Consider the following 140111-nt stretch of genomic DNA (forward strand, 5'->3'; position numbering starts at 1 on the left):
TGAAGGATCAGTTTAATCAAACTTGTGAAAAACCCAAACTAAAGGTTTGATCCAGATCAAAACCAAGGGTGGATTATGTTATCTAATCCGATTACATAATCTGATTTTTCTTTTGAAAAACAAATTTTCAAGATTTGATCCAATCGGTTAATCAGAATCAGAGCTGATTACTTTTTAAAAAACGGGCAGTGATGATCAAAATGATTTCCATGTTTTAAAACTAGATGATTTAGTCAACTAAAGAACCCTAAAGGTGACGACTTCTGATTGGCTCATCAAACACTGTCCCTTCACACTAACTTACCCCTACACTAAACTATTATTATTATTATTATTATTATTATTATTATTATTAATAAAAGGTTTTATTTCAACAATAATTCAGTTCCACTTTTTGTGTAAACCTTGGATCTTTATCATGTCTAATATAAAATATGCTAATGCTGGTCGTCTCTACTTGAAGGTTCCAGAATTCCTGAATCTGAGCATTTAGACGTACAGTCATGGACAAAAGTATTTGCACCCCTGGAATTTTTCCAGAAAATACACAATTTCTTCGAGAAATAGTTGCAGTTACAAATATTTTTTGGTATACACACGTCTTTTTCCTTCATGTGAATAAACAAAAACACAAAAAATCATAAGAAAGGAGCAAACATTTACATTATTTTACACAAAATTTAAAAAATGGACCTGAAAAAATGACTGGCACTCAAAGGCAGATGTGAATGAAATCTGTCCAGTTTGTTTGATCCACTTTGCTGTGAGTCCAACTATAGAACATGGAACTGGTTCAACTGGACCAGAAAACAATGGAACCCAATCTGTTCTGATTAATCACATGCATGTGTAGCTTACCATGCAGACGAGGACCATGGGTGTCGGACTAGGGGCGTAAAGGGTACTGAGAACCCAGGGCCCAAGGTAGAGAGGGCCCTCAGAAGTCTGTTTTATGTATATGTACAAAAATGCATTTTACACATTTTTAGATTATTTTTAATGTAACAAAAAGGGCCCTGTGTGAAAATATTCTGGTTGTTAAGCACAGTTTTGCACTGAGAACAATTATTCATGCTGCATCAGCATCCTAGCTACCACCCCCTTTAAAACAGAGAGAATGGTACGACCCTCATGTAACAGGTAGTCTGAGCTGTGGATGTGACAAGGAGCGAGAGATAGACAGCAGCAGGAAACCATGTCTTTACTCAACAAAGGAAAACCAGGAAATAAAGGAGAGGGAGAGACAGTGAAAAATTAACTGTTTACTCAATTCTTGAGCTTTAAAACACACACATCTTCTTCTTTAGGCAATATGAAAAAAGAAATCTTATATAATAATGATAGAATATTAGAATAGTTTCAGGGCAAAAAAAATAAGAGTACATAACTTAGAGTCGGTGCCCAACAAGATGTTTTTGTTCCCAGGGCCTAAAATGTGGTTCTACGGCCCTGACGAGGAACCAGTATGCACTCTGGGAAAAGAAGAAATGAATTCTGGCAGTGGAACGTTTAGGACGTTAGCGTGTGTTAGTGTGTGTTAGTGTGTGTTAGTGTGTGTTAGCGTGTGTTGGCGTGTGTTAGCGTGTGTTAGTGTGTGTTAACGTGTGTTAGCGTGTGTTAGTGTGTGTTAGCGTGTGTTAACGTGTGTTAGTGTGTGTTAGCGTGTGTTAGCGTGTGTTAGCGTGTGTTAGTGTGTGTTAGCGTGTGTTAGCGTGTGTTAGCGTGTGTTAACGTGTGTTAGCGTGTGTTAGTGTGTGTTAACGTGTGTTAGCGTGTGTTAGCGTGTGTTAGTGTGTGTTAACGTGTGTTAACGTGTGTTAGTGTGTGTTGGCGTGTGTTAGTGTGTGTTAGCGTGTGTTAGCGTGTGTTGGCGTGTGTTAGCGTTAGCGAGTGGAGCACAGCAGTCCTTTCAAGCTTTTGATCTTTTAATTTGAACAGACATAAAGATCAAATAGCTCCATTATTGTGAAAGAGCAGGTCAGTGTCTATACTAGTGCAGATGTTTTATATAAAATGTATACATTCATTTATGTGTTTTTCTGTATTATTGTTAGTAGGCACAGCCAGCCAATCAGCAGCTGACGTTATAGTTCCTGGTAATACTTGACCTCCGCTCTCTGAGTCGAGCTCTTCTGTCCGATTCTTCACATTATTCCTGAGGGACTCAAACAAATTCACAAAAACAAACATTGTGTGCTTTTAGACATCAATCACATCTGTTTTTTCTCTGTGGGAACCACATCCAAACCTGGAGGGCGCAGAAACCAGCGCACGTCAGGAGTTTTTCAGGTTTTTCTTTTTTTTCTACTGTGACAAACATGTGAAGCAGATTATGTTTCATGTAATGAGATTATGGTTATGATAGTTTGAAGTGGTTAATGTAAAAGAAGACAAACAAACAGACCAAGAGGAGAGATGGAGTTTCATTTGTTTGAAAAAGTGCAAAAAAACAGACACGAGGAGGAAAAACCAGAACCATTTACATAGTTTGAATTATAATAATATGACAATGTTTATGTGTGCTATAGTTTCATCTACTTACAACAAAGTGTGTTGCCCTATCAAAATAAGAGCTTCTATAGCAGCCAGGGTTGGGTTCCATTATAATAATAATAATAATAATAATAATAATAATAATAATAATAATAATAATAACGTAATTGATAATTCACTATAATGATGGTGTAATTATAATTGTAATTGTAATTGGAAACTTCTGTTGTTGATGTATTGGAAATTGAATTGTGATTGAGTTCAGAAAATTGACTTTGTAATTGCATGCAATTGAATAGAAACTGTCAATTACAATGTAATGAAACACAAACCTGGCCAACCGTGTTACAGCATAAATCTAGGAGTATACAGACAGAAAAAACCCTCTGACACCCACACCAAAAATATTAAAACCAATATTGTCATTGATTAGGAAGCCTAACATGGTCACCAAGAGATGAGAAATTAATTAAATAATAGATCATATTTATTAGTGTATTTTACAGCTGATTTAAGACATGGGACAAACTGACCCTTGCTGCTTTTTTACCCCTGTTTATTTATGTGCATTATATTTGCAGAAATATATAAGGTCTAACTATGGTTTTAACTCATTTTTTTTTTTTTTTTTAATTACAAAAACGCTTTACTAAAACCTTACTTCCAATTTATGCTATTCAGCAATCTGAGTTCATTTTAAGTATGTGCCTTATATTTGCAGTAGTTTTTTAGAGTCTAATGATAATCTTAACTCAATTTTTTTGAAAATTTTGAAAACTATGCCTTACCTCCGATTTTGGGTGTTTTTTGGATTTTTGTCATTTTTTGTGCCTTACTGCTTTTTTATCCTCTTTTAAGTATGTGCATTATATTTGCAGTAGTTTTTAAGGTCTAATGATGTTTTTAACTCAATTTTCTTTTTTCTTTTTTTTTTTTTTTTTAAAAAAAAAAAAAAAAAAAATGCCTTACTTAAATCTTACCTCAGATTTTCGGTGATTTATGTCATTTTTTGCTTTTCAGCTATCTGAGCTAAATTTAAGTATGTGTATTATATTTGCAATAGTTTTTTGGGTCTAATTATGGTCTCAACTCAATTTTTTTTAAAAATTTGGAAAATATTCCTTACTCATGCCTTAGAATTTGGGTGATTTTTTAATTTGGGCATTTTTTTGATTTTCAGAAATATGAGCTAATTTTAAGTATGTGCATTTTATATTTAGTAGTTTTTACGGTCTAATGATGGTCTTAACTCAATTTTAATTTTTGGAAAATTTTGAAAAATATGCCTTACTTCTGATTTTTGGTGTTTATTTATTTTTGTCATTTTTTGTGCCTTACTGCTTTCTTATCCCATTTTAAGTTTGTGCATTATATTTGCAGTAGTTTTTAAGGTCTAATTATGGTCCTAACCAAGTTTTTATTTTTTGAAATCTTTGAAAAATATGCCTTACTATATCCTTACCTTTGATTTTCTTCTCTCACTGGCACCTTGGAGTTGTACTCAAATTTCGTTGTACCCTGTACAAGGACAATAAAAGGATATTTTATTCTATTTAATTCTATTCTATTTTGGGTGTGTTTTGGATTTTTGCAATTTTTTGTGCCTTGCTGCTTTTTTACCCCTGTTTATTTATGTGTATTATATTTGCAGAAGTATTTAGGGTCTAATGATGGTTTTAATTCTTTTTTTTTTTTTTAATTAAAAAATAAATAAATAAAAATAAAAGCTTTATTAAAACCTTTCCTCTGATCTTTTCCATTATTTTGCTTTTCAGCAATCTGAGTTCATTTTAAGTATGAACCTTATATTCGCAGTAGTTGTTTTAAAATGTTTTAGAAACATTCAAAAATCTTTGAAAAATATTCAAAGATTTTGGGTGATTTTTATATTATATTATATATTTAGTAGTTTTTACAGTCTAATGATGGTTTTAATTAAATTTTTGTTTTTTGAAAATTTTTAAAAACATGCAATTTTCGTCTTTTTTGGGGCCTTACTGTTTTCTTAAGTATGTGCATTGTATTTGCAGTTGTCTTTAGGGTCTAATGATGGTCCTAACTAAATTTTTATTTTTTCAAATCTTTGAAAATTTGATTTTTCAATTTTTGATTCATGTAATTTTTGCCTTTCTGCAATCTTTGCTCATTTTAAGTATGTGTATTATATTTGTGCAGTAGTTTTGAGGCGTTTGAAATTATCTTATAACTTACTGTACTAATCAGGCGTTGATCAGAAGCGACAACAAATGAGGGAAATATAAATTATTAGTCTTTGAGTGAGACATCAGCATCGTTTCCCAGCTCTAGTGTTTAACTGTTTAATGGTTTGTTTGAGTTGGAATTTCCTGTTCCTGTGAGGTATATTAGGTAGACACGAGGTCACACTTTCAAAACCAATCAGACGTGAAGACGTAAAGGATCTTTTTTTGCTCTAAATGGAAACATGTGGAACAAACAGGAGAAAAAGTCTGTGAGAAAACCACAGTGAAGAGCATTTATCTTCACTGTGATGATGAAACAAAGCAGTTTGTTTTCATCCATCTGTCATCAAACTAAAGTTTTCAACATCAACGGTTAACGTTTCACAGTAAAAGAACCTGTGTCTGAGTTTTATGGAAGAAAAAACACAAAAAATACTCTGTCTGCTCTTTAAGGTCCAAGAATTTCTGAATCTGAGCATTTCTACGTACAGTTATGAACAAAAATACATTTATCCTAGAAATAGTTACAATTCCAAATGTTTTAGTCGCCTACACGTGTTTATTTCCTTTATGTGCATTGAAAAAAACACAAAAAAGCAGAATTAAAAAAAAGCCAAGATTTACATTGTTTTACACAAAATTATCGGACAAAATATATAACACCATTTTTAAAACTGAGGATAAATATTTTTTTATTTCAAGCATGTGATGCTCATTTGCGTAAAATAATGTTAATTCTGCTTTTTTTGTGTTTTTTCAATACCCATAAAGGAAATAAACTAATTTCAAAAAATGGTTTAAATGAGCGTCACATGCTTGAATCAAAATTATTTATAATGGTACCAGCTTTTATTTACCGTCCATTTTTTTTAATCTTGTGTAAAATTATGTAAATTTTGTCTCTTTTTTTCTGATTTTTTGTGTGTTTTTTTCAATGCAATTGTAACCTTTTCTGGGAGAAATGGTGTAGAATCAACAAACTCACATGTTTAGCCTCGAAATAAACATTTATCATTTATGGACCCGACAGACACCAAATAATAATCAATATCTTCATTTTCAACACTTTTCTCTTCATTAAAGAACAATGAGCTTCATTCTGGAGAACAAACACACATTTATTAAACACAATGTGAATCCCAGTCAAACAAAGAAATCTGATAAAATCATAGTAAATAAATACAGTAGATCTCTGAGGTTACGGCGCCACCTGCTGACAAACAAACAACCATAAACATGTTTTATTTCATGACAAACAGCAGCTTTAAACAGGTATAGAACCAATGATCACAGGTTAATGTGAACGGAACATCCTTAGCTAGCGTAGCGCGCTAGCATCTTTAGCTGTATGTGGAGCCTAGACTGGTTGTGTGTTTGCAGTGTGTAGAAAAAAACAACCTGAGAATAACAAACTTTACTACATGTCAGCTACGCATTACATTCATACGTTTAAAAAATCCCCCAAAAATACAAACATTTTATGTTAAGGTTTTATTTATTAAACTTTTTTTTTTCGAGGAAATTCACTTTGATCTCCTGACATGTTTCGACTGCCAACTGTCAGTCTTCCTCAGAGGCATCTAGTGATCTCTTTAATGTGGCCTTATGAGTTATTTGTGGGCGTGACCAACATACCAAGGGGGCGTGGTCAGTGCAACAAAACACTCAGGTTGGCCACGCCCTGAAAGAACCCATCAAAGGAAAAGACACGTGAAAAGCATGAGTCGATGCTTTGATGCTTTCTTTATGAAATAACTCATAAGGACACATGGAAGTGATTAGCAGATGCCTCTGAGGAAGACTGACAGTTGGCAGTCGAAACATGTCAGGAGATCAAAGTACTTTTCCTTAAAAGTGTCTGAATAAATGAAACCTTAACATCAAATTATTATTTATAAAAATACAGAACAAAGTTGCTGGAATTAAAATAATGAAACTTTGTTTAAACATAAACTAAAGTGTTTCCTGCTGAACAGGACGTCCTCAAAGTAGTAAAACATTAAAACACACCTTCAGCGTAACATGACATCACACTCTGATGACATCACACTCTGATGTCATGTTACATTAAATAAAATGTCTCATCAGAAAAAGCTGTGATTTAAAATCTAATTACCATAATGATAATTTGACTTGATAATATTATTTGTATCAAACATTTGTTTGTGAGAAATGTTTAATAGTTGTTTACAAACATTATCAGGCTTTAGAACTTTAAAGATTTGTATTTGAGCAAAAGAAACTGGGATCAATATTTTACCTAATCAATAACTGATGATGGTTCAACAAAAGGAACACGATTGGTTGGCTTTGTTTTCCACGTATTAGATGAGATTTGATTTTATTTTATTTTAAGACACAAAGAGTGAGAAAGAAAATCTAAATATTAACACATAAAGGAAAAATAAGGATAAATAAATAATAATCTCTGTAGATCCAGTCACATGACTCAGAGCCAATCAGAGGTCTCCGCTGTGTGTGATGTCATGGATCTGTCTGTTCAGCTCTGCTATGATACGGTCCTGGTGGGTGTACACCCCCGTCCTCAGCAGGGTGTCTCTCTCCTCCAGGAGGCGACTCACGTATGCTGAGTCAGCACAAACCTTCTGACTCAGACCAGCTGGGTTAGGGGCGGGGTCTGAGTGGGTGGGGTCTGAACGGTTCTGCTCCTTTAACCTGTTAATACATAAAAATCTCTATTAAACATCATTCAGGGGTGGACATCGACCTGCAGTGGGTACGATCGCTACGTTTTTGTTTTTTAACGAGCGAGTGATGGAACACATGGTAACAAGTGGCAAAAATGGTCCAAAAGTGGCAAAAATGTGGCAAGAAAAGAGTGTAAAGTGACTAAAATGAGCCAAAAACAGACAAAAATGGCAAAGTGTAGAATTCAATGAGCAAAATGTGGCAAAAAATAGTAAAAAGAATCAAAACATAAAGAACAAAGGAAACAAAAGGTATTTATTAAGTTAGATTATTCAGATAAAATAATTAAAAAAGGACAAAAATAGGATAAAAGTGTCAAAAAATAAGAAAAAAAAAGATTTATTGACAAAATGTAAATAAAATGTGAAAAAATGTCACGAGAGGCAAAAATGGAAAAAAAAATAAAAAAATAAAAGTTTATTATTTTAAGGTTTTTTGGTGGAAAAATAATTAATATGAAAACATTAAGAACCACATGTTGAAAATCAATGACTTAACAGCTTCTAAATAATGTATTGATTACGTATTGATAATGTATTGATAATGAAGTGATAATGTATTGATAATGAAGTGATAATGTATTGATAATGAAGTGATAATGTATTGATAATAAAGAGATAATATTGATAATGTATTGATAATGAAGTGATAATGTATTGATAATGAAGTGATAATGTATTGATAATAAAGAGATAATATTGATAATGTATTGATAATGAAGTGATAATGAAGTGATAATGTATTGATAACGTATTGATAACGTATTGATAATGTAGTGATAATGTATTGATAATGTATTGATAATGAAGTGATAATGTATTGATAATGTAGTGATAATGTATTGATAATGAAGTGATAATGAAGTGATAATGTATTGATAACGTATTGATAATAAAGAGATAATATTGATAATGTATTGATAATGTAGTGATAATGTATTGATAATGAAGTGATAATGAAGTGATAATGAAGTGATAATGTATTGATAATGTATTGATAATGTATTGATAACGTATTGATAATGAAGTGATAATGAAGTGATAATGTATTGATAATGTATTGATAATGTATTGATAATGTAGTGATAATGTATTGATAATGTATTGATAACGTATTGATAATGAAGTGATAATGAAGTGATAATGTATTGATAATGAAGTGATAATGTATTGATAACGTATTGATAATAAAGAGATAATATTGATAATGTATTGATAATGTATTGATAATGAAGTGATAATGAAGTGATAATGTATTGATAACATATTGATAATGTAGTGATAATGTATTGATAATGTATTGATAATGAAGTGATAATGTATTGATAATGAAGTGATAATGTATTGATAATGTAGTGATAATGTATTGATAATGAAGTGATAATGAAGTGATAATGTATTGATAACGTATTGATAATGTATTGATAATGAAGTGATAATGTATTGATAATGAAGTGATAATGTATTGATAACGTATTGATAATAAAGAGATAATATTGATAATGTATTGATAATGTATTGATAATGAAGTGATAATGTATTGATAATGTATTGATAATGAAGTGATAATGTATTGATAATGAAGTGATAATGTATTGATAATGTATTGATAACGTATTGATAATGAAGTGATAATGAAGTGATAATGTATTGATAATGTATTGATAATGAAGTGATAATGAAGTGATAATGTATTGATAATGTATTGATAATGAAGTGATAATGTATTGATAATGTAGTGATAATGTATTGATAATGAAGTGATAATGTATTGATAATGTAGTGATAATGTATTGATAATGAAGTGATAATGTATTGATAACGTATTGATAATAAAGAGATAATATTGATAATGTATTGATAATGTATTGATAATGAAGTGATAATGTATTGATAATGTATTGATAATGAAGTGATAATGTATTGATAATGTATTGATAACGTATTGATAATGAAGTGATAATGAAGTGATAATGTATTGATAATGAAGTGATAATGAAGTGATAATGTATTGATAATGTATTGATAATGAAGTGATAATGAAGTGATAATGTATTGATAATGTAGTGATAATGTATTGATAATGTATTGATAATGAAGTGATAATGTATTGATAATGTAGTGATAATGTATTGATAATGTATTGATAATGAAGTGATAATGTATTGATAATGCAGTGATAATGCATTGATAATGTATTGATAATGTATTGATAATGAAGTGATAATGTATTGATAATTGATAATGAAGTGATAATGTATTGATAATGTATTGATAATGTATTGATAATGAAGTGATAATGTATTGATAATGTAGTGATAATGTATTGATAATGTATTGATAATGAAGTGATAATGTATTGATAATGCAGTGATAATGTAGTGATAATGTATTGATAATGAAGTGATAATGCAGTGATAATGTATTGATAATGTAGTGATAATGTATTGATAATGTATTGATAATGAAGTGATAATGTATTGATAATGCAGTGATAATGTATTGATAATGTATTGATAATGAAGTGATAATGTATTGATAATGCAGTGATAATGTATTGATAATGAAGTGATAATGTATTGATAATGCAGTGATAATGTAGTGATAATGTATTGATAATGAAGTGATAATGTATTGATAATGCAGTGATAATGTATTGATAATGAAGTGATAATGTATTGATAATGCAGTGATAATGTAGTGATAATGTATTGATAATGAAGTGATAATGTATTGATAATGCAGTGATAATGTATTGATAACGTATTGATAACGAAGTGATAATGTATTGATAACGAAGTGATAATGAAGTGATAATGTAGTGATAATGTCAATACATTATCAATGTATTGATATAATCAATGTATTGATGGTCTGAATAGAAAATAAAATACCAGTGTTGAATTATCGTCCCAGTCCAGCTATGACATCATCACACACACCATGAGAGAACCAGAGTATAGAAATTAAAATGTCTTCATCCTAAAACCACTTTTTTCTGCTGAATACATACAGTATCTGATCAGGTATGAACTCACGTAGTTTATTGATCCTATTTAAATTCAGTGTTTTTACTTTACGTTATTTGTATATTTGAAGATGACGGAGCACATTAATGAACACCAGTGCAATACTTATTAGTAATATTTATTTATAGATGAGGCAGACATGTTTAAACATTGTAAAGTTTTTAATATTTCTCTAAAATGAGACAATGGTGAGAAGAAGTGTGTATTTAACAGTAAATATCAGAGTGACTGCCCTCTATGGGTTGAACGCTGCTATTACAATACAATGTTTCTATTGGCTGAGATCAAATCAGTCACTGTTGGCTACGCCCCCTCCTATCAAATGGAGGAGCATTGATTGACAGCTCCATGTGGAACTGTGCAGTGCTGTGGGGGCGGGGCTGCTGTTACTGATTGTGTCTTAACTACTCTAGGAGCCACGCCCCCAATGAAAACAATAACACATTTCCTCTATTTATACAGTACCTATAATATAAATATTACCTGTTAAGGTGATTCCTGAGGTTGTCCAGCTCCTTCCTGTCCTTTAGAACCTCCTCCTTCTCCTCATTAGCGACACAACGCAGCCTCATCGCCTCCAGCTCTGATTGTTGTTTCTCCAGGAGAATCATCGTCTTCTCCTGCTCACGCTGCACGCACACACACACACACGTACGCACACCTTTTTACATTCAGCTCCCAATGCATCATGGGACGGTTGAGTGTGACTAGTGTGCCCACCGTGCATACTTAAAAAATGTCCCCATATAGTATACATCCTGGTATTTCTCACATACAGTATTTTTCATACCATCTAATGTAAAGAAAACGCTACATACTCATTTAGACGTCACGACCAAAAACAAATTATAAAAGAAGAAAAAAGTGTCTCTGAGGTCACCAAAAGTTTGTGATATCAAAATGTGGTCACAACCCAAAAAGGTTTGGAACCACCACTGTAGACCTTCATCAATGGAATAAAAAGCCTTTATAATAACAGAATATAACACACTTAAAGTGTTTTTATTATAAAGTACATGTTTCCTAATCCAACTAATCCATTTGTCGTCAGATCCAGATGAATGTGGCTAACAAACGCTAAAAATAGCTTGAGTGTGTTTGACAGAAGGTTCTAATATCAGAGATTAGTTGGACGTTATGAGTGCTTCCCCCCCCCCCCCCCCCCCACACTCACTCTGTGGGTCTGAGCAGCTGAGAGATATACTACATTATGACATTTATATTACGTTCTCATCATCACACTGTTTGTCTTTCAGTGAATACTTGCAATTTTTCTCAGGGACACAAAATGTGTAGAAGATAAATTTATCACCAACTGCACTCGTTGTTATTAATAATAACAGTTTGTTGGCATCTGAACGCACGTTTCAGCAAAACAGTAAAGTTTTATTCTCTGACATTGTCTGGTAACGTCTGAACATTTCTAACACAGCCTCAGTCTTGATTTTTCAACTAACGTACTAACGTACTACATACTACATACTGTCTAATATATACTATAGTACATACTGTCTACTATATACTATAGTACATACTGTCTACAATATACTATAAAATATACTGTCTACTATATACTATAGTACAAACTGTCTACTATACACTATAGAATATACTGTCTACTATACACTATAGAATATACTGTCTACTATATACTATAGTACATACTGTCTACTATATACTATAGTACATACTGTCTACAATATACTATAAAATATACTGTCTACTATAGACTATAGTACATACTGTCTACTATATACTATAGTACAAACTGTCTACTATACACTATAGAATATACTGTCTACTATATACTATAGTACATACTGTCTACTATATACTATAGTACATACTGTCTACTATATACTATAGTACAAACTGTCTACTATACACTATAGAATATACTGTCTACTATACACTATAGAATATACTGTCTACTATATACTATAGTACATACTGTCTACTATAAACTATAGTACATACTGTCTACAATATACTATAAAATATACTGTCTACTATAGACTATAGTACATACTGTCTACTATAGACTATAGTATATACTGTCTACTATATACTATTGTACATACTGTCTACTATATACTATTGTACATACTGTCTACTATATACTATAGTACATACTGTCTACTATACACTATAGTACATACTGTCTACTATACACTATAGAATATACTGTCTACTATACACTATAGAATATACTGTCTACTATACACTATAGTATATACTGTCTACTATACACTATTGTACATACTGTCTACTATAGACTATAGTATATACTGTCTACTATAAACTATAGTATATACTGTCTACTATACACTATAGTACATACTGTCTACTATATACTATAGTACATACTGTCTACTATACACTATAGTACATACTGTCTACTATATACTATAGTACATACTGTCTACTATACACTATAGAATATACTGTCTACTATACACTATTGTACATACTGTCTACTATAGACTATAGTATATACTGTCTACTATAGACTATAGTATATACTGTCTACTATACACTATAGTACATACTGTCTACTATATACTATAGTACATACTGTCTACTATACACTATAGAATATACTGTCTACTATACACTATAGAATATACTGTCTACTATACACTATAGTACATACTGTCTACTATAAACTATAGTATATACTGTCTACTATACACTATAGAATATACTGTCTACTATACACTATAGTACATACTGTCTACTATACACTATAAAATATACTGTCTACTATATACTATAGTACAAACTGTCTACTATACACTATAGAATATACTGTCTACTATACACTATAGTACATACTGTCTACTATACACTATAGTACATACTGTCTACTATAGACTATAGTATATACTGTCTACTATACACTATTGTATATACTGTCTACTATACACTATTGTACATACTGTCTACTATAGACTATAGTATATACTGTCTACTATAGACTATAGTATATACTGTCTACTATACACTATAGTACATACTGTCTACTATATACTATAGAATATACTGTCTACTATATACTATAGTATATACTGTCTACTATATACTATAGTACATACTGTCACCTATACACTATAATATATAATATCTACTATATACTATAGTATGTACTGTCTACTATATACTATAGTACATACTGTCACCTATACACTATAATATATAATATCTACTATATACTATAGTACACACCGTCTACTATACACTATAGTACACACCTTCTACTATACACTATAGTACACACCGTCTACTATACACTACAGTACACACTGTCTACTACATACTATAATACATACTGTCTACTACATACTATAGCATATACTGTCTACTATACACAATAGTACATACTGTCTACTATATACTATAGTATATACTGTCTACTATACACAATAGTACATACTGTCTACTATACACTATTGTATATACTGTCTACTATACACTAGAGTATATACTGTCTACTATACACTATAGTATATACTGTCTACTATACACAATAGTACATACTGTCTACTATACACTATTGTATATACTGTCTACTATACACTATAGTATATACTACCTACTATGATGAAATGATTTAAATATGATTTAAAGTCTTGCGCTAAAACATCCAAAGTTATATATCAAGGATTAGTAGAATTCATTTTTGATGTCAAGTAAAAAAAATGGCGACCCAACATGGGGTCTCGACAACAAGGTTGAAAAACCCAGATCTAGAGTTTGTAGTCAAGTCGGACCAAAGAATAGATGCTGACGATGTAAAGGAGAGAAGCTGTAGTTGTTGTGCTGTGGGAAGCTAACGCTAACATCATGCTAGCCGTGGTGATACAGAGCAGAACCAAACCTGGCCGATTCTAGACGGAGAAAAATAACAAGCGTGTATTTTCACACGGCTGACGCCTCTTCTAGAACGTTTCTCTCACACTCACACAGTGTTGACACAGGCTGTGCTCTCTGTGGACCATTAGCAGTCTGTATTACAGGCTGTTTTAGGGCTAATTACTACAACAACAAACACGCTAAACACTCACTGCCAAGGACAATCTGAGGCCAGGCCTGAAACTATTAGAGGACCAATGGATAGAAGAATGGTATATAGAAAATACAATATCACCTATATATATATATATATATATATATATATATATATATATATATATATGAGATATGTAAACCCATGTAAATCTGCGATGGTAAAACAGGGGACGGGACCCAGATAAGCAAACTGCTTCTCTCGTCTCCTTTTTCGGCATGTACAAAAAAATGTAAAAAAAAAAAGTGAATGTAACCATGTCGGAAATAAACTGAATAAATAAAAAATAAAAAATAAAATATATATGTATATATTAGCTTATTTTGTTTTAAAATACTTGTTTAGGACCATAAAAAAAATCACAGATGGATTATATGCATTATAACACAGACCTTCACCTAAACAAGCTACACTACAAAACTCACTCACACATGCTGTCCCTTTTAAGAGAAAAAGCCTAAAGTGGCCAGACTTCATCTGAATTCAAATTAACTAGATTTATAACACACATCGAGATATGAGTTTTGGTTCATATCACCCAGCCCTAAAACAAAGTTTTTAAGTATTTTGTCTAGCATCGATTATATCGTCACTTATATAGTTATCGCAAATTTATATTGTCATAAAAAATGGCCATATATCCCTGCCCTAGGTACACGTAAAAGTTTTACACACACATGGAACTTTGACACATTTCAGTAAAAAAATGTCATTCTATATTCCTTCAGGGTTAGGGTTAAAAGGCAGAGAAATTATAGTGTAAATATCTTTTAATAGTTGCTTTGACTCAACACTATCAGCTCTATTTAAGCTTTGGTTCCATAAGCCAAGCATTAGCAGTCCTTATAGTCTGTGATGTCGACGTGTAGCATGCTAACACCACCTTTAATCTCTCTGTCTTAATATTTTTGCCTTTGGAAAAATAACTGAAGCTTCTTGTCCCAATATTTTGAGCTCACAGGGATGGAGCTGTTCCTCTGATCTAATCCTTCAACCTCAGAGAGTTATTAGTCCTCCTGTGTAGCAAAGCACATTATTCCTCACACAAGAATTTTTATGAGCCGCCGTGAGCTAAACAGCACGCCATGCGAGGCGCTGAGAGTAGAGAATAAATAGCAGAGAAATCAAACAAGCAGCAGCTGTAAAAAAGCAGTGAGTGCTGAGAGGGAATAGTCGTATAAACACATGAGGAAAAGTAAGAGTGTGACATGTGAGTTGTTACCGCCTAGTTTGGTTATTGCTCAACAAAATCCCCTGAGTGATTAATAGGTGGTCAGCGAGGCCCCTTAGAGCTGCATAAATCACTGTGTGTTTTCTTTGCATTGATATGGTTCATATAGAGGGAGGGGGGGGGGGGGGGGGCAAATAGAGGCTGGGACAGCGCTGGTTAGGGAGAAATAAAGGTTTTAATCATGAGAGAGATTATTAAAAAAGTAAGAACGATAAATGTTGAGAGTTTTAGAGGATGATGAGGTGGAAGAGGAGGAAAATCAGAAGTTCTCAGTCAAATGAGACCATAACACTGTCCATTCATATTTAACTGGGAGAAGAAGTGTATTTAATTCAGTGTTTCTCAAATGGGGGTACGTGTACCCCTAGGGGTACATGATGGCACTACAGGGGGTACTCGAGAGAAAGAGAGAGAGAAAATGGAAAATTAACAAATATAGTGTCAGTGTTGGTCAAAAATGATCAAAACTATTGAAATAAATCTATTCAGGAGCTACTAAATCAGTGTTTTTCAACCTTGGGGTCGAGGCCCCATGTGGTGTCACCTGGAGTTTAAGTGGTGTCACCTGAAATTTCAGAAAAATTCAAATAGTTTTTTTTAATTCAAACACAATCCTAAACAACTGTATTTCTATACTTTCACTTTGTGAATCTATTTGAACTAAAATACAGTAAAAATATCTGAGCTCAGAAATAATCAAAAACTAATTCTAGAAAAAAAATGTCTTTGGGGCCGACAGAAATGATTGAAATCAAAATAGGGCCTCAATCCAAAATAGGTTGTGAACCACTGCACTAAATACTGTTTATTTCACACTTTAACATGTGTGTTGTCACTCATTCATTCCATTATTATGATCTGTAGACGTCTTTTCACAGAATTCTGAGTAAAATGTTGTAGTCACACATAAGGGGGGACTTGGATTCATAAATAAGAAAAATGGGGACTAGAACCTAAACAGTTTGAGAACACACCTTACAGGACACCAGTACAGTGTAGATGTTAGAACATCCTCAGGTCTCATAGTGACGTATCATCATTGGTCATGACTCAGCAAAATCTAACAGTCTCACTTGTCAAAACAAGCGCCGTAAAATAAAACGACCTCCTGCTTCAAAATAAAAGTCATCAGACTCACTGGCCTCAGGCCTTAAAACACAACATAAATGAAATATTGATAAAACTTAAGCTTTAAAAATAAATAAATAAAATAACAGCTGTAAACTTTACTCTCGCATCCGAAGCAGCACACATTGATGACGTCATGTGAATTTCTGCTTTTGGTTTTTAGATGGTTCAAATTAGTGACAAATATTATACATTTATATAATTATATTATTAGATATTGTTTGTGTTTACAAGGTTTTACATCTACTATTCATTGTATGTTTCTTAAATTGTGATTATAAAGTCATGTGGTTGAATAAAGGTAATAAGTTCTTTATTTTACAAAAACAAAAGCCTCAACCTGAGTGTGCTGATAAATAATTATTTGTTTAACTACTGTAAGCAAAACTTGTAGCTGCAATCCAGTGCTCCTTAAAGTGTGGGGCGCAGCCCCCTGGTGGTGAATGGAGGTATGACTGGTGGGCGTGACAAACAGGAGGACATTTTCACTTCATGCTAATCTTCTTAAATAAATAAAAATCATTAACACTAAACACACAAATAAAGTAATAATGATAACCTAAAAATGTAGCAGAAATTAAAACAGCATTACATTATTACACTGCACTAGATATGGACCAGGAACTAAAGTGTAAAAATAATGATTTATTATAACAATATATCTAATAAGAAAATATGAAAGCTACCTTTGTCCTGGATTTATGGCGTCAGACAGATTGTATGTAAAAATGTTTGGTTATTTCCTGTATTTTTGATAACTCCACTTTTACATATATATATATATATTTATTTTTGCAGGTAATTAGTTTGATTTAGTTTGTGATTGTTGATTTATTCATTATGGGCGACCGTGGCTCAGGTGGTAGTGGGTCGTCTTCTGATCGAGAGGTTGGGGGTTCGATCCCAGTACCTGACTTTGTGTCGAAGTGTCCTTGGGCAAGACACTGAACCCTAAGTTGCTCTCAGTGGTCGACTAGCGCCTTGCATGTCAGTCCTGTCCCACTGGTGTGTGAATGTGAGAGTGATTGGGTGAATGAGCTGATATGTAAAGCTTTGAGACTGTTTCAGTGTGGTGATAAAGCTCTATATAAATCAAGTCCATTTACCATTTACCATTATTATTATCACTCAATAATTGCCAGGATTATTAGGGAGGACACTTGGGAGGGGGAGCAGTGGGTGGAGGTGGGGCTTTAAAGATGACCTTTGTTCAAAGTAGGAAATACACAAAGGTTTGAGACCCCCTGCTGTAATGTATAATAACCCCCCTCCCCCTCCCACAGTCACTGTTCTGTACCTGTGAGGACATTAATGCACCATTTAAAAACTAACTGTGACTTCCACATGTTTTTAAAACTGTGGAGCCATCTGTTGGACGACCTGCAGAACGTCCCACATGAACTTGCTGAAAAAGCTTTTCTGGAAAAACATTAGAAGATATTTATGCAACAGCTTTTGTTGAAAATGATCTGATTAAAAAATTATTTAGTTTTCAGACCATTTATGTAGAATTCTTATTCGGTTTAATTAAAAAAAAAACAAAAACAGCACAACAGATGAACGAGGAAAAACTAGGGACATCTCTTAACATCTTCTCCTCATTTACAAAACAAAAAAATAAACATGTATAAATGTTTTGGCTTTGGATGAAGTTAAATGCTAACTGACCTTGTATAATCTGCTGGATGTTTAAATAATTAACTGCGGCTCATTACTATAGCTGTTCTTTAATCTTTTCAGTCTTAAGGTAGTAAAGAAATGATAAATAACATAAACCAGTACCTGTTTGAAATGGGCCAGCTCCTTTAAGGCCCGCCCCCACTGCTGTTTGTAGTGAAGCTTTGACTTCATGGTCGACTCCAGCTTCCTCTCCAGCTCCACCTGAGAAATCAACCAAAAACATCACAATCACCTCATATGCCACCTTTTTCATCACATCTTTACGTCTACAACAGATTCTCATTGTGTTAAGTTCTTAAATTATGTAATAAAAACTAACCACATACATCACACATGAAATACTCAAAGCCCAGGGGCCAAATCTGGCCCTTTAGAGCATCCAATTTGGCCCACAGGAGACAGTAGAAAATAAAAATTATTGTTATTCCCAAATAATCCAGTTGTAAATAATCAAGTTCACATTTTTAGTTAAACTCATCCATATTTTTAGGAGCTCACTGTTTTCCCATGATTATATCACTAGAATTGCAGTCATTTTAAATTCTAAATTGTGGAAAAGACTAACTTTTTCCATAAATCTTGACATTTCTCACAAACAATTCCAGAAAATTCCTCTAAATAACACAAAAATTGGTTACGAAATCAAGTTGTAAAGTGAAAATCCTACAGGGACTGATATTGATGTTAAAAAAGCTCTTTTTCCACAACCTAAAACCTGTGGACCACTTCAGATCAAACTGGTCCATCTTTGGCCCCTGAACCAAAATGGGTTTGACAAACATCTATTGAAGTGCCCAGTATGTTTGATGAAAATAAAGCTAAAATGCATTGAGTGAGGTAGTTTAACAAGGTCTGATGACTGAGTTTACATGCTCTGCAGATGTTAGCAAAATTTAATGTTTTTTTAGTTAAAAAACATGATTTAAAAAATTATTTTGGATATTCTTTGGATTGTGTACACGACTGTGACATCACGAGACAGAGCAGTTCTCACGATATTTATATAATCGCGCAAGAACGCAGTTAAATGTATGTGTTATAAACTCAACAATAAACAGATAAACAGGTCAGTGTTCCTAACGAAGGAGAACAAGAAGGTTGGACTCTGGATTTGTCATAGACACATTTTTTATCAACAGCCAACAGAGAAGAGATAAAACTGTAAAACCAGTAAAACATGAACTAAATCAAAGTTGCTGCAGTTTACAGTGAGTTATGACATTTTGGTGATGTATTTACTTGAAATATAATCTGAAGTGTTTTATTTTGAAAAGTAACCCGATATTTTATTGCAGAATACATGCTTAATTTCCTGTTTAGCTTCATTTGCTCTGTGCTGATTGATGCGTTGTGCTCCGGTGTCCACCAGAAATAGAAGCCCTGCGTATATCTGGTGGAGGGCACCGGACTACCACATCTGTGAAGGTGGACATGGTGGAAATTAATACACAGACTAAAGTGGAAACCTATCAGCTCTGGTGACGCGGCGGTGACGTAACGCAGCGGAGCCGCACCCAGTGGAAACTGGGGGTTACATCCCTACACTGGGGATGCCACTATGAGTGCTTATGAAACATCTGCTACGTTACCTTCTCTAACGTGAGCAGGTTGATCTCTGTCTGCAGTCTGAACTCTGGTCTGATGTTCTGCTGTTCTCTGTACAGTAAAAACTCTTTCTCCAACTGTTTGTAGCGAGAAACGCCGTCAGTGATCTGCACAACACAAACAGAAAAAAGAGAGTTAACAACCAGCAACTATTTGACTCCCCATCACAGGGTTAGGGATGCTGTGCGGGAGACGTCCACCTGCTGCAGCAGACGAGCACGCTCCTCCTCCATCATGTGGACCTTGTCCTTCTCCAGGGCCACCCTGTGGTCACACTCCTGCTGTTTCCTCCTGCTGCTCTCCTGCAGCTCCCTCTGGGCCAGAACATGTTCAGCACGCAGCTCTCTCTGAAGCCTTTTGGTCTACACACACAAACACACACACATAAATACACATCAAACTTCCTCTACAGCAGTGCTTATCAAAGTGTGGTTATCTTTATCTTTATAAGGAGTTGCTTCTTCTCCGTGGTTCCATTACTCCAAGCCTGGATGTCATAAGTTCTCTTCAATATGTTCTCTGTAAACCCTTGTGCAGTGTTTTTCAACCTTGGGGTTGCCATGGAATTTAAATGGGTTTGGCCTGAAATGTCTAGTAATTAATGATTTTTAAAAAACTCATTTATTTTTCTTTTACATTTTTAAATATTCTTTTTAAATTACAACACAACACCAAACTTGCTTCAGTTGATGTCCATACATTAGTTCAATTATATCTGCTTTTGGAGCCTTCGATAATGAGAACTGGCTTTATATTTGATGTAAATCTCAAGGTTTTTTGGGGGGAGGACTACAAATTTCTGTATTTAAAACATGGTTTATTGTCACTCAGTATCATATATTTCCAAAATGAAACATTATCTGTAACCACTAAGAGTGCTACTTCAATCTGAACAAAAATTAGACATGTAGGTCATGTAGAAGCTTAGAAAAACGTTATTGTTATGGGTCTGTGATTTTTGAATAAAAGTGGCCGGGGCTGAAGAGGTTAAACAACTATTCTATTTCGCTTTCTCAAATATAAATCCTAGCTATATATATATATATGTTTTTGTAACACAGTACAACAAACGTGATCAAACACCTAAACCTAAAAAATGTTTGGGGTTGCCAGAAATTTGTGACATAAAATTGGGGTCATGATCCAAAAAAAAAAAAAACTATAAACCACTGCCCTAGTGGCTGGTTGATGTTGGTTCACACAATGTGTAGATGATCAGTGGTGGTAAACATTGGTACGACCTCCAGTTCAGCCTCCACCAGATGTTTCTCTCGTCTCTCCAGATCTGCCAGTGTGTTCTGAAGCTGCTCTTCTAGGCGGTTATATTCCACCTCCTACGCACACACACGCACACGCACACACACAGAGCAAAGACTTGATCCATATGAAAATGTGATGTAATGTGGAAAACATTGTCCTTACTATTTATTAACAGAATACAAAAAGTCAAAAATCTTGATCTTTTTCTGCGCATTGATTGATTGAGACTTTTCATGTTTTAAGAGGACGTGTCACAGTTAGCACAGGAATAACTCGCTTTTGGTGGCCAGGGCTATGTAGTAAATGTCATCCTAACATCCTACTCATACATTAGTATGACATCATCAACACAGTTTCAGACTTACTAGAAATTGTCTTGTCTGTACATTTACAGTTATGAAAGGGGACCAAGTCTTCCCGCGCGACTCGCCCCCCAGGTTCTGCGGAGCCCATGGAAGTACGTTACGAAGGATGACGGGCTTAAGGCGCGCGTCAGGACACAGGCCAACGAGTTATTTGCTGTGAACAGGTGGATATGAAGTTTTGGAAGATGTGATTTAAAATGTGAAAGTTACAGGCCAAAATACATTTGCACCCATTAGGTGCTATAATTATTTGGTATGAATGGTCTGTGTGCTCTTCTATATCTACACAGTAAATTTCACAGCCCTCAACATAATATTTGAGCTGAAATAAATGTTTGTTGTTCATGTTGTAATGAGCCACTCCCACTTTGACCAATCATAATTAACTTTGAGATACGGCCTCAGGAGTGACCCAAGGTCATACCCACCAAGTTTGGTAAAAAATCAGTTGTGCCATTTAAGAGATGTAAAATTTCCCATATTTTCAGCGCCCCCTATTGACCTTGGTTATGGCGACACCTGCTGGTGGACATCTGAGGTAAGCTGAGGGGTCTGGACCCACCCTCCAAATTGCACCACCCTCCCTTGCACGCTTTAGCCTGCAGCACCAATTTACCAACAGAAAAATAAAAGGTAAATATCATAAAAATCAGAACAAAAACAATAGGGTTCCTAGCACCGCTGGTGCTGGGTATGTGTCCCCAGGCCCCACAGGCTTAGGCCCCTAATAGATTTAATTTAAAAATGCTTTTCCAAAGACTCAGACACTTTACAGCTTAAAAACAACAACAACAAGTACAGTGATTAAAGAAAATGTAAATAAAAAAGACATGAGTGGGTGGGTGGTTAAATGTTAAAAACTTAATGAAACAGGTGAGTTTTGAGAAGTTATTTGAACGATGGGAGGTCGGTGCAGTTGCGGATGTGACTTGGGTGGGAGTTCCACAGGGTGGGGTCAGCGACAGAGAAAGCTCTGTCCTGCCCAGGTTTTGTGCTTAGTCATGGGGACAGTGAGGAGACTTTCATCTGAGGAACATCGGCTGTTTACATGTGAATCTATGATCATTCCTAAAGTCTGTGTGTGTAAATGAGTACATACTTCTCACCTTCTTGTTCACCACAGCTTCTCTCTCCTGGTCCCTCCTCCTCCACTCCTCAGCCAACGCCTCCATGTGGCGACGCTCCTTCTTCCTCAGCTGAAACAAATCAACACATTTTATTCACAACAATGAGGCACAGCATTTTTCAATTACAATTACGTCTTCAATTATCTATGTTCATATACAACTCAATTATGATTACGGTGACCGGCAAAAAAAAAAACGTAACCTTCCTCTTGTGTTAGGGTTAGTTTTCTGTTAGCATCTCTAATGCTAACGTGTCAGTTTGACCCATGTATACAGTATAATCAGCTAAAAAATACACTAATAAATATTATCTATCATCTAATTAGTTTCTCATCTATTGGTTACCTTGTTAGGCTTCCTAATCAATGAATATATTGGTTTTAATATTTATGGGGTGGGCGTCTGAGCCTTTTTTCTGTCAGTATACTCCTAGATTTATATAGATATATATTAGGGATGTCACTTTAACGTGTTAATAGTAGGGATGTAACGATTCATTTAACTCCCGATACGATTTGATTCACGATACTAGGTTCACGATACGATTCTCTCACGATTTTTTCATTTACAAAATGGGACTGTAGACAATTTTTTTTGGGAAAAAAACTAGAAAATACTGTATTATTTTCCTTTTATTTTTCATTGTCAAAAGAATTCCTTGATAAACTATTCAAAACAATGCAATTTAACTAAAAATAAATCTTGAATTAAATAAATAACGGAATAATACAAATGAAAATGAAGCCTATTACAATGCAAAACTGCATAATAGTTCTTTTTCTTTTAAAAGTGCAACTGAAAATGTATTTTGTGCCTTAACAATTGGACTTTAAAAAAAAAAAAAAACATCATTGCACTGATTTACGTCATATTTGTTTGGACCAGCAGAGGGCGCTAGTAACCCAGTGGTCGGTTGGCATGCAGATATCTTGCAGTGAAGAAGAGATGCTATGCTAGCAGACAGAGCTAATAGAAAAACGTGACTTTTACAGATATTCAAGTAATATTACAGATATTCTTTTGGTGCTAAAGGGGTAATGAATCATTTACTAACATATTTAAGAGTAGAAGGCAGCCAGAAAGAAAGTATTAGCAGACTCCGCCCGCCACCAACACTTCCGGATAGCGCCCACTGCTGGTTAAAAAGGATACCGCGATTCAATTGTCAGAAAATCGATATCAACCGTGATACCTATGAATCGATTTTTAACTGCCTTACGATTAATCGTTGCATCCCTAGTTAATAGCGATTAATTAATTACAGGAAAAACTAACACACTATTGCACGCGTTTCTCGGTGTACCCATAATACTGATGCACGGCTACAACGGTAGAAACTGAGGAGTCTTTGAGCGCGTACATTTTTGTTAAAATAAAAAAAAACACACCGGATGGAAAACTAAAACCCAGTTGTGTGAAAATTGTGCAAGAAAGAGTTTTTGGATCAGCAGAGTTCTGCTAGCCTCCAGCTGAGGTTTTTCACCTCATGCTAACTATGTAGCAGCTAGCACCTCAATGCTAAGAATGTAACAGCTAGCACCTCAATGCTAACTATGTAACAGCTAGCACCTCAATGCTAACTATGTAACAGCTAGCACCTCAATGCTAACTATGTAACAGCTAGCAACTCAATGCTAAGTATGTAACAGCTAGCAACTCAATGCTAACTATGTAACAGCTAACAACTCAATGCTAACTATGTAACAGCTAACAACTCAATGCTAACTGTGTAACCGCTAGCAACTCAATGCTAACTATGTAACCGCTAACAACTCAATGCCAAGTATGTAACAGCTAGCAACTCAATGCTAAGTATGTAACAGCTAGCACCTCAATGCTAACTATGTAACAGCTAGCACCTCAATGCTAACTATGTAACAGCTAGCACCTCAAAGCTAACTATGTAACAGCTAGCAACTCAATGCTAAGTATGTAACAGCTAGCACCTCAATGCTAACTATGTAACAGCTAGCACCTCAATGCTAACTATGTAACAGGTAGCACCTCAATGCTAACTATGTAACAGGTAGCAACTCAATGCTAACTATGTAACAGGTAGCAACTCAATGCTAACTATGTAACAGCTAGCAGCATACCATCCAAAGGACAGCGGTCCTTTGGATAGTACACACGACGGAGCAGACAGAGTGGCAGACAGATTTTTTTTTAATGGTAAAATGTTCCTCAATTTTTCTTTTTTGCATTATTGTGTTTTATAATGTGTTGCACTGCTTTAATTATTCTGTTTTTATTGTAAAGTGTCATTGGGTGGCCTGAAAGGTGCTTTTAAATAAAATGAATTATTATAATAATTATTTTTAGGCTTACTAATCAATGACAATATTGGTAATAATATTTTTGATGTGGGTGTCTGATCATTTTTTTGTCAGTACACCCCTAGATCTATATATATTGTGGCCACACCAGCCTGTCATTGCCCGATCCCGTTAGATCTCTGAAGCTAAGCAGGTCTGGGCCTGGTTAGTAGTTGGATGGAGACCACTGAGAATTCCAGGTGCCACAGTGGGGTGACAGTCACCCAGTGGTATCTGTCATTGTGCCCTTGGGCAAGGCACTTCACCTACATTGCCTAGTATGAATGTAGTGTGTGAGTGAGTGTTGGTGGTGGTCGGAGGGGCCGATGGCGCACTATGGCAGCCTCGCTTCCGTCAGTCTGCCCCAGGGCAGCTGTAGCTACAATAGTAGTTTACCACCACTAAGTGTGGAGTGAAAGAATAATGCCTTAATTCTGTAAAGCGACTTTGAGTGTCTATGATAAAGTGTTATATAAAACTGATGCATTATTATTATTATTATTATTATTATTATTATTATTATAAATGATACAATTATCCTGAGGAGAAGTGACAGGTAGTGGGGAAAGTTGATCTGAAACATATTTTAATAATTAATAACTACATGGTTACATGTTACATGGTTTGGGTTTAATTAAATGGTAAATGACAGTTTTCAAGACAACTAAAAAGTAAATAATCTCAACTTAATTACAACTATAACAGAAAACAATTTTTTCCCAATTACAATTATAAATGCATCATAATTGCAATTAATTATCAATTACATCTATAATTGACCCCAACCCTGCAGCATATACTATATTACCACAAGTATTTGTTTAAGACTTTGCGATAAAGCGCTATATAAAATTGATGCATTATTATTATTATTAAATAAAAACATGAAAGAGTGGAACCCTTGAGACACCTGTGTGTGTGTGTGTGTGTGTGTGTGTGTGTGTGTGTGTGTGTGTGTGTGTGTGTGTGTGTGTGTGTGTGTGTGTGTGTGTGTGTGTGTGTGTGTGTGTGTGTGTGTGTGTGTGCGTGCGCACGCGTGTTTACCTGATCATCGAACAAATCCTCCTGCTCCTTTTTCCACAGTTCCAGTTCCAGGGCAGTCTGGTACTCCAGGGTGTCTCTGGAACACTGAGGAACCATTGGAGGAACCATTGGTGGAACCATTGGAGGTTCTACAGACACAGGCTGAGGGACAGGTGGCTGTGTGTGAACTGGAGGGTTGTTCTAGAAAACAAAAAGTGGGAACAAAATGTGCTTTACATGATTAAAAAGTGAAACGATCCAGAGATGAAGACAATCACAAAAATGTCCTCAGTAAAAGAGTTTAAAAGGCAACAATAAAATTAGCAAATTAAGCTGCATCATAAACAGGCTTTTCAAAAATATAGTAAAAAATAAAAGAACCCTAAGCCTCTTAAGCCCCAGCCACTTTTCTCCAAAAATCACGTATCCATAACATATATTTTTGTACAAAAACGTTTTTGACCACTAGCTGTTTAAATTTGGCTTAAAATAAACACGTATCCAGGTTTCTGCTGTGCCATACGTAATGCTATTTTTGGTTCCACTCTTTGATGCTGTTACGTATGGGTGTTATTCAGCAACGCTTTGACCGATCACAATGTTTGACATAGCGTTGCAAAGCTCAGAGCCTGTAGAAATTAGTGATATCAAACACTATGGGAGTGGCTTTAGCCCTGGCCAATCAGAGCTGGTTAAAGGAGGGACCGGCCATTTTATGCACAAGTGCTGTGCGCTCATTGGACAGATTTCTCAATTGAGAAGTGATCAGATGTGTGTAATGGCGGTATCTATCTGACAACACAATTTGGATTTATCAAAAATATGGACTTTTATGCACATTGGAGCAATTTTTGATAAAAAACAACAAAGGAAAGACACAATTTGTCATCATTGCTGACTTTTTCTGCTGTGTATTTTCTGATTTTGTGGCGTTGTTTTGGTACGTAACATACCTGACCTGTATATCAGTGGATTTAGCTCAGCCTGTAGCTTCACGTAGACTCTTGTTATAGAGATCTGTGTTTATTTTGTGACTCACAGTAGTGGAAAAACGTAGTGTTTGCAGATTTGTCGACTTTTCCCTCTTTGAACACAATGTCCTGGTGTGTGTGCTGTCGTCTTTAGTTCTGAATGTGGGTTGGCTACAGTTTTAGCTTCTACAGTTTCTTTGGATTACGGAAAGGTATAGAATGTGTGATTTCATTCATTCTTTAATAACATTTAGACCCGTGAGAGTCAACTGGAACTGCCCCCGCCGGTGAGTCTGTTGTGGCTGAAGAGGTGAGATCTTACCGTCATTTTCACGTTGACCAGTCCCAGGTCCTCTAGGGTTGCTGTGTATCTCAGCTCTGCCACCGTCTCAGTGGGGCTAATGGACGAAAACAAAGCTTTTAAATGGCGGAACCCACAGAGGAACCCATATTGAGAACCTTCAGACACATCAACATGTCTCCTACCACTGAGCCCCGACCACGGGGATCTGCTCCTGCACACTTTGCCTCCAGCCCTGCTCTCCAGTCGACCCCAGGAACCCAAACCTTTCAGAGCTCAGCAGAACTGACAACTGGATGGAGGCTCGACCAATCAGCTGGTCCCTGCTGGTGGAGTCTCTGTGCCACACCTCTACAACCAGAGGAACTCTGTCACACAAAGACAGGAAATGACCTTTAGGTATTTTCAAAGTTGAGGTTTTAAAGGCAGATTAAAATCACTGCCGTCACAGGCTGTAAACAACAGAAACACCTCAACAGAGAGTCCCAGGCTGAGAATATTAGACATAGAGCAGTAAAAAAAACACCAGCAGCACGATGAGTTTCTTTGAACTCTTCCTCTAAGTTCTCAAAGAGCACAACTTTCAGTTTTTTATTTAGCTCGCTAGGCTATAGTACGGAGAGATTTTAAAGTGTCTTGTGCAACTTCTAAATATGAATTCCTTTGCATAAAATTTAGATCCAAATAATTTGGTGAGATGTGGAAACAAATGCAGGGTTCTAATGAAGAGAATCTAAATGTGGACCACCTTATTGTACAGTTTGAATCCATGATTAACAGTTGTGTTTTTATTACCTGTTGAAAGTGTCCTGTAACTGATGTGGTAGCGTAGCAAAGTCAAAGGCACAGTAGGACTGAGGAAAAGACACCTCCATGTTTGACTGCAGCTCCACAGGAGGACTGGTCATGATTGGAGATGAACTGCCAAAGAACGGGTACGAGTACCTGGAACAAACAATAATACAACATAAATCTACGAGGATGAATCTGTGGTCTGTTTATAATTATTCATTTTAGCTAGGAATATAAGGATACAGGGTTCTCACTAGTGCTGTTGAGCGTAGAGCCCCTGACGTTGTGATTTTGATCCCCATGAAGTGATATCGCCCCCTACGGTACGTTTTAACCAGCGTAGGAGGATTTTCTGTTGTTTTTTCCTTTTCCAATCAGTACCTTCATAGTAATGGGTTGTTTAAACTGTTTTTAATCTCAATAATCTAGAAACACATACTTTAGCCGCACTGTCTATTTAATACAGACGATTTAATCACATGTTCCGTTTTCACCCTGAGAACCATGGGATAAACCAGAGAAGAATCTGTATTAGACAAAAAAAATATTTCTATGTATTTATTTCAACTGAGTTAAAGTGCATCATTACGTCCCAATCTTTGAATGGAATCATTGGTTGATTGATGACTTAACGCCCTGACTTTAGCTCATTTATAAAAGCTCACCTGAGCGAAGCAGAGATAGAATGAGGTAAACTGAGGTTCCTCAAGCTGCAAAGGTCCAGGGAGAAGCAGAAGTGATGTGAAGTGGAGGACATGAACACTTTAGGAGCAGAAACCCCTCCCTCAGTGGCAGCATCTGGATGAAAATGAAGCTGAGCAGGAACCTCCACATCTGGAACAACATCCCACGTTAGGCTCCATCACTGTCAGACATGGTGTAAATAAACACACACCTGTATCTGTGGTCTGTTTCTGGTCATGATGAAGCTCTTCAACCAGACCCTCAGCTTCACTCTCTGTGTGAGAGGACGGAGAATGAACGGGGGGGGTAGGGGGGGGCGTATTAGGATGTGCTCTCTGATCAGATGGTTGTAAAGATCCTCTGTCGTCTTTGTTTGGCTCAGACTAGAACAAGTTCAAAACACATACACACATTATCTTAAATGCTGAGCAAATTAACGGTAAACTGTAGATTAATATTTGTTTAAAAAATGAGAAATCAACAAAAATAAAAGACAAAGAGAAGGTGGTTATTCTAGTGCCAGGTGGAACCCTGAGAGGACCAGTATTAAGTGTTTTTATTTAAAATTACAATAAAGTGATAGTTCTGTAAGCTATCAACTACTCTGACTATTTATAATGCCTCAAAGGAAGACAAGACAAATATATTTATAAAGTGCATTTCATACACAAGCTAATTAATTGTGCTTTACATGATTAAATTTGCAGCAGAAAACAGTTAACAGTTTAAAAATAAATAACATTTAAAATTAGCAGTAAAAACCAGGGTTGGGGTCAATTACATTGACCTCCATAAACACAATATTACCTGCAGCACTTGTATAAATGTATATATTTATCCTTTATATTTATCATTATTGTTAATATTGTTTCTGGTTTGTTTTTGCCCCAACTGCCAACTTTAATACCCTGTACTGTTTTTAAACTGTACTTGGCAAATAAAAACCTTTCTGATTCTATGTTCAATTGACTGGTATTTATTTCAAATTACAATATCAATTATTATCTTTCCCTTGTAAGTCAATTAAAATTATGTTTTCAATTACTGAAGTTCAAATTAAGTTAATATCAATTACTGAGCCTTTAGTTAATAACCTTTATTAAATGTAACCTTCCTCTTAAATCAGCTGTAAAATACACTAATAAATATTATATATCATCTAATTAGTTTCTCATCGATTGATTACCTTGCTAGGATTCCTAATCAATCTTTTTTTTTTTATACGGTAAAATTATCATGAAGAATAGTGACAGGTAAACTTGATGTGAAACATATTTTAATAATTATTGACTACGTATGTGTAATAGAACCAGGTCTGCATTAAAATGAATTACAATTACAAAGGAAATTATCTTAACTCAATTACAACAACAACACATTTTTTCCAATTGTAATTAATGATCAATTATGTGATTAAAATAATAATTGACCCCAACCCTGGTAAAAACATTAAAAATTAACCAGGTGGAGAGGGAGTGTATATAAGAAGTGTATGAAAATGCTAAGAAACAGTATAAATATATATATATATATATATATATATAGAGCACATTATGAACCTGTTCCACTGGGTAGAACCTCTTCTCTGGGATCAGAACAGTTTCTAAGTCGGTCAGTGAAGAAGAACCTGCACCAGAAACAGAGGAAAAATAAATGCGTCTAAACTATTAGTAGTTTATCAGTAAACGTGACCTAGAACCGTACGTTTTATTGTCATAAACAGACAAACAGAGGTTTGTGTCACACAGAGAAAAAGCAAACATTTTATTTTATTAAACAAATGAAAGACGCATTAAACAATGGGTGTCAAACTCATTTTAGATCAGGGGACAAATACGGAGCAGTTTGATATCTCTAGTGGGTCACAGACTTTATGCAGGAAAACCATTAATTTCAATATTATCATTCCCTAGTTTACACTTAGACATATACATAAAATGCTAAATATGTAAGAAACCAACAGTAATAAGCAACAAGTGATGAATATCAATTCTAACACAATCTACACTTTACATCTCCAAAATTTTGTGACAAATTTCTATTTAATTAAGGGAAATATTATGTAATAATTTGAGGAAAATTGAAGGATTTGTAAGAATTTTGAGTTTTTTCAATTGTTTAACATTAAAAATTATATAAGCACCAGTGTAACTGTGAATCCCTATGAATATTGTTGAGTTTCATTTACACAATGATTCTTGTTTTTTCTGTCATTTTTATTTTCTTCTGCGGGCTGACATGGATGCTCCAAAGGGCCGAATTTGGCCCCCGGGCCTTGAGTTTGACACATGAGCTCTAAAGGGTGTAAACATGTGCATTAAGTTTCAATGTTAAACATGGCGTTTTTTCTTGTATAAAGGAGAGGAAAAAGAAGCGTTAAACGGAAGTATCAGCTGACCTTGTGGAGGCGGGGCTTCCTTTGCTCTGATTGGTTCAGGTGAGGCTCCACGGTGTTTGGGGTCATTTTCCAGCCCCAGGCTGAGCAGAAGGGATGGTTTATGTTTATTATATTTACTGCTCAGCAGTGGATACCAGCGAGGCTCCTGGAACACATCAACAGTAGCTTTAGTAGAAGAAGAAGCTACTTCCTGTTAGTGACTCGTCTTTATTAGAATAACACCTGTTTCACTTCCTGAATCGATCTCAGGTCCAGGACGATGTAGCCGACGCTCTCTCTCTTTTTACTGATGGGGTCGACAGCAAAGCAGTGGAGCTTGATGGGAGTCCTCTGGAGTCTGAGGAGCACGCACACACGCACACACGCGCACACACACACACACACACACAATTTTGATAAATCTTAAAATCATGATATAATCATAATTGTTTATCATGTTCTGTTTTTTTTACTACTTTTAAAAAACAATATGTGAACAGTTTAAAGTGCAAAAATTAAGCTTTACATAAAAATTATACTTTAAAAAAAAAAAAAAAAAAATTCACCCAAGAATTTAAAACGTACCTTTGAAAACAATTACAACTTACAATTCTCATCATTCAAGACCAGTGTTTCTCAAATGGGGGTACGTGTACCCAAAGATGGCACCTGCATCCTTTATCTTTATTATTATTGTTGTTTCTGATTTGTGTTTTTGTACTTGAGCGAGAGAGAGGAAAATTCACAAATAAAATCATTAAAAATATGGGGTTTTATAATGTTTATTTTTTAGGACTAAATATAGTGTACTAAATATTACAGACAACTCACAAATCGACAAAAAAAACACACTAAATAGGAGAAAAATATATTGAATAATAAAAAGAACAAACAACAAAATACACAAAATGACACCAAAAACACACGCAGAGAGAGAAAAATACTTACTATTACCAGCAACACACAAAATGACAACAAAGACACAATAAATTAAATAAAAATATAAAAGATCACGACAAAATACACAAAAATAACAGAAACATAGAAAATTACATAAACAACCATACGACACCAAAAACATACACACTGAGAAAGAATAATGTAAATAATATTAACTACACATAAAATATGATAAAAATTTACTGAATAACGAAACAAACAACAACAAAATACACAAAAACAAACAAAATGATGATAAAAATGGTCATGATTAGAACATGAACTGAAAATACAAGGAACAGTCTTGGTCCCACACCAGGCGTGAGATGAGCAGAAATAATACGATATATAATCAGATCTGAACCAACGGTTGATAAACAAGGGCGAACGTCTCTAACTGAAGCACAGATAAATTAAATAAATGTTATTACAAAGGGTTGGGGGACTTTTTTCTTCAAACTGTGATTGAAGGTGGTGGTGGAGCTGCTAATGCTAATGCTAATGCTAACCTGTGCTGGTGGAGAGTCCTGCGGTCCAGCTCCCAGGCTAACTCGTTGTTGAACAGCGGCTGGTCTCGGTGGTCCACAGGGTCTGTGTCCAGAGGCTCTCCATTAAAGCTGGCCTGAACCACCAGCTGGAGGGAGGGGCTCTTTGGAAAGTGGCGACCTGTGGAGGGATGGGAGGGGTTCAGCCACACACACAGCCACATACGCAGCCCAGTACACAGCATGTGTAACCAGGGTTGGGCTCAATTACATTTTTCATTTACAATTACCTATGTTCAATTCAAATTAGTATTTTTTTCCCATCAAAACAAGCCCCACTACACAACTAACTCACACATGCTGTCCCTTAGAGCAGTGTTTCCCAACCTTTTTTGTACCCCTTATCTTTTCTGTCTTAAGGCGAGTACCCCTTTATTTTGTTAATTTGCCTCAGAAGGATCGTCTGAAAGCTTCACTCATATTGTTCTGATGTTTTGACCATGTTAGGTGTTGATCTTCACCTTTTTTAATGTATTTTTAAGAGTTGTGCCACAATGTATTATCGATAGAAAAGGAAAATGTCTGTGAGCAAGCAGAAATTTGTCTCGTAATTTTAGAAAAATAAATTGTCAAATGTTTCTGTGTACCCCCTGAGGTGGGTTGAAGTACCCCTAAGGGTACACGTACCCCTGGTTGGGAACCACTGCCTTAGAGGAAAAAACGGTCAAAAGCTGTTTGTTAATAAAGTCATGGTGTGCATGAGCAAATTTAACCCAGAGTTGTGTTTCTGGTCAGAACCAACAATTCCAAAACCACATAAATTAAGAATCATGTGATGTGTTATAATCTATAGGAATGTAATGATTAATCGTGAGGCAGTTAAAAATCCATTCATAAGTATCACGGTTAACATCAATACTCTGAAAATTGAATCGCAGTACTTTTTCTGAACAGCGTCTCGTCTAAAAGTGTAGGCGGTGGGCGGAATCTGCTACTACTTTCTTTTTGGCCGCCTTCTACTCTTAAACATGTTCATAATCTTCATGTGTATTATTCCTTTATTTATTTCATTCAAGATTTATTTTTAGTTAAATTGCATTGTTTTCAATAGTTTATCAAGGGATTCTTTTGACAATTAAATATAAAAGGAAAATAGTACAGTTTTTCCCCCCAAAAAAATAAAGGAATATTTGTCTACTGTCCCATTTTGTAAAATCAATCGTGAATCGAATCGTATCGGGAGTTGAGTGAGTCATTACATTCCTAATAAACTAATAGCGTTACTAAAGTTATTATGAAAAAGACATATGTAGTACTTTATACAAACATCCTCAACTTTTAAATACACCTGTGGGAATGAGTAATTGTGAAAGTCAGACTTAATGCAAACTGTAATTGTTTATTTTATACCAGTTATAAGGAGTGTTTAGCAGCACACATACATATTATTTGTGCAGCGCGTATTATACTTGTTCCACCTCGTTTGTCCCGATCCGAGCACTATCGACGCTGGAGCCACTTTCACACTGCTCTCTCCCAGGTTAAAATGCTGAGGCGATGCCGTGCGTGGGCGTGGTTTCAGCGCCTCTCACTTACACGCCCCCAGCGTCTCAGAGCAGTGAGAAGTGCTAGTTCTTCCATGATTTTGAGACCTAATTTTATATTCTTAGCGTTTTCTTTCATCTTTCAAATGTGTCTCAGTGGTCAATGACATGTTTCTGTGGTGTGACAAACTCAGAACACACATTTATTTCTGCTTTACACAGACTTTAAATGGTTGCTGTCTCTGTCTTTGTTGTCATTTTATGTTTCATGAGTCACTTTGTGTGTTTTGGGAGTTATTTTGTGTATTTTGTTGGGCTTCATATTCCTTCCAACTTCTTGAATTACAATTTTTGGGGATTTTTTTTTGGCCTATATAATGAGTTATTTAGTAATTGTCTGGTATTACACTGTGAAGAACACTGCTTTGTTGGATATTCCTGATGATAAAATTGTTTGGCAAATGTTTTACCATTAAAACAACATGTTTCAAGTTTGTGGAAAGGTTGCAATATAAGTAGAAGTCATTTGTACAAACAAAGAGCTAAATGTGATTATAAGTCAAACGGCTGCTAATAATAAATAACGGCTAAAAGATAAGATTAGAAAGTGTTTTTAAATGAAACGCTCACCCTGTAGAATGGACACAACGATAAGAAACTGGTCCGTTTTAGAAAAAGACATGTCGACATTACCGCTGTTAATGTTGTTTTGAAACTGATCACGTGATCACTTCCTGATCCTTTTAAAGCATGCGCGAAACGCGTCTACATCCGGTCGACCGACTTTGTTTTAAATGATTTACAATTTATTTTAGTTTTTATTGTATTTTCTGTTTTGTTTTTAATTTTAAATGTTGTGTATTGTGTTTTTATCCGTTTATGTATATATCCTCTTGGGTTGTTTTTTTCCTTATTGTCTTTTTTTAATATTAAAATATTTAACATGCGTCGTCTTTTTTAATTAACAATTAAAATATTAAACAAACGTCGTCTTTTTAAATTAACAATTAAAATATTTAACATACGCCGTCTTTTTTATTTTTAAATCAACATTTAAAATATTTAACAAATGTCATTTTTTTTAATTAACAATTAAAAATATTTAACAAACGCCGTCTTTTTTATTTTTTAAATCAACAATTAAAATATTTAACAAACGCCGTCTTTTTTATTTTTAAATCAACAATTAAAATATTTAACAAATGTCATCTTTTTTTAATTAACAATTAAAAATATTTAACAAACATCGTCTTTTTTATTTTTAAATCAACAATTAAAATATTTAACATATGTCATCCTTTTTTAATTAACAATTAAAAATATTTAGCAAACGCCGTCTTTTTTATTTTTCAAATCAACAATTAAAATATTTAACAAACGCCGTCTTTTTATTTTGAAATCAACAATTAAAATATTTAACAAACATCGTATGGTCGATTTATATTAAAATATCGCGTCCCAGTACTTGAACAGCTCTGTTGTACAGTTTGCGGGTGAAGGAAATGTCTACGCGCATTACACAAATTAGCAATTACAATAAAATGCACCATATGCCATCTTAAATGATTGACACAAAAGTCTATACAAATAACACATCAGAGAAATAAGATAACACACAATAGCTAAGAATACAACAAAAGAGAACTAAGAAAACCACACGACTAAGAGTAAAAAAAACACAATAATAACAAACAGCATGAAAACATTTAGTGATTTTCAGGTTTCAAGTATTTACAGAATTAATGGTACAGTTTAATAACTATAATATGTTATAGTATTGAAAAAATGATGCAACTCGTTTTCATAATGATGTTAGTTTGTCTGTGCCCATTTTGTTTTATGTATATGGTATTTTGCCAGAATGATTAGAGTCTGTATCAGGTGCTTTAGGAATTATAGTGATTTCACAATAAAAGATGATGTCACTCCCCTGGAAGCTGATCACATGACCTGTTTTGTTATGAATAAGTTTCTGTATATAAGATCAGATGTATTTACCGTTTGTACTGTAGAAGCAGTTGCATGTTTGTCACTTTTTAAAAAAAAAAAAAAAAATTAAAAAAAATTAGTTTATTTTTTCTAAACCTGCTGCCAAGATTTCCCAAATTATTGGAAATGCATTTTTTCAGAGAATTTCGATTTGTTTTGGTTTTTATTTGTTATTTTTGGTTTGTTTCACTTTTTGAATATTTTGTTTAATGCGAATAATTATTTTTAAAACAATGTCATTTATATTTTTTACTACTTTATTTACATCAAATACATCAATTCACAGCACCACTAACTTCCATCTCTAGCCTTTGTATTAGCTGCAGATATGGGTTTAGGTGTCTGGTTAGATAATTTAAAATGTAATAAAAATGGACTCAGAGAAGGGGACCCCCCACTTCCCTCACACACAGCCAGAAGCCAGAATATTTTTCAACCTTGGGGTCGTGACCCAATGTGGGGTCGCCTGGACTTGAAATTGGGTCCCCTGAAATGTCTAATAATTTAGATTAATAAAACTACTGATTAATAGGGTTAGGGTTATTATTTTTCAATTCATTACACCACTCACACACACAATACAATTTTAAACAATTGTATTCTACACTTTCACTTTCTCAAATATAAATCTGGTTAAAAATAAAATGCAGCATGAAACGATTTGAGCTGGTGCATCTTGTCAATTTGTCACTCAATTAATCCTGGAAACAACAAACATTAATAAAAGCTAATTCTAGAAGTCTCTGGAGATGCCAATAATGTGTGATATTATAATGGTGTCACAACCCAAAAACCCACTGATGTAATGTCACATAAAATGTAGCCCTACAGTGAAATGTGTCGATGAATTGTACATATCCTGTTGAGGAATAATATACATTAATAATCTGTAACCATGGGGAGTCTTACATTGGCTAATGTGTAATTTGTGGCAAAGCATGGAGGCTCCTGACTGCTGGTTGATTTACAGTCCAAAAGTATTAGAACAACAAGGTCAATTTCTTTGTGTTTTATACTGTAGATATTTGGGTTTCAGATCAAAACATGAATATGAGACAAAAGTTTTCATTTCATGGTATTTACATCTAGACGTGTTAAACAACTCAGGACAGAACACCTTTGTTTGACCACACCCACTTTTCAAGTATAAGCAAAAGTATTGGAACAGAAATTATTAAATAAACTTAAAGTGAATAACATTTAATATTTGGTGACATAATTCTTACTTACAATAAGTGCATCAAATCTGTGACACATTGACTTCACCAGACTGTTGCATTCTTCATGTGAAATGTTTTTCCATACTTTTACTGCAGCTTCTTTCACTTCCTGTTTGTTTCTGGAGGTTTCTCCTCTTCAGGAGCTAAAATGTTCTATTGGGTGAAGGTCCAGTGATTGGTCAGTCTAAGATCTTCTACTTTTCCCTCTGATGAAGTCCTTTGTTGTGTTGACAGTGTGTGTTTTGGGTCTTTGTCTTGTTGGATGATGAAACTTCTCCTGATTAGTTTGGATGTATTTTTCTGTAAATGTAGACTTCAGAATTCATTCTGCTACTACCATCATGAGTGACATCATCAATAAAGACTAGTGAGGCTGTTCCAGAAGCAGCCATGTAAGCCCAAGCCATGATATTACCTCCACCATGCTTCACAGATGAGCTTGTGTGTTTTGGATCATAAGCAGATCTTTTCTTTCTCCATACTTTGGTCTTTCCATCACTTTCATCTTGGTCTCATCAGTTCATAAAACTTTGTTCTAAACATTTGTGGATCATCTCTGAACTTCTTTGCTAAATCCAATCTGGCCTTTTGATTCTTTTTGCTGATGAGTGGTTTGCATCTATTGGTATGGTCTCTATATTTCTTCTCTCCAAGTCTTCTGAGAACAGTGGATTGTGGTACCTTCACCCTGCTCTGTGGAGGTGCAGTGATGTCACTGACTGTTGTCTTTAGGTGTTTCTTCACAGCTCTCACAATGTTTCTGTCATCAACTGCTGTTGATACCCTTGGTCGACCTGTTCCATGTCTGTTGCTCAGTACACCAGTAGTTTCTTTCTTTTTCAGGACATTCCAAATTGTTGTATTGTTTATACCCAATGTTTGTGTCATAGCTCTGATCATTTCCTTCTTCTCTCAGCTTCATAATAATTTGTTTTCCTCCCATAGACAGCTCTATGGTCTTCATGTTTGCTTAACAGCAAATGTAGTTTTCACACAAAAACAACTATTTAATGTTTAAGTAATCAATGTAAAAGACACCATCAGTCACATGTTCTAGTACTTTTGCTGACTTGAAAAGTGGGTGTGGTCAACAAAAGGTGTTCTGTCCTGAGTTGTTTAACACATCCATAGGGACAAGTGTTGGTACTAAATGCAGTGTTTCCATTTTAAACCTGTGGTAACAGTGGAGGGTTGGACACTTTCAGGGCAAAATTGTTAGTTATGTTTATTAACATATTTACTCATAGACCTTATTCTTTTTAAGGCTTTAAGTTGAGACTTTTCATTTCTGCTGTCTCATGTTTTCTGCTCTCTTCTACAGGTCAGCTTCCCAAAACACATCTTATCCCTCAGACACAGAGGCATCACACACTCACATGCCTACACACACTCACATAGTCACACATACATACCCAATACACATCCATTCATACACACAAACACCATACACGCACACACCTCCAACACTCACGACAATCAGGAGATACCAGAGAACTGGTTGTTTTGACCTAAAGAAGAAACTGTCTCTTTTCACCCTCTTCTTTCACCTCCTCTGTCCTCTTTATCTCCTGGGGGGAGGAGGGAGGGGGACTGAGGGGGAATATACGTGATGAGTTAGAACTGTGGGCCACTCGATCATCGGACGTCCGCCCGGGCGGTCACTAATTTTGTCCATCTTTGTACTCCTTTTTATTTAGTTTTATAATAAACCTTTTTTTTATAAAATCATCAATGCCTCGCCTGGACTCCATCATTCAACCAGAGCAATAAATCATGTCTCCAAATGAGGTCAACCGCAAATTTGCCGTGACAACACTTTACGGTTTGATTTATGGTCCATCCATCTTTTTACGTCACTATGGATGTTACAGTGTTCAATAGGTTACTCAAGTTCCTGAGTTAATAAAATGTTTTAAGGCTTCACATCTGTGCTCAACTATCATTATGTGTTCTCATTACAGTTTGTATTGAATTATTTAGATTTTTCACATTTCCAAGGGTAATGTATTGTCTTGTTTAGCCAGTACATGTCTATACTCCTTTTCTGAACATCTGACCACTACCAGGGTGTAACATATGCAGCTTAAAGCTGTTTGCAGAGTTCTCGCCACACCGTAGGGCCCCCACGGTGTGATTTTGATCACTACAGAGCGTTTCCACCAGTGTGGGGGGCTTTTCTGTGTTTTTTCTTTTTTAAATTGGTACCATCGTAATAATTGTTGCAAACTTGGACTTCCAGGCATTCATGAGTGGTTTTAACTCTTTTTAATCTGAATAATCCAGAAACACATACATCAGCCAAACCCGTCTTCACCCGAGGACCCCTGCTACTTAGCTGCCCTGATATTGCCTGTGTGTATCCTCCTCTTTGTAACCCATAATCAACATCCAATATAAACAGTGTGCTTCATAATCTAAACATTAATGAGTTGAGGGGGCGTGTCCATAAGTCCCAATATTACTGCATGTCCCACATACACATTTCATTTAAATTTGAAAAGCACGTCTTTGAATCAAAGGACCTATACCAAGCATGATTACCTCTCTAACTACATTCATCAATTTAGATATATATTTTTAAAAAACCGTTAACATTTAGCTTTACTTCACAAAATGTGTCCATCAGAGGGTTCTAAATTTTCTAGGGGGAAACGCCTGGACCCCCCTTACAACGCTCGCTCACCTTTGTGATTCCCCTACACTGTGAAAAATTCCTGGTGAGATCCTGGTTTGTGTCTTTTTCAGACACCAACAAATACTGTACTGTGACATTACACAAACAGTTTATGTAATTAAAAAACATTTCACTGTAAATTGTAATGCATTGATTTACTTATTATTGAAATTTACTGATTATATTTATAGTTATGGATGATTTTACCATGAAAATAACTACATTTATGTCACGCTTAGAGAACATAGGATTAAGTTGCTGTACTGTATGTGTTCAAAGCCTGGTGGAGTCCTTCTTTAGTTGGGTTTCCATTGTCTCTGTTACTCTTGTTTTTGCTTGTAATACATTTTTCGGTTCAGTATTTGGTGGTTTTGTGTGTGTGTGTGTGTGTGTGTGTGTGTGTGTGTGTGTGTGTGTGTGTGTGTGTGTGTGTGCGTGTGCGTGCGTGCAGAGTAAACGTTAATACTCCTCCTTTTTGTCTCCACCCAGGTGTGTCCATACCTTCACTAAGTAAAGAAATGTTTGGAACACACGATAGTTGTTTGGTCTTTTCCTCCCCGTCTGTCATTGTGTTGCTGTTTATAGTCGGTCTTGGTTTGTTTATTATTCATTTAGAGGTAATTAATACATGGTTCTTACAGCTTCAGTCAAATGAAATTCAAGACTTTTTAATGCCATTTGAAATTAAATTGAAGGCCAACTTCACAGTCAACACAATTGGGGGGAAAAAATGCCACCTCAATTATAAAGTGTTAGGGCCGATGTTTAGTGCAGACGTGCAACTGGTGTCCCACAAAGTAAACACACAAAAATACACAAACAAAAAAATCAGACTAAAATAATGAAAATCACTCAAAACATACAAGATGACTAGAAAAACAGCCAGAAATCTATAAAACAACAAAAGTACAAAAAATAAAAAGCATTAAGAAAATTCTTCATCGGACAGGCAACATTCTTTAAATGTACATTTCCCCATGTTGTTAAAAGTTGCTACAATAATGACGCACATCTGCACAGAGTTCCTCTGCAACTACGCCACTGTCATGGTTGAGCAAAGTTACGGTAAATTATATATATTTTTAAAAACAAATGTTGCCATTTATTTTGAAACGTGAGATTAATTACAATCATAAAATCATACTTAATATGTGTTAAAATGTAAGACTTTTGAAACATTGATTGAAGACATTTTAATGACAATTAAGGCCTTATTTTTTACGGATCTGCAGAACCCTGTAATAGAATATTTGTAGTTCTATGTTGTGCAGCTGCTACTGATTATAGAGGAAACACTAAACCGTAGTGAACAGAGCCACATGCAGACCATCTACCCCTGGCTTTAATAAAGGATGAGGAGGTGATAACAGCAGGTACACATTCAGACACAGGATTGAACAGTGTGATCAAGTCTATCACACAATCAATAGCACACTTAAGGCCAACATACCATTACCTACCCTTTCCACATATGCTCTGACTTAATCCACACAGGGTTTTTTTGTTATATATCTGCATGGTTAAAGTTTGCAGGTAAACCAAATGACAAGAGTAGAAATCTTTACAAGCTTTTGTTTGTAAAAAAGAAGGAATATCAAATCCTTATTGTGGGAGAAATATATTTTGTTCTGTCTATAGCTTAAGTTGGCTTTAGAATTCTTCTCAACAGGGTCTTACTCGAGACATCAAAAACATTTTCACCAAATCAACCTACATGAATTTGACTTCAAGCAAAACAACGGTATGTGAAAGTAGAGCTACAGCACCACGGAAACCACACTGCGTTTGTTACTAGCACCTAGCATCGCCTTAGCCTTAGCTGTACACAATCACAATCTGAGAGTAAAAATACAGCATGAGCAGCAGGTTATAGACACAGGGAGTAACTCACACTGGAAAGAGAAACATTAGAGTCCAGATCTGTTTGAGTGTTTGGGTTGTGGAGTGATGATGAAGAGGAGGAAGAGGAGGGTGACTTGATGTCCTGGTGCTGCTCCACCATACCTATGTGCACTGCCTTCACAGCCAGGTTCTGTCCCCTCTCCCCTCGTTCATTCATGTCCACGTAGGGCAGAGCTTTAGCACCATCAGGACATTTACCCAACATTACCCCCCCTCCAGGACCCACACCCATGTGTTTACCGTCCTCACGGTCTCTCATGCCCTGCCCCCTCTGCTTGGCACCAGGTGTCTGGTCACAGCATTTAGATGATAGCAGTAGTTTCTGGTCCATGTACAGTCCTCTGGAGTACTGGCCGTAGTACAGAGACTGGGCCAGGGCGGTCTGGGTCTGACTCATAGCCAGCTGCAGCTGAGACTGAGGGGGTCCGTCAACTTTTAGAGAATCAGAAAACTCGTGGTAGGAAGTTTTGTCCTCGTCTTTCCTGTCTTTCACTTTAAATTCATTGGTAGAGCTTTTGTGGAAAGCACCAGTGCTGCTGTTGTGTTTGTCTGACTGCATGTATCCCTGGAGGTAGTAGGACTCATATGTGTGATAATACGGGCACTGGGGGTCTTTTGATGAAGTAGGGGGCGTTTTTCCAAAGTTACCATGGTTACTGTTGGTGCTCACCTCAGGAGAAGTTGAAGGGACACACTTGGACCTTAGTCCATCTGAGCGACACTCCAAAGATCCTCCATCTTCTCCAACGTCTGAGATGTCAGAGTAGGCGGGGCTATTGTCTACTATAGAAGCTCCACTGGCATCAAGCCGTGATGACCCACCAATGGAAGGACTGGGGGCGTTATCAGTGAAAGTGTAAACCTTGTCAGCTTCAGCGCGGATGCTCGCCATCCTGCTCTCCTGGGTCTCTGAGAGGCCGTTCATCAGGTCCTGTTTACTCAGATGTTCCTTCAAAAGGCTTCCAGAAACTTCTTTAATACATACCTTGGATCCATCCACATTACCATCATCTGTTTTGGTTCCATTGTTGTCATCGATAGGTGTTCGTGTTGGAGTGTCCTTGTTATGTTTGTCCTTCAGTCGTCTCTTTTCTTTTTTCCTGGACTCTTTGCCACAGGAAACCAACGTAGCCTTCACCACATTTGGCTCCACAACAATACTCAGCTTTGGTTTGATAGGTTTCAAGGGAAGGTTTTTGTTTGTTAGACTTATAGATGCCATAGGAGATGTTTGCTGTGAAGAGATTAGATCTGTGTCAGATTGATAGGTTGCATTAGGAATGGCAATCAACTTGGGAGGGGCCGGGGCAGGAGCAATGGGTCGGTTAGTTCTGGATTTGGACAGTTTCTCAACCTTTACGTTGGCCTTTTTAACCTTATCACACAAGCCTGGTTTCTTCTCAATCAGGCCTTCAGCTTCTAGTTTAGGCATCTCCACAGAGGGGTTCCTATCTGGGACCATACAGTTCTCCAGAACCACCGTCATATTGGATATGATGGGCAGATTGCTGAGGTCATCAATGAGACCGTCTTTTAACAATGAGGTTCTTCTGGTTTTAGCGTTGGCTGTAGAGCTTTGTTCAGTACTTAGAAGTAGTCTTCTCTTCTTAGAGGACCCCACAGTGGTCACCTTATACAGGGGGGTGGGCTTCTTGGACAGGCTGATGGTATTCGTGGTGTTATTAGTCTCTGATAGATCATAGCTCATATTAATGGAATCATCACAGTCTGATAATTGTTCTTCACCTTCACAGTCCTTCAGAGGTTCTAGCTCAGGTTTCCTCTGCTCCTCTGGGTCCAGATGTGCATGTGTCTGGTGGTAACGTAGGCCATTGATGTGCTTGTAGCGTTTAGTGCAGTTTGGGTGTGGACAGTCAATGAGCATAGGGGGTGGGGGGGGAGGGGAGGCACAACCACCCCCTGGATCCATAAAAGAAGGGTCAGATTTACCCTGTGGAGTGGAAGGAGCACTACGAGATTTGGTACGAACTCTTTTCCCATTTGCGTTTTTGATGTAATCTGAAGACACCATGCTGAGGTCCAGGTCAGCAGGAGGTTTCTTCTTCCTCTTCCCAGACGGGAGAGTAGAGATGTTGGAATGTTTCACCTCCTCCACAGTGAAGAAGGATGAAGGTCCTCTACAGCTGCTGTTGATGAGGTTCAGACTGCCTCTTCTTGGTGCCCCTACTCCAGCGATACTCCCTCCACGACTCCTATGCTGTGAAAAACCTCTGACTTTAGCCCCAGAGGAAGGGTCCCCATAGGACCGATCCCCCTTTGTCATCCGCATCCGCTTCCCTCGTCCACGGCCCCCAGGAACATCAGGGTCACTGGAGGGAGACTCACAGAACCTGGACCAGGAGAAAGGAATCAAACAGAACCATTTCATGTTATATAGTGTTGATGTAAATTATTATTCATGGTTTCTTTTTGTGTGTAATACTATAATTATTAATATTTATACTTAATAATCCTGTAAATAAAATATATCTTCAGTCAGGCCAACTTTTCCAAAACTATTTTCAGGACAAACACTTTCAGAACATCTAAGTTTAACTTAATCTGAGTCTAACAATAACAACCATGTACATAAGTGAAGAGACAAAACAGATATAATCACAGACAATCACATTTACACTAAAAAAGATAGTTTCAGAGCAAAACGCACAACATCTAAAACATTAAAAAATAAGAATAATTCTATTTTAAATACAAAACTTAATACACATTAAACAACTCATATACATATACCTAATAAATGAAATAAACAGACAAAATAGACTTCTAAATGATAAATAATAATAAATCATTGAATAATCTTGTACATAATATATATTAACAGTAAATGTCATCTTTAACTAACTACAATAAATTGATCATTTGATTTCTTATTTAATTAAAAGAATACTTAGATATTAGATTAGATATGAACTTCTAAATCTATGCTTTGAGCCAATAATATGTACAGTATATGTCTTTATCTCTTGATGAGCTCATGTTTGACAATCACAAATGTTTTACGTATCATAACAAAAGAAGACACAAAAACACAAGCACAAAAGTTCAAAGTAATTAAATATATTAAGTAGTTTATATTCAAAGTCATAGCAAAAGTTCTACTAACTTAATTATGTCAAGTTGGTGTAACATGTTCTTTTTTTAGCTGCTTTAGCTAATATTTGAGTAAATTGCACAATATCTGTTTAGTAAGCAAGTAAGCAAGCATAACTTAAAAACACAACTTAAATACAATTTAATAGAATTAAGTAATTACATGCTAATGATAAATTACTGTTGTTTAAAATAGGGATTATTTAAAAAATAAACTTAATTCATATAGGCAAGGAAAATGTATTTATATAGCGCTTTTCACACACAAGGCAACTTAATGTGCTTTACATGATCAAAACGTGCAACAGAAAACATTCAACAGCTTAAAATCAGTAAGAACATTTAAAATAATCAGTAAAATCATTTAAAATCATCAACAAACACATGACATCATCAACATGACCATAAATCTCTCTCAATCATACACAGTAGAGAAAAAAAGTTCCTTTAACTTTGATTTAAAAATGTTCACATGTGATGCTGACTTCAGCTCTGCTGCAGTTTGTTCCACTTCTTTGCAGCATAACAACTAAAAGCAGCATCACCATGGTTACTGTGAGCTCTGGGCTCCACTATCTGACCTGTGTCCATAGATCTCAGAGACCTGCTGGGTTCATACCTGACTAACATCTCACTGATGTATTCTGGACCAAACCATTCACACATTTATAACCAGCAGCAGAACTTTACAGTCTCCTCTGAGGCTGACTGGGAGCCAGTGTAATGTGTTCTGACCTCTTTGTTCTGGTTCAGACCTGAGCTGCAGCGTTCTGAACCAGCTGTAGATGTTTGATGAAGACCATTACAATAGTCCAGTCTGCTGGAGATAAAAGCATGGACCAGTTTCTCCTGATCTTTCTGAGTCATTAAACCTTTCACTCTGGAGATGTTCTTTAGGTGGTAGAAGATGTTTTGTGATAGATTTGATCTGATGCTGAATGTAAGATCTGAGTCAATCAGAACACCAAGGTCTAGCACTTTAATTTAACTCTTATCAAAAAGAACAAGTAGAAAGTCATTGATTGATGGGAACATGTTAGCGTTTACAGTGTGTGCCAGGCAAAGGAAACCAGACGACAACATGGAATAAAAATGCTGAGAAAACTCGGTTGGGGGCCCACAGCTGTGTATCATATGAGTGCCTGTTCTCCTATTGATTTGATATTGTTGTTGATTGATTTGTGTTCATCTGTAATAAATTGATTGATTGATTAATTCAGTAAAGCAAAACCTCTGAATATGTCTCTGAATGCAATCTCAGGTACTGAACACGGGAGTATCTCATAACTCGAACAACCACCCATTAGCCAAAGGATTGTTGAATAAAAGGATAAGGAAAGCTAAAGGTTACCGTGGAGGAGCCCAGTCATGTTTGGTGGAGTCTAACAGGGTTCCCACGTAGGTTCTCTTTCTCCAGGTCACGTTTACCACCAGAACACCTGTCATCACATACAGTAGGAAGTAAATATATCACTTAGCACGTGTTGTTTCAACCACACACACCAACACACAATTAAAGTATGTTCACGTGTGTAAACAAATGCAACAGTGCATTAGAAGTGTATTAGTTAGAATTTGATAAATATCGTAAATCAATGCAGTTATTGACGACAAATTACCTAAAATCCCAGTTATGTCTCTCGGAATCAATGGATTCAAATTGCCCATCAATAACTTCTAGAACTATTTGAGTCTATTTCAAAGATCTGTGTTTGCTACTCTCTCTCTAACGGCTGTGGACGAGGCTAGCTTTAGCTTTGAGAGGGGTGGGGCAGAGGAGCTAGCATGCACATGCATTAAACAACTCAAAGTTAGTATTAATAATAGTTCTTTTCTCATGTGTGCAAAGCTTTAGTCTTTGTAGATATCCTAGATCATGGAGGTTTGTTTTATTTAGCAAATAAAACATAAGAATAACTTAACACTTTTTTTCCCTAAATAATTATTTTTTCTTGAGTATGTATTTTTGTAATCGTTGAGTGTAATAATCAAAATCATAATTGAATTTGGACTTATAACTACCTATGTCGCCCAGAACCCCAGATATGAGAGTCTCATGTGACTAGGGCAGTGCAATGTATCGACACACACGATATATCGAGTTTTCTCTTTTGGCGATACAGAAAATGACAATATTGAAATATATATTTATACTGTATATATATAGAGAGAATTTAAATTATATTATGTATACAATCACACAGTACAAATCACATCATAGTATTGAATATTACTCATAAAGGATATATACTGTATATATTTTTGTATAGCTTATTTTGTATTGAAAGACTCGTTCACTACTTCTCAGAACATGTAAAGCTTAGTTTGCTCAGTGTATCGTAACCCAGACCTTCATCTAAACTAGCCACACTACAGAACTCACTCACACGTGCTGTCCCTTAGAGGAGAAAAACACTAAAGTACAGTTGTTTGTTGATAAATGTGTAGCATTTTTCAACAGCAAATTTAACCCAGAATTGTCTTTCTAGTAAGACTTTATTAAGCTAAAAAATATTAAGATTTATATTGTATATTGCCATTTTTAGAAAAAATAACAAGATACCAGTTTTGGTCCATATATGCCCAGCCCTACATGTGAGAATAAGTTAAGAAAATATAAAGTTATGCCTTCATTTCTCCCACAGTGGGAGTATTTATGTTGTCACAGCAGCACATAATGAAAGAAAAAAGTACTTTTCACATTGGAAAACAATGGAAAATGAAGAAAAAAGTAGGATATTATGAATGCTAAGTTAACCGTACTAAATGTTATGTAGATCCATATTCTGTAGTTCCTTCATTCTATCCTTACATGGGATACAAAGTCTGTTGTCACACAGAGTCTCAGTATTAACTAATAATAATCCTCCATAACAATCAGCCTGGATCAGAAAACGTTGTTCTTTCCCTGAGTTTTGGTCTTAATTATGACTTCACCTCAAACAATCGACCACATGTAGCAGAACTAAAGCACAATGTGCCTTTGTTTCCTCCTCTCTGACTGGGACGTCGTCTCCTTCGCCCACGTCTCTAATGAAAAACCGTCTTTGTATTTCTATCTTCTTTCTGTCCTGCACTAGTTTTGGTGGAGAACGTTAAACTTAACTAATGGAATTCAGTGCAGATGGAACTAGATATAAAAATAGTTCAACACAACTGACTAATTCTTAAGACTATGAGAGTAAAATATCTAACATCTACATTTTCCACCTGTTTTGAGACCATTTGTTGACATTAAACACTATTAAAATAAGGTTTTATTCCTTTAAAAGCTTGAATTTCTTACAGTAGCCCTTATTTTTAGACAAAATACCATTAAAACATCTATATATGATGCTTGTTCTTGTGGATTTGCTGTTTTTTTTTTCCTTTTTATTACAAATTTTATATTTTGATAGCGCTTTGAGATGACTTGTTGTAATTAGCACTATATAAATAAAGTTGAATTTAATTTAATTGAATTCAGTGGGAATGCTTCATCCTAATCATACGTACAGTATATCGTAGACAGTATGTACTCATTGAGTTTGTAGTGTACAGTACAGAGTATGCTGAAAGTATCTGAAACTCAATTGTCCCTCAGGGATAAATAAAGTTTTTTGAATCTGAATCTCGTACACACACAGTGTTGAGGGCGACAAAGTTACACATTACAGTATTCATATTGATTTTTTTTTGCGTAGTGAAGTAAAGCAGGGTTCTCTCCAGCGCTGTTGAGCATAGGGATCCCCAACGTTGTAATTCTGCTCCCCTACAGAGCAATAGCGCCCCCTACGATGAGTTTTCAACAACGTGGGGGGATTTTCTGTTGTTTTTCCTTTTTTAATTGGCACAGTCGTAATAATTGTTGCACACTTGGACACAACAGGGACTTCTAGACATGCACGGGTTCTTCATCAACCGCACAGTCTATTTAATATAAGAGACCTGCTCGGACGCTCCCGTCTTTACCTGAGGACCCCTGCAGCCCTTTAGCTGCCCTCAATGCTGTCTGTGTGCAATGCATCCTCTGCTTACGTAACTGTAATAACCGTCCACGTATTTAAGCTCAGAGGAGTGCGGACAGTCTGGACCCTGCTGTCCGCGGCCGCAGAGGCTCAAACATACCGTGGCCTGGAATATCGTAATAATCGTTGATTAATTGAATCGCAGCACCCTGAATAGAATTGAAAGGTCACTTAAATGACACGCCCCTAAAAGGAAGGCAGTAACAAAGGTTAAAAAAACCTACTTTAGCTATACTTCACTAATTTTGGCCCTCAAAGAGTTATACATCTCATGATGTTGTGCTCCGGCAGCGCTTGCCACGTGCCACACCCCCTACGCTGTGAAAAAATCCAGGTGAGAACCCTGTAAAGTAACTCATTACACTTAAAATATTGTAAACTAAACTACTTTCCTAGACTATTGGAACGCGCTTACCTGCGTTACACGTATTTTGCAGCGTATATACGGCAGAGCGGTATTAGAGGAGACACAATGAGATCAGCTGTAGGGAGGATGAACACGGTGGGATGACTAAACAGGTGATTCTAAAACCCAGAAACATCCTGGTACATTTCAGAGACAGAGTAAATTCTGCCCCGTACTGGGTTCACAGGCTGTAATATCACTGTTTATCATTGGACCAGTTGTTACAGAAACTATATTTACCAAAGAGAACATTGTTATTCCTGGTTATTGTTTTATTGAGACTTTATTTACCAGTGATTAGTTCCTACTGCAGCAGCACTGCTCAGAAACACATGGAAACTAGTTTCTGTTTCTTTAATTGAATTTTTTTATTGAAATCATATTGCGTGGGGAGGTCATACATAACAAAGTATAATAATAGCAACATCATAATTACAGACACAACTACTACTTCACTTGATCAGAATGCAGTAGGAACTTACTACGGTAAAAAAAGCTCAATAATACTCATAAAACAATAACCAGTGTGCATCACTACATACAATAGGATTATGAGTCTACGAAGCCTCCGCAGTGTCCGCCATGTTGTAAACAAAGCTCTGAGCTGCTACAGGAAGCACGAGGGTCAAAGGTCATCGCACTGCTGAGCTCTTCTGAAATTTTTTTACATTATTTTATTTTGTGAATCTTTTAATTTTATGTCACGTTTTTTTATATCACAAAATTTCATTACGTTCCTAATATCCTTACATCCCGAATAACTAGTAACTAACTACTTTTTTGAGTAACAACCCCAATAATGAACATACGCACGCACACCAGGGTTGGAGTCAACTACATTGTTCAGTTACAATTACAGTGACCGTCAGTTTCTCCAATTACACATAAATTACAATTATTTTTCATCCTCAGAAAGTCATTTACTATTATGTTCTCATTTACTAAAGTTCAATTACAATTAATCACAATTACTGAGCCTGAAATAAATAAGCTAATAAAAGTGAACCTTCCTTCTCTGTTAGCTTTCTGTTAGCACCTCCAATGCTAAATCAGCTGTAAAATACAATAAAAACTAATAACTATCATCTAATTTCTTTCCGATCAATTGATTACCTTGTCAGTCTTCCTAATCAATGAAAATGTTGCAAAATAAATTTATATTGTGGGCGTCTGAGCCTTTTTTGTCAGTGTTAGATTTCATTCTTTTTTTAATGGTAAAATGTGAGAAAGCGTTTTATGAAACATTTTAATAATTAATAACTACATATGTGTACAACTGTACATAGAACTGTAACATGGTTCCTCGTTAAATTACAGTATAACTGACAATTTTTATAGAATTTTCATGTCAATTACAATAACAAAGTCAGTTATCTAAACTCAATTACAATGTAATTATGATCATGACAGCAACAGATTTTTAAAATTACAATTACAATTACAATTACAATTACAACTAGGAAAGACTTGTATTTACAAAGCAAAAACATGTTTTTTTGTTTTGGCTGATCTTCGTCGTCCTGAGAGCGTTGAGGTCTCAGTCCTTATCTCAGGAGTTCTTGACCTTAAATATGACCTTAAGCAAAGGTCAAGGTCACACATTGAATGACATGTTGTTCAATGGTACCAGTGGCCAAATTACAGGGAAAAAAGTATTTTTTCTGACGTCATGAACTTTGACCCCTACCGATCTTTTTACTGGTAGGTCGTAAAGCTTTGGCCCAATAAAATAAAATACTGTACTTGAAATTTTCAGAAATGTAAGCATTGAAATTGTACGATAAATATTAATAAAGATATGGAAAATTTTGGTTTTTGACACTTGATGCAACCTTGACCTTGACATTAATGCATCATAATAATGCATCAGTTTTATATAGTGCTTTATCATAGACACTCAAAGTCGCTTTACAGAATTAAGGCATTATTCTTTCACTCCACACTTAGTGGTGGTAAGCTACTATTGTAGCTACAGCTGCCCTGGGGCAGACTGACGGAAGCGAGGCTGCCATAGTGCGCCATCGGCCCCTCCGACCACCACCAACACTCACTCACACACTACATTCATACTAGGCAATGTAGGTGAAGTGCCTTGCCCAAGGGCACAATGACAGATACCACTGGGTGACTGCCACCCCACTGTGGCACCTGGAATTCTCAGTGGTCTCCATCCAACTACTAACCAGGCCCAGACATGCTTAGCTTCCGAGATCTAACGGGATCGGGCAATGACAGGCTGGTGTGGCCATTGACAGTTTGGCTCCAAAAAAAGGTCGACTGCACATAGACATTGTCCCTATGAGATAACATACATGTCATTAGTGCTGCATTAATAGCCTATAGGAGGAGTTCTAGGTCAAAGGAGTTGCGGAAGAAAAATAATAATTCCTACGATAACAATGTATTTGGCAATTTTCAATTGCCAATTACAATTATAATTATTTATTAATTATAATTGAAGCCAACCCTGACACTCACAGAGATCACAGTTTATAGCGTGTAGATGTAAACACTATAGCTGACCTTCCTCCGTCTCGTGCCACACTATTCCCTCCAGGTTGACGCTGGTCCCTGGCTGGCAGGGCCCTAGGAAACAAGAGTTCCCATCCAGTGGCCCCGAGGGGCCCCCATCCTGGGTGTTAGTACCAATGGACCTGGTCCTCACTATCAGCTGCTTCTGATTGGACGAGAGTTGTGCTGAGGGGCAGAACGAGGGGAAAACTGTGGTTCCAGGGTCTCCATGGTGACCAGGAGGAGGCGGAGCTGGGACTGTGAACATGGAGTCCACCTGGGGGAGAGGAACATGGATCAGAAACACACGAGTGTTCACATATTACATTTACATTACACTGTATTTTTAAGTTGATTAACTTAAAAGTCAAAATTTTAGAGAACTTAAAAGGTTGATGACTGGCTACTGGTACTATTTAGGAACAGTTGAGTTAAAGTGCTATATGAATTTGAAATAACAGAAAAAACTTTATCATTCTTAGCATGTAATTACTTAATTCTATTAAAATTATTAGTTAAAGTTACTCAAAAAGGAAGAACACCAACACCAACTTAACATAATTAAGTTAGTAGAACTTTTTCTATAACTTTGAGTATAAACTACTTAATCTATACTTTGAACGTTTAGGTTTACAATGTAAGGCTTTGTCATCATTAGTGTTTTATGGATATTTCAGAGCATCAAACAAAGCTGAGGGTAGAAGAAAAAACAGATTCAGCGACATGTCGCAATATTTCACCATGAGATTATTGTATCAATCCCAAAATAAGTCCAAATCGTTTTTTTAAATCTTGTTATTTAACTAAAAAAGCCATTTAGTGTCGCTAACATTAGCATAGCACGTAGCCTCCCAGTCACTAGGTGTCAGTGAACGCACCATCAGACCTTGTTAATCTACCTCACCACTCAATGACTTTTATTAACATAAAACATACTGAGCACTTTGATAGTAACGGCCTGGGGAATAACACAAGCAACGCAAACATTTTCATATTTTCAAACCAATGTACAAACAATCCATTTTCTCAAAGTATATAAAATAAATAAAATATGAATTGATTTATGTAATAATGAAAATGTCTGGGACGTAGGTGTTGAAAACTGAATAATAAACGCTGCTTCATCCCACTCCCTTTGAGGCAGTTTATTTATTTATGTTATCTACAATATTTATGTTACATAAATATAATATCACTATATCCTTCACTAGCGTCCATCCAAACTGGTCCTAATGTGTTTCCGTAGCTCCTCCCCTATAGCCACAGACGTGAAAGCTCCGCCTCTTCATAAAAACACTGGTTTTTACTTCTCAACACATTCACTTTTTAACAATATGTCTTCAAAGACATATTCAAGATTTTTCCTCAGATGACTTATTAAACTAAGAGCTGATATTCAGCAGCATAAGAACTAATGTGAGAGTGGACCACCCTGACCTTCTGATATATCCTCAGACCATCAACAACAGGTAGGGTTCTCATATGTACAGAAGCTCATTCCTGCCAGTAAAAAACATAAACAATAATATAATAATAATAATAATATTATTAGATACTATCTCATGTCAGCATTCAGAATAATGAGCAATCTAAGCATTAACACAGAGAAGAACATAGAGTTTTAATCATGTTTTTCTGTCATTCTGTGTATGTTTGTTGTTGTCTTGCTTGTTTTGAGGCATTTTGTGCATTTCTGTTGTCCTGTTCTATTTTTTGTTGTATGTTTTTTGGAGTCATATTGTGTATTTATGTTGTCATTTTGCATTTTTTTAGTCATTTTTTGTCTATTTCTGTTGTCTTTTTGCTTGTTTGTTAGTCCTGTGTGTTTGTGGATTCATTTTTTTGTGTTTTTCTTGTGTTTTGGCATACTTTTGTTGTAATTTTGTATAATTTTGAGTCATTTTGTGTATTAATGTTGTTGTTTTGTTCATTCTTACAGTAGTTTTATCTGTTTTTGAAGTGTTTTCTCTGTTTTTTTTTTTTTTTTGTCTTTTACTGTCTTTTTCTGCAATGTTGTATTTCTTTGTATTTTTTTTTTTTAATGTATTCTTGCTTTTGTTTTGTGTATTTTTCAGTCATTTTGTACATTCATTTTGGGGGCCACAAAAAACTAGACCGAGGGCCATATGTGGTCCCAGGGAAGCCAGTTGCCCAGGTCCCCCCAACATCTGAAACATCCACACTTCAAACCATCTCTTCCAATTTACACATTAATAAAGTCATTCTCATTCCATCATTTATCCTACATTAATCTCTTTTTTCTTTTCTTTCTGTTTTGTATTATTATGTTTTTAAATAAAATGAATTATTATTATCATTATTGGTGGGAAAGGTGTTCCATATATTACACTATGTACACAAACATGTTCTAATGACAACATCACTGTTTATCATCATGAGAACAAAAACATCACCTGACAATAAGAACTAAAGAACCCATGTCCGTTCATCCAACCATGCATCCAACCACAATAATGCTGCTTCTTCTTTATGGCCTATTCACACACACACACACACACGCGCACACACACACACGCACACACACACACACACACACACACACACACACACCTTTATCTGAATCAGTGTGTGTTAAATGTCATATTGTAACAGTGTGTGTGTTTAAAGGCCCAGTCTGATGCTGTTAGACAATAAGCCCTGGTTCTATCCTGGTTCTACCCTGGTTCTACCCTGGTTCTACCCTGGTTCTATCCTGGTTCTCTTACCTTATCGGTGGTTCTGTGTTTCTTGGCGGGCGGGGGGTCGTCATGCTGTCTCCTGACCACCACAGCAGCTCCGCCGCTCCTCAATGATCCACAATCCAGGTTCCGTCTGACACAGGCCGCCCCGGGGCTGGTGGGGGGGTTCACGGTGGTCCTGGGCTCCGGTGGGCCGTCACAGCACGATGGATGCTCGGATGGATGCTCAGCCAGGGCGGACGGCTGGAGGAAGACGGAGGGAGGAAGAGGAGGAGGAAAAGGAGGGTGAGGAAGAGGAGGTAGTGGTGGTGGTGGTGAGCCTTCTCCCGGCGTCTCCCTCCGTGTGTCCCGGTCCCTGTGTCGGTCCCTCTTCCACCCGCGGACCACCTTTTTGCCCTTCCTGTCCTCCACTGCAGCCACTGCAGGGCTGTGTTTGTCCGCCTCCCTGTGGCTAACCGCTAATAGCATCTCCACTGGTCCGCTAGTGCGTCCTTGACGGTCCTGATGCTGATGCTACTGATGCTAGTGATGATGATGATGCTAGTGATCATGGTGATGATGATGATGATGATGATGATTACCTGTCTCAGCCGGGGGGGGGGGGGGGGGGGGCAACAAAAAATAAAATAATATAATTAAATATATCGACCGTCTGGAGATTCGTGTCAACGACGATGTGTGAAACATAAACAAAAAGAAAATGTGTATTTCCTGAAGAAAATGAAAGTGAGGATGCAGGTGCTGGACCGTGTTGCACTGCATTAGGTTAGAATTAGCCTAGCATTAGCATAACATTAACTTAGCATTTACTAGCTTTAGCATTAATCTAAAGTTAACATAGCATTATCTAGCTTTAGCATTATCCTAGCATTAGCATTAACCTGCCATTAGCATTAGCCTGGCAATAACATTAGCACTAACCTAGTATTAGCCAAGCAATAGCATTAACCTAGCATTAGTATTAGCCTAACATTAGTATTAACCTAGCAATAGCATTACCCTTGCATTTAGAGTATTAACCTAGCATTAGCAGTAACTTAGCATTAGCAGTAACTTAGCATTACCGTAACATTAGCATAGCATTAGCTATCATTAATATTAGCCTGAAATTAATATAGCTTTAGCTAGCAATAACATTACCCTGAAATTAATATAACTAGCTTTAGCATGGGTCTAGCATTAGCATTAACCTAGCTCTAACACTAATCTAGCATTAGCCTAGCAATAACATGAGCACTAAACTAGCATTAGCCTAGAATCAGTACTAACCTCGCATTAATATTAGGCTTAGCCTAGATTAGCCTAGAATTAACACCAACTTAGCATTAGCTTAGCATTACCCTAACATTAGCATAGCATTAACTTAACTTTAACCTAGAATTAACATAGCAATAGATAGATTTAGCATTAACCTATTGTTAGCATTAGCTTAGCATTAACACTAACCTAGGATTAGCATTAACCTAGCATTAGCCTAAAATCAATACTAATATTAGCCTAGAATTAACACTATCTTAGCATTACCCTAACATTAGCATAGCATTAACTTAACTTTAACCTATAATTAACATAGCAATAGATCGATTTAGTATTAACCTATTGCTAGCATTAGCTTAGCATTAACACTAACCTAACAATAATATTAACCTAGCATTATCATTAACCTAGCATGAGCTTAGCATTACCCTAACATTAGCAAATCATTAGCATAGCATTAACCTAAAATTAACATAGCATTAGATAGCTTTAGCAATAACCTATTGTTAGCATTAGCTTAGCATTAACACTAACTTGGCCTTAGCATTAACCTAGCATTAGCACCAAACGAGCATTAGCCTAACATTAACATTAACTAGCATTAGCATGAACCTATAATTAACATAGCATTAGCCTAGCATTAACGCTAAGCTAGCATTAGCATGAACCTATAATTAGCATAGCATTAGCCTAACAGTAACACTAAGCTAGCATTAGCATTAACTTAGCATTAGCCAACCAATAGCTAGATGCCTCCTGCAACCTCACCAATAACACAAAAATGATTAGTCACATAATTGACAATGTTGTAAATTCATGATAAATCCTTTCTGCTGCAGTATCATAACATGAACTGCTGGGGGCAGTGTCGCTTCAGTATTTAAATTGTGTAAAACCACCGAAGAAAAACCAAGTCACATGACTCGACCACTAAAAAATAATTTTTGTTTTTAAAAGAAGAACAAATAAATTCATAAATATTTTATACAGTCACTGTGTTTTATGACACTTAAATATTTGTATATTATGTAAATTATATTAAGAATTGTATTTTTTAGAATGAATTTTGGAGAACTGTAATGATAACTTTTGACCACTAGAGGAGAATGCTATTAATGTCTGAGCCTTTTGTTCATCACTGAAACATTTAAAATGCTAAAATTATCCTCAAGAAAACACGTGAAACACATTTTAATAATTATTAACTATGTATGTGTAAACCATAGAACTGTAACATGGTTCCACAGGTTTGTGTTAATCCAACTGTTTTTATATTAATTACAATTACAAGGTTAATTATCTGAACTCAATTACAATTAAATTATGATTACAGCAGGAAAAGATTTTTTTCAATTACGATTTCAATTATATATATATGTCATAATTGCAATTAAATACGTTATTACAATTAGAATTGACCCAACCCTGATTCTAACACTGAACTAATTTGTACATGTTATAATTTCTAATTATTTATTCTGAGTAAATCAACATTTTTTTACTCCAAAATCATAATCTTGATTGTATCAGTCCACATATATATCAGTTATCAATGAAATAGGTCTAAAAGTTTATTTCCCTTTCCTTAAATTTGAACGCCAAACATGATTTTTATTTTTGCAGTAGAGATTTTAACCACGAGAGGGCGCTGCTGCTTTGATTTAGTTTTTATTTAGCTATATTAGTGACAAGTTGTGCGTTTAAACTACATGATCAATTCATTTGATTTATATTTGACAAAGTAAAAGTATAGAATACAGTTGTTTAAGATTGTGTGTTGTCATAATTTTAAAAAAATAATGAAAAAACAATTAAAAAACTTTTTTTTAATCAATTACAAGACATTTTAAGGGACCCCATTTAAATTCAAGCCGACCCCACATTGGGTCCCGGGCCCCAGGTTGAAAAACACTGCTTTATTCTCTGTCCTGTGTCTTACATTAACACCCAACAAAAAAATGAGTCTCAATGTAATCAATAAATAATTACTGTTGTTTTAAGCACCTCTGTTAGCTAAGTTAATCACTTTAATTCAAAAAACGAATAATTAAATGAAAGATTAAATAAATAAACGGGATTTATTGCTTATTTATTGATTAAGTGCTTTATTTATACATTTTTAATTTATGGCATCTGACAAAGTATTTATATTGTTTAATTATGGCAGAATTAGTCCACCATACCATGCTATTTGCTGACATGAATTATATATTTTGTCTTGATTTAGTTTTTAAATAAATAATGTGCCTGTTAAAGATCTTTTTCTGATGAATAAATGAACCTATAGAGCTCCAGCTGCACCACATAGACATAGTAGATATATTAGAGTTCATAGTTCACCAGTGTTTGTGTTTCAAAGAGCACTGGTGTCTAAACACACTGTTTGTTTTTCTGTCAATAAATGAACAGAATGATCTGACAATAACATGAGCGTCTGAAATGGAACGATTTTCTATTTTTGTTATTTCAATGCAGGGGTTTCAGATTTGTGACCAATTTCTATTTTTATTTAGTTAAGGTTATGAAATATTTTGAGGAAAATTTAAAACTTTTGTAAGAATTTTGAGGGTTTAAAAAAAAAAAAAAATCATACGATCTAAGCGCCATGAGTGGTGAGTTTAATTCACACAATGATTCATGTTTTCTCTGTCCTTTTTTTAACTTTCTCCTGTGGGCCGGAATTGGCCCCCAGACCATGAGTTTGACACGTGCTTTAATGTAAATGGGTTGAACTATATGGGATGATAGGTGTAATCAATGCATGAATCAGTAATAATTAAACAATAATAAAATAAAATATAAAAATAAAATATTAATTAAAAATAATTAAATAAATTAGACATTTAATTAAATACAATACAATAAAATACAATAAATAAATGAATATATGAATAATAAATGAATAACATTATGAATATAATAAATAAATAGATACAAAAATAAATAAATAAATAAATAAAATACACATTTAAAAATGTAATCAAATTAAAAACTAAATTAAATCTAATTAAATTAAAAACTAAATCAAATTTAATTAAAAATACAATAAATAAATAAATAACAAATATTTGAATAAACATAAATAAATAAAATAATAAACAAAAAATTAAATTAAAATTAAATAAAAAAATACAATAAAAAAATAAATAAATAAAATTATAAATGTAATAAATATAATAACTATAACAAATTAAAGAAATAAATAAAATAAAATAATAAATAAAAAAACAACTTAAATAAAAAATTAATTAAAATAAATAAAAAATAATTAAAATAAACAAAAAATATAATTAGATTAAATTAAATTTGATTTAGATAAATACAAAACAATACCAAATAACACAATAAATGAATAAATACAATTCTAAATATAATAAATAAATAATAAAAGTAATTGACTACATGACCCTAAGAAAGATCAAATGGGTCAGAAATATGGATGGATGCAAATTCTAATGATAAATTGGGTAGAGCAGTAAATTGTCATGGATACTGTAGTGATTTCATCTAAACTCTCTAAGCAATGTGCAAGTTAAATATACATGAAAGTCCAGGGTAAAGTGTCACTGATCTCACACACACACACACACACACACACACACACACACACACACACACACACACACACACACACACACACACACACACACACACACACACACACACACACAGTGGTGATATGTGAGACTAGAAGCTGCTCAGTAGCTTCACCTTTCAGTTCTACCTGCAGTTGTTGTTTTTTACCTCAGACTGAAAGTGTTACTACGGCGATGAGTGAACTCAGTGTAAACCACCAGCTCCAGGAAGAGATCAAAAAGTGTGAAAGAGGAACTGCAAAGCGTGAAGACAGACAACTTCAGTAAGTTTGTTACTAAAAACACAACCAGTCATAGCTCATGTTTAATGGTTGGTTTTATAGAATCATATCTGTACAAATACAACGGCATCTTTAATGTCTTTAGCTGTGTTATAAAATGAGCAGTGTTGAAGGAGAAAATTAAAATTTAAAATTTTTGATTATTTATCACCAATTTGAACTCCGTGGTAACCTTTCTATGCATTGGACTTTATGCTTTCTGCTAATGTATTTTAATATTCAAATTGAACTTTGGTAACTAGTTGTTGGGGAATCTTTTGAAATTGTAATTTATTTGTCTTTCTTTTTTTTTGCTTTGTCAGCACATGCTGTCGAAGGTCAACACTACAAGAAGCTCAATCTTTTAAAGACAGCAATGCATGTTTGTTATTGCAATCAAACAAATGAAAAGTGATTTATTTTGTCGTTTAAATGAAGTTTCAGAATGAACAACCTTGAAGAAGAAAATGAAAATGCAGTTTGGGTTATTTATTATTCATTTTATTTATGAATGAAAATGCAGCTATAATCTTTAAATGGAAATTTTAAATTGAATTATGGTGACATACAGTATATTATTCCATAGGTTTTATCAGGTATTCACTTATATCTGTCTTTGTCTGATACAATGTCTCAGTATCACTTTTATAATTTCACATGATTTATTCCAAGGGAACATAGATATATAAAGAGATGATCTGCTCTAGTTTATTCTGTTATATATTCACCAAATGTCAGAAAAATAAATAAATAAATATATATATAATGTTCTGAGGCTGTTCATTCTGTCAGTGGGATTTTTTTTCTTGATTGTGAAAAAATGTAAACTAATTTTGTAATAGTGGGATTGTTTTCTAATTATGTAACAAGTTGATATTTATCTGAACAATAAGATGAGAAAAAAACAAACTCTCTCCACTCTATTGTTCTGGATCTAGGCATGTGGTCTATAACCAGAGGTGCACTGGCTCCATTTCCACCACTTGTGTGTGCCAGGTTCATCAATCATAGATGAGATGATAACGTTGATGAGGGATGGGTAAACCTTCTAAACCTCTGCCCAGGTGGATTCTTAGTTCATGTCCGTTGCTGAGACATGTTGACATGTTTTACTAGATCAATCTTCTTCCACCTGTGCTTGATTCTTGTCCTGAAGCAGCTCATGCTTCTCCTTCCCATGGACTAGGTGGTAACTAAGACGTGCTCGCCCCATGGTAATGAAGCCCTCCACCATTATGTGCTTCACTTCTGGTGAGGGCTTCCTGTGACTGTTCCTTTCTCCTGGTCTTCATGAGAATTCCTGTAGATGACTTTGACATTAGTGGTGTAACTGAACATCTCCATCTCTGTGGAGCAGATGACTTTAAACTCCTCCGTTTGTTCACTGAAAGAGAGCTGCAGTTTGTTGGCGTACAGGGGTCTACAACCTTCACTCTCACAGGAGACATTCTGCTTAATCTCACCTGGATTAAAGTCCTGAAAAAATGGTAGTGTCTATGCGTACGGTTGCCTTATCAATATACCGACATTCTATCCGTATGCAGCGCCCCTATATGGCCAGTTTAGGTCACGTGACTAAGACTAAACCTTACTCTAAACCTAACCTTAGCTCTAACCCTAACCTTAGCTCTAACCCTAGCGCTAAGACGCTACATACTTGTACTGTAATCATTGTCCGTACAGAAACCGTACCAATAGACAATTTCGAGAAAAAAATTCTCAATAAAGACAATACAGTGTATACAATTATATACAGTTGAAATAATATTGAATAATTTTATGAACTATGTCAATAATCATCAATACCTGCTAGAAATAATAATTCATTATTTTAATATTTAAGCTGTAGGGAGACATTGCAAAAGAGTCAAAGAGCCACATGAGGCTCCAGAACCACAGGTTGCTGACCCCTGTAGCCATACCAAATGTATTTATGTACAGTTGGATCATAAGAACATTCTAAGGGGTGTCAAACTGGGGCCAAATACAGACCAACCGTTTCAATTCAATTCAACTTGATTTATAGAGCACTAATTACAACAAAAGTCATTTCAAAGCTCTATCAAAATATGAAATTTGTTATAAAAAGGAAAAAAACAACAAATCCACAAGAACAAGCATCAGTGACAATAAGAATTAAAAAAAAAACATCCTTTAAACAGGAAGAAATGTCCGTTAAACCAGGTTCAGTTTGATCCCAGGTGGGCCGAGGAATTTAGGTGGAAAAAACATCTATTTTAACATCATTGTGCCATAGTTTTCAATTTCGAGTTGGGATTTTGGGGAATTGTTAGTGAGAAATTGCAAGATTTGTGTAAAAAAATCAAGAGTTCTTTCCACAATTTGCAATTAATAATTACTGCATTCATGTGACATAAACAAAGAAAAAATGCACTTATTAAATTAGTAAATTTAAGATATCTACAACTGGATTATTTGGTAATTAACACAATAATGTTTTTCTCTGTCGTCTTTTACTTTCTTCTGCGTGCCGAATTGGATGCTCTAAAGGGCCAAATTTGGCCCCCGGTCCTTGAGTTTGACATGGGAAGTAGAGCTTTAAACTGCAAAAAAAGAAAAGGAAAATAATAATAATAATAATAATAATTGGATCATTGAAAACATCATTTTACCTAAAATAAGCTGTTCATCAGCTCATTAAAAGTTAAAAGCACGGCTCCAAAAAGTCTTTCAAGATGAAATTAACGTGTCAAAAAATAAGTATAATGACAAAGCTCCGCCATTAAAAAAGTGCGTCCAGCTTTGATAGATGAGTGTTTCTAGAAGGTGAGGGAACGTTGCTCAAAGTGGTGAAGATGTCTTTATAAAGGACGTCCACTGTCTGCTGAGTGTTAACATTACTGTAAATATCCAACCCTCCACTGGGTTATTATGGCCATGCTTTATTTCAGGGAGTTGAAAACAGATGTTTGCTGTTCAACATGTTTCCATCCTTGTGTTTTCTCTGTAGGTCAGATGATGATGTCTTGGTGGACGAACGTCAGAAAAATGGAAAAATGCTCAGTGAACTTCTGTCTGATGACCATGAGCTACAGGAACAATCTGGAAAGAAGAAACCACTGCTAGTCAGGTGAACGCTGCTTTTTAACCATCACCCTTATTTTGTTTGTTCATCTGTTCAAATTGTCAATTCATGTAGTTTTTCTGTCAGAGATGAAAATATTTTAAATACCACTCAAGGCAATAATAACAAGTGTTACTTTGTGAACAACTTATTGGACATTTTAGCCACTTTAGCACTGTCGCTAACGCTGGCAAAGATCTTATATATTTCTCCTCTTTTAATGCTGACATTTCTCAGTGAACGTGTATCGTTTATGTTGATAAACAACAAATGAACCTGATGACGTACTTTATGATCAGAGGGGTCATTTGATTGGTTGCTGAGCTACAGTTGGAGAGCACCTTTAACATTAACTGTATGCTCTAAAGGGCCCGATTTGGCCCCCGAGCCTAGATTTTGACACATTAACCCTAGGGGTACAGGAGCACATTGCAGGGGATATGAAGAGGGGGTACACTTCATCTGACAACATTTCAAACACTGGACTAAAGCAGATGTGAACCAGTGCTTTAAATAATATAAAACTTTTGTTTCCAGATCAAAGACGTTTGACCATTCTCTGCTGACTCAGGTCCAAACAGACACAGCATCAAAGATAGAGAGGAAGAAGTCTCACTACAGTCAGGTGACTGCTTTATTAAACGTGTTGGACGTATGGTTCAGAAGCCTAATCTGATTTTACAACTGTTTCCTAATATATACAGTATGTCTGTGTTGCAAATAGCATTGTCTATTGTGAGTGTTTTATTTCAGCTTTCCAAGAGCAATTGTCAATACCATAAAATATTCAAGGAGATCAGCAAAGAGGAGCAGCTCAGACAGAGTGAGTCACTATCATTTACATTAAATACTGAATGAGGAATTACACCTACAGTAGAACAATAAAAAGACATCTGACAATGACATAAGCTCAACTCATTAAAGACGTGTCTCACTAAAGACTGAAAGGTGATTTGATGCATACACATTCAGGAAAATAAAATTCTTAATATAATGTACATAGTATACAAATGATTAAGTGCCATAAAACAGTAACTGTACAAAATATATATGAATTCATGTGTTGTTCTTTTAAAGACAGTATACGTTTTTAGTGAAGTGGCTCCAAACTTTTGAGACTTTAGGTTGGTTCTTCTTTTGTTGTTTTTTACTGTGGAAATGGTGAAGCAACACTGCCCCCAGCTGTTCATACTATGGTACTGCAGCAGAAATGAAGCAGAAATATTTTATCATGGATTTAAAACATTAAACCAGGCGTAGACGCAAATTTTTGTCGACAACATTATCAATTATGTTACTAATCATTTCTGCATTATTATTTTTTAATTTACTGTATATGTTACACACATTGTGGTTGGCAGTCTATATATTTAATTCTATTTTTTCTTTTGCCCCCTCATAAGTGGGATTTTAGAAATAATCAAAAACCTATGACTTGATGTTCATCTATATATTCTCAGTATATTATGTATTATGAATGTTTCATCATTGTTTATTTAAAATGTATAAACTGCTGACTGGACTCTTTAGGTTACACGTGCGCTCTGCAGAAGGACATCCTCTACCAGGGACGGATGTTTGTCTCCGACCACTGGATTGGTTTCCACTCCAATGTGTTTGGTAAAGACATTAAGGTACGAATAAAGTCACTTTATTTAAAGGTTAAAGGTTCAAACGCAGCTCGTCTGCTCTGTGTGGGTTGGTTAAGGTGTGTACAGGTATAACAGTAGAGTAAATATTCAAAAATATAAACGAATAAAAGTTAGAGGTTAGCATCGATTGACATACCAAGGAGCCAGCCATCACATGAGGATGAATTTATTATTTACAGTACACTACATTTATCAGATTCTAAATTGATATGCATAATTTTTCATTTTCCGGTACATGGATTAATTAATTAATTTTCACTTTGAGCCTTAATATAAACATATTTGCACACATGGGTATGATGGATTATTAAAAGACAGCATCTATACCACAACAGGTGAAAAATTAGAATTACCCAATATTTCTAATGATATGGATTTACAGTATAAATCTGATATTCAATCACATTTAATGCATAGGATTAAATAATCTTTAATTAACTATGTCTGTATGCAATGTGTTTGTGTGAACGTACACACATTTTAACACCAACTTTATTTTTATACCTATTTTGTACGTATGGAGGTTCATAAATGATACTTTGGCTAAAAAAGAAAAGTTAAACTTTAATTTAAAGGGTGGAACCTTGGTTTCATGTTGTTTTTAAAATAGATCTAAAATGTTAGGGTACATGTAGCCTTTAAACAGACGTTAACATAAATCTTTGTAAATCAGTGTTTTTATTACAGGACGTTTCCATTTTTTACAGTAACCAGGTTCACCTAAAGCCACCGCTCTGTGGAACCTTCTTTACTAATAAGATTTGATTAATTAGAGACAAAGTGATCAATGATCAGCTTTATCCACATTTTCACTTCTGCTGATCAATCTGAGCTGGTAATGCTTCTAAACCAACTTTTATTCCAAGACGTTCATTAATGGATTACAATTAGTCATGTTACTATAATAGAGATGAATAAGAATTGTCTTTACTTTGAATTAAATTCATTGGTGTTATTTTATTTAAAAAAGAATTGTACATTTTGACAAACCTTTTATTCAATACAAAACCAAGTTCCAGTTTGTGGTAGATTTAGTCTCTACATGAGATGTTTACTGTATGTGTTATTATACAGTCCTGTTCCAAATGGCTCAGTGATAAAAAGAAAAAACTCTTTGTGCCGCGTTATGATAAATATAGATTAAAAAGCTGGTTATTTATTACAGATTGCCATCCCAGTGCTGTCTGTCACAAACATTAAGAAAACAAAGACGGCCATCTTGTTGCCAAATGCGTTGGTGATCTCAACAGAACACGACAGGGTAAGATTATTGTTTGTATAAGCATGTTTTTAATATTATCATGACCCTAAATCTTTGTTGTTGTTTTGTAGCATGTCTTTGTGTCCTTCCTGTCCAGAGACAACACGTACAAGTTCCTGGTGTCAGTGTGTTTTCATCTGGACGTAAGAAAACAACATTTCTTTAACATCTCACACAGTCAAAAAGAAGTTCATTTAACATTTATGAAGGTTTTTCAGTTTTTTCACAAAGTGAAAACAGAATTATTTAGTTGTTTCTGATTTGGTGTAAGAATTCAATCCTAGAAAAATGTTTGTCCTGAGTAGTTTATAGAATGCTTTTCAATTTATTTTAATTACATTTTTCTGTGTTTCTGTTGTCGTTTTGCTTGTTTGTTAATACAGTGGGTTTGCAGAATCATTTTTTGTGTTTTTCTTGTCTTGTCGCATACTTTTGTTGTCACTTTCTCTAAATTTGTATTCTTTTTTAGCCATTTTGTGTCAATCTGTTTTCATTTTGTTCATTTTTGTCGAAGTTTTGTGTGTTTTTGGAGTATTTTTACACTTTTACAGTATTTTTCTGCAGTGTTGTAATTTTTTGCATTATTTTAATGTATTCTTGCTTTTGTTTTATGTATTTTTCTGTCATTTTGTACATTTACTTTGGGGGCCCCATAAATTTAGACCGAGGACCATATGTGGGCCATGTCTGCCTTAAACCTTCAGAATATAGTTTTACTGTTGTGTTGTTGAAATGACTGCTTTATTTTATTAACTTATTCAGAATGTGTTTTTATTTCTTGTGCAGGAAAAGAGTCCCTGTAGCAGCCCCATCCCTTCATCTGCTGAAAACAGCTTTAGAGGACCCAGGTCATCTTTGGCCCCTCTTTTTCCCCTGGTGGGTCACACACACACACACACAAAATGACAGGAAAAGACAGAAAACAAGAACAAAAAGTGAGCCCAAAAACACACAAATCAACAACATACATGCAGAAAGTGACAGAAAAAAACACAAAATTACAACAAAAACACACAAACTGACAAAACCACAGAATCACACACACACACACACAAACTAAACCCATTCCCCTCTCCTGTGTTATTATAAATGTTGATAATGTGGCCCTCGGATCAGATACTATCATATTTTTAATTTATTTTTAATGTAACCTCCCACAGAGTGAATTCAGTGACCTGGATGGATCTCTGAGACAGAGGAGGCAGGAGATGGATGAAAGCAGCAGCTCTGACTCTCAGGCTGCTGATTATGAGAAGATATCAGGTTATATTTAATATTTCATCTCATTGCACAAAAACATGCATTTCTGTGTTCTGTGGAAATAATGGTTTAAAGTTTCAGCCTTAACGTAACGTAATTGTTCTCATCTATCTATAAGTGTGTGTGTGTGTGTGTGTGTGTGTGTGTGTGTGTGTGTGTGTGTGTGTGTGTGTGTGTGTGTGTGTGTGTGTGTAAGGGCACTGTACATGTGAATGTACTGAATGAAAACTTTTGGGACACATTTATTTATATCCTTTATAAAGCATATGTTTGACTGTAGAACTAAAAACCTTTCTATATGTCGTCCCCTGTGCAGAGTTTCCAGTCCCTTCGTTTCTTAAAGTGTTAAAACACAAAGACAGTCCGTCTCCTGTTGAACAAACCAAACATCTGCACAAAGTGAAGAACCAGCAGAACTCAGAAAAACAGCACAACATGCTTCATGCTGGTACGATCATCACTTTTAAATATAATCTTAATCAGATCTAGAATTTATTGAAATGTATATATAATAAAAATATATTGAGTAAAGCTGGGTACACACAAAGATAATCAGGCTAGTTTTGTCCTCTTAACAAACTATTCTATGACTGACTTTATCTTCATGTGTTCACGTCGGGTCTGGAACAGATATTAAAATATCTTCAGATTAAGAACATTACTTTACTTATTTTAGTTTTATACATAAAGGCTGTGATTATTATAGCATGAACACCTGTCATTAGCATTAATGAGGAGTTACAGTAAGTGTTGTCAGTCATCTCCACCGCCTCAGGATTTGCTGCGTGTGTGTTGCAGAAGACTAAGAAGATCCACTAATTCATATGAATGAAAATATGAGATTCAACCATGGATACATGTAATATTTATATGTGAAATAAGATTTTAAAAGTGCTCGGATCTGGCCAAGCATGGTATCAACAGAAAGGTGTGGTCCCCCCAAATCTCAATCTGTGCTTGGCTTTGGGGCGGAGTCTGAATTGAGCGCGATAGAGCTGAAACGCACAATTTTCAGCCCGAAAAAAGTGTTAATTTTTTTGAAAATGTGGTATCAGTGGACAGGTTTTATTCCCCTGAGTCCGAATATGTGCTCGGTTTTTGGATAGAGTCTGAAATGGGCCCGCTGGCGCCCCGGAAGGTCGTTTTCCTCAATTTTATTTTGAAAATAATCTAGATATTTTATTCTGTGTCTATGTATACTACTTCCTGTCTCGCACAAGCTTGTTTTTGTTAAATTGCTGCAGTCGAATCAGCTTTTGGAGCAGTTTCATAGCTAAACCCTAACCCTAACCCACTAGATCACTTCATCTAACCCAAGAAATGCACACATAGCTCCAAAGGTGCCATAATTTAGTGAATGACACTAAATGACAGCATAATGTATAAAACTTCAAGTAAAGTGTTTCCAAAGGTTTGTGTGTGTGTGTGTGTGTGTGTGTGTGTGTGTGTGTGTGTGTGTGTGTGTGTGAGTTTGTGTGTGTGTGTGTGCTGCTTATATAAAGTGTGTGTAGTTGTAAATAAAACATGGATTAATTATAAACTCTCCTTTGTGTGTGTGTGTGTGTGTGTGTGTGTGTGTGCTGCTTATATAAAGTGTGTGTAGTTGTAAATAAAACATGGATTAATTATAAACTCTCCTTTGTGTGTGTGTGTGTGTGTGTGTGTGTGTGTGCTGCTTATATAAAGTGTGTGTAGTTGTAAATAAAACATTGATTAATTATAAACTCTCCTTTGTGTGTGTGTGTGTGTGTGTGTGTAGAGGTGGTGATCAGAGGAAGGACACACAGATCTATCTCTCTAAACACACTACTGTGTGTCTACATGTTCCTGTAAGTTACTGTACAAAGTGAATCACATCTGCTTTACAACCACAGGTGTCCAACTCAAGGCCCGGGGGCCAAATCTGGCCCTTTAAAACATCCAAATAATTAAACATAGCTGAGAAAACATGAATTATTGTGTAAATGACCAGATAATGTAGTTGTGGATATCTCAGTCAGGATGTAAAAAGGCATAAAATATCTGCCAAATTTACTCAAGAACTTAAACTCTGGAATTTTGGCATTATTTAAAAAAAAGAACCTTTTCATGGGAATAATTTATTGTATTGAAATTAACCAGAAATTGGGAGAAATTTTAAATCACTGGATCATACCCAAACGTAAATATTGGCATCCATGCAAAATAAAACACTTTAAAAATAACAACATTTCAACAGATTTATTTGGAAATAGAACTTTACAATTATTCATGTAGAGTTTCATTGAATTTGTCACAAATTCACAGATATTTACAGACGTTTACAGTTTTTCATGCTTGTAAAACACGATTCAAACCTAATTTTTCCAAAATCTTGCTCAAGACTCAAATATTTAACAAAAATTCTACAAATAAAATAAATATTGTCACTCCCTGTCATTGCTTGGATATTGTTGGTGCATTATACGCTAATTTTATTTCATATATACATGAAATGGAAAGAAGCACTAATGTTTGATTCTCAACCTCTGCGGCCCACTTCAGTCTGTATTTGGCCCCTGAACTAAAATGAGTTTTACACGCCTGTTCTAAACTATTTATACATTAATCTCATAAATGACACAATATAACCTGATACTGTAGCTGTGTTTCTAATTGATTGTGGTGTTCCTCAGGGTGTGTGTCCTGGTCTTCTCTTCATGTTATCTAGCGTTTCAGATCGTTTCTCTAGAAAAGAGGATGACATCACTGGGCTCTGACTCCTCCCACTATGAGTGAGTTTACACCAAACTGTCATTATGAATATGTTTGATTATGAACTTAAAGAATCATTACAGGTGTTCTGTTTTCATTAGATTAGGAAGGTTCTGTGTCAAATCAGTGTTTCACAATTATTTTGTCATGCATTTGTTTTAAAGTGTATTAGCCTCACAACATTTCCACTAATCAAAATGAGTTTTTAGTTTTACAGTATGTGTAGGTCATCACCTGTAGAACCATTCATTTATAGGGATTGTCCAGGTTTTTCTCCTACAAACAACACGATGCTAAAAAGATGATGTTTGAGTGTTTTTGTGATGAACAGAAACAGTTGCAGCACATTCTGTCATAGCTGTAATTATTACTATTGGTGCATGTTTGGTGTCATGGTGTGAGTGTGTGAGTGTGTGAGTGTGTGCTTGGAGAACAACTTTAACATAAATATGATATTTATGAACTAAATATACCCAACCCCAGATTGTAACAAATGTAATATGTAAAAAATTAAGAAAGAGAAGCATCTGTCAATGTTTATCTTTTCATTGTTAAAAACTGAAAATGTAAAAAAAAAAGAAACTTTGTAGCCTATATTAATAATATGCAGACATTCTTATCAAAGTGTCAGGAATACAATTAAAAATAAAAATAAATAAAATTATCATCTTTTATATTTTGCATACTTGATACACATCATGGGAAGGTTTAATGTACGTTTTAGTTTTGTTTGTTTTTTAAAGAAAAACATTAAATATGATTAGAACTACAATTGAACTTTATTCTGTTAAATATTATTGTGTTTTATATAATGTATTTTTTAATATTATATTTATTGAATATGTATCTACTCGTATTCATTGTCAGCTTTGAAGATGAAGGATAAATCAATAAAGTGATATATTGATAATGTGTTTGTTATTAGTCTGTACAATCCTTTCCCAGGTTTCCTGTCATCATTTGTACATCCACAGAATTTTATCCCCTCAATATTTACTGTGAAAAATTACAGTAAAAACAACATGAATAGAGCTGAACTATTTATTAATCAAAAATCAGTCTAATAATTGTATTCTGTCACACAGGGATTAGACTGAAAAGTCAATAATCTGAGTTTTAAAACAAATGTTCTGTTATTTGTTTTTAAAGAACTGCTCTTCTAAGGAGCCACGCTGATGTTAATCCAGATGTTTTAACTGAACTTCTGACCATCAACATAAAGAAGCTGGAGAAGGTTTGTTCTTTAATCTAATACTGATAATAAATAATCACTTTTCAGATTCTGTCTCTGTTCCTAAATCAAGGATCTGAACTCTGTAGCGTATCCATGGTGACTGAAGTTGTTCCAAAAAACAGGGAAATGTTGATTAGAAATATACAATTAATTTAATTTCAAAATAAAGGCTCAGTCACAACAGTAAACGTGCCCTTCAGATATCAAGGTCATCACAGCCCCACCACATGCCCTGAGAAAGGTCGACCATATTTTCATTTCCAATAAAGAGACACTTCATCATACGCAAAATACTTCATTTCCTTGAATCTACTGTGTAACGGCAAAGTACGAAATAGTATAAATAAGTTGTTTATTGTCCATAAAGTTTAAAAAGCCATTTCTCTCTTTATAACAAAGACTTAAAACAAATGCTGAAGTCAATCATATTTATTATGCATCATAACAATCTGTCCTTGAAACATTTCATATAAACTTTCTCAGAATCTCTCAATCATTGAAACAATGAGAAACAGTTTCTCATACAAACTAAAGAAAGCTTACAGAACACTAAATAAATAGCTTTCCTTAGCTTTTAGAGAATTGGAACACTCTTTATCATGGCCGCCACTTAAACACTCATAAGGAAAAGGATAAGGAAAAGGAAAAGGAAAAGGAAAAGGGAAAGAATAAGGAAAAGGATAAAGGAAAGGATAAGTAAAAGGAAAAGGATTAGGAAAGGATAAGGAAAAGGAAAAGGATAAAGGAAAGGATAAGGAAAGGGGGATAAGGGAAAGAGGATAGGAGGAATCCATGAGAGGCAGTAGAAATAATCACATTAAACCTGTTGTTCTCTTCTAACTAAATAAGACATTTCTTCTTCTTATCGTCTCCTCACAACCAACTCCAATGAAACTGTCACAATAAAGGCTTTATTTAATTTTTCATGCGAGGCAACACAATTTCCTCATATTTTTGGTGCTGCAGGGAAAGACTTTAGTCGTGTTGTTTGGCACAAAATATTGTGTGACATGAATTAACGATACAATATATTTTTATACATTACAATGTCGATACAATATATTTTACAAACTTACTCAGGGTATGACCTTTTGAAATAAATATGAATATCATAAATAAAAACACACCATAATCTTGTGTGTAGTGGATTGTTTAGATTGTTTTTCATAACCCTCACACCACAGTTAGAGTGCCCCTAGTGGTCAAACATTATCAATACAGTTTTACCAAATTCATTAAAAAAAAACAAAAAAAAAACACAATTATTAATATAATGTACATAATATACAAATATTTTAAGTGCCATAAAACACAGTCATGTGACATTGTCTTCCTTTCAAGGCTTCACTCATGTTGAAATGTTATTGATATATATATATATATATATATATATAAATGGTTTTCTGCTGCTGTGATCCTAACATAACATATTCCTGTTTGTTTCATGTCATAAATATTAGTTCTACCTCAGGTGTGTTTTTTAAATTGTCCCAAACTTTAGAGACTTTAGGTTGGTTCTTCTTCTGTTGCAATTCTTCTTCACAATGTAAATGAATAGTGAAGCGACACTGCCCCCAGCAGTTCATGTTATGGTACGGCAGCAAAAATGAAGTAGGAATATTTTCTGTCAACACATTACACATATTGTGATCAACGTGAATCTGGAGACGGTTTATATATTTATTTAATTGCCTCATTCCACTCATACCCTCGATGATACATCATGTGACACTTTAATGTTGTTTAATGTTGCCATATCTTGTATTTGTTATATCGTCATATTTCTGATGAATAAGGAAGAATATTTTTCTTCCAGGTCCAAAGGAACCTACAGAGACTTCTAGAAGAAGCTGCCTGAGTACACGTTACATCCATCCTCATCGTTCCACACTTAGAACGTGTTCTTACTGTACTGGTGACAACAAACCATCAGTAATAAAGACTGTAAAGACCACAACTGAGTTTTCTGTGTATAGAGAACCTCAACATAAGCTTCACCAACACATGGAAACATCTACAATATCTCCATCTATAACTCCTCCACACATCTGGTTTCACCTTTTACAGTAATAGTAATGACAGATACTGTAATCTGTTATAAAAGATCAAATGTAAAGAAGTAAAGGTGCTCACTGATGGTCGTTTTATCCTAACAGCAGAATAAACCTACTGTACCTACCGCTAAGGAGTTATAGTGAATAAAATGACTATATTTACACTGTATACAGATGTTCATGAATATGTACTGTCCCTATCAAATAAAAAATTAATAACTAATATGTGTGAATGTGAGTCATGGAATGCCACCTTGTAATCTGTCATAAAATTTGTTTGAATTATCACATTATTACATTGTCAGAGGTACAGTATATTATAGTCCATGCTTTATTCAGTCAAAATAAAAAAAATAAAAATGGAGGGAATCACAAAGGTTATTATTCATTATATCTGCTTCATCTTTCTTATGAAATAATAATAATAAAAAACTGATAATCTTATTTATTTCAGAATAATTTGAACTCCTAGAGCCTGAAACACAAAACATAAACAGAAAATTCTGTTGTTTTTTTTTGTAAATGAAATGTTTCACTTTCTACTGAAATCTAGAAAAAACATTTCCATAAAAATGTACAAATATATTTTTTGTTTTTAAAGAAAGAGATTATTTTGGAATATAGAGCAAAATATTCAATCTAACTTTATTTTACTGTATTTTCTGTGCTTCCCCTATTAATTCATGAATGTCAAAAATATCATTAAAATACATAGTTTATGTATGAGATTTATTTCCATGGGGCCAAAAATCGTGCAGCGCCCCAGGTTGAGAATCATTGAATGTGTTTGACCAGCTCTCAATGGTTTTTATTTAATATAATCAATAAGTGCTGCAGACACCAGTAAAACCATCGTCCAACACTTCTCAAAACAAACTGACGCCCTTTCCTCCACCAAGGAGGTTATGTTTTTATCTGTGGTTATTTATTAGTTTATTTATTTATTTGTGAACATTCTAACTGAAAAACTACCAGACAGATTTTGGAAATATTAGAAATAGGATGAGAACCATGTGATTCCCTTTTGTAGGGGATGTAGATTTATACATGAATATGTACAGTATGTAGATCTATACATGAATATGTATGTAGATCTATACATGAATATGTATGTAGATCTATACATGAATATGTATGTAGATCTATACATGAATATGTATGTAGATCTATACATGAATATGTACAGTATGTAGATCTATACATGAAGGTTCTGTTCTGGTTGTGACTTCTTACTGTCAGGTTTCATGGATCAGGATTCTATCTAAATAAATTCTAGGTAGGGGCCCTACGGGGGCCTCCTTTCAGACCTGGGCACCCCACTATTACATACAAAGTTCAAGTTTTGGGTTTTTTTAACACCAAGAGCAATATTTCAAATAAAAAAACCAACTGTTTTGGGAATGTTAAATATGTGTTATTGAAATATTTACTAGTATTATTTTTTATTGTGATGATTAGATATTTTATCACTATTGGTCGAGTTCCACAGAACAAAGGAGTGATTTATTGTGTTTTCCCTTTCCAAGTATCAGAATTCTATAAACCAGAAATAACGTCAGAATCATGTAAATAGAGCCAGTTATTGGCTCTAAATGATCAATATTAATCTAAAATCCAAGCTAACTGTGTTTCTGACTAATTGTAGCACATCTTTAACCACTGCTATTGTGTAGGCGTGCCAGAAAAAATTCATTAGAAGAAATTGCGGTAAATATTATAAACCAAAGGAGAAGAAGAAAAAGTGAAATGTCAGTTTAGACCTCAGATGTGAAAAAGAAACCACACATTCTTTCAGCGGGAAAATGATACTTATCATAAAAGATAAACGTATGGAGTCTTTCAGCAGCTACAAATGTTCACTTATATATATATATATATATATATATATATATATATATATATACAGTATATATATATATATAAAACAAAGTCAAAGTCAAAATGTTGAGATTAAAGTCAAAAAATAATAAACTAAACATACAATATGGTGAAAAAAATCAAAGTTTTTCTAATAAAGTCAAATCTACAGAAGCTGATTAGGGTCAATTCACCATCTATGACAACAAACATCACGTATCAATGAATGTGTTAAATTATACTTTAATAACTAAGATATTTTTTATCTTTATCTCATGAACACAGTGTTGTAATGTCTTTGTTAAAACCATTGTTTTTATGAAGAGGCGGAGCGTTCAGTCCGTCAGTGGGAGGAGCTAGTGGAGGAGATGGTGAATTGGTCCTCGTCAGCTTCTGTAGATTTGACTTTTTTAGAAAACCATCAACTTTTATCACAATATTGAATTTTGAGTTTATTTTAGAAATTTAAACTTTAATCTACGCGTTTTGACTTTATTCTTGATTTGTAAATATTTTCAAATCACTCAGATTCTTAATAAGACAGACTTCAAACGTTGTTTTTTTCTGTTTTTGTCTATAAAAAACATTTTTTAGATGTCACTATACTGTATTTTCAGTTCATTTTCAAAATGTTGCCTTTAATCTCAATATTTTGACTTTATTCTTGATTTGCCAATAATTATTTTCTCCATTAAAATTGGCCCTAATCCTCTTCCGTACACTTACTAAATGATTTATTAGGCAAAGGTAAAAATAAGTGGAAGTGTGTGTAACTCTTATTTGACAGACTTGTCCAGTCTGGAGACACTAAATGCTAATTTGTCTTTTGTTCAGTGTTGGTTTGTAGAACCAGGACAGACAGAGATAAAGCACTGATTGTTCTGTTACTGATGCTGCTGCATATCTGTGAGTGAATGTCTCATTCTGTCACCAGCTCTATGACAAATGTCTTTGTTTAGCTACACACACACACACACACACACACACACACACACACAGAATGTCCAGTTCAGTTCAGTTATTAGTCGGTAAAATGGTCAAATTAGATTTTTATATATGTCAGCACTTTATAACAATGGAGTTTGTTCTAAAACTCTTCACATTATCACCTCATTCACACTCACATTGTTACACAATTACATTTCTTACATTTTAAAATGATTAAAAATCAATGTAACATGCTACTTTTATGCTAAACTATTGAATTTTCTGCCTTATTGTTGTACATTATTTTTGGTATTGTAGCAAAACCAGCACAAATCTAGAAACAATAGTTTACAGAATGAAAAGGTTCAAAACTGTAGTTATAATTGACTTTAGGGGTGGACATGTTGAGATTTAAGATCTATGGAGTTTTCTATTTTGAAGATATAGAAAATTACAATATCGCTTATATTGATATAAATATATATTTTACAGCTTATTTTATGAATATACTTGTTTTAGGAGTGTCTGCTTTTGTTACTTCACAGAAAAGATTTCTAAGTTAACTATATAAGTAGATTTGTGTCTATTTTCTATCAAAAAAAAGTTTCAATAAAAGAAAAAAGTGTAAAAATGCAGTTATTTGACTCTGAAATAGTTATTTTTTCTTTGATTAAAATGTTTTTGTTTTTTTTTTGTTTTTTTTTTTTGTTATTGAAACATTTTTTTAATTAAATAATAAAGACACAAATCTACCTCCATACTGAACCCTTCCCCTAAACAAGCCACACTACACAACTCACTCACACGTGCTGTCCATTAGAGGAGAAAAAGCCTAAAGTGGAACATATTGATCAGCTATTGGTTAATAAATGTATCTGTGGCATTTTGCATCAGCAAATTTAAGCCAGAATTGTATTTCTGATCAGACTTTATTTAAATTAAAATTATCCAGATTTATATTGTAAAACGAGATTATGAGAAAAAATATGGAGATATATTATGAGTTTTAGTCCATATCACCCACTGACCTCCATCATCAAACATATATTGTTCACACACACACACGCACACGCACACGCACACACACAGAGAGAGAGAGAGAGCTTTACGCACACTCCTATCCGTGCGTCAGGACGCATCATCATCCAGACCAGCACCGGTGAGGACGTCCGTCTCTGATCAGCACTAACTCATCCTGTTGTTCGGTGTGATCTGATCTCAGAACCCGGTCCAGCGGTGACATGTCCGGTCACAGACCCGCGCTGAGAGGGGACGGGTCCGCGCAGAGCCGCTTCCAGGTGGACGTGGTGACGGAGGGCTCACCTGGTGGTCCTGGTCCTGGTCCTGGTCCTGGTCCTGTCCCTTCACTGAGCTACACCACCGATGACCCCAGACCCCCGGAGGAGTCCCGGGGCCGGGTCCGCTCCGTGGGCTTCCTGGATGACATCGGACTCCCACCTGACGTGACCCATGAGCCAGACACGGCCAGGAGCGACACCGTCAGCCTCCACTCCACCGGGACCGGACACACGCACGTGTCCGACACCCACTCCAACACGTACTACATGAGAACCTTTGGACACAACACCATAGACGCGGTTCCCAACATAGACTTCTACCGACAGACCGCTGCGCCTTTTGGGGAGAAACTCACCAGACCGTCCCTGTCTGAGCTCCACGATGAGCTGGATAAAGTAAGAACACTGTGTCCAACTCAAGGCCCGGGGGCCAAATCTGGCCCTTTAGACCAGGGGTACGTGACGGCACTACAGGGGGTACCAGGAAAAAATGGAAAATTAATAAGTGAAAACATAAAAATTATGGGATTTTATAATGTTGGATAAGTGCAGATGGAAATGATCACAATTCGATACATGTAATACACATCAGTGTTTCTCAAATGGGGGTACGTGTACCCTTAGGGATACGCAATGACACTACAGGGGGTACTAGAGAGAGAGAAAATGAACAAAGTCTTAGCCACACCAGGCATAAGATGACCATAAAATTATAAGAAAAAAAAAAACTAAACTTAAACAACTGTATTTCTATACTTTCACTTTGTGAAATATAAATGTAGTTCAGCAGTAAAAATAAATAAAATCTAAAATCAAACAAGATCAAAAACTTATCAGAAGAAAAAAAAATGTCTTTGGGGTCGCCAGAAATTTTTGATATCAAAATGTTGTAGTCGGACAAAAGGGGGCTTGAATTCAGAAATAAGAGTAGAGGGACTCAAGCCAGTGAAGTTTGAGAACCACTGATATACATAATATAATAATATTGGTCTCACACCAGGTGGGATATGATCCAAACAATAAATACTGGAAATAAATCTATTCAGGAGGCTCTAAATACTGTTTATTTCACTTGTTTACAAAATGAGATTCTTTAAAACTTGTGTTCTCACTAATTAATTCCATCGTTATGATCTATAGATGTTTTTTCACAGTATTCTGAACTAAATGTTATAGTCAGACATAAGGGGGACTTGAGGTAAAAAAGTTTGAGAACCACTGGTTTAGAACCTTTAATTTATAGGAGAACGTTAAAAAGACTGAAAAAACATAAATTCAATGAAACTCCAATAATATTTGGAGGATTCTCAATTTTCCCACGCTTTAATCACATGACTGCAGTCATTTTAAATCTCAAATTGTTCAAAGAACTCAATTTTCCTGAAAATGTTTCAAATAATTTCCCCAAATGAAATAAAAATTAGTCCCAAAATCACTGAAATTTAAAAGAGAAAATCCTGCAGGGCCTGAAATCTGTTGCTTATTGTCTGGATATTGTTGGTGCCTTTCATACTGTACGTTATGAATTATTTATATGTCATGTAAAGTACACATTTATTGAAATTAGTTACTCGTTTTCACACCTGAAATCTGCGGCCCACTTAAGATTAAAATACTTTGTCCCCTGAACTAAAATGAGTTTGACACGCCTTTATTAAAGACACTCAGAGTGGTTTTTCTGTTCACTATATGTAGTAGGGCTGGACATTACCACGATTTGCATGTACGATACGATATATCCCTATACTAAACTATTAGATATACATTGTGAATTATTTCCATACTACAAGCACAAAATGGTATGAAATTCTATATTTTTTGCAACTTGTGAGAACAAGTCAATGGTCACTAATTGTGATTCAAGCACCAATATCAAAAAAAATGAATGTTTATCAAACTGTAAAATGACATTTGACAAAAAAAGTTTAACTTTTGCTTCTAAAACAGATTCTGATTCTATTAAGTTCTTAAATGAATAAAAACTAAGCACATACTGTATATCTATCAAAGTATCCAGTATGTTTAATGTAAATAAAGCTAAAAGTCATAGAGGAGTGAGTCGTTTAACAAGGTCTGATGGTGCGTTCACTGACATCTAGTGACTGGGAGTTAACGTGCTATGCTAGTGTTATGCTACGTTCACACCAAACGCGGCTTCTGCGGCACAAGCGAACACATTACATGCAAAGTCAATGGTTTAGACGCGCTGGGAGGCGAATTATTCGCCGGTGGGGCGGCGCGAACTGTTTCGCGCGTTGAACGCGAATGCTGCGGCAAGCGCGCTCCCGATTTTCGCGTTGTTCGCCGTTCGCTTGAGTTGAAAATATTGAACTCCAGCGGCAGTTTCGCGTGACGCGCAGGCGCGAAAGCCAATCAGAGTCCTTGTTGGCAATGACGTCAGGCAGGCAACACGGAAACCAGTATTTTCACCCGTTCAACCATTGAGGAGAAGCTAATCGTAGCGGTGTGTGACCACCGGGAGCCTGTTATTTTAACCGGGACCAGGAAGGATTTGGCGTGGAGGAGAATCAGCGAGGAGGTGGAGCAGCAGGTAAATGTTCTCTCTGTAGTTTTCATCTTTGAAAATCGGCAGTGAGTGAGGATAGCATTAGCCGCTAACACCAGCTATTTTCACTTATGGGTTATGAGAGGAAAAAAAAGTCAGTAGAACCGTGGTGGGTCAGCTGCAGGAACATCTAAACGGTGGAAATACCCTGTGGTCATGTCCTTCATAGACCCCTTTGTTTCACCGCGAGAGACAAGCAGCAACATGGGGCAGAGGGTTGAGGAAGATAGGACCACAGAGTATGGTCAACCATCAGAGACTGGAGGTTTGTTTATCAGTGCAGACATATAGAAATATATACCAGGTTAATATTCAGGCCTTTATGTATCACAGGGCTTCTTCTAGTGGGGGATCTAAATCTAGTATAGTGATTTAAAATGTATAGTAATGTGTTTCATATATTGTTTGCTGTCACTCAGAGGTAAACAATCAGATGAGTGATGGAGAAGGACAGGGAGGGGGAACAGATAGTGCTCAGGGAGCAGGAGAAGATGATGATGATGATAATGATGCTGCAGCAGCATCTCCTGCAGAAACAAGTGCAGCCAAACCATCTGATATGAACATGACAGAAGTTGTTTTGCATTCTGTTATAAATAAAATGTATCTATAAATGCTTGGTATATCAGCGATGACAATGTTGATCATTACCTCATTTAATGTTTAATTAAAATATATCTATGATCTTATTTAAGTAACAGTGACTTGATAAGCTATTTTATATGTATATATATAATGTTTGTTTATTTTTAAGGAAAAAGAGCACAGAAGAGGTCCAGCCAAGGCTCTCCAAGAGAGGTGGAGCAGCTTATCCTACAGACCTTCAGGAGACCACCTCCTCACCACCAGCTCTGACTGAGGATGAGATGTTTTTCAGAGACCTGCTTCCTATCCTGCAAAAAGTGCCACCAGAATTTATGGAACGTTAAATTTCAAAGTTTTAAACTTCTTGATTATCATCCGGTAACACTAAATTTGGAATATTTTAATTAGGTTTTGGATTGGGCTGGATGGGCGGCACTCTTTGCATGGCAGGAACCACATTGTGAATAGTTTTTTTATACTAGTTTGTTTATTATGTAAGTTTTATAATATTGAAGTAAACAGTTTGTTTAAAATTGAGGTATTATGTTAATGTACATGGTGTTCTTTCAGAATTGTTGATTAAAAACACATTTTAAAGTGTACTTTTGCTTTCTTTTTAATTTCTATCAATGCATCTTAACAGCTATGTGTTCACCACATCAAGGTTATATATTTTGTTCATACAAGAATATATAGTTTCCTCATATTGATTCTGTGTGAGACTTTTAATGCCTTAAATTAATTTCAGAGGTGAGGTTTCTTGGATTATTTCTATCTGGTTAAAAATGAAGCTGACAGACGTTTCTCTTCTCATTCTTCCATATTTATTATACACATGTTAATACAGTAGGAAGTTTGCTCTATAGAAGTATGTGGTTGGCTCTTAAAATAGTCGTTTTGGGTGTTCTGGTGGAATATGTCTAGCCATGGAACGGCTCCTGCAGAGAAGTACGATGTGAAGACCTCTCGTCCATAGCTGTTAGCTGTGGTCCTGAAGGAGTCACCTGTGGTCAGGTACCTGCACAGTGAACAACATAGAAAAGCTCAGATCATTGATAATCAGATATACATAATGTGGGTGTGTACGTGTGCATAAAAGGTGGAGAGATTAGAAAGAACAGGCCTTATCTGCCAGATGACAATAATTAACAGTAGTAAATAAATAATGATTTATTAATAAGAGTTAAAAACAATAAATATTAATGAAACAAGCCTCATCTTCCAGAATAGATCTCCAGAGGACAAAAAATAACAATAGTAAATAATTTATTATAATGATTAACTTTTATTTTAGTTGTAATATATTTATGATAAAAAACAATAAAGCAGGGATTAATATAGTATCTATCTTTATTGTGTATTTGAGAGATGTGTCTGATGAATCATGGCATCTTCGGTTGCTTATGAAACTTACCGGAGACAGACAGACAGTCGTTCGGCTGCAGAGATGGAACTCCGGTAGTTGGTGTCCTGCCGGGACATCCGTGGGCCAATCCGACCCAGCAGGTCGTCGAATCGGGCGCTGGTCATCCACGGGTACCGCTGGAAACAGTCATCATCCAGGCGTAGCTTCTGAAGCAGGCAGTGAAGCTCACCGAGTTGGATGTGGCGCTGGTTAACCTGGTGAAGCCAGGAAAGCCGACGTTCCTTCCGAGGTTAGGAGCAGTGAATTAACGGAGGTCCTCCATAGTTGATGGTGGAAACAAACAGAGCCTGGTTGTCGCCGTTTGGGAGTCTGGTGGGCGGAGCTTCGCTTCAGACGCGAATGAAGCGAATAGGGAAACATTTTTTGATCCCGCGAATCCTGCGGAAGGTTTCGCGCGACAGACGCGAACGGTCCCGCAGAAAACGCGTTTGGTGTGAACGTAGCATAAGCGACATTATTATTTTTTCTCTTTGTAAAAAACATGATTAAAAAAAGATGATTTGGACATTTTTTGGATGATACGATAAAAAATTGCTTGGTGAAATATCACGATATATTGCTGAATCTGTTTTTTTTTCTTCACACCTTTAATATACAGTACGACACTGACCGGTTATTCACTGTAATTATAGCGACAAAACACGGGAGAAAATGGTATTTTTGATTAAACTTAAATACTGTATAGAAAATCTTCTTTTAAATTCCTCAGAACTAATATTGCACAGTGATGAGACACTGACTCGAGTAATATAAAGGAAAGGTTTTTACATATTTTCCTATTAGATTAGATCAGATTAGATTGTGTCAGTAAATATTCATGTAAACCCTCTACACCTGACAGAAGCTTCTTGTTCTTTCTCACTGTCTAACACACACGGCTCTTATTCTCCCACTGTTTAAGGTGAAACACATGCTCATTGTACAATATATTAAACATGGAGTTATACAACAAACTGTTTTATTGTTCACAGACGTACAGTATCTGTACAGGACACTAAAGCCTGTTAGCAGCTACTAAGTTACTTTTGATTTGTAAATAATAGTAGTTACAACCTCAAATAATACATAAAAAATCAGCATTGGTAACAGTATTTCAGCTGTGTTATTTCCAGATCATGTGTTAACTATATTACTCCTTGACAAATATTAGTAAAATCCACAAATGTAGTATATACTTAGACTTCAACATGTACAGCTCCTCAAATTCCCACATTTTAATAATAAATAAAGTAATAAAACAGCTAAAAACAAATGAGACTAAATATTCTAGTCAAAACCTTATTAAAACATGAATAATCAACTATTAAAACATCATAAACTAATTACTCATTTAATTACAGCACGGGTGTCAAACTTAAGGCCCAGGGGCCAAATCCAGCCCTTTAGAGAGTCTAACTTGGCCCACAGGAAGTAAAAATGACAAAGAAAACATGTGTAAATGACTGTAAATTACCAACTAATTCAGCTGTAGATATCTTAATTACACAAATTCAATAATACTCAACAATATTTGAAGGCATCACAGTTTTCCTAAAGCTTATGTCACATGATGGCAGCCATTTTAAATCTTGTTGAAAGAATTCTCATTTTTTTCTAAATCATGACATTTTGTCAAATTATTTCACAAAATGTCCTTAAACTTAATTTTAAAAAATGGTCTCAAAATCAAGAAAATGTAGGTGAAGATCCTGCAGTGAAGGATATGTGTCACTTATTGCTTGGATACATACTTTATATATGATTTATTTATAGAAACTAGAGCACAATAATGTTGAAATGAATGGTTTTCCTATAATCTGTGGCCCACTTCATATCAAACTGCTCCATGTTTGGCCCCTGGTTTACAGTATGGACGCTTCCTTTATACATCACATTATTATTATGTCCTATATCAGCACATTATTGGTGGTAATGTTTGATGCTAGTTTTCTATTGGCTGTTTTTAGGAGCCCTTTGAGGAGGGTCTGGCCAATGGGGAGGAGCCTTCAGCAGCTGAAGAAGCTGCAGCTTTAGCAGCTAAAGAAGCAGCAGGAGGAGCTGTGAAGTTTGGATGGATCAAAGGAGTTCTGGTTAGTACATGTGACCCCATGAAAAGAAGGTTTTAGTTTATAAATCACACTGTCCATGGTGTACCTAGACACCAGCAGACCCCTGGGAACCTGAACAGGAACAAGTGTGTCAGAAGATGAATGATTGAATAAATAATGGCTCTGTGATGTGATGTCACACCAAAACATCTGTAAACCAGACTCATGTGGACTTAAAGTGTAACTGAACCCTAAAACCACTGTTTTTCTGCTGAAAGTAAATGTATTTATGGTAGTTATGAAGAAATTTTGTTAATTCATTATTTAATTAAATCCATTTTGTTCATTTTTGTAGTTTGTCTTTTACTGTATTTTCCTGCAATGTTGTTATTCTTTGTATTTTTTTTACATATTCTTGCTTTTGTTTTGTGTATTTTTCTGTCATTTTGTACGTTTACTTTAGGGGGCGCATAAAATTAGACGAGAATTTCCAGCCTAGATGCACGTCAGCCATATTTGAGTTATTAGTTATGAAGTTGTTCTGTGAACAATGGTTGTATTGTGCGTTACTGTATGTGGTGTAGGTGCGCTGTATGCTGAACATCTGGGGGGTGATGCTCTTCATCAGAATGTCATGGATCGTTGGACAGGCTGGTATCGGTAGGTAGAACTATAAATGTTTCACATGTAATCACTCAGTTATTAAACAGGCATATTTCATAATCAAATCAACATGTGATCCAGCCTTAATTATTAGATATATTTACATATTTTACATTCATTGAGTTTTATATTTTTATCTTTACATGTAACTGATCAAAACAGCCTGGACATGACTTTATTAAATGATTAATAACTGTGTTTTATTGATTAGGGCTGACTATTGGAATCATTCTAATGGCTACAGTGGTAACCACCATCACTGGTCTGTCTACGTCAGCTATAGCAACAAACGGCTTTGTACGAGGAGGTGAGTTAACAACACTATGTTATAAAGGGGGGCTAAGGCCTATAACTCCCACACCGTATGTTGGACATTCAAAAACCTCATATCTACTGAATCACCTGGGCTAGGCCACGCCCATATCCGCCTATAATTGGGGTGCATGCACAATATTGTGAAAACTGAAAAACCTACTTTTTCATATTTCTCCTTGGGGTTTTGTCCAATCAGTGTACACGCCAAAGTTAAATAATGTAGACCACTAGGGGGCGCTGTAAATATGGGACATTTATATCTCTTAAATGGCAAGACCAGTTTTTACCAAATTTGGTGGGTATGACCTTGGGGCGTGATTGGTCAAAGTGGGCGTGGCTTATTACGACATAAAATATACATAAACAAACATTTATTTCAGCTGAAGTATTATGTTGAGGACTTTGAAATGTACAGGGTAGATATATAAGAGCACACAGACAACTCATACCAAAAAGTGCACCACTAGGTGGCGCTATAATGGGTGCAAACACGTTTTGGCCTGTAACTTTTACATTTTAAATCACATCTTAATAAACTTTATATCTACGTGTTCACTAAATAAAGTTGCATCTTCTGACATTGGCCACGCCCACTCCCACGGCAAATTTCTCTTTGAACTCCTCCTAGTGTTTAAGCTCCATCTGCACCAAACTTTTCACATATAATCTCCAGACTCTGCTGATCGGCCCAAGCTCGTCATCCTTTGTGACGTACTTTCATGGGCTCTGAAATTATTATTATTATTATTATTATTATTATTATTATTATTATTATTATTATTATTATTATTATTATTAGCTATACTGGACTTTATCTCATCTGAAGGAATCATTACCTTAAAAAAACACAAAACGAAACAAAAGAAACAAAAATCCTACGTCACACTAATCTAGTGGTTCATTTCTATTATGTTTTTTTATTTTTACAAAATTGGTTAAAATTTTTTTCCTTTTTTTAAAATAAGTAAATTTTTGAATATTGTTCCTCAAAACTAAGAAAAATAACATGAACTGTGCAATGACATATCTCAAAGCAGTATTAATAAAGCTGTTTGAGTGTAAATAATTTATAATTTCATGCTCATTGTTCTGTAATAACTTTAATTTAAACTGAAAATGAATAGAACAGTATCTACAGGCTGTAAATCCATCTGTTAAACATTAGATTATTCTGCCTTTATTATTCAAACATTCTCTTTCTTGCAGGAGGAGCTTATTACCTGATATCTCGGAGTCTGGGGCCTGAGTTTGGAGGATCTATTGGTCTGATCTTTGCCTTCGCTAACGCTGTAGCCGTGGCTATGTACGTGGTGGGCTTCGCTGAGACAGTGGTGGAGATGCTCAACGTAATAAACTATATTTAAATCTTTTCTTCTGGTGACTGGTTGATCTTATTGATCATGATCTGCTCTTTGGTTACAGGATGTTGATGCTCTAATGATTGATAAACTGAACGACATACGGATAGTCGGGACGCTAACCGTCATCCTGCTGCTGGGGATTTCTGTGGCAGGGATGGAATGGGAAGCCAAGGTAAACATGTCGTTTGTTGACCTTTAAAAAACACAGTGGGAGGGTTTTCACCAGAAAGTTAATGCTTTAAGGTAAAGCTGCGCAATTAATCAAAATTCGATTACGATTTTGATTATTACACTTAACAATTACAAAAATCACATAATCAAAAAAAATATTATTAAAAAAAAGGACGTAGTAAGCAAACCTCCCTGATTAAAAATATCTACAAAGAAAAAGGCTCGACACACACGAGAAAAAACAACTTTGACTTGTTTATCACATAAAATTCTATAAATCATTGAATTTCAAATGTCGTCCTTCTGTTCATAACTAATACACTTCTAATGCACTATTGCATTTGTTTATTAAAGTGAACATACAGAATATAATTTACAGTGTTTCATATAGTGAACATACTGGAATTCATCATTTGCAGTTGCATTGAAATATTTTTTTATTATTTAAAAGCTTCAGTTCTGTGTTAATGTATAAGTGTCTATAGCACTGCATTTGTTTACAGAAGGGAACATACTTAAATAATATTTTAATTATTACTTTGCACCTTTTTATTTATATGTATTCAAATATTTGTTTTTTAAATTTTTTGTTTTGCAAAAGTGAATATACTTGATTTTAGTGTTTGAATGATTTTATTTATGTTTAAATAATGTATTTTGTTTAATCAAATAATCGTTTGAATAATCATGATTTGAATTATGACTAAAATAATGGTGATTATTATTTTTTCTATACATGTGCTGATCATATAATTATAATATCATGAAAAAGTTACTTTATTTCAGTAATTCTATTCAAAAAGTGAAACTTGTATATTATATTCATTCATTACACACAGACTGATATATTTCAAATGTTTAATTATTTTAATGTTGATGATTATAACTGACAATTAATGAAAATCCCAAATCCAGTATCTCAGAAAATTAGAATTTTACTAAGACTGATACAAAAACAGATTTATAGAAATGTTGTCCAACTGAAAAGTATGAATATGAAAAGTATGAAGGTGAAAAGTATGAAGATGAAAAGTATGAAGGTGAAAAGTATGAAGATGAAAAGTATGAAGATGAAAAGTATGAAGATGAAAAGTATGATCATGTACTCAATACTTAGTTAGTTTTGTCTGAATTACTGCAGCAGTGGGCGTGGCATGGAGTGGATCAGTCTGTGGTACTGATCAGGTGTTATAAGAGCCCAGGTTGTTCTGATAATGACCTTCAGCTCTTCTGCATTGTTGGGTCTGGTGTCTCACATCTTCCTCTTCACAATACCTCATAGATGTTCTATGGGGTGAAGGTCAGGCCAGTTTGCTGACCAATCAAGAACAGGGATACCATGGTCCTTAAACCAGGTACTGGTAGCTTTAGCACTGTGTGCAGGTGTTAGGTCCTGATGGAAAATGAAATGTGCATCTCCATAAAGTTGGTCAGCAGCAGGAAGCATGAAGTGCTCTAAAACTTCCTGGTAGACGTCTACGTTGACCTTGGACCTAAGGAACCACAGTGGACCAACACCAGCACATGACATGGCACCTCAAACCATCACTGACTGTGGAAACTTTACACTCCACCTCAAGCAACGTGGATTCTGTTCCTCTCCTCTCTTCCTCCAGACTCTGGGACCTTGATCTCCAAAGAACATGCTAAATGTCCTTTGATCAGAGAACATCACTTTGGACCACTCAGCAGCAGTCCAGTCCTTTTTGTCTTTAGCCCAGACGAGACGCTTCTGACGCTGTCTCTAGTTCAGTGTCTTGACACCAGGAATGCTACAGCTGAAACATGTCTTACATACGTCTGTACGTGGTGGTTCTTGAAGCTCTGACTCCAGCTACAGTCACTCTTTGTGAATCTCCTCCACATGTTTGAATGGGTTTAGTTTCACAATCCTCTCCAGGGGGCGTGGCTATCACTATTGTTTGTAGACTTTTTTCTACCACATCTTTTCCTTCCCTTCACCTCTCTATGAATGTGTTTGGACTCTGTGAACATCCAGCCTCTTTAGCCATGACCTTTGTGTCTGGTCCTCCTTGTTCAAGGTGTCAATGGATGTCTTTTTGAAAACTGTCAGGTCAGCAGTTTTCTCCATGATTGTGTAGACCTACAGAACTAGACTGGAGAACATCTAAAGGTCTTTGTAGAACACCAGGTGTCTTTAATATTAAACCTCTCCATAATATTCTAATTTTATGAGATACTCAATTTATGGTTTTATTAGTTGTCAGTTATAATCATCAACATTAAAATAAATAAACACTTGAAATATGTCAGTCTGTGTGTAATGAATGAATATAATAAACAAGTTTCACTTTTTGAATAGAATTACTGAAATAAATGAACTTTCTCATGATATTCTAATTATATGATCAGCACCTGTAATCGAGCAGCCCTACTTTAAGTTAAATTTTAATAAAAAAAACCAAAGTAATTGAAGTGAAGATGATATAAATGAAATATTTTTCTTCTGTTTGTTCTCCAGGCTCAGATTGTTCTCCTGGTCATCCTGTTGGGAGCCATTGCTAATTATTTTGTTGGAGCTTTTATGACTTCTGAAGCTAAAGAACCTAAAGGATTCTTTGGCTACCATAGTACGTACAGTATATACTGTATATACATACACACACTTGGTTACAGCTTCATTCACTATCAGCAGGGTTGGGGTCAATTAAAATTGTAATCATGTAATTGATAATTAATTACAACTATGACATCCATCCATCCATCCATCATCCATCCATCTTCAAACCCGCTAATTCCCATTTATCAGGGTCACGGGGGTCTGCCGGTGCCAATTTCCAGCTCTCATTGGGCGCTGGGTGGGGGTACACTCTGGACAGGGCGCCAGTCCATTGCAGGGCAAACAACTATGACATAATTATAATTGACTTTGTAATTGTAATTGTCATGGAAAATATATAAAAACTGTCATTTACATTTAATGAAACATAAAACTGGTGAACCATATTACAGTTCTATGTCTGACACATATACATATATTACATATATGCACATATATTTCATATCCTGTCAGTTATCTTTAGAACCATTTTATCATCAAAAAATATTAAAACCAATAATATCATTGATTATGAATCCTAACAAGGTAATCAATAGATAATAAACTAATTAGATGATATATAATATTTATTAGTGTATTTTACAGCTGATTTAAGACGTGTGTCAAACTGACACGTTAGCATTAGAGATGCTAACAGAGCAAAAGTTTTATGTTCTTATTTATTAAAGGCTTAGTAATTGTGAATAATTATAATTGAACTTCAGTAATTGAGAAAGTAATGTAAATTGACTTTAAGGGGAAAATAATTTTAATTGTAATTGGAAAAACTGACGGTCAACGTAATCATAATCAAGTTGTATTTGAACATGGATAATTGAAGATGTAATTGTAGTGTAAAAATGTAATTGTTTTGTTCTCCAACAGCTGCCATCCTGGTGGAGAACTTTGGTCCTGACTTCAGAGATGAAGAGACGTTCTTTTCTGTGTTCGCCATTTTCTTTCCTGCAGCTACTGGAATTCTGGCTGGAGCGAACATCTCTGGAGACCTGACTGTGGGTTTACATTAACATCCTGCTTTAAGTCCTTTATTAGGTATTAACAAACTGTTCGTCACTAATATTCACTCATTACTATGTGTCTATAGCATTCACTTTATTAGCATTCATTAGCTACTGTATGTCTTTGCAGCAGGGATTATTTATGTATTTATGTATTTGCACTAATAAAAAAGATATATGATGATAATATAACGGATTGTGTAGGAGGAACAAAACCTAATGGTTTATAAAATATATCATTTACTAAATGTTCTTAAAAAGAAACAGAAAAGAAAATGTAATAAACAAATTAAAAGTCACAACAGAACAAAGTTAATTTTATAGAGTTAATTCATTGGTTGAAGATTAGGTCAATTACATTTTTAAATTCCAATTACATCTTTAATTATCCATGTTCAATTACAACTCAATTATGATTACAGTGACAATTTTTCCCAATTACAAATAAAATTACAATTATCATTTTTCCCCCGAAAGTTCATTACAATTACATTCTCAATTTCTAAAGTTCAAATACAATGAATCACAATTACTGATCCTTTAATAAATAATCCTTATTAAACGTAACCTTCCTCTTGTGTTAGCTTTCTGTTAGCATCTCTAATGCTAACGGGTCAGCTGTAAGATACACTAATAAATATTATCTATCATCTATTGATTACCTTGTTAGGATTCATAATCAATGAATTAATTGGTATTAATATTTATCGTGTGGATGTCTGAGCATTTTTACTGTCATTATAAACATAGATTTATATTATTTTATAAAACAATAATTAAATGATTCTCAATAGAAGTAACAGGTAAACTTGATATTAAATTTGTGTTTAATTAAATGTAAATGACAGTTTTTAGAGAATTTCCATGACAATTACAATTACAAAGTCAATTATCTGAACTCAATTACAGTTCAATTTCAGCAGCAACATAATATATCTTTCAATTACAATTATAACTACCTCATAATTGTAATTTATTAAAAACTGTCACTTACACTTGTTCATGTGGATTTGTTGGATTTTTCCTTTTTATGACAAAGTTTACAATTTGAAAGTGATTTGAGATGATTGTTGTAATAATATATTAATAAAGTTTAATTGAACTGAATTAACAATATAACTATAATTGAGCCCAACCCTGCTTTGTACTATCTTCTTAGTTCTCGTGGATAATTTGAATATTTTAATATTTATATCTAATCCAATCCTTATGATTTAATAGAATGAGTTGAAACTCTGAGTTTATTAAACTAGAAATGAAAGAGTTTTTGAGTTTTGTGTTGCACAGGGTCTTAAAGTATATTTCTCAGATTAGTTATTGTTTTAACAGTAATATAATGTGACGTAGAGCTGCATGGTTTGCTTTTATTAACAGTTTCACTCTGTTCTCATCTTTCACTGTCACTATTATTATTATTATTTTCTTCATGCAGGATTTTGTGTTAATTAATTTGTAACTGACTTTTCTGAACTTTGGTTTGCTTTATATAATCTGATATAGTGTTTAGTCTAAAACATGGATTGTAAATAGTTTTGTTACAGCTGAGTTATGTTTTATTTTGTAGGATCCTCAGTCAGCGATCCCTAAAGGAACGCTGCTGGCCATCCTCATCACGGGAATCACTTACGTGGCTGTCGCTGTGTCTGCAGGTTCTTCTTCTTCTCTTTTTTTAACATAATCATTTATAATAATTCTGTTTGAAAAGCAGCATAAAGACGTATACAGTATGTTGATCATTAATTACCACAACACTTGTTATTTGGAGTAAAAAGTTGCAGGATTTGGTACAGATGTATTTGTAAATATAGTTAATATATAAAACTATTATTTCATGGCGTATTAATATTGCATTGATTGTTTATTCACATGATACATTTTAAAGTGTTAGTAAATAAAGTTTAAATGAGTTAATCTAGAAAAGATTAAAGGAATCTAAAAGATTAGAGAAGTTTATGTACTGTACATATTAAATATGTACTGAGATGAGTAAGATCCTGTTCTTTTGTTATTTCTTGATGTTTATTTATTATATTATTCTTTTAAGTTGTCATTTATGTGATCGAAATAAATAAATCAAATGAAATGAAATGTGCTAGTATACGCTGACATTTATCTAGCTGTTATTTCACATTCATATTCATATGTTTAACTTCATTAATGTGTAGGAAATAATAGTAAAATAATACAGTATCATTGAACAGTAAGGCCCAGTGCAGCTTTAATATTATATATTCAAATGTCTAGTACTGATAATATTGTGAATAATGTATATGTTTGTCCAATTATCAATACATTAAAGTCATCCCATGGAATTTATGAAGAATTAGAATGTATTTGAAAATTAACAAATAACAATTTGATGCATAATAATCTCTAATTAAAAAGGCAGTTTATACTTGTTAAATATGTTATATATATGTTTATACACCTGTTGTTTTTGTTTAGTATTTTTAAATGTAAAACAATACCGTAGACACTAATGTTTGAACTTAGTTTTCAAATGTATGAAATATAGATATTAATATATAATAAGTGAATAATTAAGCCACGTTTGACATGCAGCTGTTTAAATGTAAAGAATAAAAATGTAATATATGAAATTTGAAATAGTATTTAGAACTAGATTACTACAAATTAAAATTGTCTTACATAAAGACCTGTCCTGGTATTATAGATATCTGATATTATAATTACTTCTAATTTAATGTATCTGCTTTTTGTTTCTTGATTAATCTTCCATCCCCCATGATTGATCGATTGATCAAAAATAGTTTTATCTTGTCTTAGACACATGCAATGATTTATGGAAAACTTTAAACTCTTCGTCTACAAACCCAAGGTCTGGGGGCCAAACCCGGCCCTTTGGAGCTCCCAATTTGGCCCACAGGTGAAAGTAAAAATTCTTACAAAATCTTTCAATTTTCCTCAAATGATGACATAATATTTATTTTAATTAGATAAAAATTGGTCACAAAATGTAGGAAATGTAAAGTGTAGATCCTGTTGGGACTGATATTTGTCACTTATTGATTGGATATTATTGGTTTAATATATATTTAGTATTTTATTATGTATACGTAGAAGTGTATGGGAAAAATAATGTTGAAATATACATACATATACATAAAATCTGTGGCCCACTAGAGCTCAAACTGGTCCTAAACTGAGTTTGACACCCCTGGTATACCTTGTGTGTTCTTCAGGCTCGTGCTTAGTGAGAGATGCAACTGGTGACCACAACGACACAGTCAGTGACACAGTGAACTGCACAGACGCTGCCTGCACGCTGGGTTACGACTTCTCCATCTGTAAAGAAGGAGGATGTCAGTACGGCCTGATGAACGACTTCCAGGTCATTCTATAACCTTTTCCTTTTTTTACCAAAACAGGATTTATTATACAATGTGATCTTTCCTTTAAAACGAGAAGATGATGCTTGAATTTAACATATGGTCCAAAATATGAACAAAAACCAAAATAGTTAATAATTTAGTGAGTGACTGATTACCATATTTTGCCTTTAACTGGAACAGTTTCTATCTTTTCCTGATTAAGGAGCCGATTGTCCCTGAGGATGAAGTTTAACAGACATTTCTAAATGTAAACCTTCCTCCATCTAATCCCACATAACAGAATGAGAAACTTTAAAAGAAACAAAAACATCTCAAATCTGACTGTAAAAACAAATGTAAAAACTGAGCGATGCTGACTACCATGAAAAGGTAATATCTGATAAAAACTGTAAAAATAGAAATTTAAAAAAAAAAAAAAAAACAAGTCTTCTGCAACTAACAATGTCTACACGTGTCAAACTCATGGCCCCGGGGCCAAATTTGGCCCTTTGGAGCATCTAATTTGTCCCGCAGGAGAAAGTAAAAATGTCATAGAAAACATGAGTCAATGTGTAAATAAAACCCAACAGTAATTACAGGTTTTCTGGTGCTGATATCACATGATTGCAGTCATTTTTAGTGTTGAACAGTTGGAAAAACTCAAAATTCTTACAAAATCCTTTAATTTTTCTCAAATTATGACATAATATTTCACAAAATCTTGGAAATTTACAGCGTAGATCCTGTTGGGACTGATATCTGTCATGTTATGTATAAGTAGAAGTGTAAACTACAAAACAATAATGTTGAAATGACTCGTTTTTCAGCATAAAGTCTGTGGCCCTCTGCAGATCAAAGTGCTCTGTATTTGGCCCCTGATGGAGAGAAACAGGGTCATGGATGAGATTTTGGTTTCAGATGTTGTTACTTCTCTGTCCACGTGCGTAGACATACCTGAGGTAGTGAAAGTGGTGAAGCAACACGTAGTTGTAGTTATGATCAGCGTTGTACATTATAAGTTTCAATACAACCTCACTGACAATAACATGAGTGGAGGAAGGAACCCAGGAGGGGTTGAACCTAGAAATATATACAGTAGTTGATACCTGTGTGAAGAGATTATGGAAAACAAAGTCCCACTGAGCTCAGTGAGGAGGACCATGACCCACACAGATCAGTATCACATGGTCACATCCCACCACCACCCAAACACTATAGGATTGGTTCACATCTCACAGTATGACATTATACACACACTGATCCCTATAACAGTGTGTGTTCATTCAAACAAACCATATGAGGAAGAAGCAACAACAGGTAATAATGGAATAACAACTATAAGGAACCATGTTGTTGTTTCATATGTGATCATTAATATATCATCTCACTGTATTTTATTTTATTCCTAATCAACAGTTTCAAAAACATAAAAAAGTCACATGACGTATTCCATGCAACGCTTTGAGAAGTGAAACAATCTGAATAGATGAGAAAGTGTAAAGAAATAATACTGATATATCTACTGGTAATAAATCTTGGTACGGGTCCCTTACATACAGTAAACATCTGATGTAGAATAAGTTAGAGACACAATTTATTACAATTAGAACTTAACTTATTTTCCACAAAGGAATTTGTAGAAAATAAAAGGTTTGTTAAAATGTACAATTATTAAATAAATAAATTAACACCAATGGATTCATTCAAAAAATAATGAAATACTCAAGCTCTAAGTATAGATACATTTATTAACTCTAAAACATAACAATATAATATATAATATCATATAAAAGGTAGAAACCACAACCTGAATCATAGAAAGTGGCTGAGCTTTGATCAGAAATAACATGACTAACTATATATGGATTATGTTTATGAAACTATTGAGCTGAGGTCAGCAGTATATGATGAAATAATCACGAAAAATAATAATTTACTCAGTAACGGTTTATTGTAGAAATGTAATGAATTACTTTACTTCTTTTAAAACGTACTTGAGTACAAGTGAATTTACAGATTTAGAAATATACTCAAAAAAGTACAAGTACCAATGAATGCATCTCTATTACAGTAACGTGAGTATTACTGTAATCCATTACTTTCATCTCTGTGTGTTAGAAGCAGAGGAAATGGTTGATCTGGGTTCTCAGTATATAGACATTAGAGTAGTGTTCCTCTTTCAGCACAATAATCAAAGAAACCAACCATTCTCAGATCTGATTCCATACTTTAGGCCCCGCCCCAACCTCACTACTTTAACTCATTCAGTGCCAGACGTTTTAGAGACTGATTTTTAAAGATCCACAGAATATTTAGTACTTTGACAATCAGAATTCTGAAAGATTAAAGTCTCTAATTATAAAAAATCATTTTGTTTTGTTCTTCTATAATCATCAGTTGAATAGAGGAAAGTTTCACACTAATCACCAGTTTGTGACAAAAAGTTGAGAAAAACGTCTTTTTCTGAAAAAATCTATTAGTGACTTTGAAGCAATTTTTTTTTTTGCTTTAGTGACACCTCATCATTAGTTTCCTTTTATAAAACTACTAAAAAAAACACTGAGACCAGGCTTTTGATGTTAACATTATTAATATTTTACTATGTCAGAGTTGAATGGATTTCTTACTGTATTTTGACGTTCCTCCAAGTCTCTCCCCCCATCATTCTAAACACACACAACTTCCTCCTCCTCCCAGACATGCAGAGTGTCACCGCTTGCCCCATTTTTGATGGTTTTCTGTCACCATCACCACACTCTCAGTAGTCCACTTAGTTCCACACATGCTGTGGTTGAGTGTGAACTGGTGGGAACTTTAGCATCAACTCTGTAGCACCATTTTCTGTCTCGTAAACGCCTTTCCTCTCTGTCTGAGCTCTGCCCATCACTGGTGATCTCTCATCCAAAGGTGCTCTGCTGCCACCTACAGGTCACCTACATTATTTTGCTTTCTGGCTCACAGTTGAATGTTTTGCTTACTGTATTTTGTATCTCCTCCCCCGTCAATCACACAGACGTAACTTCCTCTTCCTCCCGACATGCAGAGATGACCCCTTTGGCCCTGTTTGTTGATGGTTTTATCTCAACATCTCACCATTATCAATAATCCACTCAGGTCCACACATGTTCTGTGTTAGTATGTGGAGCTGTGAGCTGCTGGATACTCCACAATATCACTTCATAGCACCATAATCTCACTCGTTCCTGCTTCTTCCTCCTTAGCTAATGGTAGCATCAGTGGTTAATCTCTCATCTAAAGGTGCACTGCTGCCACCTTCAGGGCTTAGTTGGTCACTACAACACCCCACAGCTTAGATATTTTATATCTTTTAGTAATCTTTGTGAAAAAATTTAGTTGACGTAATATTACGTCAATGGCACTGAAAGAGTTAAACACTTCAGCAGTCATGGTCCAGATACCACAGCACACCATCAGAGGTCTGGAGTCCAACACTGTTGTGGTTCTGTCTCAGCACGACGTCATTATATCAGCGTCACTGAGCTGTAAACAATCATGTCTTTCAACTGAAACCGTGTGACTCACAACAAGAGTCACTATTATCCACACACACACACACACACACACACACACACACACAGACACACACACGCACACACACACACACACACACACACACACACAGACACACACACGCACACACACAGACACACACACACACACACACACACACACACACACACACACACACACACGGTTTTTTTGAAAGTCTGATTCTGAGATAAATATGAACTCTTTGGAATAGTTAGTTGTTCCGATTGGTCTCAAAACTATTTTATACTATTAAGCAGAAATGCAACGCTAAATTAAAAAAAATGGCGATAAAATTCAAAGGTTCACAACATAAAACCAAATAAAAAAGTTTTAAAGGAGCGAGCGCAGCGGCCCATTTAATCCTGAACACAGAAATATGAAACAGTTTGTGAAGCCTAGCTCCATAATTATATTATAAATGGTTGAATGGCTTTTTACATGTTTTAAGGAATATATTAATGACCTATTTAATGTGTTTTACACAGACTTTAAGGGTTTTATGTAGAGTAGAATACTGTATATATCAGTACTATTTAAACCTCTACTAACACTCTCGTCTGATGGCCGTAGTTTGACCCTCAACAGTTACAAGCTGTGTCCTTCATGTCCACTTTCTCAGAATTTTGAAGACATCTAAGTGATAATAATAATAATAATAATAATAATAATAATAATAATAATAATAATAATAATAATAATAAAAGCACAAACAGAAAAAACAAAGCACAGATGGATTTCTATAATTAATCAAAGTAGATTCTCTTATTAATATGAAGGTTTCCTGGTATTTACAGTGAGTGTGATGTCTACCTATGAAATAATAAATGTGTTTCCTAGGCGATGAGTCTGGTGTCAGCCTTTGGTCCTCTCATCACTGCTGGGATTTTCTCTGCTACGTTATCATCAGCTCTAGCATCACTCGTCAGTGCTCCAAAGGTTTTCCAGGTCAGTAACTAAACAGACACAGACTATAAACTACTGGTAAGTATAGTTTTAGATTTATATTGTATAAATGTGTTGATATAATATTGAGAGGACTCAATCTTACACATTTCATTTCATTTTAAAACAATTCGGTCCATATAAAATATAGTCCTTATGTATCTAATAGAAAGATGTGTTACTAAGAGGTAGACCACAAATAGTTCCATGTGTGATCACATGACCAGAATTAACCTTATTATTGGAGGAAGCAGAGATAGGGACTGGAGCAGACTTCAGACTGGACTGAGTGGTCCAAGCACGTTATGCTGGGTGTATGTGCTGCTTCTACTGCTCCGTGTGTGTGCATGATGCTCTGCAGCGCACATCAACAGGTGAGCGCAATCGCACTGATGAGAAAGTCACCCTATAAATGGAGGGAAAAGCAGCGTGTTGGGGGGCCCTCTGCACTGGGGGCTGTGATGGGCGTGGCTACAGTGGTGCTGTCTGTATCAGTGATGGTGAATATCTTCTGCTGTGCTGGAGGCTCTGTCTCAGCACCCTGTGTCCTACTCCTGGTGATGTCTCCTGACCTATAGACCCTCTGTACCCAGCCATGTGACATTGTCCTTATTTTAACCTGTGTGTCTGTGTGGTGGGCGGGGTTTGTATGGGGTGGGTGTATTTTTAACTTTGTAAAAACACTTTAAGCTACATTTCTATGTATGAAAAGTGCTTTTAATAAATAAACATTGATTGATTGATCGATTGATTGATTGAGAACCCCTGAAACGTGCACTGGACTGAAACCAAAGTCCTACTGGTGAGCTCATAATGACTGGACTGTTAAAATGTGAACTCATCATTGTTTAAGTCATTTACTGAGTTAATTTAGTTGTTTATATGAGAAGAGGAACATAGTTTAAAATGAACTTAAAACCTTGTTTATGTATTTAAATGCTATAATAAGTTAGTCCTTCCCTACATTCCCACCTGGAACTGTCACCACATGTCATCTGGCTGTTGTCAGTAGCGCAGCTACGGGTGTTCCTCCCATCCGTGCCACATGGAGGCGTAGTTGCAGCGCCCATCGGCAGCATGCCCATGTCCCCAAATGGCTGGAATCCTGTTCTCCTACCAGCCCACCTCCTCCCCAACCCTACCCACGTGCCTGGTCATGTGTTCTATGACTGTGTCTGCTTAAATTTATGTTTGCGAAGGCGTTTTTTTCCTGGTTTTACACTGCCTTCTCTGTTTAGGGAAACCAGTCTCTAACTGGCCGTTTTCCCCCTCACCTCTCCTCCTGTTTTTATCCCTTTTTCACCTAAACATGAGGGCACCACAAATGGCTGCTCTGGTGTGTTGTGCATTCTTTTGCTGCAACTACAAAGTCTAATTCCTAGTATTGTTCTAAACTGTACCTGGCCAATAAAATGATTCTGATTCTGATAAATGACAACGTTTGTTTATTTCATCATTTGGCTCTGCCAACAAATGTATAAATGATGAGTTTCTACAACTCAGTTTTTGCATAAAGTCCTGATTTTGTGTCTAATTGTTTTTAAATGAAGGTGTGTGTGTGTGTGTGTGTGTGTGTGTGTGTGTGTGTGTGTGTGTGTGTGTGTGTGTGTGTGTGTGTGTGTGTGTGTGTGTGTGTGTGTGTGTGTGTGTGTGTGTGTGTGTGTGTGTGTGTGTGTGTGTGTGTATCCAGGCTCTGTGCAAAGACAACATCTACCCAGGCCTGGGTGTGTTTGCTAAAGGCTACGGTAAAAACAACGAGCCTCTGCGTGGATACATGTTGACCTTCTGCATTGGCCTGGCCTTCATTCTCATTGGTCAGTTGTTTGAGGAACATATTTCCAGCACCTATAATACATGATGGTGACCTTCTTTCTCTGTTGTTCTGTAGCTGAGTTAAACATCATCGCTCCCATCATCTCCAACTTTTTTCTGGCCTCATACGCTCTCATCAACTTCTCCGTGTTCCACTCATCCTTGGCCAGTTCTCCAGGTACGTTCACAAGTTTTAGTTTCATTCCACAACCAACATAAATATTTAGTGTGAGGTTAGCTTTTATCCCACCGTCTGAAATAGTTTTTGTCTCACAGACCTGTAACTTCTTCTTTAAGAGGCTCCTCCTCCACTCGTTACCTGTATTAATGGAACCTGTTTGAACTGGTTATCAGTATAAAACACACCTGTCCACAACCTCAAACAGTCACACTCCAAACTCCACTATGGCCAAAACCAAAGAGCTGTCAAAGGACACCAGAAACTAAACAGTAGACCTGCACCAGGCTGGGTAGACTGAATCTGCAATAGGTAAACAGCTTGGTGTGGAGAAATCAACTGTGGGAGCAATTATTAGAAAATAGAAGACATACAAGACACTGATAATCTCCCTCCATCTGGGGCTCCAAGATCTCACCCCGTGGAGTCAAAATGATCCCAAGAACGGTGAGCAATAATCCCAGAACCACACGGGGGGACCTGGTGAATGACCTGCAGAGAGCTGGGACCAAAGTAACAAAAGCTACCATCAGTAACACACTACGCCACCAGGGACTCAAATCCTGCAGTTTGATAGAGAACATTTAGATGATCCAGAAGAGGATTGGGTGAAGGTCATATGGTCAGATGAAACCAAAATAGAACTTTTTGGTAAAAACTCAACTCGTGTTTGGAGGAGAAAGAACACCATACCTACTGTAAAGCATGGGGGCGGTAACATCATGCGTTATTTGGAGTCATTTTATGTATTACTGTTGTTTATTTCATTTGTGTAATAGCTTTGTGTGTATTTTCTGTTTTATTTTTTTGGTTACTGTATTTTCCTAAGTTGTAATTCCTTGTATTTTGTAAATCAGTAATAATAATGTTTCTCCACTGCCTTACTATGTGCAATACCACCCAGTACTCAATGTAAAACCCCACTTAACGTTTATATTTTCTGTACTGTTATCTTGACCAATATCTATTTCTTTTATTTTCTATTATTTATTTCATTTTTTCTCTTTAATTTTTCCTTTCTGTATCTGTATTAAGCTTTCTTGCTCTTTGTGTCTGTGGCTGCTGTAACATGTGAAAGTGAAAATGACAGAAAAACATGAATCATTGTGTAAATTACAAATTTACTATTCAGTTGTAAACTCAACTTTTCTCAAATTATTCCACAAAATCTCCCCAAATTAAATGAAAATTGGTTAAAAATAAATAAATCAATCAATAAATCAAAGGACATTTAAGTATTTATCACTTATTGCTAAGATTTTGATGATGCTTGGACACATTCATGTTCAAATTGTTTCCAACCTAAAACCCGTGGCCCACTTGTGATTGAACGTATTTGGCCCCTGAGCTAACATGAGTTTGATGCCCTGTCCTAAGCAGCACAGTTTGTGTGAAACGCTGCAAAAAGAACGGATTGTCTAAATGTTGTATTTAATTTTAGATGGTTTTATTTGTGTTTCCACAGGTTGGCGTCCCAGCTTTAAATACTACAACATGTGGGTGTCACTGGTGGGTGCCATCCTGTGCTGTGTGGTGATGTTCGTCATTAACTGGTGGGCGGCTCTCGTTACGCTGCTCATCGTTCTCGCTCTCTACATTTACGTCAGTTACAAGAAACCTGGTAAGAATAAAACAATGTCCACTTTATTCTATTTACCTAAATAAAAACACATCTGTAGTTACAGTTTGTTCACGTGTGGTCGTGTGACACGTGTGGTCGTGTAACACGTGTGTGTGGTTGTGTAACACGTGTTGTTTCCTTTCTATAGACGTAAACTGGGGTTCATCCACTCAGGCTCTGATCTATAACCAGGCTTTAACTCACTGTCTGAACCTCACAGGAGTCGAGGATCACATTAAAAACTTCAGGTACGTGTGTTTGAGTTTTAGTCCAACAATTACATTATTATTGAGTCACATTCTTCATACAATTGATTTTAGAAAATACTAGATTTTTGTACTTTTAATCTTTACCTTGAATTCGTTGCCAAAATCTTTTTATAAAACTGTATATTCTCAAATGTTAAATATTAGTACATTTCCTGAGAGCGGGATTCATCAGAAGACCAAAGAAAATAATGAGTTAATCTCAGGTAATAAAGACATTTTGAGAACAGACGAGTAAATAATATGGTGACTGTGTTAAAAGTCCATTAACTAACATGAGAATGTTTGCATGTTCTCCCTGTGTTTGTGGTTTTTATCCAGCATGTACTGTATGTCAGATTAATTGGAGTTTCTAAAATTAGTAATTAGGAAACCTCATAATGTAATCAATAGATAGGAAAGAAATGAGATGATAGATATTAGTTATTAGTGTATTTTACAGCTGATTTAGGACCTGTTAGCATTAGAGATGCTATCAGAAAGCTAACACTAGACGAAGGTTAACTTTGATTGTTATTTATTTCAGGCTCAGTGATTGTGATGAATTTTATTGAAACTTTAGTAATTGAAAACATAATTGTAATTTATTTCCTGAGGATAAAATATAATAGTAATTTAATTTATTAGATCAAGGACAAGCCTGAAAGAAAATAGATATATTGATAAAATTCAAGAATATGAGATAAAATGCATTTTCTGATTTCCTATTAAATTACTAGGAGGCATGAGCAAAATAAATAAATAAAAATAAAGTGTTTGTAGCAAAGCTAAAGCTATATTTCTGTACATGTTGTGTTACTGTATGTCTTTGTTTCCAGGCCCCAGTGTCTGGTTCTAGCTGGTTATCCCAGTTCTCGTCCTGCTTTGGTTCAGTTGGTTCATTCCTTCACTAAGAACGTCAGCCTCATGGTCTGTGGCCACATAAGGACTGTACGTATGTGACGCTGTGGGAAAACATCAGTGTCTGACATTCACAGTAACCATAACTCTTATATTACTGTATGTTTCCCTCTGTTATTGATCCAGGTTTCTCGTCGACCCAACTTTAAGGAACTTTCTCAGGACCACGCCCGCTGTCAACGTTGGCTCAATAAAAAACGGATTAAAGCTTTTTACGCGCCAGTGTTTGCTGAGAACATCAGACATGGTGCTCAGTTACTGCTGCAGGTACAACATTAATACAATCATAGAAATGTAACTAGCAGTTGTAGATGTTTTTCTCATGGATAGGTAGATTATTAAAATCACCTGTTCTAAAAAGTCAGTATACTGTTTTTACATTCAAACCAGCAGAAAGAAATATGCTGTTTTAAAGAAATTTGAGCCCAAAATAATATAATATATAGCACTGGTAATTCTAGCAACTTCATTCTGTCTCCTTTTTTTTAAATAATATGTCACAGTTTTGTTTATTCAGACAACCTTCATATTTACTTTGAAATGAGTATTTACGTATGAGTTGGCCACATCCAGAAAAAACTCAAGGTCACATCAAAGTGACCAGTAGATGCCTCTGAGGAAGACTGACTGTTGACAGTCAAAACATTTCAGGAGATCAAAGAAAATTTCAAAGTAAATTTCCTGAAAAAAGTTTTGTGAATAAATGAAACCGTAATATATTATGTAATGCTTTAGAGCAGCAATTTTCAACTGGTGGGTCGGGGACAGCAGCTCCTTAATGTCTCGTGTTTTATTTTGAAAGAAACCTTTCTTTTGACAGGCATGCTGTGAAATGCATGTTGCACAGAAAAATATATAGATTTATGTTTTGAAAAAGATTGTGTTTTCAACAGATATTTTTGAAAAACTAAATATGGTAAAAAAGCAAGTTGAGATTTAATGACCGTGGGAAAAAGTGGGTCTCAGGGTGAGACCAGTATAGAACCCTGATTATAAACCACAGGATGTGTAGATATGATATCTGATCAATCATAAACAGCTATTCAATGATTTCCAGTAATAGTGACTTTGTGTTCCAGGCTGTGGGTTTGGGTCGACTCAAGCCCAACACGTTGGTGATGGGATTCAAGAACAACTGGAGCAAAGGAAACATGAGAGACGTAGAAATTTATATTAACACCATACAGTAAGTGATGTTTACCTGCACAGGTAATGAAGGTTGTTGGGATTAATGCTGCGTTCAGTTGCACAAGGAACCCAGAAATACCCAAATCATCATTTTTGACGTTTGAGGTAAATGCGTCTCATTCTGTAGCTCTGAAAACATGGCTGACCACAGTGAGCTGATGTTTGTTTTTATATTTTTTGAGGTGCAAAATGGATTTCTGGGGAAAAATATATGAGCTGCTTGAAGGTAGGAGAGAGAGAGAAACGTCCTATACTTTAATTATGACTTGAACGCACCAGTGAGGGGAATCCTGCATGTATCATGTAACCATAGAAATGATACGTTCATCACTACTGACACAGAGCAACGTTCTAATGAACACAAATACCAGAGTTTTTCTACACTTTTAGTAACAAAAATGCCAAATTAGACTGTTTACATATAATGATGTCATTCTGAGCAACTCAGGCTGATTAGATCCTGCCAGAATTCCCGAGTCAGCATTCTGAGCTCAAGGTCAAATTTCTCTGGATTCTGAGTGCACTTGAATGCAGCATAACATTAGGCAACACTTATTTTTTATAATTATTATTATTATTATTATTATTAATAAATGTTCATAGAAATTGCTTGGTTAATACACACGTGTGCTCATAACATCTTACAGTCAGTAAGTTTCATAAGTTTAGTTTATCCACTCCTTGTTCCAGAAGGAGATGATCCTAAACTCTGGGATTAAAGAGGAGTTCTCAATCAGAATGATGTGTTTGGTTTAGATATTCTTTATAATCTCCCACCACTTCTATCAGATAGTTAGTGTACTGTATATACAGTTGATCAGGTCAGGACCACTTTAGAGATGATTCACTGCCATGGGCTCCTGAACATTATATGTTCTCTCACACTTACACAAGTTAAAGTTGTCTATAATTCTCTGACCTCTGCTAGATTCACTGTGACCTTAAATAATCAGTTTATCAAGCTTTGAGCTACAGCGTGTTCCAGATGTTTGGTGTTCCAGATGTTTGGTGTTCCAGATGTTTGGTGTTCCAGATGTTTGGTGTTCCAGATGTTTGTGAAGCTGAATGAGTTTTTATCATAAGTTGATTCATAGTAAGAAGGTGTTTCTGCTCTACTGTCTTTAACAGTGTCTATCTCCCATTCCCTTTGCTTTGGTTCTGTTGTTTATGAGATATTAGATATTATTTTTTAGTGTTTGATACACTAACTTTTTTTTTAGTTTATTATGATATATTTGAACTTCAGTTTCTAATATTGCTGCTTTCTATTGAATGTTTAATCAAGTATATACTGTGTGTTGCAGTGATGCGTTTGACCTCCAGTTTGGCGTGGTGATCCTCCGTCTGGAGGAAGGTCTAGATATCTCTCACATCCAAGGACAAGGTCCTCCTGTTTTTATCTTCTTATATATTGGTTTCACTCAGACACGTATGCATAGTTAGTCATGTTTATGTCTGTTTGCCTTTAGATGAACTGCTGACATCCAATGAGAAGCCACCAGGATCCCAAGGTACCAGTGGTGGTAATAAGGAAGCTCAGCTCTCTGGGAGCCAGACTAAAGACTCAGATTCTGACTCGTGTCCTTCAAAGACCACCAGTAGCCAGAGCAGCCCCCTCATCCTCAGAGGTACCAGCCATGGTACCTAGAACACACATGGACTAGCATTAGCATTAGCATGTATGCATTACAGCAACAGATGTATGTTCGTGTATGTCCGTGGTTAAAAACCTCTGAGATAAACCATACATCTGTCAGGTGTGCCGTGGGAAATTATTCAGTTTCAGCTAATTGGTCTAAAAACCATTATTTAAAACTCATTTTTCATAGTGTGTAAATATGCCATTGTGCTGCTATAAGCCCCTCCCCCATCAGCTTCACAGCAGCTCCTGACCTCAGCTTATATAATAATATATTTATATATATTATATAAATATAAGATAAAGATTGTTAAATGGATTTCATATTTGAAACAAGGAATTTGAAAAATCATGTTTTTTTTGCTAATTTGTTTCCATTAAAAACACTGTAGATTGTTAATTAATATTTTTGTTGAAAGGTCATGTTTGTGTCTATTTGATTCCTATTCAACATATTTTGATAAGAACAACTGAATATTGTTAATATAGGCTACAAAGTTTTATTTTTGTAACATTTTTGGTTGTAGTGATTTTTTCATTAAAATAATTAAAAACTCTAGTATCACATGTGACGGTAGCTAATTTAGCTGGATGGTATATTGTCTCACAAATTATATTGTCAACATTCTTTAGAACAAATTATGGCTAATGTAATAATAATAAATCACAATGATGAAAGTAGATTCTTAATTAACAATTGCTTTATTGCTCATGGGTATTTTTTTAATATTGTATTTGGAATGTGAAGAACCGTTTAGAGACACACAAACAAACACGTATGCACATGGTCATATATTAATGCTGGTAATAGTAGTGAGTTGTATTTTCATAGTAAAGGTTATGATGATGTAATGTTCTACCACAGAGATGAAGTCACCTTTAAACCCGAATGACCAGCGTCTCCTGGAGAACAGTTTGTTGTTTAAGAAGAAACAAGGAAAAGGAACAATAGACGTGTGGTGGTTGTTTGATGATGGAGGTCAGTTATTGCTTTTATTATATTATCTAATAAAAAAGTACAGTCAGACATAAAATGCAATGGTTTAAAAGTAGCACATTACATTCATTTTTAATAAGGCTGAACGATTTTGGAAAATTATCTAATTGCAATTTTGTTTGTGATTTAATATGCGATTATTTTTTCAAAGGCCTCTTGTCATGTATTTATCAATAAACACAAGCAATAAATCATTTATATTATTTATATTTAAACTTTAAATAAATATAAATTAAGCAAACAAATCTGTGGCTTTACGTAAACAACATAAATAAATAACTGTAAACATGTGGACTGCAATTCTTAAACACACTTAAACACTTAACAAGACAGGACAAAAATAATAATAACTGCAGCCTTTGCAATTAGAAAATCATTATATTGTGATAATATCACAAATACAATGAATCGTTCAGCCTTAATTTTTTACCATTTTAAAACCATTCTGCTTAATTTTTATCATAATTGAAAGAAAATGTGAGTAATTATGTAACTAATGTGTGTGTGTGTGTGTGTGTGTGTGTGTGTGTTACAGGTCTGACCCTATTGATCCCCTACCTATTGACCAACAGGAGTAAATGGGGCGACTGTAGGATCAGAGTTTTCATCGGTGGGAAAATCAATCGTATTGATCACGACAGACGAGCGTGAGCTGATTTTTTCTATTTTCACAAATATTAAAAGCTTTTTCTAAATGATTCACTGATTTTTCTATTTCTCAGGATGGCCACGCTGCTGAGTCGCTTCAGGATCGACTTCTCTGACATTAACGTTCTCGGAGACATCAACACTAAACCCAAGAAACACAAGTAGGAAATGAAACCTGTTCAATACCACGTGGTTGTTAATGTTGGTCAACAAAGGTCTGAGGACCACATGGGGTCCTTAAACTTTTGATAAATGAAAAGCTAAACTAAAGTGGTAAAAAAAAACAAACTTGGGGGTCTGAGTAATTATGTATTTGATAATCAATTACAATTATGACGTAACTATAATTGAAATTGTATTTGACAAAAATGTGTTGCTGTTGTAATTATAATTTAATTGTAATTGGTAATAAACATTCTATAAAAAAGTGTCAATTACATTTGAATTAAACACAAACCTGTGGAACCATGTTACAGTTCTGTGTCTGACACAAACGTCATTAATAATAATTAATAACTTTACCTGTCACTTCTCTTCAGGATCAGTTTACCATTTTTAAAAATAATATAAATCTATGTTTATAGTGACAGTAAAAAGGCTCAGACGTCCACACCATAAATATTAATACCAATATATTCATTGATTAGGAATCCTAACATGTTAATCAATAGATGATAAACTAATTAGATGATAGATAATATTTATTCGTGTATAGTGTACAGATGATTATAGACATGATCAAACTGACATGTTAGCATTAGAGATGCTAACAGAAAGCTAACACAAGAGGAAGGTTACGTTTAATAAAGGTTATTTATTAAAGGATCAGTAATTGAACTTTAGTAACTGAGAATGTAATTGTAATTGACTTTCAGGGGAAAATAATAATTTTAATTGTAATCGTAAAAAATGCAAGTCATCATAATTGTGACTGAACATGGATAATTGAAGACATCATTTTAATTGAAATGTGTAATTGAGCCTAAAAGCCTGTTTAATCCAGAGTTTTATTTTCTTACAGTAAAGTGTGTTTTAAGAAGCTGATCGAGCCGTTCAGACTGAAAGAAGACGACATGGAGCAGGAAGCAGCAGAGAGGATCAAAGCTCTGGAATCCTGGAGAATCACTGATAATGAGCTGGAGCTGTACAAGGCAAAGGTACGTATACACATACTGTATGTACTGTATGTATGGATTCAAACTACAGACTAAACTCACCAATAAGTGACTTTACAAGTTGTTTTTTCTGTTTTTCAGAGCAACCGTCAGATCAGACTTAATGAGTTACTGAAGGAACATTCCAGCTCTGCTAAACTCATCGTCATGTAAGAACAGATTATATCATCTTTATTATCATATTATACAGACAAAATGTGTAGAAATAGCAACAGTGAATGTTTGTTCTTTAAAGCCTCAGAATATGAAGTTTTCTAATGTATAGATGATATGTACTGTATAGCTGCTGCTCCACAATGTCAGGGCCAGGCAATTTTAACCAATTCTGAGTAAATGTAAATGCAAACTTAATATTTATAGGTTTTCTTATACACTTAAATGGAACCTGTAGTGAATTAATTTCATGCTCTATCAAAAAATGTAAAGTCATTTTAAAGAAGCAGGAGGTAATAATCTGAACATTTACTGAGTCATGTACTGTACGCCACCAGGGTTAGGGTTCATTTTAAATCACAACCCTCTTTTTTAAGAATTCAACCAACCAAATTTAGTTTTTCAAAAATAGCTGTTGAAAACACATATATAATCATAAATCTATGTATTTTCCTCTGCAACATGCAATTCACAGAATGTTTCTATCAAAATAAAAGTCAAGTACAACATGAGAGACGTTAAATCTGATATCTGGAGTTTCTGAGAAATCTATGTTTATGTATTATTCTTTTTAAATGTGAAAAAATCCCTAATTATGTTCTACTGTTAGTGGTCATTCATATACATTAATGTAAATAAGTCCCTCCTTCATCCTATAGACCCCTATACAAATAAAATATTGCGCAGTGATCCCAATAGTCTTCCACTTCCTGTAGCGGAGACTGTCAGTCTAAGTGAATGCGTGTGCGTAAACTGTGCACGGAAACAAGGCGGTGCGTTAAAACGTGTGTCACACTGAGCAGCGTAGCATCATCGAGGAACGCTACAAACTCCAAAACTAAAGAAAAGTCGGGTACAAAACGAACAGATAAACGTATTTGTGACTGCGACAGAATTTATCTCTGAGCTGCTTTTCAAAGGGGGAGGGGCTTATTGTTTTTAAAAGGGTTCTGAACAGATCGTGATTTGGTGACATTTTTCATGAACAGGTAATAAACATGTTTTAATCAAACTATCATAAGTGTTTTATTAGTGAAAAACAAGACTACACGTGTTATGTTACGTGATGTGGACGCACTAAGTAGAGGCGTGGCTTCTGGTAGATTGGCAGAGGCAGGGGGAGGAAGTAGAGCTGTTTAGGGCGGGACATCCAGATGTTAGCTTTGGAATTTTCTTTCTCTCTTTTCATCCTCCAGATATCAGCTTTAAGGATTTATATTTGACCAGCTGTGCTGAGTTGGGGTCAATTACGTTTTCAATTATCCATGTTCAATTACAATTTAGTTATGATTATAGTGACCAGCATTTACAATTAAATTCTGATGATTTTTTCCCTTGAAAGTCAAGTACAATTACGTTTATGTTACGTTAACAATTAATCACAATTACAGAGTCTGAAATAAATGACCTCATAAAACTCAACCTTCCTCTTCTGTTAGCATCTCTAATGCTAACGGGTCAGTTTGACTCATGTCTTCAAATGAAATCTCATTTTTTTTCTCATCCCAAGTTTAGCATTAAGTGTAATTATCATTTTAAAGTTCATTATCTGAACTCAATTACAATTCAAATATAATTATATGAGTTATATGAGGTGATGTGATTAATCCATGGCCCAACTAAACAGTGATTTACCAATAGACACATGTTGTATTTCATCGTGTGTGTGTGTGTGTGTGTGTGTGTGTGTGTGTGTGTGTAGGAGCATGCCTTTAGCACGTAAAGGAACCGTATCCAGTGCTCTCTACATGTGTTGGTTGGAAACTCTCTCCAAAGATCTTCCTCCTCTGCTGCTGGTCAGAGGAAATCACCAGAGCGTCCTCACCTTTTACTCCTAACACACACACACACACACACACACACACACACACACACACACACACACACACACACACACACACACACACACACACACACACACACACACACACACACACACACACACACACACACACACACACACACGATTAACATGTTTTTCTATATTTATTTGAACTCTACGTTGGTTTTTCTACGTTACTGTAACTGCTGTAAATGGTAGGCCTCGTCTACTTACATTTTGTTTCTGTTTTTAAATGATTACATTAAACCAAATGTTTATTATTTCTGTTACTAAAAGCATATTCCTTTACACTGACCTGTGAGTCATAATCTATGTTTATTTTTACTGTTTGTTTGAATAAAGTTTGAACTAAACCACACATTTTTAGTCTTTGATTTTTAAACATAAAACATTTACAGTATATTGTTGGGGAGTAATTTTCTAAAGTGTTTTTATTTTTATTTTATATTATTATTATTATTATTATTAATAATAATAATAATAATAAATGCTACCATCCTATTTCATTATTCGGGGAGTTGGAAACACAAACAGAAAAGTAAGGGGTGCTTCTATGATAAAGGGTTCACTTGTTTATGACGAAAGTCGAACTACGTTAGATCAGTGCTTCTCAAAGTGTGGGGCGCGCCCCCTGGTGGTGAATTGAGATATGACAAGTGGGGTGGTGTCAAACAGGAGGACATTTTCAATTTCATGCCAATTTTCTTACAAACGTTTCTTCATTGACAATCAAGATAATTATCACTAAACACACAAATAAAGTAATAATGAGAAGCTAAACATGTAGCAGTACATTGCTCATAAAACTAGTTTTTTTTAACTAATTCTGTTCCGTTCTAATAATAAACTGTATACCAGCGACATATGGAAAAACTACAGTAAACTTACAGGCATTTCTGCTATTCAACTGTAACGGGAAATGCAAGATAGTCGGTTTCTGCCTCTGGTAGAGACAAACCCAACGCGCTGGAACAGTGGAAAACAGATGATGAGGAGAAATTTAAAAAGCATTAAATTATTAAACTGTATCATAAATGGACCGGTAACAAATTGTAACTTGAAACTAAAAATAATGATTTACTAGCCAATTTAAAATATGAATTTTCTCTTTTGTTTTTTAACTGCCGAACTTTTACATTTTGTTTTTTATGCAGGTTCAATTTAGTCTTATAAGTTTTGGTTTATTTATGAAACATGTTAGCATTATAAAACATAACAATAATAAACTATGTTTTGTTATTCCCTGTAATTTTTCATTTTTGCTACATGTAATTAGTTTTTTTTTTTTTTTAAATATTTTTTATGATGAAATAGGATGTCACTTGTTCCCTGTTGGTTCAATAAGTTGTAAAATGTGTTATTAGGTCAAATGGAAGCAGGTGAAAGTTCACCTTTGTTTAAAGAGGAAAATACCCCAAAAAAGTTTGAGAACCACTGCGTTGCATAAAGTGTCGGAGTTACGGTGGTCCTTGAAGGCAGCACGACACTGTGTGTGTCGTTGTGCTCTTGAACGCACCTCATCATTATCTAACGGACGCAGAGACAAAAACAGGCCGAGGACAAAGTCTTCGCTCCGGATCGTGACTGTAGTCAACACCGGTACCGGTACGTGTTCTTCTAACTTTATATTTATTAACGGTAAACATGTTATAAACGCTTTGGTTTCCCGTTTAGGGCACAAGGTTACAAACAGGAAGTGACGTTGGGACTTTACAAAGTCTATTAAAAGGGCTTTTATCTGTAAATCAGTGTCGGGCAGACATTATTACTACATTATTACTAAAGCAACTATTAATACAACTATTTAAAAAAAAAAAACACTCATTCATGAGCAGCGTGGTAGCAAATAGGCGTGGCTCAGTGGTGATGGACATCTGTTTAGACCAATGATAGAGGAACATACTCCTTACGTCACAGAATCTGTAACCATGTGACCATTGCTTTGTTAATTTTCACAATAAAAGCAGTTTGGTACTCACATTTTGAAAATATAAAGTGGCAAAAAGCTTATTTATGCCCATTTCTAAATGTTACATAACATTTATCCCTGGAACATATTCATTTACAAATATACGTTATTATTATAGAATGTGGTTAATTATTTTATATATATATATATATACATCAGAACCAAAACATCTAAGTAATAACGCCTAAATATGTTATTTTTATCTTTGAAAATTAAAATAAATCATGAAATATCTTTCATGAGTCTCATCATATTCATGGCAAAATTCCATATTCAGAAATAAAAAAAATCCATTTTCCATTTTTCTAATCGAGTTTAATTATATGAACACTTTAGTTTTTGAAAAACAAAAAAGGTTAAATTTTTAACCGTTTCCTGTTTATCCACGTGACACATACTGTCATGACTGTATTTACTTTATTCATTACTATGTTTTTTTGAATTTGTTCCCTTTGTTGTTTTACTGATTTGTAAAGCATTGCAATTTGTCAATAAAATTGAAATAAAAAATAAATTAAAAAATTGTATGAATATTGAAATGAGTGAAACTTTATGCTCAATATTTATCCATCCACAATGATGGCGAATGCAGATTATTTTTATTTATAAAGATTCAGAAACTTTTAGTGATTTTTTTATATCACTGTTTTATAACTTAGAGGTTTTATATGTTCAGAATATATATACAGTATATACATATATATATATATATACTACATATTTAATTCTCCTTTAAAATTACTTGATTTGATGTATTCATTTTGTGTAAAAACAAAAATACATATTAAAGAAAAGGAATGTCACAAAACAAGTTAAATTAATTTCCAAAATATGTCAAAAGTATAAAGAAAGATTAGGTTAGATTAGGAGTAGAAAGAAGTCTGACTTATTTAATTTTACTCCTCTTATAACCAGTTTATCTATGAGCTACTTATAATATATATATACACACACACACACACACACATACAGTATATATATACAGTAATATTATAAACTACCCATATAGAAGTTATAATTATAATATAATCTACCTATATTGTCATATTTTATTTCCTTTATTGCACTATTTTTCAGGTCTTTTGTGTATTCTGTGTTACCTTCTGTTGTGTTTTTAGTTTTTTCTTGTACTTTATCTGAGCTGTAATGTATATTTCCCCATTGCAGATCAATAAAGTTATTGTAATACATACATATGAACACAATAATAATGATATTAATAAAGGTGGAGACTTCACCTGTATTGTACATAGAAACATATTTCTATAAATGTTAAACCCATACCATATCTTTTCAATGATATTGTGTTTTTAAATCTGAGGTACAGGTAGATCATTGTTCTCTGCAGAACATCAATATCTCTGTGACCAATAGTATTTTCCCACAAACCTTAGAACACAGAATAAATTGACTTCCTGTCTAACTTTCTTCATTCATTCTGTGGCGGAGTTCGATTTTCAAATTCAAAGTTTGTATGTTTTAATCTGTGTTTTGTATGAACAGCGATAATGTCTAGTGTGGAGGAGGAAACGTTGCAGAGGTTTTTAGACGCTGCTGCTCGTGGTGATGTGAACCATGTGACCACGCTGCTGTCCCAGGTTCCTCTGATCATTAACCAGAGAGGAACCAACGGGTGGAACGCCCTGATGATGGCCGCACGCAACGGACAATACGATGTGGTAGAGGAGCTACTGAAACATGGGTAAATACTGTATTTACTATATTCACACCATCACTAAGATTGTTCTCCTCCTGTGGTGAGATGTGAATAGTTTCTATTCAACTCTACTGTGTTATATAAAATAAATTTAATACATAATGTACATAATGAAATAACATCCCAGCGTTCCTCATTAAGCCCTTAAATAATAAATGGAGTAAAAGAATAATAGTATAAAAGAGAAAAACACCAGTAATATAAAAATAATATGTACAAAAATAATACAAATGTACAACGATAATAAAACAACAATATACAAAACAATAGAACCCCAACAGCAACTCCATTATAAAGAATTTTGACAACGTACACTGAGCAACACGTTTAACTGTGTAATGTTTAGGTTATTTTACATATTTGTGCTGCCAAAATATGTTTTTAATATCCTAGAAATTAAATAATGATTGAACTAATTTTCTGTATCAGATCATTATCTGGTCACTGACCAATGACGCGCTCCATTTTTTAAAAAGAAATTCAACTTTTCAGTGAAATGTACTTCAGTCTGAATGTAATGAAAGCTACATATTTAAAATGTACGGCAAAAAGGATTGAGTCAAATAAAGCAGAACTAAGTAACTTTCACGTAGTGCTCCCCCTATAGGTGTCTTTTGGTTATGTCACTGTCATAAACACTCATCCTTTAGTAACTCCATAAGTTGATCATTTATACTGTAAAAACTGAGCTGTTTATGATCGGGAAGTAATCAGCCAGTGGTCTCCCCTGTCACCCTGCTACACACGCGCGCACGCGCACAGAATATGAGAAGGATTTATTAAGATGAGAAAGTTACTTAGTTCTGTTTTAAGTGTCTAAGAATTACAAAATATATTTTTTTAAACAATGTTTTTTAACTTAAAAGTAATTTAATATCGCTAGCATTAGCCTAGCAGGTAAACTCCTGGTCACTAGGTGTCAGTGAACGCACCATCAGACCTTTTTAAAGTACTCACTACTCAATGACTTTATTTACATTAAACATACTGGACACTTTGATAGATGGATGTGGTTAGTTTTTATTACAGAATTTAAGAACTTAACAGAACCTGAATCTGTCGTAGAAGCAAAAGTTAAACTTTTATGAAAAATGTAATTTGACACTTTGATAAACATTCCACTTGTTTTTAATATTTGTACTTGAGTTACTGTTAGTTAACATTTAGATGTTCTCACAAATTTAAAAACATGAAATAAATTGCATTTCTTACATTTGTAATTATTGTTATCGTGATATATATTGTATAATTTATATATATTGTATTGTGACATGCCAAACGTGTATGGTATCAAGATTAATGGCAATGCACAGCCCTAACGTCAATATTTTGAGACATGTTTTACACTCATTAGCATGTTAGCTCCTGGTTAGCTCAACAGTTCTGTGCAAAATGAAAGAATAGAAAAATATATAGTATCATATACACGTGTGTGTGTTTCTGTCACTATATTACCCATAGATATATATATATATATATTCAATTGTAAAATGTAGAAAAGCTTGATATGAAACATTTAAATAATTGTACGTAGAACTGTAACACGGTACCCTAATTTTGCGTTAAATAATATTTGACAATTTTCATAGACTTTTCATAGCAATTACAATTATAAAGTCAATTATATTGTTATTTGTTTTATTTATATTGTTAATTATATTTAATCTTTCATAAACTGTGTCTGTGACTGTATTTTTATTGTTTTTCATGTACTTGTCTTGTTTTAAAAATATTTTAGTATTATTTTGACACTATAAACTTGTTTTATCTACTTTATTACACACTTGTAAAATAGATTAATCTCACTGTGGTTCTCCTGACTAAATAAAGGCTAATGAAATTAATTATAATTTAATTATGATTACGACAGCAACACATTTTTAAATTACTGTATTTATTTATGAATTATATTTGACCCTAACCCTGATTGTTGTTGGTTTGTTTCCGTTTCTAAGGTGTGATAAGTTCTCCGTCAATAGTTCCTCACAGACGGCTCATGACATCGCTAAGTTCTGGGGCCACAGACACATTTGCAACCTACTGGGAGGAGCTAATGACGTCTGTCAGAGAGTTCTACCCGGCGTGGATCAGACCCCACAGGAGAACTACTTCAGCAGAGAAACGTTGGAGCGTTTGAGTGAGAAGAGAACTGATAAAAGCTGGATGGAGGATAAAGAGAGAGACCCTAGAACAGTTTATCTGCTGTTCAACAACCTCAGCCCCATGGTGGGGGTCTCCCAGAGGGACCAAGGGGAACGGGTAGGGAAATATTTACCTGATTATATACCATGTTCTACCTCTACAACCACACGTTCTAGAGCAGGGGTCTCAAACTCATTTTAGTTCAGGGGCCAAACATGAAGCAGTTTGATCTCTAATGAATCACTGACTTTATGCTGAAAAACGAGTAATTTCTACATTATTGTTTCATAGTTTAGACTTCTACATATGCATAAAATACTAAATATGTAAGAAACTGTCAATAAGTGACAGATATCTGTCCCAACACGATCTACACTCTACATTTCCTACATTTTGTGACTAATATGTATTTAAGGGAAGGCAAATGTGTTTGTATAATGTATTTCATACACAAAGCAACTCAATGTGCTTTACATGATCAAAAAGTGCAACAGAAAACATTCAACAGCTTCACTTCAACAGAAACTCACTTCATAACAAACAAGCTAAAGTTCTGTCTCACCTGGACACGTGTACGTCTTACAGTCACAAACACCAGACAACACATGGTAGAAGCACCAGCCTGAGTGGTGAGTCTGTGGTGGGGGCGTTGTCCCAAAACCAAACTCCAAAAGTCCCTTTAGGAACTATTTTGTCTTTAAACGAGGCAGAGATGTTAAAGCAAAAGGAGATCTACTGTGCAGGCGCTGTCACCAGCTATAGGATGTGTTTTCCTAAGTTGATTATTTATATTAATTAAACATAAATTAATGTACAAAGGAAACTGAATGATTTTTTTTTTTTTTATTTCAACCATATACATTTTTTTTATTGCTTATATGCTTTGTTCATGTACTCTTATCATGCACCAAACAACACTATAAGTAATTAAGTATTTATAACTTGTACAAATACATTGCAGGTCATAAAATAATAATAAAAAGGCTTCAGTATCGTGGTTACTCATACCTGACTAACATCTCACTGATGTATTCTGGACCAAACCCATTCACACATTTATAACCAGCAGCAGAACTTTACAGTCTCCTCTGAGGCTGACTGGGATGTTTTTGTGATAGATTTGATCTGATGCTGAATGTCAGATCTGAGTCAATCAGAACACCAAGGTTTTTGACTTGGTCTTTATCTTCTAAAGATCCAGACTCAGATACTTGCTGACAGCAGTCCTCTTTTCCTTGTTACCAAAGACAATCACCTCCATCTTGTCATGGTTTAGTTGAAGGAAGTTTTCACTCATCCATCAGTTTACTTTTTCTAAACAGTCACACAACACCTCAATGGGACCATAGTCATCTGGGTTCAGTGATACATATACAGTAGTTGTGTGTCATCTGCGTAGCTCTGATAATCAACCTTACAGTTGTGTAAAATGTGTCCTAAAGGAAGCATATAAAGGCTAAACAGAAGAGGTCCAAGAACAGATCCCTGAGGAACCCCACAGGACATTGGTAATCTGTCAGATTCAAAGTTTACAATGTTTACAAAATAACTTCGCTCCTCCAAGTAGAACTTAAACCATTACTTTAACATTTAGTCCAACCCATGTTTACAATCTATGTAACTAAATTGTATGATCTACAGTGTCAAATGCAGACTTAGATCCAATAGAATGAGAACAGATACTTTTCCTGAATCAGTGTTCAACCTTATGTCATTGATCACTTTGATCAGATCAGTTTCTGTGCTGTGATGAGAACCAAAACCTGACTGAAATTTATCAAATATTTTGTTGAATGTTAAGAATTGACTCAGTTGGTTGAAGACCACCTTCTCAATGATCTTGGCCATGAATGGAAGGTTCTGATTGGTCTATAGTTAGCCAGTATAGAGGCATCCAGTGTTCTCTCTTTTTAACAGCGGTTTAACAGCAGCTACTTTCAGGAAATTAAGGAAAATATGTCATAATTTGAGGAATATTAAAGGATTTTTAATGTTAGAAAAGATTGGAATCATGTGATATAAGTACCAGGAAAACTGTGAGCATCTGTAAATAATGTTGAGTTTCATTTACACAATGATTCATGTTTTCTCTGTCATTTCAACTTTCTCCCGCAGGCCGGATTGGATGCTCCAAAGGGCCAAATTTGGCCCCCGGGCCATGAGTTTGACATTAGTTCTCGTGACAAATCCAAAGTATCAGTGTATTATGAATCATCAGCAAAGGCAATAAGAGTACTGATTCATCCTACACAAGGAGAAATACTGTTACTTGAAATTGTACTCAAGTAAAAGTTTTTAGAGTGAGAAAGGGAATATAATTTATCATTTATATAAGTTACATTATTATTATAAGTTACAAAATGCAATATGTGCCAGAACAACAGTGAAAAGGATGAGGGGTTAAATTACGGAACTGTAAAGGATGAAATAAAACAAAGCAGCAACATAAACCAGTTTTAAAAAGCTTTATATTCCACTTTGCACATTGTTTTGATACATATATATATATATATATATATATATATATATATATATATTAGTATTTTTCTCATTGGAAAAAAAACAGGGGTTATGACAAAAAAGGGCATAAAAATATATATAAAAATATAATCAAAAACTTTATATACTGTATATGGTTTGGTCTAAAGTTGTTCAAAAGCTCTAATGTGAATAAAGTGAGAAAAAATATTTATATTTGACATTTCTGACACTTTTATGAAGCGTAACGTTTTGGTTCCTAAACTTTGTTGGTTTTTTTCAATAAATGCTCATAGCTCTAAAAGTAATAATGCCTCAAAATCAATGTTCCTATTAATTATTGATCAACTCAAGTCTGTAATAACTTCATATCAAATGTTCCATTTTGTACATTATTTTCCAAAAAAAAAAGCATATTTTCAGTTTTTCTCATTGAAAAACTATTAGTAAACGTGTTTCTTTTCTATAATTTAAAATAATATAAGGATTCCCATTGTTAGTGTGATATTATACCTTAGTATATTATTGTTATTAATATCGTGTTTTTAACTGTAACAGGTGGAGACCAAACTCTGTCGACTGAAATATGAGGACGTTAAAAACCTCCTTAATAAACCAACGACTGTCCTCATCTTCCTCGGTGTGGAAAAGAGGAAGAATCCACTCTCCTCCTCCACTTCCTCTCAGAAAGAAGGCACTTCCTGTGAACTTCCTGCTTGGTTTGCTGTGGGCTCAGATGAAGACGCTGGTGAACTTTTAAAATGCTGCAGCGATAAATGTTGTTTCCTAAAGAAAGATCACAGAGAGCTGCTGAAGCTGAGTGAGGACGACGCAGGTGAGGAAACACCTCATATCTCCTTTCCTATCCACTTTTCCTTAAGTGTTTAAGTGGCGGCCATAATAAGGAGCATTCCAGTTCTCTAAAAGCAAAGGAAAGGAGGCTCAGTGCTTCCTTTATAACCTCCTTTAGCCTAGGAAACACTGATGCATCTTTTAAAGCAGGGTCACCAACATGGGGTCCGTCTAAAATCTGATTAACTTTCCACGATTCAAACTCACAAAGATAAACACATGAGATGTAGTTCTATTCCATCCTTACTGACTGCCAGAGGCGGTGCTTAAAGCACTGGATGTTCCATCTCGCGCATGTCGAGTAATTATATATTATATACAAAGTCACCTGTGACCCGGAGAGTCTATATGTACCGGTATCATCAGGTGATCTGTTCCTTCCATCTTCTCACGATTGCAGGTTGGTTGTTGCTATTCACAGCTTGTCGCTTGTAGCCTCGACTGTTCTAGTCCGCTAGAAGCTGCGACTCGCTGTTTTCCCTTTAAATGGGGCTGGGACACCACAGTCAGCGGCAGGTGAGTGCACGGTTTAACTTAGTGACCAGTTTATCTGAGCTGGTGAGTACCGTACACTGTATCGTCATCGGCGGTGTACCGCCTTGTGATTGTGTGCTGGTTCAGACTCGGTAGCTCCGCAACTACGCCACCGTCTCTCTATTGTGATTAAACAGCTAAGGTTAATCTGCTGTGTTGCTACGCTGCTGTGTTAGCATCGTTGTGGTTCCCCTGACTCGTGGATTTGCTGTTGTGAGGCCTCTCGGCACGTTGCTGCTAAGCGGCGGCCGGTGTTTTGACAGTGTGTACGTTGAGTGGCTGCGTTTGCCTCGGTGCTGCTCTCGATCTCTCTCTCCCACTAACGGCAGTGCGCGCTGCGGTTTTGTCGGGTGTTGCACCAGTTAGATTCACTGGGAGCATAGTTTGATCACTCCAGGCCTGTACGCTCACTGGCTTGAGTGAAGTTCCTTCATTGAAGCCACTGCAGCTCGGCAGTTATTAATATAGCATATTATAATATATTATTAATGTCATTATTTATTTATGATTAATATCATTATTTAATTATAATTAATATCATTATTTATTTATAATTAATATCATTATTATTGATATAGTCATATTTAATCTTATTATTCATAAATAATAATAAATAATAATATTTATTAATTAATAATACTAAAGACAGAACAGAATTGGAGAAGGATGAACTACAGTCATGTCCTGCTTGCCTGGGCATTGACCACCTAAAAGAGGGGGTGTCCGATAATCTGTGCAGGAACTGCAGTTTTATGCCTCATGCACTGCGACTCTCCAGGTTGGCTGAGGGCACAATAGACCCGCCCTCTTCAGGTAAAGCCACCGGCGTTGCCAAGCGACGTCCGGCGATCCTTCTCAGAAGGCAAGGAAGGTTGATGCTCTCACACCAATTTAACGCAGATTAACCTACAGATAGAACCAGGACCCTAACCCGTACTCTGTTTGGTGACGCTGGTGGGGATGGGCATGATGAGCTTGCCTCACAGGCTTCTCATGCCTCTTCTGTAGGCTCAGTGTCCAGCCGTCACACCTGCTTTGTCGAGTACTTTGCAGGATTCTGGGGCGGAGCCAATGGCCCAGTCCCTCAGCGATGCCTCATTGCAGACATTCATATTTACGATCAGTTTGCTGGGCAGGCTAATGTCGACGATAACACTGACCCGTCGCCAGGTCTGACTGGCACAGACCTCTTTATCCGAGCCATGTCACAGAAGACTGCTTTCTCTTCCGGTTGTGCCGGGCCAGACCTTTGGCCCAGCGGCATTGCAGGTCTTGGAGCGTAGTGTGCAGGTTGGCCAAGAGAGGCAGCAGTTTGCCAGTTTACGCCAGGCTCCCCATGCCCCTCCTCGGCAGGGACATTTGGCAGGATTGGGTGCGGATCACCCATACCCACAGCCGATTGCTCACCCATCTGGGCAGTCCAGGGGCCTGCAGGTCACAGTGCCAGTTAATCGGCAACGCCGTGCAGCCATACGTCCATCTGCTCAGATGCCTAGGGGTTCTGGACCAAGTCGCCACCCCCCCAGGGCCCCAAAGGGCAAGGGGGGGTGGAACCTGAACCTCAGGGGCCGGTCGTCGGACTTTCCCAGGAGCAGCTCCTCTGCTGAGAAGAGCAGACCACAAACCCTTGGGTAGTGTCCACGCTATCCAGAGGTTACACATTACAGTTTCGACGCCGACCCCCTACCTTCAGGGGCACTGATCCCGTCAGAGAACCCGTAAAATCTCTTGTGCTACGTCACGTGGTTGTCACTCTTCTGGGGAAGGGTACCATCGAGTTAGTGACCTCGGAGGCTTGCCTCAGTGGGTTTTACTCCACTTATTTTCTTGTACCCAAAAAGGAGAGCGGATTTTGCCTGGTTTCTCAAAGCTCTCCCCTTCCATATGCTGCATGTAGCAGATGTCCTTCAGACTATCTCAGCAGGAGACTAGTTGGTAACAGTAGATGCTTACTTTCATGTACCCATTGCCCCCTCATCACCTGCCATTCGGGCTATCCCTGGCCCCTCGAATATTTACCTGGTGTGTGGCAGCTGCTCTGTCACCGTTACAGACCAGCAGAGTTTCAATACTCCCTTATCTGGATGACTGGCTAGTCATTTCCCCGACTCGGGAGCAGGTGTTGAGGGACACTGCTGCTCTTCTCAATGTAAATTATGCCAAGAGCAACCTCGTACCCAGCCAGGTTGTGAGGTACTTAGGGCTGGTGCTGGATTCCTCAGTATTGCGGGCATCCCTCTCTCCAGAGCGAGTCTCCACCTTCTAAGCTTTCTACGGCATTTCCAGCATGGCACCCTCCTGCACTATGGCCTGGTCCTGTGACTCATGGGGACGTTGGCTCCAGCTGCCACCGGCACAAGCTGGTCAGGGTGTCTGCCCAGTGTCTCCTTACCCTCCAAGGGTTAGGGTTAACCCTAACCCTCCAACCCTGGAGGGAGAATGAATGCTTAATGTCAGATGTACCCTTAGAGAGGGTTGCCTCCTGCTGGGAGGTTGTTGTGGCAGATGCCTTTCTTGTGGGTAGGGGTGCGCCTGCCCCATGCTGGCCAGGAAGACCATGGTTCCCGCTGTTGCTCAAATTCCTGCAGGGGACACCGTGGCGTCTTCCAGAGAGGAAAGACCTCCTGTCTTAGGTCAACAGACGCATATGGCAATTGAGTCCGGGTCGTCTGAAGCTGTTTTTGTGGCCCCTATAGTTGTTGACCCACTTTTGAGCACCATCCACCAGGTTGCTTTACGCTAACAGGTGGAAGTTATTTGTGGAGTGGTGTGACTCTCACAACAAGGTGCTGAAGACATGTTCAGTGGTGGCAGTACTGCGTTTCCTGCTGTCCATTTTTGACAAAAACAGGACTACTTCGAACCTCAGAGTGTATTTGGCTGCTTTCTCAGCCAGTCATGGTTGAGGGGGGGTGGGGAGGGGGCGAGCCATTGACACGGTTGTGGCCTGTGTGGGTGCTTAAGGCTTACATGGAGGTGACAGCTAGCCTACGAACGACAGACAGTGTTTTCGTCTGCCATGGAGGCTGTAGAAATGGGACCGCACTTTCTAAACAGAGACTGTCTGACTGGGTAGTGGAGGTCATTCAGTTTGCCTATAGTGCACCCGGTGCCTCAGGGCATAAAGTGCCATTCTACTAGAGTTACGTATGTAACTACGCTTCTATGAATCCTGGATGACCACCAGAGCATCCTGTCACTCAGGATCCTTGTGTCCTCACGAGAACATTTTGACAGGAACAGATCACCTGATGACACCGATAGATATAGACTCTCTGGGTCATCCAGGGGTCACAGGTGACTTTGTAGATCATATAAGTTACCAATGCAATAATGTGTTAAACAACTTTAAATAATCTAAAACCCATATCTGAATTATGTTATGTGGATGTTGTAAAGCAAACACAGTAAAGTCAACTTTTTGTGCAGCTTATTCTAAGTTTGCATTTGTCATTTATTCATGTGGCAATGTTTGATCTCAAAATGGAGATACAGTATATGATATAAATCTAGATAAAATCTAACTCAACAAAGAGCACAAAGACAATTCAGGGTCAAATATGCTGATGTAAAGTGTCACACATGGTCATTTATCACCAAACATCTGATCAATATGTTCCACTTTTGGCTTTTTCTGCTCATGTGTGATGTCACTAACATTATTATGATTATTATTATTATTATGTCACCTAGTGGAAGTGTCTAAACAAAGTGATGTCCTTTTCCCTAACTCCTTTAGGAAGTCTCCTAACACCTTTCCTTAACCCTGTGACCTCATCCATGTGGTTAAGGAAAAGTGGATAGGAAATGAGATAGGAGGGAATATTAGGACAGCCTTAGTGTTTTTTTCTTCTTCAGTGGTTTGATATATTTCTTATTTCCTTCCTGTGTAGGTGTTGTAGCACAGGCTCGCTCAGTATTAGCCTGGCACAGCCGCTACTCGTGGTGTCCAACATGTGGTAGTGGTACACGTGTGGAAGAAGGAGGATATAAAAGGAGCTGTTTGAACTCTGAGTGTAGGAGTCAGCAGGGGGTCCACAACACCTGCTACCCCCGGGTCGGTATGTATGACAATACTACAGTATTTCAGAGTGTGATACTTCTTATATGGCAGTGATGAAAAGTCATGGTAGAGTGATGTCACTAACCAGTACACACAGTGGGTACCACGTGTACTAGTAAACTATTATAGGGTTAACGCTAAAAACTACAACTATTACACAATGATGGCGATAAAACTGAATAAAAGTTGAATTCCACATGTTTCTTAGATTTTGCATAATTGAAATGTTATTTCAACTAAAATAAATCAGCGTTGTCCACATACATATACATACATACACACATACATATATATATATATACATACATATATATATGATGAACAATGATTTTGACCCTCAAGAATGTTTATAATAATCTGAAAAAAATAATCTCCAACTAACATACTTTACACTACACACTCAATGAGTATACAGTATACTGTCTACTATAGACTATAGTATATACTGTCTACTATAGACTATAGTATATACTGTCTACTATAGACTATAGTATATACTGTCTACTATAGACTATAGTAGGATTAGGATGGTGAGCGTTCCCAATTAAGTATACTTCCAAATTTCCCAAGATGCATCTGGGTTAGGGTTAGGGTTGACTCTAACCTCCAGCGTTAAAAACCTTATTCACACTGAGGCTAAATATCTCTGTTGATTCTCCAACTTTATTTTGAAAGTTCTGAAAGCATTTGAAGTGAGAAAGTGACCAAGTAGAATATCAACATGTGCTCATTTGATCCATAAAACTCACGTAGACACATTTCATTCATACATTTTCAGAGACCCTCCATTGGTCTACTGACTACACTTCCTGTTACCTTCAAAATAAGAGCCATATTTACAAAAGAGTTAAAAAAAAAAAAAAAAAAACTTATGGAGGACAAGAAGAGGTGCTTTTATTTTGAAAAGAGGATGTATGATTGAGTAGTTTGACTTGCTTACTAGAGATGCCAGAATGACGTCTTTCTCCACGTTTCAGATCCAGTGGTGATCATGTTGGTCATCCATCCTGGAGGGAACCAGTGTTTACTGGGAAGGAAGAAGATATTTCCTGCTGGGATGTTTTCCTGTTTAGCTGGATTTGTTGAAGCTGGTATTGAAAACGCACACACACGCACACACACACACACACACACGCACGCACGCACAGTTAATTAATTATGATTATGGTTCCCAACATTTTTTCCAATTACAATTTTTATTTTCTCCTAAAAGTCGATTACAATTATGTTCTCAGTTACTAAAGTTGAATTACAATTAATCACAATTACTGATCATTTAATAAACAACCTTATTAAACGTAACCTTCCTCTTGTGTTAGCTTTCTGTTAGCATCTCTAATGCTAACGGGTCAGTTTGACTCATGTCTATAATCATCTGTAAAAAACAATAATGAATATTATCTATCATCTCATCTATTGATTACCTTGTTAGGCTTCCTAATCAATGATAAATATTGGTATTAATATTTATGGTGTGAATGTTTATCCCTCAATTTCATTTTGTTTTTTCCTTAAATATTAAAATGAAAGGTAGTGAGAAAACCTGATATGAAACATATTTTATTGATTGTTAACTACATACAGTGTGTGAAAGACAGAACTGTAACAGTTTTACATTTAATTAAATTGTAATTGACAGTTTTTATAGAATTGACATGCCAATTATAATTAAAACGTAAATTATCTGAACTCAATTACAATTATGACGGCAACCAATTTTCCCTAAATGCAATTACATTTATAATTACACCATAATTGTAGTTCCAGTGATAATAGACCCAAACCCTGGCGTTTTCCACCCTGCTCACTACTTCCTGTCTGCTACTTCCTGTTTCCTGTCCAGGTGAGTGTGTGGAGGAGGCGGTGAGGAGGGAGGTAGAGGAGGAGAGTGGAGTGAAGGTTGGACCTGTTCACTACGTCTCCTCTCAGCCGTGGCCTCTGCCCTCCAGCCTCATGATTGGCTGCCTGGCTGTAGCCATGACAACCAGCATCACAGTGGATGAGAACGAGATAGAGGACGCTCAGTGGTTCCCTAGGCAACAGGTACAACATGATAGGGTTATAAAAATACTGATTATTGTAATAAAAACTAGTGGTGCAATGACAGGTCAGTATTAAACTCATATTACTATTGTTAAAAATGTGTACATATGAAAAATAAATGTGATTGTAAATGTTAAATATAAACCTAAATAGAAATTAATGTTGAATTTAAATGTTAAAGTTAAATATCATAGTGTTAAATCTAAATCTACAAGTAAAAGTTAAATATAAATCTTAATGTAAAAGTTAAATATAAAAGTTAAATCTAAATGTAAAAGTTGAATATAAAAGTTAAACATAAATCTTAATGTAAAAGTTAAATATAAAAGTTAAATACAAATCTAAATCCTGCCCCTTTAAATAAAACCCAGATATTGCTATAGAGCTGTGTTTACCATAAACTAATGTTATCTATAAATCAAAGAGAATAAACATTAGAGGATGGATTTAATTTGACTAGAATGATGGATAATAAATAACTTTGGATGTATTTAATGTTTTATGTTAATCAGGTGATGGACTCCCTGCTGAGAGGCGACAGGTCAAAGTTGTCCCTCCCCCCCAGACAGACCATCGCTCACCAGCTCATCAAACACTGGATTAACATGACGTCTAACCTTTAGGATTTAATCAGATCAATCATCTTTGTTTAGCTACAAATCACCTAAACGTATGAATAAACCTGGACTGAATATTATTAATATTAGTTATTAGTGTCTAACATTAAACACAGCTGCATCACTCAGAAATAGTTCATAATTAAATGATTTATATAGAGTTTTATCTCCACTGAAACAGTCTTAAAGCTCTTTACATATCAGCTCATTCACCCAATCACTCTCACATTCACCCACCAGTGGGACAGGACTGACATGCAAGGCACTAGTCGACCACTGGGAGCAACTTAGGGTTCAGTGTCTTGCCCAAGGACACTTCGACACATAGTCAGGTACTGGGATCGAACCCCCAACCTCTCCATCAGAAGACGACCCACTACCACCTGAGCCACGGTCGCCCAAATTACATTTGTATTGAATGTGGATTAATAAGTAGCAGCTTTAAAGTATTGGATGTTTTCATCATATCTTAGTTCTAACATTAAAGATGAAAAGTTCTGATTTATTCATGGACGATCAAAACACAACGAATAACAGACGTTTGATTGGACAGTTTCAGGTCAATCATCAGTTATTTATTTATGTTCAATTCTAAATAGAAAATAGTCTCTTTTTGTTTATGGTCACATCATTAACATTATTATGATTATGAAGCAATAATACAGAAAGTTTATTAAAATAAATGCCTGCAAAAATCATTAGTTGATCAATGGTATTTAATATTATTTAGGATACATCACACACACACACACACACACACGCGCACACACGCACACACACACACAAATAAATAAAATCAATCCTGCAAATATGTCATGAATATTGTCAAGTGGATCTTTTTAAAATAACTTTTTTACTGAATTCACTCAAAGAATCTTTAATTACTTCTTTATTTTATTATTAATATTGTTTGTAGCTTTTACAGTGTAGGTTAAAAAAAACATCAAAGGAAAATAAACAGTATAAAGACAATGACAACCATTAGAACCTTGAAATCACATTATACTCATAAACTTTTCATCTTTTCAAACTATTACATTTTATTTTACACTTTTTAATCAGTACCATTTTGTCTAAAATTATTGGTATTTTAACAACCACATATTAACAGTATTTAACGTGTGTGTGTGTGTGTATAGTATTTATTTGTCCAGTCTTAACAAAGAAACTTCTTTAACACATTTTTAACAAAAACAAATTGTTTAAAGTAATGTATCTTAATTTACTTTAAAATCACAGTATTTTTAAACAATGTTGATCATTCTAAATAATTAATTTTAACCATTTTATCTCAACTTACATTTAACCCAATAAACATTCATTGATTTGCCTTTTAAACAATAAACTATTTTCCAAACTTTACAAATAAATAAACAATAAATACATTTAACGTCAGTGTCCGTGATAAACAATGTTTATGTTTCCAGAGTTTCTAATAAAGTGGTTATATTATATATTATATTTAAAGGTTCTTACCATGAGATGTTCATCAAACATTAAAGTTCAGTCCTAATGAGGAGAAACAACTATTAAACTGTTAAACAATCACTGGTTAGAGTCATTAATACAACCAGGTGTGTGCACTCACAGGTGGGAGGGGCTTCCACCTAACCCCGCCCCCTACTTAGCAGGAGGGAGGAGCTAACAGGTAGTTTAGCAGAACAATTATATTAGATGTGGGACACATTTATAAAATGTATTTATAATAAATATTGAACTACATCATTGTTTCTCTTTTAAATAGTTTTATTTATATTGAACCATGTTTATCATTTATAATTTATTATCTCCATGAAAAACTCCTTTAATTCATTACTTTATTTTGGAGAAGACTAATTTTTTCTTCTGTGAATATGATGTAATCCATTAAACCAGGGCGTCTCAACCTTGGTGTCAGGACCTCATTTGGAGTCGGGAGACACTGGGAGGGGCCCCCACATGCCTTCAAGGAACTAAGAGCCCATTTTTACCTTTTTTCTGCACCTACACCAAACTCACCATATTTTAAACTATTTTCATCATTTTTTGCCGTATTTTTGCTCCTTTTAATGTATTTTTGCTACATTTCTCCCATTTCTGACACTTCTACATCACATTTCAATGTCTTTTCTGCTCATTTTTCCACTTTTAACCTCTTTTCACCATATTTCATGATTATTTTTTACCAAATTAACCACATTCACCATTTGTCATGTCCATTATTTGCCAGTTTAAACTAATTGTTCCAATATTGACACTTTGAACCATTTTTACCTTTTCTAAACAATTTCTGTGGTTTTTAAAATCCACAATTTTTTATTCACTTTGAATCCATTTAGTGATTAAAACCAGGATTTCCATCTTTAAGATGACTATAATAATAATAACAGTGGATATTATTCAGATGAATAAATAAATGTGGTTATCACAGATTCATAGAACAATAGACCATCATTTTACTGACTTTATGGATGGACCCCAAAAATATCTCTCCCCTTTATTCCCCCTTATAGATGGTCCTGTCTCCACATCAATGTTCATGTGCTTTTATTTTGAAAAAATTGAGAACCACTGGGTTAAATGGGTTCAAAACTAAAATCAGATTCTGAGATCGGATTAGATCATGTAATCCGATCTTAATCTTGTTCAAACCTTTAGTTTGTGTTTTTCAAACTTTTTAGATAACTCTGATTTATATAAAATAGGATTATTCTGATCCTGTCAGTGCGTTGAATTCAGGGACAAAATATGATTTAAATGAAATTCTAACTGGTCAAATACATTGAACAACAGGGACAAAATTAAGAGAAATTACGTGATCCTGGATAGTAAAAAATCTGGCTTAACCTTTTGAACAATTAGGCCCATGTTGTCATAGAAACGACTGTTTAGTAATCAAGAGGTTGAGGTAAGTCACGCGAGATGTTCTGAGAGTCACATGACAAGCTGAGAAAATTCAACATGGCGGCTCGCTGCCGTGACTAGTTTACCGATCCTGTTTACGTGCACATACTAACGATTTTTACCGTTAAATCAACGCCACCAACGAGAGCCGACCACGCGCCCTCTCACCAGCCAGAGTGGAGGACCTCGAGGACTTCATAGATAGATATTACGCTGAGTACGTGATGGAGTCCGGACCAAAAGCCAGTACATCAGGTAAGTCGGCGAAGCGCCGGAAAAACGATTCGGCCACCGATACATCAGACCTCGAGGTAGAATCCCACACGGAACTCCTACAGACCATAATTAAGAGGCTGGATGTGCTCGACTTACTGCACCGAGACGTTCAGGAAATGAAAGTCAGCCTGGAATTTGCCTATCAACAAATCCAGGACTTACAAAAAGATAATCATGATATCCATTCGGCTTTATCTGCGGTGAGCTCCGAGGTAAAAGAGCTGAAAAAAGAAAACAAGTTTCTTAAAGAGTCAGTCCTGGATATCCAATCTCGTAGTATGAGAGACAACGTAATATTCTCAGGTATTCCAGAAACCCCCAACGATGACCCACATGCTCTGCTGAAAGACTTCATGTCGTCGGCGCTTAAAATCCCGGCAGAAACCGTGAAAAACATCACATTTCACCGTGTCCATCGCCTCGGACCACGGAGAGGAAACCGTCCACGTCCCATCATTGCCAAATTTGAGCACTTTCAACAGAAGATCCAGGTTAAAAGTAAAGGTCGGGAACTTAAAGGTACGCAATTCGGCATGAATGATCAATTCCCTCGGGAAATAAACGAACGTCGAAAAACCCTGTATCCTATCTTTAAAGAAAACCGACAGAAAGGCAAAAATTCCAAACTGGTCGTAGACAAGCTTTACATAGATGGCCAACTGTTTAGGGACTTAAACATCACCCCCTGGCTCTACTGAGAAAGACAAATCTAAAAATAATAATAATAATGAAGTTAAAAAAAAAAACACAACACAGGTGTTATGTGAGTTAACATTGAAAGGATAATTCTCCACTTATGGTGAAGCTAAGGTAGCATTATTTTTTAAAAAAAAATTAAAATAAATATATATGTTGTATGTGTGTATGTATATATCTGTACATTAAAAAAAAAAAAAAAAGGCAAATAAAAACAATAAATACATTTTAAAAAAAAAAAAAGTGTGTATGTGTGTGTGTATGTGTATGTATATATGTATACATATGTATGTATGTATGTGTGTGTATATGCATGTGTTTATATATGTATGTGTATGTAGATGTGTGTGTATGTATATGTATGTGTGTATATATATATATATATATATATATGTATGTGTATATGTTTATGTGTGTATGTGTATGTGTGTATATATGTGCATGTATATGTATGTATGTGTGTATGTGTATGTATGTGTGTATGTATATATGTATATATATGTCTATGTATATATGTATATATATGTTTATATGTATGTGTATGTGTGTATGTATGTATGTATATATATGTATGTATGTATATGTGTATATATATATATATATATATATATAAATAGAGAAAATATATATAAAATAATGATAACTCCATAAAAAAAAAAAAAATAAAAAAAAAATATATGTATATATATATATATAACAATAATAATAATTAAAATAAATAAATACATAAAGATAATAATAACACTAAAATAAAAACATGGATAGGTATATATAGACACGTATGTGTATGTATGTTTGTATGTATGCTACATATTGGCTTAGATTTTGGTAAACACTTTTTGGCACGTACTCTCTCACAGGACACTCTCTACCCTCATGTCAACTCACTCGTCTCGAACCCCTCACTCTTTTTTTTGTTTCACACTCACTCAACACCCACAACACCCCCCACCTCCTATACCTCCTATAATTACCCCTTGCTCCTTTTACTCTTTTGATATTGGTTGTTGTCATTGTATGTTTGTGCTTTTCACTAACCTATTCAATCCAGTCCTTTACCCCGTGGTGCTATCGCATGATAAATATGTCTCCTCTTCTTTCTTTCCTTGCATCCAAGCTTTTTACAACACAGTGCACAAATGCTCACAGATTCTCACTTATGCTCACACCTGTATGGACTAACACTCACCTCATTCTATGTATCAGTTTACAGTAACTTCTTGGAATGTGCGTGGCATTCGCTCACAGGCTAAAAAGATTAAGATATTTGACTATGTATCAAGATTAAATGCAGACATTGTCTTCTTTCAAGAAACTCACTTACTTAAATCAGAAGAAAAATCCCTGACAGATTCAAATTTTAACAAGATATATAATTCATGTTTCAATTCCAGACAAAGAGGAGTCTCGGTTCTTCTCAACAATAGGTTACCCGTTAACATAATCAACTCCGTCATAGACCCAGAGGGTAGATATATTATTATCAAAGTAGTAATCTATAATAAATGTTTCACAATTCTTAATCTATATGCCCCCAATAATGATGACCCTGATTTTTTCCATAGAATTTTCTCAGAGCTTTCAGACCTTTCTGCAGACTCGTCTCTAATCATCGGAGGTGACTTCAATCTGGCACTCAACACATCATTGGACAGATCTAGTAAGTGCTCAAATACAAAACCATCTCGATCTGCTAAAGTATTAATGGATTACATGGAAGATCTTGGAATAGGAGATGTATGGAGACTGAATAACCCAACTAAAAAAGAATATACCTTCTTCTCCCCTGTGCATAAATCCTTCTCCCGAATTGACTTTTTTCTTTCAAATAATTCCATCATACATAAGATGTCCTCTAAAATACATCCTATAATTATTAGCGATCATGCCCCAATATCCCTCACCCTGCAGTGTGACTCTAATCAGAAAGTATCCTCTCTATGGCGCTTTAACACTTCATTACTTAATGACAGTAAATTTGAAAAAATTATAAGAAAAGAATGGGAGGACTTTCTATTGACAAACGACTCCCCGGAAATATCACCGTCCTTACTCTGGGAAACTGGCAAGGCTGTCATTAGAGGGAAGATTATATCATACTCTTCTTTTAAGAAAAAACAGGAACAGATAGCAGAAAAACACTTGAAGAAAAGATCAAAAAACTTACGGAAGAATACGCAGCTAACCCTTCTGAACTTTTATGGGAAAAACTCCAAAATACAAAACTTAATCTGAATATCATCTTATCTAAAAAAACCGACTTCATTTTGCAACAATTACGATACAAAAACTTTGACTACAATAATAAATCAGGCAAATATTTAGCAAATCAGCTCAAACATAGTAAAGAAAATTCCTTTATAGCAGCAATTTCTGATAACGCAGGTCAAACTTTAAACTTACCTCAGGACATTAATAACATCTTTCATGATTATTATCAAAACTTATACTCATCAAATTTAAACCCTGACCCTGAAGATATTAAAACCTTCTTAATAAACTAAACCTACCACAGCTCACTATAGATCAGAAAACCACCTTAGACTCACCATTAACCTTACAAGAATTACAAAATGCTTTAGATAGCATGTCAACAGGCAAAGCACCAGGTCCAGATGGGTTCCCTGCTGAATTCCTTAAACATTTCTGGTCAATGCTGGCTCCACTATTTTTCAGAGTAGTAACAGAGATCAAAAATAAAGGGCATGTAGGAGGTCACATGAATACAGCGAACATTAAATTGTTACTTAAACCAGACAAAAACCCCATATTACCCTCAAGCTATCGTCCCATCTCACTTATTAACACAGACTTAAAAATTATTTCCAAAGCACTCACATCCAGGTTAGAGAAAGTAGTAAAGTCAATTATACACCAAGACCAGACAGGTTTTATTAAAAAGAGACACTCCACAGACAATGTGAGAAGACTGTTTAATGTGATCAACATGGCACAGAACTCTAAAAAGAAAACAATAATCTTGTCACTCGATGCAGAAAAAGCATTTGATAGAGTAAACTGGTCATTCCTCCTAACTGTCCTTGGCAAATTTGGCTTCGGAGAATCATTCATACAATGGATCTCCACCCTGTACAATAAACCTAAGGCCTCAGTAACCACAAACAAAATAACATCCCAAAGCTTCACACTGCAGAGGGGAACCAGACAAGGCTGTCCACTCTCACCTTTGCTTTTTGCAATATTCGTTGAACCTCTCGCAGCAGCTGTACGTCAGAACTCTGTTATTAAAGGAATCCACTCATCCATCTCAGAACACAAAATTAATCTCTACGCGGATGACATTTTACTCTATTTGGAAGAACCACAATCCTCTTTAGAGGAAGTATTTAATCTAATAAACAGCTTCTCTAAATTATCAGACTATTCCATTAACTGGACAAAATCATCAATCCTCCCTTTGACAAAAAACTCTTGGAATCCTGCACACCAAAATCCACAACACCCCTCCACCACAAATACAATTAAATATCTAGGCTTAAATATATCACCAAACTTAAATGAATTAATTAAACTAAATCATGATCCGATGTTGGACAAAGTCACAGAAGATCTGCGGAGATGGAACAATCTCCCCATCTCACTACTTGGCAGGATAGCCTCAGTTAAAATGAAAATCTTACCAAAAATAAACTACTTGTTCTCAATGATACCACTAAAACCACCAAAACAATGGTTTCAAAGATTAGATTCTACAACTACAAAATTCTATACTAGAAATAAAAAACCTAAAATAAGCCTTTCTACCCTTCAAAAAAACAAAGACGAGGGTGGTTTAGAAGCCCCTAATTTCATGCATTATTACTTAGCAAACCAAATACTATATTTAACAGAATGGCTAAATCCAAAAGAATACTACAACACCTGGCTAGAAATAGAACAGTTAGACTGCAAACACATTAAACTCTCTGATCTCCCTTTTATCACTGCGACCCTCAAACATCACAACTGCTTTAAAAACCCACTAATTGCCTCCACACTGACTGCATGGTGGAAAGCCCTGGACATCACAAATGGCCAATTAAAAACTAGTATACTCTCTCCAATCTGGCACAACCCCGACTTTAAAAATAAAAAAACACCACTCTATCTGAAGACATGGGAAGAGAGTGGAATCACTCATCTCCAAGACCTTTTTGAAAATGACAAGATCAGGTCATATAACAATCTAACCCAAGCATTCGATATAAATAAAAGTAACTTTCTACAGTACTTACAAGTAACAGAGACAATAAAGAAAACCACTCCACTAGACTTAACTACGTTACAACCTCCAGAACTGGCTATATATATGAAAAAAATCTCAACAAAATCAAAAAAACTCTCAAAAATATACAGAGCGCTTTCGAACACTAACTGTAATTACTTACCAATCGCGAAGTGGGAGGCCGAACTCTCAATCACCCCGAGCACTGATTTCTGGGCAGAAATTTGTTGTAATACTTTTAAGATGACAAAAAACACAAACCTTCAGCTAATTCAATACAAGGTCCTCCACAGATCCCACATTACCCAACAGAAAATGCATAAAATGGGCTTCTCAGCAACAGACATCTGCTCTCAGTGCACCCAGAATACAGCGGATTCCTATTTACATGCCTTATGGCTTTGCTCCCCAGTTCAACACTTTTGGATTCTAATCACTGAAAAACTGTCCTCCATTTTGGACTACAGAATTCCTTTATCTCCAAATCTTTGTTTGATTGGAGACCTGACAATGCTTCAACCTCCAGCAAACCAATCACAATCAATCCTTGCGGCACTAGCCATAGCAAAAAAAACAATATTACTAAATTGGAAAGACAAAAAATCCTTAAACATAAACCAATGGCAAAATCTCCTCACAGAATTTATTTCCATGGAAAAGATGTCTGCTCTCAGAAAACAAAAAAAAATAACGTGCTTTGAGGAGCGTTGGACTCCTTTTTTAATTGCATTAAATCTAAATTTTTAAAAGCCTGATGATCTAGCCTGCAAGCGACTGCCAGCACCACTCTTTACTAACGCACTAGCCCAACTGTAGGCCGGGGCCGCCTTGGGCCTCTGGGGTGGTCTTGGTCAGGATGGCTGGGGTGGGTTGCCGGGGTGCCTTGTTGCCTCAGCGCGGGTGTGCATTCCTTCTGGGTGTTCACGGGGTCCCGGGGCTGTTTGATTTGGCGCCGTTGCCCCTTGCATGCGCATCTGGTTGGTCTCTGGGGCTGGGGCCCTGCGTGCTCCCCTGCCGCTCCTTCCCCTTGCTCCCTGTCCCCCTGTCTCGTCCTCCCCCCCTCCTCCTCCTTTGCTCTTGCGCCCGCCATCCTGTGGGGTTGGGTTTGGGGGGCTCCCGTTGGCCTGGGGCGCTGGTGGGGGGGCTGTGGCTCCCGCCTGGGGGACGGGCGGTGCCGTGCCGGGTGGGTTGGCTGGGGGGTGGTCTCGTTGGGGGGCCTGGGGTGGTGGGGTCCTTGGCTCCGGTCCGGGGGGATCCGGGGTGGGGGTAGCTTTGGGGGTGGCTGCTGCCCGGGGTCGGCGATTGCCTCCTGGGTTGCTGGGTGGCGGGGTGTGGCTGTGGGTTGCTCCGTCGGCCCTTGCGGGTCCTTGGCTTGGCTCCCTGAGGCGCACCCTTGCTAGGGATGTCGCTTGCGCGACGAGCTAGGCGGGGCCCCCTCGGGGGCTTTTTGTACGACCGCAAAGGCCGGGGTGTGGACGTTATGGCTAGGGGGTGGGGTGAGGGGTGCTATGGGGCCTCCCCGGGGGTCGTATTGGGCGGGTGTGCGGGGGCGCGGCGCGTGGTTCCTGGCCCGGTGGATCCGCGTTGGGATTGGCTGGTCTGCTGGCTGGGTGCACCGGGCGCCGTGGGCGCGATTCCGGGGCGGGGGTGCCCCGGGGGCGGATCCTTGGGCTACGTGTCCGGGGAGGTGCTCTCCGGCCATCTGCCCGGGGACCGGCCGCGGCTCGTGGCGGCGCTGCGCAGCCTTGGGCGGGGCGGGGCTGGTGGCCTTGGGCCCGCTGTTGTTTGGGGTGTGCTGGCGTCGGGGGGGTGTCTCGTGCCGGTGCGTGGGTCGTCGGGGATTGCCTCCGTGGGGGGGGGGGGCTCTATTGGCGCCGTTGGTGTGGGGGGGCGGTTCCGGGCTGGGGGTGCTTCGGTACTCTGGCTTGCCGGTCCGTGGCTGGCGGGATGGCCCTGCTTGGCGGTGGATGGCGTCCTCTCTCGTCGGGGGGGCCGGGGCCGCCTCCCGGTGGAGAGTGTTGTATCGTGGCGCCGGGTGGGCCTGTGCTGGCCCTGGTGCGGGCATGGGCCTCCCCCCTGCTCGGCCGCTCCCCTTGGTGGCGGGGTGGCGTTGCTCCGGGCCGGCGGGCGGCGGGGGTCGCCCCCTGGGGTGCCGGGGGATGTTGTTGGTGCCTGGCTGTGCCCGGGGGTGGGGGGTGTCGCCGTGCTCCGCGGGGCCGGCGCGGTCTGGGGGGTGCCGTGGGGGGGGGTCTCCGGCTGTGCTGTTCCGGGGCCCGCAGTGCCACTTGCCCGTCTGCGCCATCTACCCTCTCGCGTGGCCCGCCACGCGGACGGGCCCGGCTCACACTGGACAGGCCTCCTACATGTTCACTTCACCCCACTCCCAGCTGGTCTGGCTCACTCACAAAATACACCACACACCAATACCCAACCCTTGGGGGGCTGGATGGTGGGGCTGGGGGTGGAGGGGGCCGCCACCTGTGTTACTATGTAGTGGCGTGGGGGCGGCCCTCCCACCTCTAGTTGCCCTACTAATCCCTCCAATTTTAATCGCATCTCAACATGTCACCCCCCGGAGGGTGTATCATCTTTTACACCCTCCGGCCTATTACACCACATACACATAAATCCACAGAGGCTGGAGGGGGAGCACCGCTCCCCTCCATCCCCCTTCTTTTAATTACACCCCATACATTCACCAAACACACACATTCACACAGGGGATCGGGAAGTGCCTCTCCATTGGGGAATGGAGAGGCACCATAAGAGGGTGGTGGGTTGGTACACATATTTGGGCCTCTCCGGTGGGGGCCTGGCCCCTCTGTTGGTGGCTGGGCCACTGCATAGAGCAAAAGCACATCAAGATGGTGCTGTCGGGCGTGGCGGTGGGTCTCGGGGGGGCTTTGCCGGGGTCTCTCCTTGCGGGGTCTTTCCGGGCTGTGTCGGCCGGGTGGGGCGCGGGGGTGCCTCTCCCCCTTGGGTGTGGCTTGGTGCTTGCTTTGTCTCCTGGTGGCCTTGGGGGCGGGCCCCGCGGTGTGCGGGCCCGGGGCGGCCTGCCTCGCCGGTTTGGGGGGTGGGTGTGCTGGGGGGGTGCTGGTGTCCTCGCCGGGGTTGGGGCGGGGTTGCTTGGCGCCTCGGGGTGATGCTGTTTACTGGGGGGCGGCGCTAGCTGTTCCGGTGGTGGAGGTTGCTGTCGGCCGCCTGGTGGGTCTATCCTGCCGTTTGCGGACTGGTGGGTGGGTCCGGGGCATCTTTGGCTGGGGGCTGCTGTCCCGCACTTGATGTGTGCCGTTGGGGTGCCTCCGTCCCCGCGGTGGGGATCGCCGGTTGCTCGCGGGCCGGCGGGGGGCGCTGCTCCGTGGCTGGCGCTGTCCGGGGGGCGGCGGGCCCTGGGCTGCTGGCCGTGGGCTGTCCGGGGCTGTGCGGTCCTGCTGGGCCGTGGCCGGGTCCCGGGCGGGGGTGGGGGATGCGTCCCGGGGGGCTTGGCCCGGGGGCTTGCCCTTGGGGGGTCCTGGTCCCGGGGGGTGCTCCTGGGGCCCGGGGTGCTTGGCCTGCTGGCCGGGCCGGTCCTGGCGGGGGTCTTTCGGGGCGGGTGGCGCGTGCCGCGCCCTTGCGTACCTACTGGTGCGGCCCCTGCTTGGGCAGTGCCCCGTGAGGTAGGGTGTCGGGGGCCGGAATAGGGGGCCACATCCCGGCGGGGCGGTCTGGCTTGGCCCTTGGAAAGGGCCCTGGCTTTAAAAAAAAAAAAAAAAAAAAAAAAAGAACTGAAGCTCGTGGCGCGGGCGGCATCAGTGAAGGGTGATCTGGGGCGCCGTGGGGGGCTAGGTTGGGGTGCCTGGGGGCCGGCGGGGAGACTCCCAGCGGCCCCCTGGTGCCTTATGCGGCTTGGGGTGTGGTCGTCCTCCCTGGGCGGGCTGCTCCTGGTGCTGCATCCGTTCCGGGTCCTTCTGGCCTGGGGTCGGGCCCCTGCTGGCTCTGGGCTCGCCGGCGGGTGCCCACTGGCTGCCTGTTCGGCGCGGTTCTGGTCGTCTGCTGGGTGTGGGCTTCGGCTCCTCCGCTGGGGCCTCGGGCAGGGAGTTCTCTGGGCCCTCCCCTCGGGGGGTTAGGCGCGGGGGTGGGGTGGGGGGGTGGGGGGGTCGATGGGGTGGGGGGTCTGGGGGTTGGGGGTGGGATCGGTGGCGTGGTGCGCTGGGTCCTTGGCTCCTTGGGGCTTTCTCGGGTGTGTATGGGGGGGCGATGGCTGCCTCTCGGCTTGGGATCTTGGGGGCGTTCGGGGGACTGCTTGGCCGTGGGGTGGTCGCCGGGGGCCCTTAGGCTGCCTGCTCTTGCTGCTGGCCTGACTGCTTCTTCGGGCCCGGGGGCGGCTCTTGGGTTTTGCAGTGGCGGTACTTGGAAATACATTTGTCATGGATGCACTGGCCTTGGGCTGTGGGATAACACTCATACTGGGCTCAACCTTAGACACGTTGTTCCCAAATACCTGTTTTATGGAATTTCCACTCACCTCTTCCTCTGTTCACAGCCACCACCATTATTCCTAAACCACACACTGGTCACCAAACTGGCTTGACAACACAACAATAAACACAATATACACAACCACAATTTCACATCGCATCACTTAAAACTATTCCTCACCCATTCCATATCCTATCTTGTATCCCTCTTCCCTGCTAACTTCCCCACCCCCCTCCAACCCCTCACCTTGGTGTAACACTGCCCTCTCTTTTTTACATCCTCCCTTTAATAAAGTATTTCTTACCCTTCCCTAGGGAGGGCTGGTGACGGTCACAATTATGCAATGAAATAAATAAATTTATTTAATTGCAATAATAAAATATGCATTGCTGTCAAAAGATTGCACTTCTTGTAGTGTTAACCTTCGAAAGCATGTGCAGACAAGGTAAAAAAAAAAAAAAAAAAAAAAAAAAAAAGTAATCAATGACTAAATGTTTTGTTTCATTAACTCATCATTTTCCTCCATAAACAGTAATAAATTAAATACCAAAAAGCTTCAAGTGTTTTTTCATTTATTTATTTTGTAAAGCCACTTTCTGGACTTTTCTCAACATTTTGTCATATATATATAAAAAACAAAACTCTACAAACAATAAAAATAAAAAGCACGCACGCACACACACACACACGCACACTCACACACGCACACACACACACGATCATCAGATGTTTAGAGGAAATGTTCCATCAGATCCATCGTTTCTGGATTCTCTAAAGTCTGTAGATGTTCAGGATGATAGTTTTATGTTTACAGCTGGTGGATGTGTTAGATCATCATTTTTATACAAATAATACAAAGTAATAAAAAATAAAGAAAAATGGCCAAATTCCAAAGAGTTGCT

At 36.3% G+C, this 140111-nt stretch overlaps 5 protein-coding genes and 1 pseudogene across 7 annotated transcripts; 4 read left to right on the top strand and 2 right to left on the bottom strand.

The window, feature by feature from the left end:
• Positions 1-5980: 5980 nt before the first annotated feature.
• cep120 (centrosomal protein 120) lies at positions 5981-35089 on the bottom strand. 2 transcript variants are annotated; one of them, XM_028457764.1, is made up of 18 exons: positions 34955-35089; positions 32805-32961; positions 31600-31714; positions 31378-31522; positions 30539-30606; positions 29191-29362; positions 28961-29129; positions 28299-28448; positions 27689-27871; positions 27525-27600; positions 26253-26432; positions 22873-22962; positions 21344-21475; positions 20342-20503; positions 20126-20248; positions 18639-18737; positions 10915-11060; positions 5981-7370 (listed from the first exon to the last, which is right to left on the bottom strand). In XM_028457764.1, exons 1-18 carry the CDS (start codon positions 35004-35006, stop codon positions 7154-7156), a joined length of 2436 nt encoding a protein of 811 aa, XP_028313565.1. In that variant the 5' UTR covers positions 35007-35089; the 3' UTR covers positions 5981-7153. The 2 variants fall into 2 exon arrangements, with proteins under 2 accessions (XP_028313565.1, XP_028313566.1); XM_028457765.1 differs by having other exon boundaries at positions 21383-21475; positions 30530-30606.
• On the top strand, positions 25304-25420 carry LOC114470485 (uncharacterized; annotated as a pseudogene).
• Positions 35090-41474: 6385 nt separating the features above from the next.
• znf608 (zinc finger protein 608) lies at positions 41475-55392 on the bottom strand. The gene is made up of 4 exons (XM_028456395.1): positions 54871-55392; positions 52157-52421; positions 46572-46659; positions 41475-44460 (listed from the first exon to the last, which is right to left on the bottom strand). The coding sequence occupies exons 1-4, from the start codon at positions 55309-55311 to the stop codon at positions 42075-42077; spliced, it is 3180 nt and encodes a 1059-aa protein (XP_028312196.1). The 5' UTR covers positions 55312-55392; the 3' UTR covers positions 41475-42074.
• A 4371-nt stretch (positions 55393-59763) lies between these two features.
• gramd2b (GRAM domain containing 2B) lies at positions 59764-73355 on the top strand. The gene is made up of 14 exons (XM_028456396.1): positions 59764-59959; positions 62928-63047; positions 63579-63666; positions 63795-63864; positions 64572-64675; positions 65859-65954; positions 66026-66097; positions 66741-66830; positions 67115-67217; positions 67531-67662; positions 68974-69043; positions 69869-69967; positions 71097-71181; positions 72998-73355. Exons 1-14 carry the CDS (start codon positions 59871-59873, stop codon positions 73037-73039), a joined length of 1260 nt encoding a protein of 419 aa, XP_028312197.1. The 5' UTR covers positions 59764-59870; the 3' UTR covers positions 73040-73355.
• Positions 73356-77137: 3782 nt separating this feature from the next.
• LOC114469169 (solute carrier family 12 member 2) lies at positions 77138-110614 on the top strand. 2 transcript variants are annotated; one of them, XM_028456392.1, is made up of 26 exons: positions 77138-77713; positions 83841-83963; positions 84506-84581; positions 84796-84891; positions 86106-86245; positions 86322-86432; positions 88914-89022; positions 89877-90004; positions 91575-91659; positions 93214-93362; positions 97732-97839; positions 99527-99650; positions 99725-99826; positions 101292-101447; positions 101596-101695; positions 102532-102643; positions 102740-102880; positions 103693-103799; positions 105106-105185; positions 105271-105441; positions 106306-106419; positions 106973-107084; positions 107160-107246; positions 108107-108242; positions 108342-108409; positions 110116-110614. In XM_028456392.1, the coding sequence occupies exons 1-26, from the start codon at positions 77261-77263 to the stop codon at positions 110249-110251; spliced, it is 3324 nt and encodes a 1107-aa protein (XP_028312193.1). In that variant the 5' UTR covers positions 77138-77260; the 3' UTR covers positions 110252-110614. The 2 variants fall into 2 exon arrangements, with proteins under 2 accessions (XP_028312193.1, XP_028312194.1); XM_028456393.1 differs by having other exon boundaries at positions 105271-105429.
• A 1011-nt stretch (positions 110615-111625) lies between these two features.
• Positions 111626-126942, top strand: nudt12 (nudix (nucleoside diphosphate linked moiety X)-type motif 12). Its single transcript, XM_028458144.1, has 9 exons — positions 111626-111635; positions 111706-111861; positions 113729-113927; positions 115898-116201; positions 119121-119397; positions 123842-124009; positions 124989-125102; positions 125855-126054; positions 126567-126942. The coding sequence occupies exons 1-9, from the start codon at positions 111626-111628 to the stop codon at positions 126675-126677; spliced, it is 1539 nt and encodes a 512-aa protein (XP_028313945.1). The 3' UTR covers positions 126678-126942.
• The last annotated feature ends 13169 nt before the right edge of the window (positions 126943-140111 follow it).

Source organism: Gouania willdenowi, chromosome 9 (assembly GCF_900634775.1).
Source record: "Gouania willdenowi chromosome 9, fGouWil2.1, whole genome shotgun sequence".
Taxonomy (NCBI): Eukaryota; Metazoa; Chordata; class Actinopteri; order Blenniiformes; family Gobiesocidae; genus Gouania; species Gouania willdenowi.

Bases quoted from the DNA above. Each gene is read 5' to 3' on its own strand.
- cep120 (XM_028457764.1), bottom strand. From the start codon at position 35,006: ATGTCTTTTTCTAAAACGGACCAGTTTCTTATCGTTGTGTCCATTCTA. The intron at 31,715-32,804 runs GTTAGCATTAGC...CGTGCTCCTCAG, and splicing joins AGGACTCTCCACCAGCACAG to ACTCCAGAGGACTCCCATCA. The intron at 18,738-20,125 runs GTAACGTAGCAG...TTGATTTCTCAG, and splicing joins ACCTGCTCACGTTAGAGAAG to GTGGAGCTGGAGAGGAAGCT.
- znf608 (XM_028456395.1), bottom strand. From the start codon at position 55,311: ATGCTATTAGCGGTTAGCCACAGGGAGGCGGACAAACACAGCCCTGCA. The intron at 52,422-54,870 runs GTAAGAGAACCA...CCTCTCCCCCAG, and splicing joins AACACAGAACCACCGATAAG to GTGGACTCCATGTTCACAGT. The intron at 44,461-46,571 runs GTAACCTTTAGC...CTCCTGGTCCAG, and splicing joins CATGACTGGGCTCCTCCACG to GTTCTGTGAGTCTCCCTCCA.
- gramd2b (XM_028456396.1), top strand. From the start codon at position 59,871: ATGAGTGAACTCAGTGTAAACCACCAGCTCCAGGAAGAGATCAAAAAG. The intron at 63,667-63,794 runs GTGACTGCTTTA...GTTTTATTTCAG, and splicing joins AGAAGTCTCACTACAGTCAG to CTTTCCAAGAGCAATTGTCA. The intron at 66,831-67,114 runs GTGGGTCACACA...AACCTCCCACAG, and splicing joins TGGCCCCTCTTTTTCCCCTG to AGTGAATTCAGTGACCTGGA.
- LOC114469169 (XM_028456392.1), top strand. From the start codon at position 77,261: ATGTCCGGTCACAGACCCGCGCTGAGAGGGGACGGGTCCGCGCAGAGC. The intron at 84,582-84,795 runs GTAGGTAGAACT...TTTATTGATTAG, and splicing joins CGTTGGACAGGCTGGTATCG to GGCTGACTATTGGAATCATT. The intron at 91,660-93,213 runs GTTCTTCTTCTT...TGTGTTCTTCAG, and splicing joins GGCTGTCGCTGTGTCTGCAG to GCTCGTGCTTAGTGAGAGAT.
- nudt12 (XM_028458144.1), top strand. The intron at 116,202-119,120 runs GTAGGGAAATAT...TAACTGTAACAG, and splicing joins AGAGGGACCAAGGGGAACGG to GTGGAGACCAAACTCTGTCG. The intron at 124,010-124,988 runs GTATGTATGACA...TCCACGTTTCAG, and splicing joins CACCTGCTACCCCCGGGTCG to ATCCAGTGGTGATCATGTTG.